Source organism: Somniosus microcephalus, chromosome 17 (assembly GCF_052327205.1).
Source record: "Somniosus microcephalus isolate GS21.2 chromosome 17, FLI_Smic_1.0, whole genome shotgun sequence".
NCBI lineage: Eukaryota > Metazoa > Chordata > Chondrichthyes > Squaliformes > Somniosidae > Somniosus > Somniosus microcephalus.
The window spans coordinates 18,679,722-18,823,900 of record NC_141003.1 but is presented as its reverse complement, the minus strand read 5'-3'; the positions used below and the strand labels follow the sequence as shown (position 1 = coordinate 18,823,900).

At 46.5% G+C, this 144,179-nt stretch overlaps 1 protein-coding gene across 5 annotated transcripts; it reads left to right on the top strand.

The window, feature by feature from the left end:
- Nucleotides 1-50,368: 50,368 nt before the first annotated feature.
- LOC147105545 (N-acylneuraminate cytidylyltransferase-like) lies at nucleotides 50,369-115,120 on the top strand. Of its 5 annotated transcripts, XM_086010007.1 has the most exons (9): nucleotides 63,040-63,632; nucleotides 67,920-68,062; nucleotides 73,322-73,474; nucleotides 79,649-79,782; nucleotides 82,792-82,886; nucleotides 89,104-89,254; nucleotides 92,886-93,030; nucleotides 96,926-97,101; nucleotides 97,210-97,736. In XM_086010007.1, exons 1-9 carry the CDS (start codon nucleotides 63,322-63,324, stop codon nucleotides 97,219-97,221), a joined length of 1,320 nt encoding a protein of 439 aa, XP_085866133.1. In that variant the 5' UTR covers nucleotides 63,040-63,321; the 3' UTR covers nucleotides 97,222-97,736. The 5 variants fall into 5 exon arrangements, with proteins under 5 accessions (XP_085866136.1, XP_085866134.1, XP_085866135.1 ...); XM_086010010.1 differs by lacking the exon at nucleotides 63,040-63,632 and adding an exon at nucleotides 50,369-50,447 and having other exon boundaries at nucleotides 96,926-97,736; XM_086010008.1 differs by lacking the exons at nucleotides 92,886-93,030; nucleotides 96,926-97,101; nucleotides 97,210-97,736 and adding exons at nucleotides 113,413-113,557; nucleotides 114,640-115,120 and having other exon boundaries at nucleotides 62,992-63,632.
- The last annotated feature ends 29,059 nt before the right edge of the window (nucleotides 115,121-144,179 follow it).

Below are 144,179 nucleotides of genomic sequence, written 5' to 3'. Positions count from 1 at the left end.
GTTTGTATTTGCATTGACATGTGTCCATTAAACACAGCCGACTACATCTAAAATATATCTAGGGTGATAAAGTCAGGACACTGGTACAAGCAGTGCCCGATGTGATATAGGAGCTCCTGGCTTGATGGGGAATCCAAACAAATGGCTTTCATAGACAGTTGTGTAGGTTAGAAATATATTTTTACAGAATTTTATTAACAAAAATCAAAGCTGATGTGTTGTGACAGTCTAACCAAAGTAATGCTTGGCAATAATTCCTGTTCTTCTGCAGCAGTGCCCCGCCTCGGTAAAACACACAAATAATAATAATTATATATGTTTAATTGTATAACTAATTTTTACACAGAAAAAATACTTGCGTTGTGTTGCAGTGTATCCGTGGAATTTTTATAACACGGGAGGGGGGCCTCAGGAACAAAATGTTTGAGAACCGCTGATGTAGGATACAAGTAGCAGAGTTCTTGATGAGCTGAAGTTTACAGAGGGTTGGAGGATGGGAGGTGGCTGGGAGAGCATTGTAGCAATCAGGTCCAGAGGTGATGAAGGCATGTATGGGGGATTCGGGAGCAGATAGAGGAGGTTGGGGAAGGTGATGCCAGAGAGGTGGAACTTGGTACTCATTGTGATGGAGATTATATGGGGTCAGAAGTTCAGCTTGTGGTCAAATGGGACGGTGATGTCTGGTTAAGTCTGCGATAGTGGGTGGGGAGGGGGAATAGAGTCGGTGTCAAGGTCAAAAACTACTTCACCCATGGTAGTGTTGTGTATGTAACCGTTTACCTTTAAGGGAACTATAGAATGTAACCGTTCGCCTTTAAGAGCACTACTTAGGGTGGCACTATTTATTGGCTCATGTATACTGTAATACCGATAGTGACCACACCAGTATATAAGGGTTGGAATACGTTAACTAGGGCAGAATTCGCCCAGACCTCTGAATAGTAAAGACCTGTTTTGTTTGTACTTCTAAAGTCTCTGAAGTTATTTACTGCACAACCTACAGACTTTACAGTGGCGACGAGTCCGATCGTACCCTGCGGCAAGACTAACCAGTAGCAGAGAGCTTCAAAAAGAAAACACGAGGCTCCGTCTACTAAAAGTATAGTACTTACTGGAAGCTGGAAGATTAACAGCAAAGCTGCGGCAGCAACAGGCACAGATTACCCTGCTACCACATCTTGAGCGAGCCAATCAGCCTAAAACAAGGCGGCCGAAGAGACTGTGAGTAGTTAAAACAAAAACAAAAACGGGGTAGAAGTATTTGGAGGAGAAGGGCAAAGCATTCGGGTCCAACGGCGTCGGGTGACAGCCGGACCGCGGGCAATGTGAGAAGCCGTGCAGCAACTGCCACCACGAAGCGCTGAGCCTGCGAGTAGGCGCGGGAGTGTCAGAGCCGAGAGCCGCGCGAGCGGGGGAGCCAGAGCCGAGCGGGAGGCGTTGCAAGCCAGCGATCGCATCTCCAGATAAGGGCCGAGAGCCGCGAGAGCGATCGGATCTATAGATAAGGGCCGCACTCGGGCTGACAGACGGCGTCGGGGGACCGGGTGAAGACCGCCAAGCGCGGGAAAACCGCCATTGAAGTGGGCGGGGAGAGCGAGAAGCGCGGGAAAGCCGCCATTTTTCGGGAAAAACCACTGAAGAAGAAGGAAGAAGCGGGAAACCGCCATCTTGGAAATTATTAAGAATTTCAGAAAAGTAATAAGTAAAGAAATACTTGTGTTGTTCTCGAGAAGAGAAGATGCCTAAACGAGGTAATATCACCAAATGCTATCGTTGTGGGAAGTCAACACACGACCAAAAGCAATGCTGGGGTAAAAACCAGGAATGCTGGAAATGTGGCAAGATCGGGCACATAGCTAAAGTGTGCCGGTCAGGAACGACGTGCAACAATAATGAGTCCTCACAAAAATGGGACAGAAAGGTACATGACGCAAATAGGAAGAGTCTGAAGGAACAGAAGTCGGACACACGCCAAAGGCAGAGGACTGGACGGTCTAAGAATTCACAACGTGAGCAATGAAGCCGACCGTCAAACTATTTGGATAACGCTACCGATTGAAAAGGTCCCAGTAAAAATGGAAGTGGACACCGGATCGGCGTTGACGGTCATGAATAAGCATGACTATCAAAAGTTTTTCAAGCATATTCCACTACGGGATGCGGATCTGATACTGAAGACATACACGGGGCAAAAAGTATTCCCCATCGGGAAGATAGAGGTCAAGGTGAAATACAAAGATAAAGTTCACCACCGGTTGGAGCTGTATGTGTTGTCTGAGGGAGGCCCACCACTTCTGGGACGGGAGTGGATCCGGAAAATAAAGATGGATTGGCATGCACTAAACACCATGACGGTGGAGCCCGAAAAAGAGGACGTCAAACCTGAACGGTTGGCCAGAATATTAGACGAAGCTAAAGAGGTATTCCAGCAAGGACTGGGAAAGCTACGAGGTATTAAAGCAAAGGTCAAGATTGCAGAACATGCAAGCCCAAAGTTTTGTAAGGCCAGGTCGGTACCGTATGCAATACGACCAGCAGTGGAGGCAGAACTAGAAGAACTTGAACGATCAGGGGTTCTGTCAAAAGTAGACCACAGTGAGTGGGCCACGGCCATTGTACCCGTCATGAAATCCTCACCAAGTAGTAAGCCAGGGGGACCGGGGAAGGTCCGTATCTGCGGGGATTTCAAGATCACAGTGAACCCGGTGCTTCAGTCGGTACAATACCCGCTGCCAAGGATTGAAGATATTTTCGCTTCGTTGGCTGGAGGAAAACACTTCACGAAGATAGACCTAGCTCAGGCATATTTACAGATGGAGGTTGAGGAAGAGTCACGCCAATACCTAACTATCAATACCCACAGTACCGTTATAACAGACTGGTCTTTGGAGTGGCTTCGGCACCAGCAATTTGGCAGAGGGCCATGGAACAGGTGTTACAAGGAATTCCAAGCACGCAGTGCTATTTGGATGATATCCTAATCACGGGAATGGATGAAGAGGAACACCTCACGAATTTGAAACTGGTACTCACCAGGTTAAAGGAGTATGGCCTTAGGGTTAACTGCAATAAGTGTGAGTTTTTCCAAAAACGAATCTCATACTGCGGTCATATCATTGACCGCGAGGGACTACATAAATCACCGGAGAAGATAGAAGCAGTCGTGAAGGCTCCCGCTCCAGGGAACGTGTCACAGTTACGATCATTCTTGGGGTTAATCAATTACTACCACAAGTTCCTACCAAATTTGTCCACGGTGCTGCATCCACTGAATGAGCTGTTGCGAAAGGAGACACCATGGAAGTGGAGTGAGGAGTGCAAAAAGGCTTTTCGCAGAAGCAAGGAGTTGATTACCTCTGAAGAAGTGTTGGCTCATTTCAACCCAGCATTACCCCTTCGGCTGGCGTGTGATGCTTCACCGTACGGAATTGGAGCAGTACTTTCGCACAGGCTACCAAATGGCTCGGAAAGGCCAGTGGCTTTTGCGTCCCGATCTTTGACACCCGCGGAGCGAAATTACGCCCAGATAGACAGGGAGGCCCTCAGTCTTGTGTGGGGCGTGAAGAAATTCAACCATTACTTGCAATGTAAGAGGTTCACATTGCTGACAGACCACCAGCCGTTGGTGTCCATATTTAACCCGAACAAGGCCGTGTCCAACATGACAGCACAAAGGCTACAAAGATGGTCAGTCTTACTTGGGGCACACCAGTATGATATTGAATACAAACGGTCCAAGCAACATGGAAACGCTGATGGGCTATCACGCTTACCATTGCCAATGGTAGAAGAAGCGAGGACAGTAGACCCAGTAGAGTTGTTCCACTCATCAATAGTGGAGTGTTTGCCGATCACGAACTCAATGATCGAAAATGAGACAAGGAATGACCCGACTCTTTCACGAGTCTATGACTTAACGGTGGAGGGATGGCCAGCGCAGTGCGAACCAACACTGCAAGCATTCGCACAGAGGAAAGCACAACTGTCTGTGTGTCGAGGAACCCTGATGTGTGGGTCTAGAGTGGTGATTCCACCCAAACTCCAAAAGAAAATACTCAAGGAGCTGCACGAAGGACACCTGGGGGGCGTAAAGATGAAGAACCTAGCTAGGGCGTTTGTGTGGTGGCCAGGCATCGATGGGGACATAGAGGAGATAACGAAGAATTGCCTAGGATGTCAGAGGGTTCAGAACGCGCCACCACAGGCTCCTCTGCACCCATGGGAGTGGCCCTCATCTCCCTGGCAAAGAGTACACATCGACTTTGCGGGGCCTTTCATGGACTCGATGTTCTTAATAGCGGTAGATGCCCACTCCAAGTGGCCGGAAGTAATTAAGATGACCACCACCACGACGGAAAAAACCATTACGGTGCTAAGGACAATGTTTGCGCGGAATGGTCTGCCAGAACAGGTCTGTTCCGATAATGGGCCGCAATTTGTGTCTGAGGAATTTAAGAAATTTCTAAAAAGCAATGGGGTTAAACATTACACATCAGCCCCATACCATCCCGCCTCCAATGGACTGGCTGAAAGATTTGTCCAGACCTTCAAGAAGGCCATAAAGGCCATGAGTAATGAAGACATAAGTTTACAGCATAAGGTGGATAGCTTTTTGTTGGCCTATCGAAATGCAACACATGCGGTCACGAATCAAACTCCCGCAATGATGTTTTACAATAGACGCCTAAGATGCCGGCTGGATTTGCTCAAACCAAACGTAAGAAGGGACGTAGAGAACCGGCAATTCCAGGGCATGAATGAAAGGGCCACCAGATCTTTCCAGATGGGGCAACAAGTTTTGGCCCGGGACTACCGTACGGAGAAATGGCAGCCTGGAACTATTAAAAAAAGGCTAGGACCGTTGATGTACACGGTGGACATTGGGGACAAGGTAATAAGGCGCCACGTTGACCAGATCATAGGGTCCGCCACAAATGAACAGTCGACTTCACCACCTTACCCGAGTAATGTTGAAACTGAAGTACCCAGAACACCTACTTCTGATCTAGTAATACTAGAATCAGATAAACCTGACACTGTTGTTCCAGCTGAATCGACTGTACCAGAGACACCTACTGGACCGCTGGGAATGACGACACCACTGCGGCGTTATCCGGACAGAATCCGGAAACCTCCACAGAGACTGAACCTGTAAACTGTTTCCACTAAGAGTATGTTGCAACTGTTCCTACGGAGACTGAATCTGTGATCTGTTTTGACATGAAGTTATATATGTTATTATGTTATGTTAAACATGAAGTTATATGACGTTGACTCCATCGAGAGTATATCTGCAAACTGTCTATATAAGTTGAAGATTGTATGTTTAACGGGATTCTGTAAGTAATAAGCTAGAAAGGGAGGAGTGTTGTGTATGTAACCGTTTACCTTTAAGGGAACTATAGAATGTAACCGTTCGCCTTTAAGAGCACTACTTAGGGTGGCACTATTTATTGGCTCATGTATACTGTAATACCGATAGTGACCACACCAGTATATAAGGGTTGGAATACGTTAACTAGGGCAGAATTCGCCCAGACCTCTGAATAGTAAAGACCTGTTTTGTTTGTACTTCTAAAGTCTCTGAAGTTATTTACTGCACAACCTACAGACTTTACAGGTAGGGGGGTGGGTAATTTAAACTTTTGAGGGTAGCGCAAAACAGGTGATATCGGATCGTCTGCCCATTATACATCCTGCCTGATGGGAAAATCGGGTGCGTTGCATAATGGGCGGCTGACCCAATACCCCTAAAAGTTAAAAGTCCCCCCATTCCCAGAGGGTCGATTTTGACTTCTAGACGACTGACCGGGTGAGCACTCCAGCCGATTACCCGTACCCGCGGTGACGAGGCGACCACGATTTTGAGACGCGGCCTCGTTAACATCGGGCTGGCGAACCACATGGCGCCAAACAGGCCAAAATATATCAGGCCGCTCTGGCCACCAGCAAGAGAAGTGCAGGCATTGTGGGGGAGGGGGTCTCCATCGCGGATGGTGGGGTTCGCTGGGTGGCAGCAGCCCAGATCATCTTTACAAAAACAATTCCAAACTTACCTTTGGTTGGGCCTCTTTGGCTCTATCGCCCATGGACCTACTCGGAATGTGCCTGCCACAGACTCCGACCTAAAATAGCAATCGGGAGCCTAGTACCTCGATTTTCAGGTTAAACGGGCCCACCGCCTGAAACAGGCAGTCACTTTGGGCACCCAGCAGTAGGCCCCTTTCAAAATGTTGCTGGCCTCGTGGATGGTGTTAATGGGATGGCAAGGCCACCAACACCATTTTGAGGCCGTTACACACGCCCCTTCCCCCGTCGTTAATGGCAGTTGATGGAGGTAAAAATTGACACCCTGGGTAGAGAAAGAAGGGTATAAACCACTGCTGCAAGTTGTATACGTCAGGCAGGAGCGGGTGAAATAAAAAGAGGCAGGTTTTTTTTGAGAGAGAAGTTAGGATTTCTTCACTAAAGTTTCATTTTTAAAAATCCCTTTTCATTTACAACAAGGGTTTTGAAAAGGGGCCGTTGACCCTTGAGGGGGAGGGGGTGGGGTGGAGGGCTTCCAAGGGAACCTCCAAGGTCATCAGATTTCGGTCTGCCCGTCAACATATTTCTCTGTTGTTCTGCACTTGTTGTGGCCACGTTATTTCTGTCCCTGTGAATATATATCTGGAGCGACTTCATAAAAATGGTACATATCTGTCACACAACACTTCCTCTGTCACATTTCTCTGCTGCGCTCAATTATAGGCAAGTACTGTCTCAGTAATCATTTAATAAAGTCAGCCATCTGGAATGTAAACAGACCCCTCCAACAGCCTCACCCACAAATAGCTCAGGAGTGTGACGTCTGAAGCCTAAGCTCAAAAAAAAGAGAGAGAGAGAGAAAGATATTTCATTCTGGGTTCTGAAGAACAATAGAATTGAATCCCCACCCTGCACAGTTCCCTCGACAAAAATTTCAACCCTGATTTGACCAAAAGTCCCTGCTTGTTTAACAATAATTACAGTGCAGTACTGAGGGAGGATTGAAAGATTATGGCCAGAGTCTCCATTACTTCGACCCTTATTCCTCTTAGTAACATGCATCCCATCCGGACTGGGTGACTTTTCTACCTTGAGCACTGCCAACCATTATAGTACCTCCTCTATCTATTTTTTATCCTATCCAATTTCTCTCCCCACTCCTGCTTTACTGTAACATTGGCAGCATCCTCTTCTCCAATGAAGACAGATGCAAAGTGCTCATTTAGTAATTCAGCCCATGCCCACTGCCTCCATAAGAAGATTTCATTTATGGTCCTTTTATATCTTTATAAAGGACTTTTGAGTTTCCTTTTATGATACCTGCTAAATTATCATATTGCTGTTTGCGGGAGCTTGCTGTGCACAAATTGGGTGCCACATTTCCTTTTTTTTTTAGGATGTAGGTGTCACTGGTCGTCATCATATATGCCTTCACACTGTTCCCTTTGGGGAACTGTATGAAGTGGTGGAAGGATTTCTGGCCGCGATTCCGTGACCGTAACCATCTTCGTACCAGCCATTAGGGTGGTTACTCCTATGGCGGGAGGGTTTTACGGGCTCCCACAACCCATACCGGGGGGGGGGGCCACCCACACCCACGGACGCAAGTATCCCGCTGGATGTCAACCCAGAATTTAGAGCCGGAGCTCTGACTCCACTTGCCGGGACTGTCTGGAGCGGGGTTCGAAACCCTACGCCTTCTGGCCCAGCGGCGGGGATGCTACCGCTATGCCAAAGGCCCACTCCCGGTGTCACTGGTAATGCCAGCATTCATTACCCATCCCTAATAGCCCTTGAGAAGCCACCTTCTTGAATACAACTGTGTGGTTTGCCAGGCCATTTAAGAGGACAGTTAGTTGAGAGTCAGCCACATTGCTGTGGGTCAGAAGTCACATATAGGCCAGACTGGATAAGGACAGCAGATTTCCTTCCCTAAAGGACATTAGTGAACCAGATGGGTTTTTACAATAATCCAGTAGTTTCATGGTCACCATTACTGATACTAGCTTTTTATTTCAGATTTATTTTAATTAACTGAATTTAAATTCCCCAGCTGCCATGGTGGGATTTGATCTCACGTCTCTGGATTATCCTTAGTTCAAACCTTTGGATTATTATTCCAGTAACATAACCACTATGCTACCATTTCCTACATTACAACAGAGACTGCACTTCAAAACTACTTCATTGGCTGTAAAGCGCTTTGGGACCTCCTGAGGTCGTGAATGCAAGTCTTTCTTTCTTTAATCTTTTCTCACATTCTCTTTGCCTCTCATAATTGCTTTTTCAGTTTTCTTCTGCATTCTCTGTAGTTAGCGTGATCCTCTACTGTATTGTGAACCTGACATTTATCATTAGCCTCCTTTTTCTGTTTAATTTTAACCTCCTCTTTAGTCATCCAGAGAACTCTAACTTTGGGTGCCTTTCCTTTCCCGCTCATAGGAATATGTCTATTTTTTACCTGAACTGTCTCCTCTTTGAAGGCCTCCCGTTGCTCATTTACTGTTTTACCTGACAATCTTTGTTTCCAATCCTCCTGGGCCAGATCCCTATTCAACTCCTTGAAATTAGCCCTCTTCCATTGAGCATTTTCAGCTTGGATTGTTCCTTGTCTTTTTCCATAATTACTCTAAACCTGATGATATTGGCCCTGAATTTGCGGTTGGCGGCGTAGCTAAGAAGTACACCGCCAACATCTGTAGGAAATCTGCACTTACCTCGTGTGAAACCCCTTCGAGAAGTTGCTTTCAAATGCTGCAGAGTTGTGCGTGGCATAGTGCCCCACGGAGCCCAGGAGCGCGCCGTTGTGCGTATGCGAACCTGGGATTGAAAGGATTGTTACTAGTCCTAGCCCCTGTAGGGCTACCCCGGATCAGGCGTATTCCCCAGACGTTCACCTTCAACTAAAGTCAGAGGTAGTCGAATCCTAAAGACACTTAATTGGGTCTAAAGGTTCAGACTATCTCTCCCTAAAAGAAAGGAACGACCTGAAGATGTTGCCGTCCTCCAGATAGCACTTTTAATAAGTTTAACTAGACTGTAACCTTCTGGATATTATGAGAGTCCAGAAAACTCCTCCAGAATTCTGCAACTCCTCACCAAAGAGTGTACAGAGCTTGAGTTCACGAGTTTGATACAGAAGTACTATGTGAGACAATTCCAATAAAATATAGATTTATTAAAGAACCGACATGTAACTTACAACTGGTGATTCAATCGCAACATTAACAGTTCCAAATACAAATAGCTTACAATTCTTATTATCAGAGATCCTTATGCTCAAATCTTAACTTCGTTACATTTTTACATTTCTTAGTCTTATTCAGGATATCCACCTAAATCAAATACCTTTGATACCCAAGACTCAAAGAGTTAAAAATTTACAGAGCCTGCCTCTGAAGCGTGAGAATCGCTTTGCCCCTTTCAGCGAAATCTATCTTCCCATTTGAAAGTTCTATATTTATACCCTTTCTGCATTGGTATATCCTTTGAAGTTTTCTGCTGATGTAAGCTAATTATCTCTAGTCATTTTTCTGTTGACTCCTTCCTATTCTTACAATCAGTTCAGCTGCAGCATTAAGAATTATGTCTCCTCCTTTAGGTGTTCAAAACTTATCATAAAAACAATGTGGAGCAGTGGTTCTATTTGATGTCATTTTTATCAAAGTCTCCTGTTTGTATCTTTTGCATTTAGAACACCTCAACTGGTTGTACCACAGACCTTGTGTCTCCTAGGTGTTCCAAGTTCAACACAAAAACAATGTGATGGCTAGTGCCTCCCGAGTTTTATTTGATGTTATTTTTACGAAGGCATTCTGTGCAATTCTTTTTACAACGTGTAAATTAAAAACACCTCAACTAGGGTGATCTATGCAATTCTTATTTGCCTCAGTTGGTTGTACCACAGACTCGTGTCTCCATGTTTCATTTGATGTCATTTTTATAGAGGCACATGTTTCTTTAATCTTTCTGTGTTTCTTTCTGAAGTGTTGGTTTATAACACTTAACTGGGTATAGCTATTGTGTTCTTTCCAAGCTGCAGACTTCCTGGAACCTCCAACCTGCTGCTTCAATAGGGCTATTGTTTCAGCATCAACAACCTATCTTATCTCAAAAGCCTGTATGCTGTTTACATCTTTTGATTGTTAAGGCTTCCAGACTTCCAGACCCAGTATGTCATGTTTTAATAAGTCAACATTCTGTTCATAGGATGGTGTATTTTTCTGAATATGGCTATTCCTTCACAGGATCATGTGGGGCGGTACTCCTTTTACTTCCTGACTCTTAGCCAATCAGGAAACAGAGGAGACATCCCGGTGCAGTACCAGTTTTTCAGTCGTCTTCCATTGTGTAAATGAAAGATTACACAAGTGGCACTGGGATCTAACAATGTTTGACTTTGGTAAACTACATTTTTTTCACAGATTTGCCCACAACTCATTTTAAAGGGCTATTAAAACATGCATGCCATTCAGTTACAGAAATGAATAGTTCATTGTACAAATAGAATAGAAATAAGTATTTACTCAGACTATTTCTGCCGTAAATGCCCAAAGAGCTTTTGCCGGGAGCAACTCGTTTCCCCAAGCGAGCACCTTTCAACCGCCGGTCGGGTAAGGCAGCCCAGTCCTATCCCATCGGACTTCCAAAAGGGGGGGAATTTTGACTCTCTCTCCCGGCCATAGCTCACCTCAAAAAACAATTGTCGGTTAGTAAAACGTAGCGGTGATATTAGTCCCATTCAATTTTCTCAAGCTATTTTCTACCCAATAATCAAGATAAGGGCCCAGAAATTCGGGTTGGGGGCTTTCCGCGGGTGCAAGCCCCCGACCTGCACTTACCTTGCGCACCGGCCGTTGAGCTGTGGGCCCCTGTGGAATTCCGATCCTGGGCCTGCTCCAGCTGCCGGCGCGCAGTGCTTGCATATCCCAGGGGCGCAGTTAGTTCGAAGCGTCCCCTGGGATCACGTGGGCCATGGGGAGCCAATCGGAGCAGGGAATGCTCCATTCTTAAGATTGACAGGAAGAGCTGTCAAAACTTATAAATACTACAGCCCCAAAACATCACTAAATCTTCAAATAAATTTTTTTTTAATCACATTTTTTAAATAAACTATAAATTACATGAAATAACTATTTTAAACAATAATTTAAATTTTTGAAAAAAATAATTTTATTTTCTAACGGGGCTAAAAATAAACGTACCTTTCTTGAAAGTATTTAAAAATAATAAACCTGTGGAAAAAATGTTTTAATTTTAATTAATTCACCAGTTACCTTGTAAAAAGCAGGCCTTATGCCTGCATTTTAAATGTGTAAATTCTGCAGACTTACCCTCCTGGGAAAACCTGTAAAAAAAAACTAAGTTCGATGCGCACGCGCAGCCTTTCCCGCACACGCGTTCGACCTCTGAACCCCTTCGTTCAGGGGAACGGAAGTGTCGGTTTCCCGCGCATGCGCAGTGCATGCAAGAAACCGGCACTTCCATCGGGCTTACGGGTGAGTACCCCGTGCGTACTCACCCGTGGAGACCCGAATTTCTGGGCCAAGATGTTACTGCTATTTCTAAAAGCAAAACTTAGCTGGGAGAATGGATTATAGAATCATAGAATGGTTATAGCACAGAAGAAGGCCATTCGGCCCGTCCAGCCCATGCTGGCTCTCTGCAAGAGCACTTCAGCTAGTCCCATTCCTCTGCCCTTTCCCTGTAGCCCTGCAAATTTCTTTCCTTCAGATACTTATCCAACTCCCTTTTGAAAGCCGTAATTGAATCTGCCTCCACCACCCTTTCAGACAGTGCATTCCAGATCTTAACCACTCACGGTGTAAAAACGTTTTTTCTTACATCGCCTTTGGTTCTTTTGCCAATCACCTTAAATCTGTGTCCTCTGGTTCATGACCCTTCTGCCAATGGGAGCAGTTTCTCTCTATCTACTCTGTCCAGACGCCTCATGATTTTGAACACCTCTATCAAATCTCCTCTCAATTTTCTCTGCTCCAAGGAGAACAACCCCAGTCTATCCACGTAACTGAAGTCCCTCATTCCTGGAATCATTCTCGTAAATCTTTTCTGCACCCTCTCTAAGGCCATCACATCCTTCCTAAAGTGTGGTACCCAGAATTGGTCACAGTTCTTCAGCTAGGGCCAAACCAGTGTTTTATACAGGTTCATCATAATTTCCACACTTTTGTATTCTATACCTCTATTTATGAAGCCCAAGATCCCATAAGCCTTTTTAACTGCTTTCTCAACCTGCCCTGCCGTCTTCAACGATTTGTATACCCATACCCCCAGGTCTCTCTGTTTGCGCACCCTCTTCAGGATTGTACCATTTAGTTTACATGTCCTCTCCTCATTCTTTCTACCACAATGTATCACTTCTCACTTTTCTGCATTAAATTTTATCTGCTACGTGTCCGCCCAGTTCACCAGCCTGTCTATGTCTTCCTGAAGTCTATCACTCTCCTCCTCACTGTTCACTATGCTTCCAAGTTTTGTGTCATCTGCAAATTTTGAAATTGTGCCCTGTACTCCCATGTCTAAGTCAATATATATCAAGAAAAGCAGTGGACCAAGAACCAACCCCTGGGGAACACCACTGTATACTTTCCTCCAGTCCGAAAAACAAACGTTCACTACTACTCTCTGTTTCCTATCACTTAGCCAATTCTGTATCCATGCTGCCACTGTCCCTTTTATTCCATGGACTTCAACTTTGCTGGCAAGCCTATTATGTGGCACTTTGTCGAACGCCTTTTAGAAATCCATATACACTACATCAACTGCATTACCCTCATCAACTCTCTCTGTTACCTCATCAAAGAACTCAATCAAGTTAGTTAAACACAATTTGCCTTTAACAAATCCATGCTGGCTTTCCTTAATTAATCCACACTTGTCCAAGTGACTGTTAATTTTGTCCCTGATTACTGTTTCTAAAAGCTTCCCCGCTACCAAGGTCAAACTGACTGGCCTGTAGTTGCTGGGTTTATCTTTACACCCCTTTTTGAACAACTGTGTAACATTTGCAATTCTCCAGTCCTCTGGCACCACCCCTGCATCTAAGGAGAATTGGAATATTATGGCCAATATCTCAGTGATTTCCTCCCTCAATTTCCTCAGCATCCTAGGATGTATCTGATCCGTTCCTGGTGATTTATCTACTTTAAGTACAGCCAGCCTTTCTAATACCTCCTCTTTATCAATTTTTATCCTATCAGGTATCTCCACTACCTCCTCCTTTACTATGGCCCAGAAATTCCGTTCGCAACCCTCCCACAGGCGGAGGGCTGCGATTTTGAAAAATCTCCGCCTGGACCAGAGGGCTCCCAGGAGGCGCAGAATTCCGTTGCTGTGCCTCCCCAAACTGCCGGTGTGCAGGGCCCGCGTATCCCAGGGGCGCAGGTAGTTCGCAGCGTCCCTGGGATCACGTGGGCCATGGGGAGCCAATCAGAGCAGAGAATCTCCATTCATAGATTTGACAGGAAGACCTGTCAAATCTATGAATAGAGATCAGCCCCAAAACATAAGTAAAACTTCAAATAATTTTTTTTTTAAATCACATTTTAAAAATGACTATAAATTACATAAATTAACTATTTTAAACAAAAATTTAAATAAAAAAAATAATTTAAGTTTTTAACAGAGCTAAAAATAAACTTACCTTTCTTTAAAGTATTTTAAAATGATAAATCAGTGGAAACATTTTTTTTTTACTTACTTCAACTATTAGCCTGGTAAAAGCAAGCCTTGCGCCTGCTGTTCTAGGTGCAGCAGCTTTCGACTTACCTGGACTGCAGCATATTATGAAAAAAACAGAAGTTCCAGCCGGCGCAGGCGTTTGACCTGTGAAGCCCTTTCTTCAGAGAACGGAAGTTCCGGTTTCCAGCGCATGTGCAGTGCATGCCTAAAACCGGCACTTCCGTTGGCCCTACAGGTGAGTGCACAGCACGTACACACCCATAGGGAACGGAATTTATGGGCCTATGTCTATGGCAGCATCCTCTTCCTTGGTGAAGACAGATGCAAAGTACTCGTTTAGTACCTCAGCCATACCCTCTGCCTCCATGCATTGGTCTCCTTTTTATACATAGATACATAGAAGATAGGAGCAGGAGTAGGCCATTCGGCCCTTCGTGCCTGCTCCGCCATTTAATGAGATCATGGCTGATCCTTTAATTCAGTATCCCGTCCCCGCCTTCTCTCCGTAACCCTTAACCCCTTTTGCCCGTAGAAATATATCTAATTCCCTCTTAAATATATTTAATGAGTTGGCGTACACTGCCCTCTGTGGCAATGAGTTCCACAGGTTCACCACTCTCTGAGTGAAGAAATTCCCCCTCATCTCTGTCCTAAATGGTTTAGCCCTTATCCTTAAATTATGTCCTCTAGTTCTGTTCTCACCCGCCAAGGGAAACATTCCTTCTGCATCCAGTCTGTCTAGACCTGTCAGAATTTTATACACTTCTATGAGGTCCCCTCTCAATCTTCTAAACTCCAGTGTGTACATCCCTAAACTACATAGTCTCTCCTCATAGGTCATTCCCGCCATTCCTGGTATCAGCCTGGTGAATCGCCGCTGCACCCCCTCCATGGCAAGAACATCCTTCCTCAGATGAGGCGACCAAAACTGTACACAGTACTCGAGGTGTGGTCTCACCAGTGCCCTGTACAGCTGCAGCAAGGTATCCCTGTTCCTGTATTCTAACCCTTTTGCTATGAAGGCCAGCATACCGTTTGCCTTCTTGACCGCCTGTTGCACCTGCATGCTCGCCTTCAGTGACTGGTGTACAAGAACACCCAGGTCTCTCTGTACTTCCCCCTCTCCCAATCTATTGCCATTTAAATAATAATTTGCCCTCCCGTTCCTGCACCCAAGGTGGATAACTTCGCACTTGTCCACATTATAGTGCATCTGCCATTTATCCGCCCAATCGCCCAGTCTGTCCAAATCGCTCTGGAGCTTCCTGGTCTCTTCCTCTGAGCCCACCCCACCTCCTAGTTTAGTGTCGTCTGCAAATTTGGAAATGCTGCATCCGACTCCCTGATCCAGGTCATTAATGTAAATTGTGAACAGCTGGGGGCCCAGGACAGATCCCTGTGGTACCCCACTTGTTACTGCCTGCCATTCAGAAAATGAGCCGTTTATTCCAACTCTCTGTTTTCTATCTGACAGCCAGTTCCCTATCCACGCCAAAACTTTCCCCTTTATCCCATGAGCCTCAATTTTCCATGCTAATCTTTTATGTGGGACCTTATCGAAGGCCTTTTGGAAGTCCAGGTACACCACATCTACTGGCTCTCCCCCATCTATTCTACCAGTTACTCCCTCAAAAAATTCCAATAGATTAGTCAAGCACGATTTACCCTTTGTAAATCCATGTTGACTCTGTCCTATCCTGTCCCCATTTGCTAAGTGCTCCGCTATTTCATCCTTAATGATGGACTCCAGCATTTTGCCCACAACTGATGTAAGGCTTACAGGTCTGTAATTACCTGCTTTTTCCCTACCCCCCTTTTTGAATAGTGGGGTAACGTTAGCTACCCTCCAATCCATCGGCACTGTTCCCGAGTCTAATGAATTCTGAAAAATCATCCTTAGTGCATCCGCTATCTCTAGGGCCACCTCCTTCAGTACCCTAGGATGCATGTTATCAGGCCCTGGGGATTTGTCCACCTTCAATCCCTTTAGCTTCCTTAACACCATATCCTTAGAGATATTGATTTGCGTCAGTTCCTCCTTTGCCAATGTCCCTATTTTTCCCGATATCCCAGGGAGGTTTTTTGTGTCTTCCTTCGTAAAGACTGACCCAAAGTATGCATTTAGTTGATCTGCCATTTCCTTATTTCCCATTATATATTCCCCCGTATCTGACTGCAATGGACCAACTTTGGTTTTCACCAGTCTTTTCCTTTTGATATATTTATAAAAGCTTTTGGAGTTAGTTTTTATATTTTCCGCCAGCTTATTTTCGTAAGCTATTTTGCCCCTCTTGATCATGCCCTTTGCCCTCCTTTGCTCTATCTTAAACTGTTCCCAATCTTCCGCTCTGGCGCTTTTTTTGGCTATTTTATACGCCCTATCTTTGGATTTTATGCTGTCTCTAATTTCCCCTGTTATCCACGGTTGAGTCACCTTTTTAGATTTCCTTTTATGCCAGATTGGTATAAACAATTTTTGCAATTTTGTCATTCTATCTTTAAATGTTTGCCATTGTTTATCTACCTCCAGTCCTCTCAGGAACGTTGTCCAATCAGACCTACTCAGTTCCCGTCTCATGGCATCATAATTCCCCTTGTTTAAATTCAGGACCTTAGTCTCTGAGTCAATTTCTTCGCTCTCCATTTCGAGTGAGAAATCGATCATGTTATGATCGCTCTGACCCAAGGGTCCCCGTACAACAAGATTACTGATTAGTCCCTTCTCATTGCACAGTACCCAGTCCAATATAGCCTGTTCCCGAGTTGGTTCCTCGACATATTGATCCAGATAACCATCCCTTAAACACTCAAGGAATTCCTCCTCCTCATTATTTTTACTGATTAGGCTAGTCCAATCTATATGTAAGTTAAAGTCACCTATGATGACAGCTGTGCTCTTATTGCACGCTTCTCTAATTTCCCTCGTGATGCCCTCCCTAATCGGCCCCACCCCTCCTCTTACTACCCTTTTACTATTTATATGTCTATAGAAGACTTTTGGATTACCTTTCTTTCAGTATGACTAACCTAATTTGCTGTAAACAAATTTGCTATGTGTTTATCAATACAAATCATCTAATGGATAGAAAGAGTTCCCTTGATATATCGTATATGGAAGAGAATGGGAGATTAAATACAAATCGTCTTTTTGTGTCACAGCTGCAATTTTTGGAACAGGTTTGTAATACAATTTTCTCATCCCCCCACACCCCCTCCTCACCTTCTGCTTTGCAACAGGCTTCCTGCGCCTGTTTGCATCAGATGTAAATATTTTCAGGGTAATTAATTTGCAGTAGGTGAGCAATTAGCCCAACATTTCGCCAGCACGTTCATTTGTATGAGGAGGTGAAACATGCAGCGAAGCCTATGTGCATTCGGAACTTGACAGATCGCAAGTTCAGAATTTAGCACGAATCCCGAACCTGCGGTCAATTTCAAAGGTGGTATGACGGCGTACTCTCAGAGTACGCCGTCATATCGACAGCAAATTCAGGGCCATTGTGATCACTTTTTCCCAAATTCTCTTCTACTGCAAAATGCTCCACTTGCCCCACTTCATTCCCCAGAACTAGATCCAGCACTGCTTCCTTCCTCATTGTCTGGAAACACACTGATTAAGAAAGTTCCTGTACACATTTCAGGAATTCCTCCCTCCCCTCCCCAGCCCTTACACTGTTTCGGCTAAAAATTGAGTAGCGACCCCTTTGGGGTGCTAACTTCACCGGGGCGCTACTTTTGGCACCCCGGAGAAATTAGCATCCCCCGCGATGGAAATTGAGTGGTAGCACCCCAAGAGGGAAGCAGGGTGTGACTGGAAGCGCCCCGTCTCGCTCTTGGGGCGCTACGACGGATTATCGTGGTATTGCAGGCCGCCCTCCCCTTCTTAAAGGGGAGGGGCCATGCGCAGCGCAACTCAGGGCCCAGCTGGGACACCGGGGATCGGTAGTGCTGGCAAGAGAAGTGCCGGGCTCTTGGAGTGCAGCCGGCACTCCGCGAGGGGGCGGGTAAGGAGGCCAGGGACGGTAGTGGAGGCAGGTGCTGGCAGGCGGCCAGCAACAAAAATGGCTGCCCTGCACCTCGCCTTTAGAAACATAGAAAAATAGGAGCAGGAGTCGGTCATTTGGCCCTTCGAGCCTGCTCCGCCATTCAATATGATCCCGCACTCTCCCCATACCCCTTGATGCCTTTTGTGTCTAGAAATCTATGTACCTCCTTCTTAAATATATTCAGTGACTTGGCCTCCACAGCCTTCTGTGGTAGAGAATTCCACAGGTTCACTACCCTCTGAGTGAAGAAATTTCTCCACATCTCAGTCCTAAATGTCCTACCCCATACCCTGAGACTGTGACCCCTTGTTCTAGACCCCCCAGCCAGGGGAAACATCCTCCCTGCATCCAGTCTCTCTAGCCCTGTCAGAATTTTATACGTTTCAATGAGATCCCCTCTCATTCTTCTAAACTCTAGTGAATACAGGCCTAGTTGACCCAATCTTCCTCATATGACAGTCCTGCCATCCCAGGAATCAGTCTGGTGAACCTTCGCTGCACTCTCTCTATGGCAAGTATATTCTTTCTTAGGTAAGGAGACCAAAACTGCACACAGTACTCCAGGTGTGGTCTCACCAAGGCCCTGTACAACTGTAGTAAGACATCCTGGCTCCTGTACTCAAATCCTCTTGCAATGAAGGCCAACATACCATTTGCCTTCCTAACTGCTTGCTGCACCTGCATGTTTGCTTTCAGTGACTGGTGTACAAGGACACCCAGGTCCCTTTGTACATCAGCATTTCCCAATCTATCACCATTTAAATAATACTCTACCTTTCTGTTTTTCCTACTGAAGTGGATAACTTCACATTTATCCACGTTATACTGCATCTGCCATGTATTTGTCCACTCACTCAACTTGTTTAAATCGCCTTGAAGCCTCTTTGCATCCTCCTCACAACTCACAATCCCACCTAGTTTTGTGTTATCAGCAAAATTGGAAATATTACATTTGGTTCCCTCATCCAAATCATTGATATATATTGTGAATAGCTGGGGCCCAAGCACTGATCCCTGCGGTACCCCACTAGTCACTACCTGCCACCCCGAAAAAGACCCATTTATTCCTACTGTCTGTTTCCTGTCTGTCAACCAATTTTCAATCCATGCCAGTATATTACCCCCAATCCCATGTGCTTTAATTTTGCACACTAACCTCTTATGTGGAACTTTATCAAAGGCCTTCTGAAAATCCAAATACACCACATCCACTGGTTTGCTCTTATCTATTGTACCAGTTACATCCTCAAATAACTCCAGTCGGTTTGTCAAACACGATTTCCCTTTCATAAATCCATGTTGACTTTGTCTAATCTCGTTGATATTTTCTAAGTGTCCTGTTATCACATCCTTTATAATCAACTCTAGCATTTTCCCTACTACTGATGTTAGGCTAACCGGTCTGTAGTTTCCTGTTTTCTCTCTCCCTCCTTTTTTACATAGTGGGGTTACATTTGCCACCCTCCAATCTGCAGGAACTGTTCCATAATCTATAGAATTTTGGAAGATGTCAACCAATGCATCCAATATTTCCATGGCTACCTCTTTTAGTACTCTGGGATGCAGATTATCAGGCCCTGGGGATTTATCAGCTTTCAGTCCCATTAATTTCTCCAGCACTACTTTTTACTAATACTAATTGCCTTTAATTCCTCCTTCTCACGAGATCCTTGGTTCCCTAGCATTTCTGTTAAGTTATTTGTGTCCTCTTCCGTGAAGACAGAACAAAAGTATTTGTTTAATTGCTTTTCCTTTTCCTTGTTCCCCATTATAAATTCTCCCATTTCTGACTGTAAGGGACCTACATTTGTTTTCACTAAGCTTTTTCTTTTTACGTACTTGTCGAAGCTTTTGTCCTAGGGGGAGTGTTTGCTAGTGCTGTGGGGGAGGGTTTAAACTAACATGGCAGGGGGTTGGGAACCTGATCAGGGAGACAGAGGAAAGGGAAACAAGGATAAAAGCAAAAGATAGGAAGGAGAAAAACAAAAGTGGCAGTCAGAGAAATCAACGGTTTAAATCAAACGTGGCCACCGTAAATAATAATTCTAATAGGTCTAAGACCATTAAAAAAAACAAGCCTGAAGGCTTTGTGTCTTAATGCGAGGAGCGTTTGTAATAAGGTGGATGAATTGGCTGTGCAAATAGAGGTAAACGAATATGATTTGGTTGGGATTACAGAAATGTGGCTCAAGGATGGCCAAGACTGCGAACTCAACATCCAGGGGTATTCAATATTCAGGTAAGATAGGCAAAAAGGAAAGGGAGGTGGGGTAGCATTACTGGTTAAAGAAGGGATTAACACAATTGTAATGAAGGATATTAGCTCTGATGATGTGGAATCTGTATGGGTAGAATTGAGAAATACTAAGGGGAAAAAAAACGTTAGTGGGGGTGGTATATAGACCTCCAAACAGTAAGGCGGAGGTTGGGGATGGCATTAAAAGGGAAATTAAAGAAGCGTGCAATAAGGGCACAGCAGTCATCATGGGTGACTTTAATCTACATATAGATTGGGCCAACCAAATTAGTAATACTGTGGAGGAGGAATTCCTGGAGTGTTTACGGGATGGTTTCCTGGACCAATATGTTGAGGAACCAACCAGAGATCAGATCATCTTAGACTGGGTATTATGTAACGAGAAAGGATTAATTAGCAATCTTGTTGTACGAGGCCCCTTGGGTCGGAGCGATCATAATATGATCGAATTTTTCATTAAGATGGAGAATGAAGTAGTTGACTCAGAGACTAGGGTCCTAAATTTAAATAAAGGAAACTACGATGGTCTGAGGAGCGAGTTGGGTAGGATTGATTGGGGAATGCCACTCAAAGGGTTGATGGTGGATAGGCAATGGCAAACATTCAAAGACCGAATGGATGAACTACAGAATTTGTTCATCCCAGTTTGGCATAAAAATAAAACAAAAAAGGTGACTCAACCGTGGCTAACAAGGGAAATTAGGGATAGCATAAGATCTAAGGAGAGGACATATAAATTGGCCAGAAAAATCAATAATCCTGAGGATTGGGAGCAGTTTAGGATTCAACAAAGGAGGACAAAGGGATTAATTAAGAAAGGGAAAATAGAATATGAGAGTAAGCTTGCTGGGAACATAAAAACTGACTGTAAAAGCTTTTATAGATATGTGAAGAGAAAAAGATTGGTGAAGTCAAGTGTAGGTCGCTTGCAGTCAGAATCAGGGGAATTTATAATGGGGAACAAAGAAATGGCTGACCAACTAAATACATATTTTGGTTCTGTCTTCACAAAGGAGGACACAAATAACCTCCCAGAGATGCCGGGGAACATAGGGTCTGATGAAAGGGTGGAACTGAAAGAAATCAGTATTTGTAGGGAAATGGTGTTAGGAAAATTGATGGGACTGAAGGCCGATAAATCCCCAGGGCCTGATAATCTACATCCCAGGGTACTTAAGGAAGTGGCCCTAGAAATAGTAGATGCATTGCTGGTCATCTTCCAGAACTCGATAGACTCTGGAACAGTACCCATGGATTGGAGGGTAGCTAATGTTACCCCACTATTCAAAAAGGGTGGTAGAGAAAAAGCGGGTAATTAAGCCAGACATCGGTCGTGGGGAAAATGCTAGAGTCCATTATAAAAGATGTAATAGCAGAGCACTTGGAAAGCAGTGACAGGATCGGACAAAGTCAACATGGATTTACAAAAGGTAAATCATGCTTGACTAATCTACTGGAATTTTTTGAGGATGTAACTGGTAAAATAGATAAGGGAGAACCAGTGGATGTGGTGTATTTGGACTTTCAGAAGGCTTTCGATAAGGTCCCGCATAAGTGATTAGCGTGCAAAATTAAGGCACATGGGATTGGGGGCAAGGTATTGACTTGGATAGAGAACTGGTTGGCGGACAGAAAGCAAAGAGTTGGAATAAACGGGTCGTTTTCTGAGTGGCAGGCAGTGACTAGTGGGGTACCGCAAGGATCGGTCCTAGGACCCCAGCTGTTCACAATATATATTAATGATCTGGACGAGGGAATTGGATGTAATATCTCCAAATTTGCAGACGACGCAAAGCTGGGTGGGAGGGTATGCTGTGAGGAGGATGTCGTGAAACTCCAGTACGATTTGGACAGGTTGGGTGATTGGGCAGAAACATGGCAAATGCACTATAATGTGGATAAATGTGAGGTTATCCACTTTGGTGGCAAAAACAGGAAGGCAGATTATTATTTGAATGGCAATAGGCTGGGAGAAGGGGAAGTGTTCTTGTGCACCAGTCGCTGAAGGTAAGCATGCAGGTGCAGCTGGCGGTTAAGAAGGCAAATGGTATGTTGGCCTTCGTAGCAAGAGGGTTCAAGTACAGGAACAAGGATGTCTTGCTACAGTTGTACAGGGCCTTGGTGAGACCGCACCTTGAGTATTGTGTGCAGTTTTGGTCGCCTTACCTAAGGAAGGACATTCTTGCCATGGAAGGAGTGCAGCGAAGATTCACCAGACTGATACCTGGGATAGCAGGAATGACATATGAGGAGAGATTGTGTCGATTGGGCTTATACTCACTGGAGTTTAGAAGATTGAGAGGGGATCTCATCGAAACCTATAAAATTCTGTCAGGCCTGGACAGACTAGATGCAGGAAGGATGTTTCTGATGGCCGGGAAGTCCAGAACCAGGGGTCATAGTCTAAAGATAAGGGGTAAGCCATTTAGGACTGAAATGAGGAGGAATTTCTTCACCCAGAGAGTGGTGAACCTGTGGAATTCTCTGCCACAGAGGGCGGTGGAGGCCAGTTCATTAAATATATTCAAGAAAGTGTTGGATATATTTCTTAAGGCTAAAGGGATCAAGGGATATGGGGAGAAGGCAGGGACAGGGTACTGAATTTGGATGATCAGCCATGATCTCATTGAATGGCAGAGCAGGCTCGAAGGGCCGAATGGCCTACTCCTGCTCCTATCTTCTATGTTAATCCACTTTTATGTTCCTTGCAAGTTTACTCTCATACTCTATTTTTCCCCTCTTACTCAATCTCTTGGTCCTTTTTTGCTGAATTCTAAACTGCTCCCAATCCTCAGGCTTGCTACTTTTACTGGCAACTTTATATGACTCCTCTTTGGATCTAATACTATCCTTAATTTCTTTTTGTTAGCCATGGATGGGCCGCTTTTCCTTTTGTGTTTTTGCGCCAGAAAGGAATGTAAAGCTGTTGCAATTCATGCATTCATTCCTTAAATGTTAGCCATTGCCTATCCACCATCATGCCTTTTAATGAAGCTCCCCAATCTATCATAGCCAACTCACTCCTCATACCATCGTAATTTCCTTTGTTTAGATTTAGGACCATAGTTTCGGATTGGACTTCTTCACTTTCCATTTTAATGAAGAATTCTATCATGTTATGGTCACTCTTCCCTGAAGGACCCCATACAACAAGATTATTAATTAACGCCTTCTCATTGCACAATAGCCAATCTAGGATAGCCTGTTCCCTGGTTTGCTCCTCAATGTACTGGTCTAAAAAAAAATTGCGTACACCCTCCAGGAATTCATCTTCCACAGTATTATTGCTACTTTGATTTGGCCAGTCTATATGTAGATTAAAGTCACCCATGATTACTGTAGTACCCTTTTTACATGCATCTCTAATTTCCTGTTTAATGCCATCCCCTGCATTGGAGGCCTATAGACAACACCCACCAATGTATTCTGCCCCTTGGTGCTTCTTAGCTTCACCCAGACTGATTCTACATCTTGATTTTCTGAGCCAATATCCTTTCTCACTATTGCTCTGATTTCATCCTTTACTCACCGGTGGCAGAGGTAGCGAGAGTGGCCCTGGGTGGAGATTCAGCGCAGAGAACGGGAAAGAGAGAAAAACCACAAGGACGTCACTGGCAGCAGCAGCAGCCCTGGGTGGAGCCTGAGCGAGGACACCGAGGATTTAAGCAGCGGGAGAGCGAGCGAGGCCCAGACTCACCGGCAGCAGCAGTGGCCCTGGGTGGAGCCCTGAGTGTGGTTTAAACAGAGTGCTGCGAGTTGGGAATTGGTTCTTACTTTACACCAAGGAAAGAGTCCGAGAGCGGGAGCAGTCAAACAACCACAACTGCGAAACCACTAAAGTGAAGTCACAACCAGGGAAGGAACTGATTGGTAAGTAGGACCTGATGAATATTTCTACAGTCCAGTCGTTGAAGTAAAAGTAAGGTCTCTAGTTTAGAGTAAGTAGTGTTTAAAGGGAAGTAAGGTCCCTAGTGTATTTAATATTCTTTAATTTAAAGGAAGTAAAGGGAGTAAATAATTCAACTTTTATTGTCATTGCACAAGTACATGAACAACGAAATGTGATCTTGCAAGGTCCCATGAGTCCAGTACAAATAACATTAACAGTAAATAGCACCGTCCTGGGAGAAGCAAAGCCACTGCGTCTGTGCACACCGCCATTCCATTTCCACCATTCCTCCTGTCCGACAATCTTCAGCCCAACGCCCGGGCCTGCTCACCAGCCGCCCCTCCCGGGGCTCCTTCCGTGACCTTCTCACCAACCGCCCCTCCTCGGGGCTCCTTCCGTGACCTTCTGCACCTGGTCTTCCCTGATGGTCACCCCTCCAGGTACTAACCAGGCCTGGCTCTGCTTAGCTTCCAAGCCTTGCCAGTGACCCTGTCCCTAGGGTAGGACATGGCAGGGCATCTCGGCAGCTTGGAGTGCTCCTACTGTGTTATGTGGGAAGTCAGGGACACTTTTGGTGTCCAGGGCAAACACATGTGCAGGTAGTGTCTCCAGCTGCAGCTACTTGAAATCCGTGTTTCGGAGCTGGAGCTGCGGCTGGTCACTGTGGAGCATCCGCGAAGCTGAGAACTTCGTGGATAGCACGTTTAACAAGGTGGTCACACCGCAGATAAAGAGTGCACAGGCAGACAGGGAATGGGTGACCACCAGACAGAGTAAAAGAACTAGGAAGATAGTGCAGGAGTTCCCTGGGTCCATCTCCCTCTCCAACAGATTTTCCATTTTGGATACTGCTGGGGAGATGGTTTCTATGGGGAATGCAGCAAGAGCCCAGTCCGTGGCACTGCGAGTGGCTCAGCTGCACAGGAGGGGAGGAAAAAGAGTGGGAGAGCAATAGTGATAGGGGATTCTATTGTAAGGGGAACAGATAGACGTTTCTGTGGCCGCAGACTTGACTCCAGGATGGTATGTTGCCTCCCAGGTGCCAGGGTCAAGGATGTCACTGAACGGCTGCAGGGAATTCTGAAGGGGGAGGGCGACCAGTCAGAGGTCGTGGTTCACACTGGTACCAATGACATGGGTAGAAAGAGGGATGAGGTCCTGCAAAAAGAGTTTAGGGAGCTAGGTAGCAGATTAAAAAGCAGGACCTCAAAGATTGTAATCTCTGGATTACTCCCGCTGCCATGTGCTAGTGAGTATAGGAATAGAAGGATAGAGCAGATGAATGCGTGGCTAAAGAGTTGGTGCAGGAGGAGGGGCTTTAGTTTCCTGGATCAATGGGTCTGCTTCTAGGGAAGGTGGGACCTGTACAAGTCCGGGTTGCACCTGAACCGGAACGGGACCAACATCCTTGTGGGAAAGTTTGCTAGTGCTGTTGGGCGGGGGGGGTTAAACTAACTTGGCAGGGGGATGGGATACGGAGTGGAGCTATAGTAGGGGGTGATGCACAGCCAAATATAGAGGAAAAAACAAGTCAGCTTGGAAGGCAGAGCAAATATGTAATGGCACAAGGGAGTATGGTAAGGCTGGATGGCATTTATTTTAATGCAAGGAGTCTTGCGAGTAAGGCAGATGAATTGAAGGTGTTGATGAACACATGGGAGTATGATATTGTTGCTATCACAGAGACATGGTTGAGGGAGGGGCAGGACTGGCAGCTCAATATTCCGGGGTATAGAATCTTCAGGCGAGACAGAGGGGGGTGTAAAAGAGGAGGGGGTGTCGCAATATTAATCAAGGAGTCAATTACTGCTGTAAGGAGGGATGATATCTTAGCAGGTTCCTGTAATGAGGCCATATGGGAAGAACTTAAAAACAAAAAGGGGGCAAGCACTTTGCTGGGAGTGTACTATAGGCCCCCAAACAGTCAGGGGGAGATAGAGGAACAGATATGTAGGTAAATCTCAGAGAAGTGTAGAAAAAATAGGGTCAGCATGTAGAAAGTCCTACAAGAGAGGGGGCGGTACTGGACTTAATTCTAGGGAATGTAGCCGGGCAAGTGGTCGAAGTGTCAGTAGGAAAATCCACATCAGAGCAACCGGAGTCTTTCACAAAGGAAATAGAGAGAGTACAACGCCAACATGTTCCCGTAAAGGTCAAGGGTGGGACCAACAAGCCCAGGGAACTCTGGATGTCAAGGGATATACAAGCATGGATTAGGAAAAAAAGGGAGGCTTTGGCAGACACAAAGGACTAAAAACAGTGGAAGCCCTAGAGGAGTATAGAAAGTGCAGGGGGGTGCTTAAAAAAGAAATTAGGAGAGCGAAGAGGGGGCATGAAAAAACACTGGCGGGCAAAATAAAGGAAAATCCCAAGGTGTTTTATAAGTATTTTAAGGGCAAGAGGATAACCAGGGAAAGAGTAGGGCCCATTAGGGACCAAAGTGGCAATCTGTGTGTAGAGCCGGAAGATGTGGGTGAGGTTTTTAATGAATATTTTGCATCTGTGTTCACTATGGAGAAGGATGATGTAGGCATAGAAATCAGGCAGGGGGATTGTGATATATTTGAACAAATTATTATTGAGATAGAGGAGGTACTAGTGGTTTTAGCAGGCTTAAAAGTGGATAAATCCCCAGGCCCAGGTGAGATGTATCCCAGGCTGCTGTATGAGGCAAGGGAGGAGATTGCAGGGGCACTGACACAAATTTTCAGATCCTCTCTGGCCACAAGGGAGGTGCCAGAGGACTGGAGGACAGCAAACGTAGTACCATTATTCAAGAAGGGTAGTAGGGATAAACCAGGGAATTACAGGCCAGTGAGCCTAACATCAGTGGTAGGGAAATTAATGGAAAAAATTCTGAAGGACAGAATTAGTCTCCACTTGGAGAGGCAGGGATTAATCAAGAATAGTCAGCATGGCTTTGTCAGGGGGAGATCATGTCTAAACAATTTGATTGAATTTTTTGAGGGGGTGACTAGGTGTGTGGATGAGGGTAGTGCAGTTGATCTAGTCTACATGGACTTCAGTAAGGCTTTTGACAAAGTCTCACGTGGGAGACTGGTCAAGAAGGTAAGAGCCCATGGGATCGAGGGCAATTTGGCACATTGGATCCAAAATTGGCTTAGTGGCAGGAGGCAGAGGGTGATGGGCGAAGGTTGTTTTTGTGACTGGAAGCCTGTGGCCAGTGGGGTACCACAGGGATTGGTGCTGGGTCCTTTGCTGTTTGTAGTGTACATTAATGATTTAGATATGAATGTAGGAGGTATGATCAGTAAGTTCGCAGATGACACGAAAATTGGTGGAGTGGTAAATAGCGAGGAGGGAAGCCTCAGGCTACAGGATGATATAGATGGGTTGGTCAGATGGGCAGAACAGTGGCAAGTGGAATTTAACCCTGAAAAGTGTGAGGTGATGCATTTTGGGAAGACTAACAAGGCAAGGAAATACACAATGAATGGTAGGACCCTAGGAAGGACAGAGGATCAGAGGGACCTTGGTGTGCATGTATATAGATCCCTGAAGGTAGCATTGTAGTGTATGTACCTTGCAGAAGGAACTATATTCTGCAGCCACTGTATACTGCAGTACCAGTAGTGACCACCCCTGTATATAAGCCTGTGTAGTAACTTTGCATAGTAGTACCAGTTTTGTCTCCACTCAGTAAACACCTGTTGTAACCAGCTCCTGCAGTCCGTGTCTCAATTACACATGGACATAATACTGGCAACGAGCAGATCCGAACTTGCCTACAGTCTGCACCACCTCATGGGGATCCATCCCTGAAGCGAAGTTGTCAGAGGTCGAGGCCAGAAGGAAGAAGGAAAAAAAAACAAACAGAAGAAATGAGCGTCGACCGTGGGCAACCGCCTCTGATTCATCGGATTTGAAGATTGCAGGAGAGGCTGTCGAGAGCGGGGCTTGGTTATCCTGTCTATGGTATTCCAGCTAATCGGACTGGTGGCAGGTAGTACACTGATCCTTCCTGGGCTGCGTCGGGCTAGAGCTTGATCGGGTAGCTTTTCAACGGGGCCGAGCAGCATTGTCGGGAAGAGGAGAGAGAGAGAGAGGGTGGAGCTCACAGGGCGCGGCCGGTGCTACGAAGCCGGGCAGCGTGCAGACCCGAGAAGAGGGAGGAAAGTGTCCCGTAGGGTTTGCTCTGACGACGGGAAAATAAAAGAAATTAGAAGCACAGAAAGCCGCGAGGAGCTGTAGTTTGCCACGGGGATCGCGGAGAGCAGCGTTAGCAGCAGCGTGGGGGGAAAGTGCGCGAAGACCATAGGGCGTCGCCATCAAGGCATAAAAACGCCAGCAACAGCGCTAGCAGCAGCGGAGAAGGCAGGAAGCGCGGGAGGCGCCATCTTAATCCAGCGGGGAAGAAGGCAAAGCGCGGGAGGCACCATTTTGTTAAATCGGGGAAGAAGGCAAAGCGCGGGAGGCGCCATCTTAGATTTCCAAGATGCCGAAGACTGGCAACATCACTGCCTTCGATAATGCAATAGAAGACTGGACCACGTATGTGGAAAGAGTCGAAGTATATTGCAAGGCAAATGAAGTAACCGATGAGAAAAAGGCATCGGTACTACTAAACTTAATGGGCGCAAGAACGTACGGCCTATTGCGGAACCTGATCACTCCAGCCAAACCGATGGCGAAGAGTTTTAATGAAATTGTTGATATCCTACAGGAACACCTAAATCCTACACCGCTGCTGATAGCAGAAAGATTTAAATTCCACAGGAAAAATCAGCATAAAGATGAGAGCAATGCTGATTACCTCATGGAACTACGCAAGCTAGCAAAGCACTGCCAGTTCGGAGCAGGACTGACAGACACTCTACGGGACAAATTTGTCTGTGGACTCCTGAGTGAAGGAACCCAGAAGAGGTTACTCTCAGAGAAAGAGCTGACGCTGGATAAGGCTTTCAGCTTGGCAGTATCGTACGAAGCAGCAGCAAGGGGAGCTGCGGAAATACAGCAAAAGCCACAGGAATACGGCACCCATGAAATGACACGGGGTTTTAAAAATGTTATCGCTGCGGCAGAACAACCCATGACCAGAAGGACTGCTGGTCCAAGGACAAAATATGCAGGCAATGCGGAAAGATGGGACACATTGAACGAGTTTGCAGGTCTGGAAAGAAGACTAACGACAACAAAAAGGCTACTAAGGAACAGTACAGGAAAGTACAAAAGATGACGGACAGTAGTTCCGAAGACCAGAAGAGCGATAGTGAATCCGGGAACAAGAGGCTAAGCTGTCTCAAACTTCACAACGTAATCGCGAAAGAGGATCACCGAACCATTTGGGTCACCCTCATGATAACAGGGTCCCAAGTCAAAATGGAATTGGATACAGGATCAGCCCTGACCGTCATGAATCGACGAGACTATGAGCGGCTATTCTCACACATACCCTTGAAAGAGACATCCATTGTCTTGAAGACGTATACGGGGCAGAAAGTATACCCCAGAGGGAAAATAAGGGTGCCTGTCGAATACAACGGCAAAGAAATACAGAAATTGTATCTGTACATACTGCAAGATGGTGGACCACCGTTATTGGGACGTGAATGGATCAGAAAGATAAGTTTAGACTGGCACTCCATTCAGGCACTGACTGTGGCTGGTAAAAAGGATGACGACGTCACACCTGGACAATTGTCAAAAATCTTAGCTAACGCTAAAGTGGTATTTCATCAAGAACTGGGAACCCTTAAAGGCGTAACCACCTCGATAAAAATAGAAGAGAATGCAATCCCCAAGTTTTTCAAGGCAAGACCGGTACCGTATGCAATTCGCCCAGCTGTCGAGGGAGAGCTGGAGAATCTGGAGAATGCAGGTGTGTTATCTAAGGTAGACTGGAGCGAGTGGGTGACACCCATCGTTCCTGTCATGAAAAAAACGTTAAACAATAAGTCTGAGGAGCCAAGGAAGGTTCGCATCTGTGGGGACTTCAAGGTGACAGTGAACCCAATCCTTCACACAGTACAGTATCCTCTTCCGAGGATAGAAGATATTTTCGCCTCACTATCTGGAGGGAAGCGTTTTACAAAAATTGACCTAGCACAAGCATATTTGCAGATGGAGGTTGAAGAATCCTCCAGGAAGTATCTCACGATAAACACTCACAAAGGTCTTTACCAGTATAATCGACTGGTACTCGGAGTAGCATCAGCTCCGGCGATATGGCAAACAGCGATGGAACAAGTCCTGCAAGGGATTCCGGGGACCCAGTGTTACTTGGACGACATCCTAGTGACAGGTGAAAATGACAGTGAACACCTTGCCAACCTAGAGCAGGTGCTCACTAGACTAAGAGAACACGGGCTACGAGCCAATTGCCCCAAGTGCGAGTTTTTTAAGAAACAGATATCGTATTGTGGCCGCGTGATTGACGAAGAGGGGTGTAGTGATCAATAACATGTCATTCTGTGGTAGACACTAGGTGGAGCAGTAGAGCTGTATATAGCTGTATGTATAAGACTACACTACCCAGCTATACATTATATTAAGACTACATTACCCATGAGGCTAGGCTACCCAGAAGTCAGCAGTCAAGATGGAAGCCTCTACAAGATGCTGTACAAGTCCACATGTGCTCAATAAAAGTGGCTAGCAAAAGCTAGCTGTGTTCATAATAAGAATGTCTATTTATTAATGAACATAACATGGTACCAGGGTGGTGAAGATCTGCTGAAAATTGTGAAAAGCGACATGGAGAATTTGAAGCCACCAGAGCGTTTGAATCTCACAGAAAAAATCGACTACAATTGGCAGGCTTTTAAACAACAATTCGAACTCTACATTGCAGCCATCGGATTCGGTACGAAGCCAGATGCAAGGAAGATAGCATTGCTGCTTACGGTTGCAGGCCCACAGGTGATAGAGGTATTTAATACATTTGTATTTAATCCAGAGGAGAACAGAGGAAAATTAGAAGATGTGTTAAAAAAATTTGATGCACATTGCTCTCCCAAAAAGAATGAGACGTATGAAAGATACATCTTCCGTTCTCGGACACAGCAACAAAATGAGACTTTTGATAGCTTTATAACTGATCTGAAACTGAAAGCACAGACATGTAATTTCTCTGAGCTCAAAGCATCCATGGTTCGTGATCGGATTGTGTTTGGTATTCATGATAAAAAAGTCAGGGAACGTCTGTTGAGAGAAACTGAACTAAATTTGAAAAATGCGGTGAAAATATGCCAAGCCAGCGAGCTAGCTCGAAATCACGCAAAGACTTTCAGTGAAATCAATAATGATGCGAATGTAATGAGTGATAATGCTGCTGTCGGTGCTGTGTCCTACAAGGGGAAGAAACGTGGGCAGAACAGAAATGAAAAGCAATCGGAGGATGAAATTTTTAATTGTAAACGCTGTGGTTACAAACACCAGTTAAGACAATGCCCAGCGTTTGGAAGAATCTGCACAAAGTGTAATGGAAAGAATCACTTTGCCAAACAATGCTTTTCAAAAGTAAAAATGACGAAAGGGCAACGAGTTAATGTGATTGAGGACACTGATTTAAGTGAGACATTTTTTGTAGGAATGGTGTCATGTGACGATATCAAAAAAGATACAGAAAATGTGCAACCCTCAGAAATAGACAATGCTGAACATAAAGTTAATGCAGTAAAAGAGGACAAATGGATGATCCCACTGCAGATAAATGGAGCATTAGTTACATTGAAACTGGACACTGGGGCAAAAGCAAACTTAATCAGTATGAGTGACATTAACAATATGAAAGAAAAGCCCAAAATACAGAAAAAGTCAGTACTACTGAAGGACTATAATGGACAGAAAATAGATAGCTTAGGTGTATGCAGACTTAAAGTGACAGTCAAAGACAAAGTGCATCATCTCATGTTTTCTGTTGTGGCTGAAAGACTTGATTCGATACTAGGTGACAAAGCTTGTGAAGACTTAGAACTGGTCAAGAGAGTCTACCGTATAAACTGTGCCATAGCAGACCAGATGACTCAGGTGATGAAGCAGAGAGCCCATCAAGGATGAAAAGGCCAAAGGGTATCCATGTCTTCAAAAAGCCTAGTTTCTCCAAGAAGAAAGAAAAAGACTTTAAGGTCAAAGAGAAGCCAAAGGAAGAAAAGCACAAAGAGGAAAAACACAAGGAGAAAAAGTCCAAAGATATAACCGCAGCAGATGTTGTTAAGCAGTGGAAAGAGAAAAAGAAAAAGAAGAAGCCTGCACCAGAGCAGGAAGCAGTTCTGGTGGATACTCCTTCTTCCCTCAGGCCAATCTTTGGTGTTCCATTAGCCGAGGCTGCTGAGAGGACTATGCTGTATGATGGGATCCAGCTGCCAGCAGTTTTTCGAGAGTGCATTGACTACGTTGAGAGTTGTGGCATGAAGAGTGAAGGAAACACTAAAAACCCTCTCCAAGCAAAGATCGCAAGGAGACCTCGATCTATACAAGAGCAGATTGATGACAATGCCGCAACTGCATCTTGTCATTCGCCGCCAGAACAATCTCATGAAGACGCATCAGACTTACCCGTGTTGAGAAGATCCACACGTGAAGTAAAAGAGCCTGATAGACTTAATCTTTGAGTACAATGTAAAGCTTTGAAAATGTGTTGACTGTTTTGAAAATGTTTATGTTTATAGAGCACTAACAAAAGTGTTACTGATATTATCTTTATTGTTTTCTTGAAAGTTGATTGATATTGATTTTGTTAAACCTCAAAGAAAGGAGGATGTAGTGATCAATAACGTGTCATTCTGTGGTGGACACTAGGTGGAGCAGTATAGCTGTATATAGCTGTATGTATAAGACTACACTACCCAGCTATACATTATATTAAGACTACATTACCCATGAGGCTAGGCTACCCAGAAGTCAGCAGTCAAGATGGAAGCCTCTACAAGATGCTGTACAAGTCCACATGTGCTCAATAAAAGTAGCTAGCAAAAGCTAGCTGTGTTCATAATAAGAATGTCTATTTATTAATGAACATAACAAGGGGTTACATAAGTCCCCTGACAAAATCGAAGCGGTAGTTAAGGCTCCAGCACCTGAAAATGTGTCGCAACTGAGGTCATTCCTAGGATTGGTGAATTACTACCATAGGTTTTTGCCGAATTTGTCCACAATTCTGCACCCACTGAACGCCCTACTACAAACTGGAGTAGCTTGGAAATGGAGCGAGGAATGTAAGCGGGCCTTTCAGAAGAGTAAAGACCTAATCACTTCAAGACAAGTATTGGCTCACTACAACCCATCACTACCGATAAGACTGGCGCGTGATGCGTCTCCCTACGGCATTGGAGCGGTACTGTCACATAAACTCCTTGATGGTTCAGAGAGGCCGATAGCTTTTGCGTCACGCTCGTTAACTTCAGCCGAGCGTAACTACGCCCAGATTGACAGAGAGGCCCTCAGCCTGGTGTGGGGGGTGAAGAAGTTCAATCACTACCTGCACGGTCAGAAATTTACTCTACTAACTGATCATCAACCTCTTGTCTCCATTTTCAACCCTCAGAAGGGCGTCCCGATAATGACAGCACAACGGCTACAGAGGTGGTCCCTTTTCCTAGGGGCACACCAATATGACATTGAGTACAAAGGAACTAAACAGCATGGGAATGCTGATGGATTGTCACGCCTACCGTTGCCGACGGTGGAAGAAGCACCTGCAGTGGATCCTGTGGAGATATTCCACTCGACTATAGTCGAATGTCTACCTGTGACGAATGCAAACATAGAAAAGGAAACACGAAATGACCCGACACTCTCCAGGGTCTATGATTTAACGGTGAAGGGATGGCCAGCACATGGCGAACCACTGTTGCCAGCATTCCGGCCGAGACAAGAACAGCTGTCAGTGTGCAGAGGAACCTTGATGTGTGGATCCAGAGTAGTAATTCCAACCAAATTGAAGGATAGAGTGCTCAATGAGCTTCATGAGGGTCATCTGGGAGGAGTAAAAATGAAGAACTTAGCCAGAGCGTTTGTGTGGTGACCGGGAATCGATAGAGAAATCGAAGAGATGACCAAGAGCTGTACAGGATGCCAGAAGGTCCAAAACGCCCCACCACAAGCCCCTCTACATCCATGGGAGTGACCCTCATCTCCATGGCAAAGGGTGCACATTGATTTTGCTGGTCCATTTATGGACTCGATGTTTTTAATTGTGGTGGATGCACATTCAAAGTGGCCAGAGGTACAGGTAGACTATCCTTTATCCGAAAACCTCGGGACCAGCCGAGTTTGGGATAAAGGAGAATTTCGGATTTCGGAAGGTGGGTCGGCGGGGGTCCGCAGGGGGGTCGGCGGGGGGTCGTGCGCACGACTTACGCTGACGCTCAGCGTAAGTCAGTCGGGACCGGCGGGGGTCGGGACCGGCGGGGTCCGCGGGGGGGTTGGCGGTTGTCGGGGCTGGCGGGGTCAGCGGTTGCCGGGGCCGGCGGGGTCCGCGGGGGGTTCGGCGGTTGTCGGGGCTGGCGGGGTCAGCGGTTGTCGGGGCCGGCGGGGTCCGCGGGGGGGTCGGCGGTTGTTGGGGCTGGCGGGGTCGGCGGTTGTCGGGGTCCGCGGGGGGGGTTGGCGGTTGTCGGGGCTGGCGGGGTCGGCGGTTGTCGGGGCCGGCGGAGTCGGCGGCGGGTCGTGCGCACGACTTACCCTTTATCCGAACTTCCGAAACTGGAACCCTCTAAAAACCGAAGGTTTTTTCGTTCAGCGTAAGTCGTACGCACGACTTACGCTGAACGGAAAAAACTTCGGTTTTTAGAGGGTTTCGGTTTTCGGAAGTCCGGATAAAGGGTAGTTTACCTGTAATAAAAATGTCCTCAACCACCACAGAAAAAACTATCACAGTCTTACGAACCATATTCGCCAGAAATGGGCTGCCTGAACAGATTTGCTCTGACAATGGACCACAGTTTGTGTCTGAAGAGTTCCGGAGGTTCTTAAAGAACAATGGTGTTAAGCATTACACATCCGCCCCATATCATCCAGCCACCAATGGATTGGCTGAGAGGTTCGTTCAAACATTCAAGAAGGCTATCAAGGCAATGTGTAATGAAGACATACCCCTAAAACACAAGGTGGATAACTTCTTGTTTGCCTACCGGAATGCGACACACGCGGTTACCAACCAAACTCCAGCCATGATGTTCTTCAATCGAAGGCTATGATGCCGCTTGGATTTGGTTAAGCCAAACATCAGAAGAGATGTGGAGAACAGGCAGTTTCAGAATATGAATGAAAGGCCGACCAGGAGTTTTAAGATAGGTCAACCAGTTCTGGCCCGGGACTACCGCACAGAGAAATGGCAGCCAGGAACGATCTGCACACGGCAAGGACCCCTAATGTATACCGTGGATGTTGGAGAGAGCATTGTAAGACGCCATGCTGACCAGATTCTAGAGTCACTGGAAAACGTCAATTCCACACCACGATCCAATACACCTGGTGATGAAACCGAAGTACCAATTGCATCTACCTCAGAATCGGTGATATTGGAAGCAGACGAACCAAACAACGACGTTGATCCCGAATCAACTTTGCCAGAAGAACCTGATACCCCAAAGAGGCGTTATCCAGACAGAATCAGGAAGCCTCTGTAGTGATCAATAACATGTCAATCTTTGGTGTTCCATTAGCCGAGGCTGCTGAGAGGACTATGCTGTATGATGGGATCCAGCTGCCAGCAGTTTTTCGAGAGTGCATTGACTACATTGAGAGTTATGGCATGAAGAGTGAAGGAAACACTGAAACCCTCTCCAAGCAAAGATCACAAGGAGACCGCGATCTATACAAGAGCAGATTGATGACAATGCCGCAACTGCATCTTGTCATTCACCGCCAGAACAATCTCATGAAGACACATCAGACTTACCCGTGTTGAGAAGATCCACACGTGAAGTAAAAAAGCCTGATAGACTTCATCTTTGAGTACAATGTAAAGCTTTGAAAATGTGTTGACTGTTTTGAAAATGTTTATGTTTATAGAGCACTAACAAAAGTGTTACTGATATTATCTTTATTGTTTTCTTGAAAGTTGATTGATATTGATTTTGTTAAACCTCAAAGAAAGGAGGATGTAGTGATCAATAACATGTCATTCTGTGGTGGACACTAGGTGGAGCAGTATAGCTGTATATAGCTGTATGTATAAGACTACACTACCCAGCTATATATTATATTAAGACTACATTACCCATGAGGCTAGGCTACCCACAAGGCAGCAGTCAAGATGGCAGCCTGCACACAGGAGCACACATGGAAGCCTCTACAGATACTGTACCTAGAGAACGTGTACTGAATAAATAACTAGCTAGAAGCTAGCTGTGTTCATAAGAATGTCTAGTTATTAATGAGCATAACAGCCTCCTCAAAGACTGAACTTATAATTGCTTAACTTCAGCTAATGTATCTAGCAACTGTAATTGTAAATATGTTATTTCATTATTAATCGAATGTTATGTACTGTTTAGCTAAAAGGGGAGGAATTGTAGTGTATGTACCTTGCAGAAGGAACTATATTCTGCAGCCCCTGTATACTGCAGTACCAGTAGTGACCACCCCTGTATATAAGCCTGTGTAGTAACTTTGCATAGTAGCTCCAGTTTTGTCTCCACTCAGTAAACACCTGTTGTAACCAGCTCCTGCAGTCCGTGTCTCAATTACACACGGACATAATAAGCATGACAGGTAGATTAGGTGGTTAAGAAGGCATATGGGATACTTGCCTTCATTAGCCGAGGCATAGAATAGAAGAGCAGGGAGGTTATGATGGAGCTGTACAAAATGCTAGTTAGGCCACAGCTGGAATACTGTGTGCAGTTCTGGTCGCCACACTATAGGAAGGATGTGATTGTATTGGAGAGGGTACAGAGGAGATTCACCAGGATGTTACCTGGGCTGGAGTGCTTCAGCTATGTAGAGAGGCTGGACAGGTTGGGGTGGTTTTCCTTAGAGCTGAGAAGGCTGAAGGGGGACCTGATTGAGGTGTACAAAATTATGAGGGGCATAGATAGGGTAGATAGAAAGGAACTTTTCCCCTTAGTAGAGGGGTCAATAACCAGGGGGCATAGTTTCAAGGTAAGGGGCAAGAGGTTTAGAGGGGATTTGAGGAAAAACTTTTTCACCCAGAGGGTGGTTGGAATCTGGAACTCACTGCCTGAAAGGGTGGTAGAGGCAGGAACCCTCACAACATTAAAGAAGCATTTAGATGAGCACTTGAAATGCCATAGCATACAAGGCTACGGACCAAGTGCTGGAAAATGGGATTAGAATAGATAGGGCTTGATGGCCGGCGCGGACACGATGGGCCAAAGGGCCTCTTTCTGTGCTGTATAACTCTTTGGGGAAAAAAATTCGGTATCGCCCCGTTTGGGACGGCATTATCGGCCGTGCGCAAAGTTTAGCGCCTGGCGCTAATTATTGCCTCCGACAGCAAACTTGGCTTTTATTGCCCCTGGAGGTGATTGGAGCGCTAAATCAGGCGCTTCACATCTGTCTTAAGGCGCAAAGGCCAAGGAGCGAGGTGCTACCTCACAGCGCTGGCGAAGCTCATGTGATGTCAGTCAGCAAAGGGACACAGACACAGTGGCACTGGCCAATTCTTAAAGGGGAGTTCTGACGAATGGTCATCGACATGAAACGTTGGGCCAGAAATTAGGTTCGGGGGCTTGCTGCGCGTGCAAGCCCCCGATGTGCACTTACCCGGCGCGCTGACATTTCAATCCTGGCCCGCATTGCATTTCCTGTCACTGGCCCGCATCAGGTCCTGCCGCGCTGTGCGTGCATGACCCAGCGGCGTACTTAGTGCGATGAGCCAGCTGGGATCACGTGAGCACTGGGCAACCAATGGGAGGTTGCAAAAGTTCATTCATGAGTTTGATCGTAAGAACTGTCAAACTCATGAAAACTCCTGGCCCCAAAACACTACTTAAACTTGAAAGAAAATTTTAAAAAACATCGCACTACTTAAATGAACTATAAATAACTGTAAAAAACTATTTTAAACAATAATTTTAAATTTTGAAAAAAATTATTATATAAAAAATCGGGGCTAAAAATACACTTACCTTGCTGTAAAGTCTTCAAAAATAATGAACCTGTGGAAAATTTTTCTAATTTTACTTAATAGACCGCTTACCTGTTAAAAGTAAGTACTTACGGCTGCTTTTTTCACACGTAAAAACCGGAGCATTTTCCCACGGGCAACTCTTCAAAAAAAAAGGGAAGTTCAGCGCGCACACGCTACCTGAAACCTCGCACGCGTTCCGCCTCTTAACCCCTTGGGTCAGAGGAGAGGAAATGCCGGTTTTCCCCACATGCGCTGTGCATGCTGAAAACCGGCAATTCCTCCGGGCCCACGCTTGAATACCCCATCCATACTCACGCGTTGGGACAGGAATTACTGGCCCGTTAACTCTGTTTCTCACTTCACAGATGCTGCTTGACCTGCTGAGTTTCACCAGAATTTTCTGTTTTTATCTTATAGGGGAGGGTCGATCTTGCTCTCCATCCACATCCTGCTCATTGCAGCCTTGAATCTCGGCCTGGAGAGACCTGTACATCAAATCTGCTGGAAAGAACAATGGAGAGGCCCAGGGAAAGAGCTCAGTGTGCAGCCCCCACAGTCTCTTCTAAATAGATACATGGAAGGGCAAATCAAAATGAACCTGCAAAGTGCTGCTCAGTACCCAAAACTCATTCACACAGCGTTGGATCTCTCCAGAAGTCTCTCTCTCTCAGAATGCGTGGTGCAAAAATGTCACCAACAAAAAAAGGCAGGAAGCGGTCACCTTTAAATAGCGCTCCCCCAGTCCCTTCCTGACTGCAAAACGCTCCCCTCAACCTGTCGTTGCTAGCAGCTGGCGGTAAGGCAGGGGGCACCACTCAATATCCAGTCCGGGGCGCTACCGGGGCATTGCGCACTCGACTGACGTCACGATCTGCCGGTGCAGGAGATCGTGGCGGTAGTGTTTAGCGCTGCCGCAAAATGTCTAGTTAATTTCACGAGCGGCGCAAACATTGCTGCGCCCGGGCGCTAGTTGCTTTGCACCCTATTAGCGCCCTCTTAAGGCGCTAACGGGAAGCGCAAACAACTGAATTTTTCCCCCTTTGACTCTATGGGGTCAATTTTCCCGAAGCTGTCGGGAAGAAGGCGGGACTACAACTTTCGGGTTTTAGACCCGCCTACATTGACGTCCGGCCAATCCGTGTGATTTTCCCCTGTTTGACCTTGTTGAGCGGGCTCAGCAGGCCAATTAAGGGCCACCTGGCAACAGGTGACGTCACAGACTGCAATTTCATCTGTCAAGAGTTCTTGACAGATGAAATATCAGTGTTTCACAGCTGTTTGAAGCTGCCAAACACTGACAGTCTGAGTTCTAACATGAGTCCTTCTGCACAGACTCAGTTAGAACTCTCAGCAGCACTCAAAGCGGAAGGCTGTCACTTTTCACAGATCGCAGCCATTCAGCTCTAAGTGCCGGCTGAGTGATGCGCTCCCGACGCCTACAGGAAGAATGGCTGTTAAGGTAAGTACAGGTAAGAAAAAGTTCTTTACACACTTTAGACACACCAAACACACTTACCTTTGCACTCATGCACCCATCACTCACCTGAACACCAACATCGCGACCCCTCCAACTCCTTCAACCCGACGGCCCGACTCCTCTAACCTGGCGTGGTTTGGAGCCATCGGGAATCCCACATGACACCCCTCAAAATAGGGATTAGGCTAAAAACTGCCTGTTAACTACCTGTTAACGGGCAGTTAATTGGCACTAATCTCTTCCTGCCTGGGGTCGGTGGGTCCCAGTGTGGGGCGGGTACCCGCCGCCTCTGAAACTTGCGTGGAGTGGGTTTTGGGCGGGATGGTGTCGGGACCCCCGAATTCGGGATTTCCACCCCCCCCCACCACACGCCTGAAACCCCGCCTGATGGCTCCAGGAAAATCGACCCCTATGACTCTACTAACAAGACCACCCCACCTCCTTTTCCTTTTTGCCTGTCCTTCCTAAATATCGAATATCCATGGATACTCAGCCATGTCTCCGTAATCGCAATTATATCGGGCCAGAAATTCCAGGCCAGAAGCGTGAGTACGGTCGGGTTACTCACGCATCTGGCCGTTGGAAATGCCGGCGTTCAGCAGGAACAGCGCATGCGGGGAACGCCAGCATTTCCAGACCCGAGGTCTATTCACAGCGCGTGCGACTGCACAGGCAGCGCTTGCGCAGTGAACTTTGTAGATTTCACTGATGGATTCAGTGAGGGTAAGCCCCTAGAACTTACACTTGAAAAAAGCAAGTGTAAAGTTGTTCATTGGCTGGGGAAGGAGATATATTTTATGGAGGAGCTTATGAAATGCAATATTTAGGTTTGGGAAAGGGAGGGAAGTTATTTTAAGAAATTTTAAGAAAGTTTTAAACTTTAATTTTTTTTTTTTAAACGGGTTTTCAGAACGGTAGGTAGAAGGAGCAATTGTGGCTGTGTGAATGGAATGTGAGAATGAGTTATGTATGTATGTCCACATATATTCCTTTACGTATATGTATGTATGTATGTTTTATATTCCTTTACTAATGTGTATGAATGTATATTTTTAATTATGATTTTCCAATAAGTTACTTTCTCTGAAAGTCATAATTAAATAATACATTCATACACATAAGTAAAGGAATATATACATAACACGCAAAGGAATATATACAGACATACATACTTTCAGAAGCTCCACGATAAGAAATATCTTCCTCCGCAGCCTCTGGAGCAACTGTACCCATGCTTTTTTCATGTGTAAGTTGTAATGACTGGACCTCACTGAAAGCATTAATGAAAGCGGCGAATTATACTGCGCACGCGCTGCCTGTGCAGTCGCACGCGTTCTGCCTCTGAACCCCTTCGTTCAGAGGACAGGAAATGCCGGTTTTCCCCACATGCACTGTGCATGCTGAAAACCGGCATTTCATCCGGCCAGATGCGTAAGTACCCCGACCGTACTAGCGCATTTGGAAGGGAATTACTGGGCCAACATTTTACATGTCAATAAAATAAAAAATTTAACAATTGCACGACTTGCCCCCTCGCATCTGCGACTGAGGGTCCAAGGAGGTGCATTGCGCAAGAGGTCATCATCGTACGTATCCTCACACTGTTCCCTTTGGGGAACTGTATGAAGTGGTGGAAGGATTTATGGCCGTGATTAACGCTCATTCCGTGACCGTAACCATCTTTGAACCAGCCATTAGGGTGGTTAGTCCTATGGCGGGAGGGTTTTACGGGCTCCTGACTATACTGTCACCTTCTACAACCACCTTCCTTTTTACTCCCCCCAGTTGAACAGCTTCCTGTACCACGGTGCCATGGTCAGTTTGTTCGTCCTCCATGCAGTCCCCGCACTGGTCCACAAGGGTTGCAAGAACCTCGAATCTATTGGACAAGTGCAGGGACTGAGGCTCCTGCAATACTACCTCCTGGATCCCCGTACCTGCCTCATTCGCAGTCACACCCTCCTGTCCCTGACCATGTGTCAATTCTAAAGTATTTAATCTAAGGGGTGTGGCTGCCTCCTGGAGCAAAAGGTCCAGGTAACTTTCTCCCTCCCTGATGTCTCGCAATGTCTGCAGCTCGGACTCCAGCTCCTCAACTTGGAGCCGAAGTTCCTCGAGCCGCCGACACTTACCGCAGATGTAGTCGCCCTGGACAAAAATGTCCATAAGCTCCCACATATTGCAGCAGCCACACATCTCCTGTTCTCCCATTATTTTATTTGTTTAATTAATTAGTTTAGTATTAATCAAATTATTAACCTTGTTTAGTTTATTAAATTAATTAAATTAAGTTCAGTTTTTAAAATGTACTTATATGTTATATGTTAACTTAAAACTTAGCCCACAGACACTATCTTAACACTTAGCCCACAGTCACTACCAATCACTTACCTGCCTTACCTGTGACGTCACACTGTCGTTTTCTCTTGTTGATGCAGGTCTGTTGTTGCTTTTATCCCCGCTCTCGGGCCTCGGTCTGCTCCCGCTCAGGTCCGCCGCCGCTCAGCGGGAGAAGTTAAGAAAAGCAAGCACCTCCTTCCCCCACTTCACCGAACTCCCACACTTACCAAACTCGCCATTGTTCACTCTGTGCCTCCCCGGCCGCAGGTAGGCCCCCCTGACCCCATCGGACATAACGTCCGGTGGTAAGTCATGGGGCGCTCCCGAAGATCGTGGCCGGGGCGTGAGCGGGGCGCTGCCCACGGCAATGACGTCATCACTGATGGTGCAGCACCGCTACTGGTTACCGCCGCCACTAACCTCCCGCTGAATTTTGTGGGAAGCATTGGCGGCGCTGCGCCCGGGCGCTAGTTGCTTTGCACCCCGTTAGCGCCCTCTTAAGGAGCTAATGGGAGGCGCAAAGCAACCAATTTTTCCCCCTTTGTTTCCCAGTCTATATTAGGGTAACTGAAGTCCCCCATTATCACTACTCTATCATTTTTACATCTTTCTGAAATGTAAATTTCTGTAACTTTGCTCCTCTATCTCCTTCCCACTATTTGGTGACCTATAGTATATACCCAGCTGTCTAACAGCTCCACTTCTGCTCCTTAACTCTAACCAAATAGATTCTGTCTTTGAATCCACAAGCACATCATCCCTTTCCAGGACTGTAACAGTGGGCCCGATTTTGTGGATTGTGTGGGAAATGGTCGGATTCCCCGAATGTGGGGTTTCTGACCCACAAAAAAATGGGTCAGCCAGCTGCACGCAATTTTCCCTCAAGTGGCCAATTAATTTCCAGCGTGTGGGCAGCCTTGCTAATTGTCCATTTCCAGTCAGGAAGCCCCACAGTATGATGTCATCATTCGTGGTGCTTTCAAGGTCCACAGCAAGCATTGCTTCCTCTGTTGGCTTCCAAATGAATCATACAGGATGGCAGAGGAGCCTACAGCAGCTGTGGCCAGTGCCAGACCCCGAGCTGCCTCCAAATTCGATGAAGCTTCACTGCAGGCATTATTGGATGGGGTTAGGGCCCACAGGGAGGTCCTCTTCCCTAGGTCAGGCAGGAAGAGGCCTCCCACTGAGACCAAGACTGCATGGATGCAGGTGTCAGCAGATGTCAACTCGAATGTGCATGTAACCTTGGCATCACATCTGTAACTCCTTCCTCTACTCCCCCACAGGACCATCCAGAGCCCCCGTCCCCACTGTGGAGGAGGAAGAGGCTGTGCAGCCAGACTCCTCAGAGTCAGCAGAAGTAAGCGCACCCAGCACCAGCGCAGACACTCACACTTCAAGGGGACCTTCGGGACATAGAGTAGTGTTGTCACCTGGTGTTTCTCAGCTCACAAGTGAGCCTCAGCAGATTCTGGAGACAGGGACAGCAGTGGAGAGTCCTCGTCGGAGGGTGCAGGACTCTGCCAGCTCAGCTCAGCTGCGCTGCATGTCGACCCTCTGCCCCTGGGTCCATCCGCAAGAGAAGAGGTGGTGGATCTCCATGCACAGATGCAGGAGTCTCTGGCAGGTTTTGTCTCCAGGGTCGCTGCAAGTGTGGAGCGAATGGAGGAGTCCATAGCGACCATGAGCAGAGCCTTTGTGGAGTTATTGGTGCAGGAACGCATCACCATGGAAAGGTTGGCAACCTGCATGGAGGAGATAACTCGCCAGGGTACGGAAAACATGGTGAGTGCTCATAAGAGAATTACATCTCTTGAGGAGCGTTGGCCATCTATTGAACAGAGAAACCAGACCTTCATGGAAGACCTTCTGAGTAGGACTGCCAGTGCAGATACGGGTCTCCATGGCCCCCTAAAGCACAGCAAGATGCTCTCAAGCCACTTCCAAGCACTGGCCCCTTCTGGCCTGTGCAGCTTCAGGTGAGTGAGCAGCAGCCTGGTGCTCTTGGTGCTCATCCTGCTGTTCCTGGTTCTGCTGCTGCCGCCTCTGCTGCTGGAGATCCTCTAATGGCAAGAAGGGAAGGAAAAAAAGGCGTCCCATGCTTCTTGTAGATGCCTCCGCTGAGGAAGTGCTGAGTGAGGGTGGCGAGAGGGGCTTCCCAGGAGATCACATTGGAGAAGTGTGTGAGGCTCCAACCTTCCACAGCTGTGCCTAAGCCTTGAAGAAGTAGCCCCAAGCCTGCAACAACAAGGTCCTTCAACATACAGGAAACTCTTTTTTATCCGGCACCGACGGGACCGGCGTGGTGCCAGTTTATCAAAAAGTCCAGATTACCGAGAGCTATAGTTAAAAGGTACGAGAGCTGAGAGCTCCATATACAGCAACAAACCCAGGCTTCCCTGTTGCTTAGCAACAGGTGCAGGAACAATGGCCACAAGATCCAAGCATCCCTGTTGCTTAGCAACAGCTGCAGCCACACCCGATTGCACAGCCACAGATCGAGGAACGGCCAGTAATATGAAATAAAACTTACCTGAACGTACTCCTGAATTTTGCCGGTTAACCGAGGTTTCCTGTACAAATGCTCTCCGTTTAAATCGCAGCTTTCTCGAATGACCTGCAGCTGAGAGCAAGCAAGCCGGACAAGCTTCACGCCAGGTTTCATCAGCGGGGTTCCCCGCAGGCGTGTTTAGCGTGGGGAACCCCTGAAAATCGCAAGGGCCCCCTAAAATGGCATTAAACATGCCAATAATTGGTGATTAGGGTCCCGACGGCCAGTCCTGTCAGTGGCGGGCGGGACTGATTCGGGTCGCGGAGAAATGGCGGTCCGAAAGTCGGACGGGGCGGGGAATCAGGCGGGGGGGGGTCGCAACCCACCATTTTGGCGATTTTCGGCCCCCGGCCGCCTGAAAACCCGCCCGACGGCTGGCAGAAAATCGGGGCCAGTATCTTTGATTAATACTGCCTGACATTTATCAGTCAATCATGAAAGAAAGACTTATGAAATAATACTGAGCGGCCTGCGGGTGGCGCTGTCCAGGGAGAGTATAAATACTCAGGCACGGGCCCAGCTTGCGCAGGGCATTCTTAACAGGAACTAGTGAAGGACACAACTAGGCCTCCATGTTGTAAAACAGTTGATTAAAGCTTTGTTTAGCACTTAGACCAAGTGCCTAGTAGTTTTCTTACGTCACTGCCACATCCTTTTTTTCTTTCTCTATTTCTCCTGAATACATTGGCTGAGATTTTGCTCACCTCAGTGGGTCCGGTGCGGCCGGTGTCGGTGGCGGGTTGTAGCCCTGCTGCTGGCTCCATCCCGCTGCCTAAAATGATCTCACCTCAATGGGGCATGTTAAGCCCGCCCAGCGTGTTTCCGGGCCCAATTAGATGGAGCAGGTCTGGTGACGTCATTCATGACGCGTCTTGAGCCGGTTTCCTTAAAGGGACTATGGCCACATTACTTTTGACATTTGCTGTCAGTGTTCTATAGCATTGAAGTGCTGCAAACACTGGCAAGCACTGCACAGAGGTGCAGGGCTGCACCCAGGCTTTCCCATGACTCCCTCCATATGCTTACAGCATGCAGGGAGGTCTTCTTCCCTTCTGATGGGCAGAAGAGACCTCCCCAGGAGACCAACACAGCTTGGTTGCACATTGCAGAGGAGGTCAGAAGAGATGTTGTCAGGAGGTCCAGGGTGCAGTGGCACAAACCTTTTAATGATCTCAGTGGATCAGGATACATGAGTACAAAGCCACACTCACTTTCATCCTGCTGTGCCTCTTATCACATCCCCATCACTCTGCCTTCCCTACCTTACTCCTGCTCCTCCTTATGCACACCAACATACCTTGCACTTCCACCCATCCCTCACTATCTGTATTTTCACATCCCCATCTCACGAGCCACCCCTCACACTCACCCTCATCCTAGTGCAATCATACCAACTAACAACACACAAGGGTAGCAACATATGTGTTTTATTCAATGTTCATGTAAAGTTTCTGTTAATGTGCTGTCAAACATTGCACCCTTTATTTTCAACTCTTTGTGTTCTTGGTCAGATTTGGGTGTACCTTTGGAAGTGGCTTAGTGAGTTGCAGTGAATGGTGAGACATAACGGTACCCCCTGCAATGATGGTGAGCGTGAAAGGAATGGCTTGGGCATTGTAGGGATGCTTTATGGTGCTGGTGTGGGGTGGTGGCAACCTGGCGCATCATTTGGCAGCCAGGGTGCACAACGGCAAGTGAAGTAAATCTGGCCATGGTGAGGCCATCCCTGGCGTCCCGGGCAGCGATGTGGTCGGGTGCTGATGCCCTCTGCAGCATCAGGTGATTGTGGAGAAGGTTGATGTTAATGTTGGTGCTGCTGTTGTTGGGGCTCATCGTGGTCAGATTCTGAGGACCAAGGTGAGACAGTATAAACGGTACCCATGCTGATGGAATAGATGGCAGGTGAAATTGAGATGACAGGAGCAATCTGTCAATGGTGAGAGAGGTTGTTCCAATGAGGTGACACTGGATGGAGAGTTTGCTCCAAACACTTGCAGCCTGCATAAAGCTCAACCTGTCTTCCAAATGGAGTAAGCAACGGCTTCTGCACCTGGAAAGTGAACAGCTGTGAGGTGGGAGCTTTTATAGCACATTTCAAGCTGTCAACTAATCAGCTGATTCAATGGCCATTCAACTCCCACCTCAGATTAACAGATGTGGTCCACGAGCAGCGTGGACCCCATGGGCAAGCAGTTAAAGTTAAAAGGTAAGCTTAAAATCATTATTAAGGGTCTGTCAATAATTCAATAATTGCTTTAATTGGGTCGCCCGCCTCTGCGGGTCGGGTCCGATCCGAGATCACAGACGTGCCATTGGGAAAGGCATGTTGTGCAGGATGACAGCGGGTTACCGACCCACTGTCAAAAAAAATCAGATTTCTCACCAGACCCGCCACCGATCCCACCGACTGACCCCCAGGAAAATTCCGGCCATTGTATTAAGGGCCCATTCTTGATTGAGCCAGATCTCCATTAGTGCCACTATATCATAATCCCATGTGGTAACTTGTGCCTGCAGCTCGCCAAACATAGTTGCCAAATGCCATGTATTTACACACATGCACTACAAACGCGCCTTAGTCTGCCTTGCATTGCTCCCCTGTTTGATCCCTGCAATTTCTGAATGACTCTTTATTCTAATGCTGTTTGTCTCTCAGTCCTCTGTGCACCTTGTTTCTGCTCTCTGATGCTTCATTCTGATTCTCTCTCTGCCAAATTAGTTTAAACCCTCCCCCACAGCACTAGTTAATCTCCCTGCAAGGACACTAGTCCCAGCCCTGTTCAGGTGAAACCTTGTACAGTCCTTCCTGCCTCAGAACTGGTACCAATGCCCCAGAAACCTGAAGCCCCCCCTCCTGCACCACTTCTCCAGCGACGCATTAACCTGCTTTATCTTGCTATTCCCAAAGTCTCTAGCACGTGGCTCTCTCGACCCCCCCACTGTCTCTAAATTGTCTCAGTTTGACCGACATCCAGTACTGGATGAGCAGGAATTTACTCGCAACTTTATATTGAGAAGACCGAAGTCATTGTCTTCGGTCCCCGCCACAATTTCTGTTCCCTAGCCACCGGCTCCATCCCTCTCCCTGGCAATTGTCTGAGGCTGAACCAGACTGTTCGCAACCTTGGTGTCCTGTTTGAACCTGAGGTGAGTTTCCGACCACATATCCACGCCATCACTAAGACCGCCCATTTCCACCCCCGTAACAGTGATCGTCTCCGCCCCTGCCTCAGCTCATCTGATGCTGAAACCCTCATCCATGCCTTTGTTACCTCTGGACTTGACTATTCCAACATACCCCTAGCCAGCCGCCCAATCTTCCATTCTCCATAAACTTGAGCTCATCCAAAACTCTGCTCCCCGTGTCCTAACTCGCACCAAGTCCCGTTCACCCATCACCCCTGTGCTCGCTGACCTGCATTGGCTCCTGGTTGAGCAATGCCTCGATTTTAAAATTCTCACCTTTGTTTTCAAATCCCGCTGTGGCCTCACCCCTCCCTATCTCCCTCCTGCAACCCTACAACCCTCCGAGATATCTGCACTCCTCCAATTCTGGCCTCTTGAGCATCCCCGATTATAATCGCTCCACCATTGGCGGCCACGCCTTCAGCTGCCAAGGCCCTAAGCTCTGGAATTCCCTCCCTAAACCACTCCACCTCTCTCCTCCTTTAAGATGCTTGTTAAAACCTACCTCTTTGACCAAGCCATTGGTTATCTGCCCTAATATCTCCTTATGTGGCTCGGTGTCAAATTATGTTTGATAATGCTCCTGTGAAATGCCTTGGGATGTATTACTATGTTAAAGGCGCTATATAAATACAAGTTGTTGTTGTTGAGAGTAATCCAGAGATTAGCACCTTTGAGTTCCTGCTCGTGAAACTCTGTCTGTAGGACCTCAACTCTTTTCGGTACTACAATGTCTAGCTGTTCTCCTACCCCCGCAGAATGTTCTGCACCTGTTCCCTGATGTCCTTTACCCTGGCACCAGGGAGGCAACGCACAATGCGAGACTCATGTTGACGGTTGCAGAAACGCCTGTCTATCCCTCTGACTATCGAATCCCCTAAGACAACTGCATTTCAACACGTCGCTGTACCTACGTTCTTTCTTCCAGTGGTGTTTTTTGCGTTCCCTACACTGAAAAGTTTTATAACTATTGCTGAAATTGGTAGGAAAATAAGCAAAAGACACACCCACTATTTTTTGTGTCAGGCAAAATATTCCTCAAAGCTCACCTCCACCTAGGCCCGATAATGTGAAACCGTGACGAGGCTGTTATAGGTTCACTTATACATCCGATCTAAAGTGGACACCTGTCAATGTGAATGTGGGAGTTAACATAATGGCCCGTATTTTCTGATGCCTACGGGTGTGTACGTGCTGTGTACACAACCGTAGGGACATCAGAAATGCCGGTTTCAGGCATGCCAAGCGCATGCATTTGACCGAGTCTGGCATCAAGGAGCCCTAGTAAAACTGAAGTCAATGGGAATCAAGGGGAAAACGCTCCACTGGCTGGAGTCATACCTAGCACAAAGGAAGATGGTTGTGGTGGTTGAAGGTCAATCATCACAGCCCCAGGACGTCGCTGCAGGAGTTCCTCAGGGCAGTGTCCTAGGCCCAACCATCTTCAGCTGCTTCATCAATGACCTTCCCTCCAACATAAGGTCAGAAATGGGGATGTTCACTGATGACTGCACAGTGTTCAGTGCCATTCCCAACTCCACAGATAATGAAGCAGTCCATGCCCGCATGCAACAAGACCTGGACGACATTCAGGCTTGGGCTGATAAGTGGCAGGTAACATTCACGCCACAGAAGTGCCAGGCAATGACTATCTCCAACAAGCGAGAGTCTAACCACCTCCCCTTGACATTCAATGGCATTACCATCGCCGAATCCCCCACTATCAACATCCTGGGGGTTGCCATTGACCAGAAACTTAACTGGACCAGCCACATAAATACTGTGGCAACAAGAGCAGGTCAGAGGCTAGGTATTCTGCGGCGAGTGTCTCACCTCCTGACTCCCCAAAGCCTTTCCACCATCTACAAGGCACAAGTAAGGAGTGTGATGGAATACTCTCCACTTGCCTGGATGAGTGCAGCTCCAACAACAGTCAAGAAGCTCGACACCATCCAGGACAAAGCAGCCCGCTTGATTGGCACCCCATCCACCACCTTAAACATTAACTCCCTCCACCACCAGCGTACCGTGGCTGCAGTGTGTACCATCTACAAGATGCACTGCAGCAACTCACCAAGGCTTCTTCGGCAGCACCTCCCAAACCCGCGACCTCTTCCACCTAGAAGGACAAGGGGAGCAGGCACATGGGAACACCACCACCTCCAAGTTCCACTCCAAGTCACACACCATCCTGACTTAGAAGTATATCGCCGATCCTTCGTCGTCGCTGGGTCAAAATCCTGAAGCTCCCTACCTAACAGCACTGTGGGAGTACCTTCACCACACGGACTGCAGCGGTTAAAAGAAAGCGGCTCACCACCACTTCTCAGGGGCAACTAGGGATGGGCAATAAATGCTGGCATTGCCAGCGATGCCCACATCCCATAAACGAATAAAAAAAAAATCGAACGCCTGCCCTAGAGAAGGGTCTCTGCGGGCGGAGAGTTCCGCTTTCTGCAGAACCTCTGCCCGCAGAAACCCCGTAGAAATCTTATGCCTGGTAAAAGCAGGCGTAAGGCCTGCGTATACCGGCATAAGAGGTGAAAAAAAAATTAAACTTTTTTTTTAAATTTCACTCATTTATCATTTAAAAATACTTTTAAAAAAGGTAAGTTTATTTTTAGCCCCGTAAAAAACTTTAATTTATTGTAATTTTAACTCATTTTAAAAACGTGATGGTTTTTTAAAAATGTATTTAATGTTTCACCATGTTTTTGGGGTGGTCTCCATTCATATATTTGACAGGTCTATCTGTCAAAAGTATGAAGGGAGATTCCCTTCTCCTATGGGCTGGCCTGGACCACGTGATCCCTGGGACGCTTGCAAACTGCCTGCGCCTCTGGGATATGTGGGCCCTGCGCATTTCAAGTTTGGAGAGGCTCAGGAGTGGAAGTGTCTGGACCGAGGGAGCCCTCAGGTAAGTTTGTAGGTTTTTTCCGATAGGAGACATCCGCACGCAGGAAGCCTCCTATCGGAAATTACGGGCCGAGGATTCAGCTTGGCAGTCCGATTCCTCAAGCACACTGAAATATGCAGGTGCAAGAAGGTTTGCCAACTCTGGTTGGATGTATTCCTGGAGGGTTCATCACATGACCTCCCGCCTCCAACTGCCTGTAAGAATATAGATATGTTTATCCACGATTCTAATATAGAACAAAGGCAGAACAGCTAATGTAGACAGAATTGACTTAAGCTGTGTGCTCGCAAATTCTAATTTTTGATCACAATGACACTCCTATGAAATGTATTAATTTCAGGGCCAAAGATATTTTACTTAAGGGTAGGCAAATATAGATTATGAAATAAATAAGCTAGTTGGCATTAATGATATAAAAGGTTGTTAGGCTGAAACACAGGCTTTTGATCACAGCAGCGGGGTGTATAAGAAAAGGAAACTATTATTTAAGAAAGGTGAGAGAGAGAAACCAGGAAATTACAGACCTATTAGCCTAACATGTGTTGCAGAGAAGTTACTGGCATCTATAGTTAAGGACAGAGTGACTGAGCACTTAGAGAAGTTTGAGCTGATTAGAGAGAGCCAACATGGATTTGTAAAGGGTATGTCATGTCTAACGAAACAAATTGAATTTTCTGAGGAAGTAACTAAAATAGTAGACAAGGGAATATCTATGGATGTAGTTTATATGGAATTCTGAAGGCATTTGATAAGGTTCCTCGTAAGAGACTATTAGCTGAAATTAAAGCTCATGGAATTGAAGGCAAATTATTGACCTGGTTAGGAGATTGGTTCGATTTACTTCATTTGGTGCTGTCCACCCTGGCTACCACATGATGCACCAGGTTGGCACCACCCCACACCAACACTATAAAGCATCCCTGCAATGCCCAAGCCATTCCTTTCACACTCACCACCTTTGCGGTGTCTCACCATTCACTGCAACTTACTAAGCCACTTCCAAAGGTGCACGCAATCTATCCAAGAATGCAAAGTGTTGAAAATAAAGGCTTCAATGTTTGACACCACATTAACAGAAACTTTACATGAACATTGCATAAAACACCCAAGTGCCTACCCTTGTGTGTTGTTAGTTGGTATGATTGCACTAGGATGAGGGTGAGTGTGAGGGGTAGCTCGTGAGATGGGGATGTGATAATATATGTGATAGAGAGGGATGGGTGGAAGTGCAAGGTAAGTTGGTGTGAGAAAGATGTGTAGGAGTAGGGTAGGGAAGGCAGAGTGATGGGGATGTAATGAGAGGCACAGCAGGATGAGGTTGAGTGTAGCTTTGCACTAACGTTTCATGATCTACTGAGATCATTGAAACGTTTGTGGCAATGCACCCAGGCCCTCCTGACCACATCCTTGCTTGTGCCCTCCTGTGCAATGTACAACCAGGCTGTTTTGATCTACTGTGGAGGTCTCTTCCATCCATGGGAAGCGCAGAGGACCTCCCTGCATGCTGTGACTCCCTCCATAAGCGTATGGAGGGAGTCATGGGAGAGCCTGGGTGCAGCCATGTGCCTTTGTGCAGTCATTGTCAGTGTTTGCAGCACCTCAATGCTGTAGAACACTGACAGCACAAATGTCAAATTTAAGTTGGCCATGATCCCTTTAAGGAAACCGGCTGATGATGCATCATCAAATGACATCACCAGACCTGCTTCCTCTAATTGGCCATGCACGCAACACAGGGTGTACAGGCAGAGGATAAACTTCCTAGACATGTTGGAGCACCAGTGTCTCAGGAGGCTCAGAGTCTCGCGTCAGGCAGTGGCAGACATTTGGGGCTCAATTTTGCCAGGCCTGAGGAGGCGGGATTGGAGGCGTGTGAGGTGTTAAAATTGCAAAAAATGGCAGGCGGCTCCGATCCCGTTTCCATCCCGCCTCCAAGAAGCGGGATAGGCCCTTAACAACCAGTTAATTGCCTCTATAATCCCATTTTGAGAGGCTTTTCTGATTTTAACACATTTCCCCCGTCCTGCACGTCTCTTCTGGAACACGCCAGTTAATCCTGGCGGCCTCACAAGTGGATTGCTTACTAACAGCTGCAGCTCCACCATTAAAAAGGAGTTTTCACCAATGATCATTTGCAGGTGGCAGAACTTTGTTGTCACAGGTCTGGGGGAACTTTTAGCAGGCATACTCATTGTTGTGGAAGTTTAGAGCCTGACACCCATCTCCAGTGTGACCTCCTGGGAAACGCCTCTCCCCACCTTGACTGAGCGCTTCCTCAACTGAGGCATATACCAGAAGCATAGGAACCATTTATTTCCTTTTCTCCTGGACATCAGATTCGGATGAAGACCAGCCGCGGCAGCAGCAGAACCATGAACAACAGCAGCACCAACAGCAGCAGCAACAACAGGAGCGCCAAGCTGCTGTTCACCCACCTGAAGATGCACAGGGCAGAAGGCACCAGCGCGCGACCACATTGCTGCCCGGGATGCAAGGGTTCCAGTGCAGAAATGGGTCCTCATGGCCTCCCCTGAAGTGCAGCAAGATGCTGTCAAGCCACTTGCTAGCTCTGAAGTGGGGCTGACCCATGACAGGGATGTTGGTGGCAGACAACAAGGAAGTGGGGCCTGCTCTCCAAGTGCTCACATGACCATGCCACTGCATGTTGGCCAGATTTGCTTAGCCTGCACAATCAAACACTTTTGCCTCACACCTTCTTACCAGAGCATTGACAATGGACAAGAACCTGCGGATTCCTATCACTCTGACCACCATACTGACAATTGCAATTCACTCTAAGCCCTCAATATGGAAGTCCCATTTGCGAAATGACACACGCCACAACTTCAAGTTTGCCATCAGAATTTTTTCATCACAACAAGCAACTGATGGCATTTCAAAAATAAATACAACATAACACCCAAGTGACGACCCTTATGACTACTTATGCATTATCTTCCTCTTACGCATGCTCCTATGTGGTGCTTCCCCTGTGGCTTCAGCAGATGTGGAGGCCCCTTGCTCATTTTTGTGCTGCTCCTGTCTCGACACCTTTGGCGGCCGTCCTCTGGGGTTGCGAACCTGTGCGGGCTCGGCAACAGTCTGCTGCTCCTGCGGCTGTGCAAGGGATGAAACGCCCATCTCAGTTGGGTGAGGACTCTGGTGGGGCTCTGACCGAGGGCTCTGCGGTGGCATGGTCGTGTGAGCGCTTGGAGAGGAGCCCCCACTTCCATGCTGTCTGCCACCAACACCCCTCTTATGGGTCAGCCCCACTTCAGAGCTAGCAAGTGACTTGACAGCACCTTGCTGCACTTCAGGGGGGCCATGAGGACCCGTTTCTGCACTGGAATCCTACTCCAGAGGACTTCCATGAAGGTCTGGCTTCTATGCTCAATAGCTGACCATCGCTCCTCAAGAGATGTCAGTCTATTCTGAACAATGACCATGTTTTCAACACTCTGGCAACTTAGCTCCTCCATGGCCGTAGCCATCCTCTCCTCTACCATAGCCATCCCTACCATGGAGGTTGTCTACCTTTCCGTTATGCATTCATGCGCCAATGCCTCCACAAAGGCTCTGCTCATGTTTGCGATGGACTCCTCCATTTGCACCACACTCGCAGTGACCCTGGAGACAAAACCTGCCAGAGACTCCTGCACCTGTTCCTGGAGTTCCAGCACCGCTCTCGTTCTGGATGGACCCGGAGGCACAGGGTCGACATGCAGCTGAGCCGAGCTGGCAGAGTCCTGCGCCCTCCGACGAGGACTCTCCATTGCTGTCCCTGTCTCCACCATCTGCTGATGCTCACTTGTGAGCTGTGATACACCAGGTGACAATACTACTCTATCTCGCGAAGGTCCCACTGAGGTGTGAGTGTCTGCGCTAGTGCTGGGTGCACTGAATTCTGCTGACGCTGTGCCCTCAGAGGTTGCAGCTTCTGAGGAGTCTTGAGGCTCAGGCTGTTCCTCCTGGACAGTGGGGACGGGGGCTGTCGATGGTCCTGTGGGGGAGTAAAGGAAAGAGTTAGAGATGTGAGGTAAAGGTTGCATGCACATTGAATTGTGCAGATGATCATAAGTCAATCTGTTCGAGCATCAGAATCATTATCAGTCACTCATGCAATGTCAATGACGTGCCAAACTATTCTGTCACCAGCTTGCTGTGATGCGCCCATTGTCCGTCCCCCACTTGCAAATCGTCCTTGACACCAGCAATTTCCAGGGCTGCCTCCTCCGAGGTGGTGAGCTGGGCTACTGAGGGTGGCCCTCCTCCTGTCCTCGCTCTTTCCCTCTTATTGTGGGCTCTCTTTTCCTGCAATGAGGGACACAAGTGGAGTTTGAGTGAGAATGAAGGAGTGAGTGTGGAGAATACATAGCATAGATGCTTAAAAGGAGACAAAGGGCCCTCCCTGTGTGTTGTAAGTTGTTGTCACTGCATCACAGTGATAGGGAGTGTGAGGGCTGCATAGTCGAATAGTTAAGTGAATGTGACCTTAGAGAGAGAGGGAATGGGTAATGGTGCAGGGATGTAAATGTCAAGTGAGATGTGGAGGAAGAGGTTGGAAAAGCAGAGTGCTGGTGAGGAGAGGCGATGTGGATCAGATTGAGGGTGATGGGAAAGTCATACTCACTTTTCCTGTGTGGAGAAGGTCAGGAAACCTGCACTGCAGCCAGGTTCTGCGACACATAGAGATTGAATTGGCCTCCTGGGCCACTTGCAGCCACACAGCTTTAGTCTGCTGGGGAGGCTTTTTCCTCCCTGAGGAAGGGAAGAGCACCTCCTTATTTGATCTTGCTCCCTCCACCAGAGCTTAGAGGGAGACCTCATCGAACCTTGGAGCACACTTTGGCCTACTGCTGGACATAGTTGCTGAATGAAGCGATCACAACAATGGGCATAAAGTTTAAAGTCTCCAGAAGAAGCAAGGCTGCTTGCAGGCCTTAAATCCAGCAGCATTGATGATGTCATCGGAGGCGACTTTCTGTATGAAAAGACTCATTGGGCCAGGGGTTTCCACACGCTGGAAATCAAGAGCCCAATTAGGGGAAAATTGCACTTTTTTCCCACTTCACATCGGAGTCGGGATCCTGACACGAAAACCGCCTGACACACCCCAGCCCGCCCCCCCCATGGCAAAATCGAGTCCATGGAGTCTGCTTAAAGAAGACCTGTTGCCAAACAGACCTGGTGGCTATGCTTTACCAATGGTTGTCAAAGTCACCACCGGCCTCAACTTCTTTTCCTCTGGCTCCTTCCAGGGCTCTGCCGGAGACATTTACAAGATCTCGCTGACGTCGGCCCACAAATGCATAGGACAGGTGACTGATGGCTTGTTTGCCAGTGCGGGCAACTATGTCAACTTTGCCATCGATGATGCCAGTCAGGGTAAGTGGGCGCTCCGGTTTGCGGATCTAGCTGGCACGTGCCAATTAAGGCACCCCCAGATCACCCAGGAATATTCATCAACCGCAAGGGCTTCCACACCATCAATGTGCAGCTGGTGTACAACCACAAAAGATGTTTATGCATGGATTGAGCTCCTCTGAGGAGTCGCCGTCATCCTCCTGCGGGATGCTTGAAGGTCCTGTGGGAGATTAAAGACATGAATTAGAACTGTCAAGGTAAGAATGTTTTAAGTGATCATATGCACAGGATCATATTTTACTCGTTGCTGATATCAGTCAACATGAGTGCGTATTGCATGCCATGTGGCTCTCTGATATTTAATTCTGTCACCAGATACCTGGGAGGCCCGCACCTCTCCGTCTCCAACATCTAAGCACACCGAGACTCCAATTATGTGCAGCGCCACCTCCTCTGCACCTGTCAGTTGCGAAATGGCTGGAGGGCCACCTCCAGTTCTCTGCCTCTCCCTTCTCCACCTCCAGTTCTCTGCCTCTCCCTTCTCCACCTCCAGTTCTCTGCCTCTCCCTTCTCCATCTCCAGTTCTCTGCCTCTCCCTTCTCCACCTCCAGTTCTCTGCCTCTCCCTTCTCCACCTCCAGTTCTCTGCCTCTCCCTTCTGTTCTGCGCTCTCTTCTCCTGGAAGGAGGGAAAGAAGAGACCTATGAGTGAGAGTAATGACATGTGCTGAACGGATGGATAGAGAGCATTTGTTGAGGGTGACTATAAGGGAGAGGCATGACATTGCAAAAAGATGAGGGTGAGTATCAGTGGTGGATGGACAGATAAGGATGTGAGGAAGTGCATAGACAAGGAGGGATGGGTGCACCTGCAAGATAGGTTGGTGTGAGGAGTGATGTGCTGAAGTAGGCGTGAGATAGTAAAAGTGAGGTGCTCCAACAGATTGGTAGGAATGCTGAGGTGCCGGCCTGGGGGAGTGGCAGTGGGTCAGGACCCTCCTGTCCTCTCTCAGGATGACAACATTCCTGTTCCCATCACTGCCACTACACCATTGCCCTTGCCGCTGCACGTCAGCCAGTCAGCCAAGACTGTTGCCGCCCATGCCGAGGTGGTGCAACCTACAGCCGGGCCTTCTAGGGCCACAGTTGTTCGAGGTCGTCCTGCAAGTCCATCTGAAGTCTCCCCCACGGAAACTCAGCAGCCTTCCACCTGCTATGCTTTAGCCACAGTGGGAGCACTTGATTTGGAAAGGGCACACGAATGACAGGCACTAAGGGATTGCACAAGAGTGATTAGTTCATGTCCTAAGTGTAATTATGAGTCAATTGATCAATTTATTATTTATGTTTGGAATCTTTAGTGGTGGTGGCTCTCAATTTAAGATTTGTGCCCAGGAGGAGGCTGCGATATTCCGTGACAGAGGGATGGTATGATGGGGGTATGTTGAGCAACGGGGGTCTGGGGTTTCATTCAGTAGAATCAAGAGTCTGATGAGGTGCTCACTGACAGCTCGTCCGGAGGGGGGATTGGCTGGCTGCCTGCCTTGTCCCTCCCACCTCCTCATGCTCATGCGTGCTCATGCGGCTTCTCTCTGCTAAGAGAGAAGACAACGCAATCCCTTTGCTTCCTGTACAGGGTCTCTGTGACCTCCCGGATGCAGCGATGGACGGTGAACTGCGAGATGTTAGCTATGGAAAGCACCCCCAAGACTTCCCTTCTTCCTCTTTACACCTAAGGCAAGAAGTGACTTGAGGCTTTGTGACAAAGCCAGAGTACTTCTCCTTAGAGCAGAGAAGGCTAAAGAGGAGATTTGACTGAGGTGTTTAAAATCATGAAGGGTTTAGATCGAGTAATTAAAGAGAAACTGTTTCCAATGAATAGAAACATAGAAGATAGGAGCAGGAGTAGGCCATTCGGCCCCTCGAGCCTGCTCCGCCATTCAACGAGATCATGGCTGATCATCCAATTTCAGTACCCTGCACCTGCCTTCTCCCCATATCCCTTTAGCCCTAAGAAATATATCTAACTCCTTCTTGAATATATTTAATCAATTGGCCTCTACTGCCTTCTGTGGTAGAGAATTCCACAGGTTCACCACTCTCTGGGTGAAGAAATCCCTCCTCATCTCAGTCCTAAATGGCTTACCCCTTATCCTTAGACTGTGACCCCTGGTTCTGGACTCCCCGGCCATCGGGAACATCCTTCCTGCATCTAGTCTGTCTGGTCCTGTTAGTTGAAGAGTTGATAACCAGAGGACACAGATTTAAGGGGATTGGCAAAAGAACCAGAGGCGACATGAGGAAAAACTTTGTTACGCAACGAGTGGCTAGGATTTGGAATGCATTGCCTGATAGAGCGGTGGAAACCAATTCAATCGTGGCTTTCAAAGGGAATTGGATAAATACTTGGAGAAAAAATTGCAGGGATATGGGGAAAGAGCAGGGGGAGTGGGACTAACTGGATAGCTCTTCGAAAAAGTTGGCGCAGAAACAATGGGCCGAATGGCCTCCTTCTGTGCTGTACTATTCTATGATTCTATGTCTCCTGCTGCAGACTGGAAGGATTCGCACACCATCCATAGCACTTTGGGGTAGAGAATTCCAAAGATTTGCAAGCCTCGGAGTCAAGAAATTCTTCATCGTCCATGACCATGTCTCATAGAACATAAGAATTAGGAGCAGGATATTCATGGCTAATCTTCTAGCTCAACTCCACCCTTCCGATAGCCATATTTTTTTCTTTATTCATTGGATGTGGGCATCACATTGCTGTGGGTCTGGAGTCACATATAGGCCAGACCGGGTAAAGACGACAGATTTCTTGCCCTTAAGGACATCGGTGAACCAGATGGTGGTAATTTGAACGGTGAACTACAAACTCCCAGTTCGTGCATCTACTGAGCACTGCACACTCACCGACATCACAATCTGCATCATAATCCATAATTTTAGCAAGTGCTGATATCGGCAGCACTGGGATACCGTCCCACACTGAGATACTGTCACACACAGTGAACCAGATGGGTTTATTGTAACAATCCAGTTGTTACATGGTCACCGTATACTAACTTTTTATTTTCTGATTTACTAACTGAAATTAAATTCCTCAGCTGGGCGTGGTGGGATTTGAACTGGTGTCACTCTGTCCCCAGGCTCAGTAGGCCCGGCCTACTGTAACATAACCACTCGACTGCCCCACCCCCATCGCTGAATCCGCTTCATATCCGAAACCGGCTGATGCCACGTCTTCAAATGACGTCACCGGGCCCGCTTCTAATTGGCCAGGAAACGCCCTGGGCGGGGCTGAAGAAGGCCAATCGGTGTACTCTTTTTGGTGCACACAAAAACAAATAAATTGTAACATAACTTACAATTTTAAATAAAACTTAATAAATTAAATTAAAATTTGGTTCCTGGGGGTGATGATGCACTCCAGTCCCCGTGGCGCCCACCAGTCGCGGAAGGCCTCGAGCGTGCCGGTGGACATTGCGTGCTCCATCTCCAGGGCCACCCGGGCGTGAACGTGGCCGCAGAAGAGAGGTAGGCAGTCGGGCCGAACGACCCCACTCACGCGCCTGGACCAGTTAATGGCTATTTTGGCCAGGCCCAGGTGCAGTCCAACGATCTGCCCGCTCCCCTCCGCACTGGGTGACCAAAGATCAGGAGCGTGGGACTGAAGCGCAGCCAAAAAAATCGAGGAGCAGCCCCTTCAAATATTGAAAGAGGGGCTGCAACCTCTCACACTCCGTGTAAACATGAAACACGGACTCCTCCAGGCCGCAGAAAAGGCAGGCGGTCTGGGAGTCCGTGAACCGACATAAAACCATATTGCATGGGACTGCATGGTGGCATAGTGGTTAGCACTGTTGCCTCCCAGCGCCAGGGACCCGGGTTCAAATCCAGCCTCGGGTGACTGCCTGTGTGGAGTTTGCACATTCTCCCCGTGTTTGCGTGGGTTTTCTCCGGGTGCTCCGGTTTCCTCCCACAGTCCAAAGATGTGCGGGTTAGGTTGATTGGCCATGACAAAAAAAAAAAAATTGGCCCTTAGTGTTAGGGGGGGATTAAATACGTGGGGTTACGGGGATAGGGCTTGGGTGGGATGGCTGTCGGTGTAGGGACCGGGTGCTAGGGTTTGGATGATCAGCCATGATCTCGTTGAATGGCGGAGCAGGCTCGAAGGGCCGAATGGCCTACTCCTGCTCCTATCTTCTATGCTCCGTGCGTGCAACACCCTTCAGGCCAAGTTCCCCAATAGAAAAAGGGAGCACTCCCGCGTAGAGAGCCATAATTTTAGCGATGGCTGATAGCGACGGCAGCACTGTGATACTGTCCAACACTGTGAACCAGATGAGTTTATTACAACAATCCAGTAGTTACATGGTCACCTGATACTAACTTTTTATTTTCAGATTTATTAACTGAAATTCCCCAGCTGGGCGTGGTGATGATTTGAACTAGTGTCACTCTGTCCTCAGGCTCAGTAGGCCCGGCCCACTGCAACAGAACCACCCGGCCGCCCTGCCCTGCCCTGCCCCCATCGCTGAATCCGCATAAGAGATTACCGTGTAAAGTTAAGGCACATGGGATTGGGGGTAAGGTACTGACTTGGATAGAGAACTGGTTGGCAGACAGGAAGCAAAGAGTTGGAATAAACGGGTCTTTTTCCGAGTGGCAGGCAGTGACTAGTGGGGTACTGCAGGAATCGGTGCTAGGACCCCAGCTATTCACAATATATATTAATGATGATCTAGACGAGAGAACTAGATGTAATATCTCCAAGTTTGCAGATGACACAAAGCTGGGTGGGTGTGTGTGCTGTGAGGAGGATGCCGAGAAACTCCAGGATGATTTGGACAGGTTGGGTCATTGGGCAGATGCAGTATAATGTGGATAAATGCGAGGTTATCCACTTTGGTGGCAAAAACAGGAAGGCAGATTATTATCTGAACGGCAATAGATTGGGAGAAGGGGAAGTGCAACGAGACCTGGGTGTCCTTGTGCACCCAGTTGCTGAAGGTAAGCATGCAGGTACAGCAGGCGGTTAAGAAAGCAAATGGTATGTTGGCCTTCGTAGCGAGAGGATTTGAGTACAGGAGCAAGGATGTGTTGCTGCAGTTGTACAGGGCCTTGGTGAGACCACACCTTGAGTATTGTGTGCAGTTTTGGTCGCCTTATCTGAGTAAGGATGTTCTTGCCATGGAGGGAGTGCAGCGAAGGTTCACCAGACTGATACCTGGGATGGCATGAGGAGAGATTGGGTCGATTAGGCTTATACTCACTGGAGTTTAGAAGAATGAGAGGGGATCTCATTGAAACTTATAAAATTCTAACAGGACTAGACAGACCAGATGCAGGAAGGATGTTCCCGATGGCGGGGGAGTCCAGAACCTGGGGTCACAGTCTAAAGATTAGGGGTAAGCCATTTAGGACAGAGATGAGAAGGAATTTCTTCACCCAGAGAGTGGTGAACTTGTGGAATTCTCTGCCACAGAAGGCAGTAGAGGCCAATTCATCTATATATATAAAACGGTATGTCTCTCTGTCTGTCTTTCTGTCCGGCTATACAATCAAAAGTTATAGAGCATACTTACACGTGTGTTACATCAAAAGAAAGCTTACGATTCCAGAACGGTCGTAAGCGTATTTACGTTTCAGTGAGACAAAAATTGTGCCCGCGGTATCCAAAAAACTTTTAAAATTCCGCTCATTATCTGCTCATTAGCATTGAGTGACGTCGAGGTCGACCAATCGTATGGGCGGACCTTATCGTTCTGAACCGAGGTGAGTCGCCGCCATCTTGATTCCAAACTTTTCATTTTTTTCCTGCTTTCTGCGTCTTTAAAAAAAAGTTGCTTTTAAAACACATATTGTTTTTTAAAAAAGTTAATTACTTTCTAAATCTTTTATCTAATTTCATTAATTTTCCTACCTTTCCCCGTTTTTGCAGGTAGGCCTCGAAGCCTGGGTGTCTGTTGCCAACCATGCAGGACCCTAGGCAATTGTTTTGTGGCAAACTCCTCCCACCCCGCACTGGGCCCGGTTCCGAACCAGCGGCCAGCCATCTTGGTAAAGGCTGGCTGGGCTCACTGCAAGCTCCTCGCGCTTGCGCTGCACGGCGCACCTCCACACAGAGCGCGGCCAGAGGGAAGCGAGCAAGTTAGCGGGAGGACGGGGCGAAGGAGGGGAGGGGGAGCGGAGAGGGTTACCCCGGCAACCGGGCTCGCCAGCCGCAATCGGCCGTCTCAAGCCGCTCAGGCCCAGAGATCGGGAGGCGGAGAGGGGAGGAGGGTTACCAAGGCAACCGGGCCCGGCCAGCCGCAATCGGCCGTCTCAAGCCGCCTCAGGCCCGGCCTCGGGAGGGCGGGGCTCGGGCTGACCGGGCGCTGCGCTCAGCATGTCAGTGCGTGGGGCGGCACGGAGCTCAGCGGAGCCATCGCCGGCAGAGGGGAGAGGGTCTGCTGGCTCCCCTCTCCTTCCTCCTCCCCTCTCCTTCCTCCTCCCCCCCACTCCCTCCCCTTCCTCACCCCCCTCTCCTTCCTCCCCCCCTCTTCCCCTTCCTCCCCCCCTTTCCCCCCTCCCTTCCCCCCAGTCGCGCTCTCTCTCTTCCAACAACAACATGCCCTCAAAAATCCCTCGGCACCGCCGGGCACTTCAGCTAGTTAAATATATTCAAGAAGGAGTTGGATATATTTCTTAAGGCTAAAGGGATCAAGGGGTATGGGGAGAAAGCAGGGACAGAGTACTGAATTTGGATGATCAGCCATGATCTCATTGAATGGCGGAGCAGGCTCGAGGGGCCGAATGGCCTACTCCTGCTCCTATTTTCTATGTTTCTATTACTGCTCCATGCATGCAACACCCTCCATGCCAAGCTCCCCAATAGAAAAAGGGAGCACTCCCACGTAGAAAGCCATCATTTTAGCGATTGCTGATAGCGACGGCAGCACTGCGATAGTGTCAAACACAGTGAACCAGATAGGTTTGATTACAACAATCCAGTGGTTACACGGTCACCTGATACTAACTTTTTATTTTCAGCTTTATTAACTGAAATTAATTCCCCAGCTGGCGTGGTCCTCTTTTATAGAAAAGCAAACACCTGTAAATCAACTAGAACTTAAAATAAAACTTAACAAATCAAATTAAATTGACATTGCCCAGGGGTGATGATGCACTCCAGTCCCCGCGGGTGGCGGAAGGCCTCGAGTGTGCCGGCGGACACCGCGTGCTCCGTCTCCAGGGCAACGCGGGCGTGAACGTGGCCGCGGAAGAGAGGCCAGCAGTCGGGCCGGACCGCCCCCTCGCAGCTGGGCGTGGTGATGATTTGAACTGGTGTCACTCTGTCCCCAGGCTCAGTCGGCCCGGCCCACTGCAGCATAAGCACTCGGCCGCCCCGATCGCTGAATCCGCTTCCAATCCGAAACCGGCTGATCACACGTCGCCCAATCAAGTCAGCGGGCCCGCTTCTTCCAATTGGCGGTGGGCGGAGCTGAAGGCTGCGGCGAGAGCGGCATGGAGACGACGGGGAGGCAGCGGCTGAGAGCCGAGCACCGTGTCCCGGCCAGCGGCCCTGCAGGGGAAAGCAAACCTGGCAAGAGGAAGAGAGCCCGAGGGCAGGCCCGGCCCGACCCCCAGCCCGACCCCGACTCTCTCAGCCCGCCAGCGGTCAGAAGGCGCCGAGGCACCAAGCAGCACTTTGCAGCCCTGGTGCTGGCCCGGGGTGGCAGCAAGGGCATCCGGCTGAAGAACATCAAGCCGCTGGCCGGGGTGCCGCTGATCGGCTGGGTGCTGCGCTCCGCCGTCGACTGCGGACAGTTTGACAGGTGAAGCCTTGCGGGGCGGAGGGAGTGTGTGTGTGTGGTGGTGGTGGGGGGAGGAGTTAGGGGAGTGGGGGGGAGGAGTTAGGGGAGTGGGGGGGAGGAGTTAGGGGAGTGGGGGGGAGGAGTTAGGGGAGTGGGGGGAGGAGTTAGGGGAGTGGGGGGGGAGGAGTTAGGGGAGTGGGGGGGGGAGGAGTTAGGGGAGTGGGGGGGGAGGAGTTAGGGGAGTGGGGGGGGGAGGAGTTAGGGGAGTGGGGGGGGAGGAGTTAGGGGAGTGGGGGGGGAGGAGTTAGGGGAGTGGGGGGGGAGGAGTTAGGGGAGTGGGGGGGGAGGAGTTAGGGGAGTGGGGGGGAGGAGTTAGGGGAGTGGAGGGGGGAGGAGTTAGGGGAGTGGAGGGGGGAGGAGTTAGGGGAGGGGGGGGGAGGAGTTAGGGGAGTGGGGGGGAGGAGTTAGGGGAGTGGGGGGGAGGAGTTAGGGGAGTGGGGGGGAGGAGTTAGGGGAGTGGGGGGGGGAGGAGTTAGGGGAGTGGGGGGGGAGGAGGAGTTAGGGGAGTGGGGGGGGAGGAGTTAGGGGAGTGGGGGGGGGAGGAGTTAGGGGAGTGGGGGGGGAGGAGTTAGGGGAGTGGGGGGGGAGGAGTTAGGGGAGTGGGGGGGGAGGAGTTAGGGGAGTGGGGGGGGAGGAGTTAGGGGAGTGGGGGGGAGGAGTTAGGGGAGTGGAGGGGGGGAGGAGTTAGGGGAGTGGGGGGGGGAGGAGTTAGGGGAGTGGGGGGGAGGAGTTAGGGGAGTGGGGGGGAGGAGTTAGGGGAGTGGGGGGGAGGAGTTAGGGGAGTGGGGGGGGAGGAGTTAGGGGAGTGGGGGGGGAGGAGTTAGGGGAGTGGGGGGGGAGGAGTTAGGGGAGTGGGGGGGGAGGAGTTAGGGGAGTGGGGGGGGAGGAGTTAGGGGAGTGGGGGGGAGGAGTTAGGGGAGTGGAGGGGGGGAGGAGTTAGGGGAGTGGGGGGGGGAGTTAGGGGAGTGGGGGGGAGGAGTTAGGGGAGTGGGGGGGAGGAGTTAGGGGAGTGGGGGGGAGGAGTTAGGGGAGTGGGGGGGAGGAGTTAGGGGAGTGGAGGGGGGGAGGAGTTAGGGGAGTGGAGGGGGGAGGAGTTAGGGGAGTGGGGGGGGGAGGAGTTAGGGGAGTGGGGGGGGAGGAGTTAGGGGAGTGGGGGGGGAGGAGTTAGGGGAGTGGGGGGGGAGGAGTTAGGGGAGTGGGGGGGGAGGAGTTAGGGGAGTGGGGGGGAGGAGTTAGGGGAGTGGGGGGGAGGAGTTAGGGGAGTGGAGGGGGGGAGGAGTTAGGGGAGTGGGGGGGGGAGGAGTTAGGGGAGTGGGGGGGAGGAGTTAGGGGAGTGGGGGGGAGGAGTTAGGGGAGTGGGGGGGAGGAGTTAGGGGAGTGGGGGGGAGGAGTTAGGGGAGTGGGGGGGGAGGAGTTAGGGGAGTGGAGGGGGGGAGGAGTTAGGGGAGTGGAGGGGAGGAGTTAGGGGAGTGGGGGGGGAGGAGTTAGGGGAGTGGGTTAGGGGAGTGGGGGGGGGGGTTAGGGGAGTGGGGGGGGAGGAGTTAGGGGAGTGGGGGGGAGGAGTTAGGGGAGTGGGGGGGGGAGTAGGGAGTAGGGAGTGGGGGGAGGAGTTAGGGGAGTGGGGGGGGAGGAGTTAGGGGAGTGGGGGGGGAGGAGTTAGGGGAGTGGGGGGGAGGAGTTAGGGGAGTGGAGGGGGGGAGGAGTTAGGGGAGTGGGGGGGGGAGTTAGGGGAGTGGGGGGGAGGAGTTAGGGGAGTGGGGGGAGGAGTTAGGGGAGTGGGGGGGAGGAGTTAGGGGAGTGGGGGGGAGGAGTTAGGGGAGTGGAGGGGGGGAGGAGTTAGGGGAGTGGAGGGGGGAGGAGTTAGGGGAGTGGAGGGGGGGGAGGAGTTAGGGGAGTGGAGGGGGGGAGGAGTTAGGGGAGTGGAGGGGGGAGGAGTTAGGGGAGTGGAGGGGGGGAGGAGTTAGGGGAGTGGAGGGGGGGGAGGAGTTAGGGGAGTGGAGGGGGGAGGAGTTAGGGGAGTGGAGGGGGAGGAGTTAGGGGAGTGGAGGGGAGGAGTTAGGGGAGTGGAGGGGGGGAGGAGTTAGGGGGGGGGAGGAGTTAGGGGAGTGGAGGGGGGGAGGAGTTAGTGGAGTGGAGGGGGGGGAGGAGTTAGGGGAGTGGAGGGGGGGGGAGGAGTTAGGGGAGTGGAGGGGGGGGAGGAGTTAGGGGAGTGGAGGGGGGGGAGGAGTTAGGGGAGTGGAGGGGGGGGAGGAGTTAGGGGAGTGGAGGGGGGGGAGGAGTTAGGGGAGTGGAGGGGGGGAGGAGTTAGGGGAGTGGGGGGGAGGAGTTAGGGGAGTGGGGGGGGAGGAGTTAGGGGAGTGGGGGGGGGAGGAGTTAGGGGAGTGGGGGGGGAGGAGTTAGGGGAGTGGGGGGGGAGGAGTTAGGGGAGTGGGGGGGGAGGAGTTAGGGGAGTGGGGGGGGAGGAGTTAGGGGAGTGGGGGGGGAGGAGTTAGGGGAGTGGGGGGGGAGGAGTTAGGGGAGTGGGGGGGCGAGGAGTTAGGGGAGTGGGGGGGGAGGAGTTAGGGGAGTGGGGGGGGAGGAGTTAGGGGAGTGGGGGGGGGAGGAGTTAGGGGAGTGGGGGGGGGAGGAGTTAGGGGAGTGGGGGGGGAGGAGTTAGGGGATTGGGGGGGGGAGGAGTTGGGGGAGGGGGTGCGGGAGGAGTTGGGGGAGGGGGTGCGGGAGGAGTTGGGGGAGGGGGTGCGGGAGGAGTTGGGGGAGGGGGTGCGGGAGGAGTTGGGGGAGGGGGTGCGGGAGGAGTTGGGGGAGGGGGTGCGGGAGGAGTTGGGGGAGGGGGAGCGGAGGGGGTGCGGGAGGAGTGGGAGGGGAGGGGGGTTTGGGTTGGAGGGGTGGATCAATTATACAACAACAACATATTGAATTTATACAGCACCTTTAACGTAGTAAAACGCCCCAAGGTGCTGCACAGGAGTTTTTCAAGACAAAAAATTTGACACCGATCCACATAAAGATAAATTAGGGCAGGTGACCAAAAGCTTGGTCAAAGAGGCAGGTTTTAAGGAGCGCCTTAAAGGAGGAAAGAGGGGTGGAGAGGCGGAGAGGTTTTGGGAGGGAATTCCAGAGCTTTGGGCCTAGGCAACAGAGTAGAACCTAGTCGGCACCTCCTTGAATACAATCTTCATATTTGCATAACGAACATTTACCACCTTTCACTAACCAAGGAAGTAAATGGAGCTCACCTACAGTATTAATCAGCAGCCAAGAGAGATGGCAAGCTAGGGATGGGTTTCTTGATTTGTTAATATCATAGAAAATTATCTTGTGATGATAATTGCACTTTTGGCTGCCTCAATGTTCAGTGCTGATACTACAGTACTTTACAGCAGTACTGCCCGGTGGAAAATGCTGGCCAGCCTCTTGTGGCTACAGCAAAACCAGTTCAGCCACATTCATCAATTAAAGTAGAAAACGCCTTGAATACACTCACTTCATATTTGCTGAACAAGCATTTACCACCATTCATTAACCAAGGAAGTAAAGCACTCAACGATCAGAAAAAAGCTCTTGCACTCTGCTGCTTGTCTTACCATTTTACCAACAAAGACATTTATTATTTACTAATCAGAAATGCAGTTAGCCGCATCTGTGTTTCTAATTGGTCACATGTATTGCCTAACGTATGGGACCACACTGCTTTCCAGGCACTTCAATATTGCTATAAGATTGCAGAATTAAAGTTGGTGATTTAAGATGAAAGATGTGGTACAGGTAGACTATCCTTTATCCGAAAACCTCGGGACCAGCCGTGTTTCGGTTTTCGGAAAATTTCGGATTTCAGAAGGTATTTTATAAGACTGGGAAATTTGTCGGCGGGGGTCCATCGGGGGTGGGGGTCGGCGGGGGTGGGGGTCGTGCGCACGACTTACGCTGAACGAAAATAGAGGGTTTCGGTTTTCGGAAGTTGGGATAAAAGGTAGTCTACCTGTATAACCTTTCAGTCAAACTTGTCTCAGTGGATTTCAGTCTTTCGGACTCCCACTTCCATAAGTTATTAATCGGTTTCAATGCATCACTTTTTATAGTAGAATGAGAAAATAACATTTAAAGTTCTGTATTGTGTGAAAATGTGTACTTCAAGAAGTTTTGTATGAATACCAGAACACCGTTTTAAATATAACTGACATTGTAGCATCTTGGTGCGTAAGGAGACTTTGCTTAGAAACCTCTGTCTTGTTTTTATTTATCAAATAGTATATGGGTGTCAACCGACAATGATGAGATTGAACTGATGGCAAAAAAGTTTGGAGCGCAGGTGCACCGTAGGAGCAAGGAAGTGTCTCAAGACTCGTCGAGTTCCCTGGACACCATTTTGGAATTCCTAAAATGCCACAAAGGTACAGTAGGTCAAAATAGCACCAGCTTACTCTAAAATAAAAGGGGGTGATGCTGCAAATGCACAGCCAGCCATACAACACGTGGAAAGCTAAGGCAGTTCGTAATGTCTTGGCTGCCTACCCTTTGTCGGAACGGAAGCCTGAGGGATGAGTAACATAGAATGTAAAGCACAGAAATGGTCTTTGCCGGCGTTTATGCTGCACACGAGCCTCCCAGCACTGTTCTCTCTAAGGTGTGCGCACACTGATCCCCGAGCTCGCGCACAGCTAATTTGAAATGCCGCCGCGCAGAGAACTGAACAGTTGTTGGGGAGTGGCCCAATACACAATGGCCCCGGGAACCCAGACAGGCTCCTTTTGTGTGTCTTGCGACCTCCAAGCCGATCGGCATTGCAGCTCGTGAAGTGTGTGTTCCGATGGTTGATGGGTTGCTGTGTAACGCCAAGAGGGGTTTGGTTTTCTCCCTTGACCATTGACCTTTCAGCGGGCTCCCCCCCTGGTGCTCTGATGCTTCGCCTTTTTCAGCTTTCAGCGCCGGCTCGTGGGATACCAGTGTGGCACATGCGCAGCACCCAGTTGGGCCACGCTTTTGGCAGCTCCGTGCAGAAGTCAGGGGATCCGTTGTTGTAGGTGGGGGCGGGGGGGGGGGCAAAGATCAAGAGGGAATTGGAGAGAGGTTGGGGCGCACGGGGTGTGGGAGAGAGACTGGGGGAGATGGAGGACTCGGTCCAGACGCGTGTAGTCCGTTCCCGGGGACTGAGCGGCGGCGGCCGCACTTTGGAACAACACAGGTGGAGTCGCAGAACATGTACAATGGCCGCTGGAAGGAGGCTAAAGCAAACAAGTTGTAGGCTCCTAGTGAAACAAAAATGATAATTAGAAAAAAAAAATTCTAAATTGTTTAAAGCCGGAAAAAAATACGGGAAAGAGATGTTGAATGTCCTGCGGTCAGTTCCAGTTAAATTTTGCCAGGTGTTGTCCCCTTTTTGAAAGAGCCGAATAGGGTTGTTTAAATCATGTTATGAGAGGGGGGAAAGGTTTGTTCCTCTGTTTGTACCTCAGAGTCTGAGAGACACAGGGAGCGGGCAGCAGAAAAAGAGGAACAACTTCTCCAGAACTGATCCCAACTCATTGCCAAGGCTGGGGATCGATAACCTCACCGCCTTCTTAGGAAGTTTAACCACTTTATTCACTTCTTATTTGAGCTGCGTTTAGAATTTTTTATTTGTTGTATGTTTAAACATAGAAATATAGAAGATAGGAGCAGGAGAAGGCCATTCGGCCCCTCGAGCCTGCTCCGCCATTTAATGAGATCATGGCTGATCATCCAAATTCAGTACCCGGTCCCTGCCTTCTCCCCATATCCCTTGATCCCCTTAGCCTTCAGAAATATATCTAACTCCTTCTTGAATATATTTAATGAATTGGCCTCAACTGCTTTCTGTGGTAGAGAATTCCACAGGTTCACCACTCTCTCTGGGTGAAGAAGTTCCTCCTCATCTCAGTCCTAAATGGCTTACCCCTTATCCTTAGACTGTGACCCCTGGCTCTGGACTCCCCGCCATCCGGAACATCCTTCCTGCATCTAGTCTGTCTAATCCTTTTTAGAATTTTATAAGTTTCAATGAGATCCCCTCTCATTCTTCTAAACTCTAGCGAATACAAGCCCAATCGACCCAATCTCTCTTCCTATGTCATTCCTGCCATCCCAGGTATCAGTCTGGTGAATCTTCGCTGCACTCCCTCCATGGCAAGAACATCCTTCCTCAGATAAGGCGACCAAAACTGCACACAATAGTCAAGGTGTGGTCTCGCCAAGGCCCTGTACAACTGCAGCAAGACATCCTTGCTCCTGTACTCGAATCCTCTCGCTATGAAGGCCAACATACCATTTGCCTTCTTAACCGCCTGCTGCACCTGCATGTTTACCTTCAGCGACTGGTGCACAAGGACACCCAGGTCTCGTTGCACTTCCCCTTTTCCTAATCTATTGCCGTTCTGATAATTTGCCGCCTTGTTTTTGCCACCAAAGTGGATAACCTCGCACTTATCCACATTATACTGCATCTGCCCAATCACCCAACCTGTCCAAATCATACTGGAGTTTCTCTGCATCCTCCTCACAGCACACACGCTCACCCAGCTTAGACCCGTTTATTCCAACTCTTTGCTTCCTGTCTGCCAACTAGTTCTCTATCCAAGTCGGTACCTTACCCCCAATCCCATGTGCTTTAACTTTGCACGCTAATCTCTTATGCGGGATCTTATCGAAAGCCTTCTGAAAGTCCAAATACACCACATCCACTGGTTCTCCCTGATCTATTCTACCAGTTGCATCCTCAAAAAATTCTAATAGATTAGTCGAGCATAATTTGCCTTTTGTAAATCCATGTTGACTTTGTCCGATCCTGTCACTGTTTTCCAAGTGCTCTGCTATTACATCTTTTATAATGGACTCTAGCATTTTCCCCACTACCGATGTCAGGCTTACCGGTCTATAATTCCCCGTTTTCTCTCTACCACCTTTTTTGAATAGTGGGGTTACATTAGCTACCCTCCAATCCATGGGAACTGTTCCAGAGTCTATAGAATTTTGGAAGATGACCAGCAATGCATCTATTTCTAGGGCCACTTCCTTAAGTACCCTAGGTACTTAACGACTGCATTGAAGAGGGTAAGAAACTTGGAGCAACTTCTTAAAATAATTTAAAGATTTTTAATGAACTTTTCACAAAAAAATGAGTGTTTAAAAACACTTTTTTCCCTCCTAAGTTTCGAATATGATTTTGGAAGAAAGAGAAACAAAAATCAATTTTCCCCTCATCTAAACAAGTTTCAACCAGGTCTTTTAAAGAGGGTCTGAAATGCTTAAAACATTTTAAAATTGAAATTTCTCTATTTTATTTTGAATGATCGACTGAAGTGAGTAGCTTTACACAAACATGCAACCATGCTGTTGGGGCGGGGGGGGGGGGAGGATTTGTAAAAGTTACATATTTAAAAAAAAAAAATATCATTAAGACGTTTAGGAAGAGAACCAAAAAAGGCAAAAAACACAAACCATTTTATTTTGTCTGTCGTTTTATTGTCCTAACAAGTCCCAGGAATAATGTAAATATAGATTTCCTCTTAAACGTTTAGTGGAGTTTTAATAGAAATGTGAGTTATATAATGATGTATAAAATTTGCAGGAAACTACTTTTTAGAAGAAACTACTATTTATTGAGAAAGACACAGAAAATACATAGATTAAACTGATGGTGTACAATTTTGATTTGGTATAAATGTTTGAAATAGGAGATTAAAAATTGAGTGCAATTAAGTTTGTTTCCCACTATTTAATTGGGAAGTACCTAAAATAATTCAGCACTTTTCATGATAAGAGCAGGGATTAATATTGTGGTGAATGTTTGAGAAAAACATTAGAAGTGAAATATGTAAATTAACATCTCTCCATCAATATATTTGTAAACATTTCCAAGTCAGTCTGATTGGTTCTCCTGTCCAGGAAGATAGTTGAATATTTATTTCTGTTAAATCATAGCTTTTTCTGCTTTTTTGTATTTAATTAATTGACGCAAATTGTGTATGTATTTTTCTGCACTTGTGAATGAGTGCTGCATTTCTGACATGTCACATGGGGGAGTGCTGGTTGCAGAAGATAACATTTATTAACGGAAGTAATTGAAGTTGGGAATGCAGATACCCGTTTTTGTTCAATTCTTTTTAATACTGTGAACTAAAGAACTGCAGCACTTTTCTTTGTTGCATTGTGATTACTTATGTGGACGCCCAGCACGTCAGTGCCATAGGAAAGCCGCTGCTCCTGCTGCTTGTGCAGCCATTGCTATCGTGACCTGAGGGATGAGCTAAGATGTTGAAAACTTTAAAATTAATACATACCGCACAGATAGATATGCCTTTTTCAGCTCACCTTGGGCTTTTGGATTGTTTGTCGATGCACAACCGTATAACTGAGTGATGTTTCTGAAGTGTTAATGCAATATTATGCAGTTCTTTGATATCCCAGTCATTTCTGACAAGTGACAATTTTTTATTAAATAGAGTTTGTACATGATGAACTAAAAGCTTTAAATTAATTCTACTGTAAACAAACTTGCAGAATGGGCATGTAAATAACAAATGAATTTCCATATTGATAAATGTGAGCTGGTGCATTTTGGTAGGAATAAGGAGGCTGCCTACTCCTTGGAAAATAAGAGACTAAATGGAGTAGAGGTGCAAATGGACCTAGGGGTATAGATTCACAAATCATTAAAAGTAGCAATGCAGGTTTAAAAAAACCATAAGTGCAAATAAAGCACTGGGGCTCATTTCTAGAGGAGTAGAATTCAAAAGCAGAAGTTATGTTAATTAAACTTTTATAAGACCTTGTCTGATTGTCTCATGATTTGAGACGGTGGGGTGGCAATATGGCATTACTGTATATATGCTTTTAAGTGGTTGCTGTTGTTAAAGTTTGTTGTTTTTTAAAATTTGTTCACTGACAAAAAGGTCACACTCAAAGGAGTTTGTGGCCCGCTCAGTACGAAAAAAATGAGGGAACATTTCCACCCCGCCCCCCCTTCATCTAGTCCTATCAGTATAACCTATTCCTTTCTCCCTCCTGTTTATCTCGCTCCCACTTAAATGCAACAATGCTATTTGCCTCGACTACTCCTTGTGGCAGCATGTTCCACATTTTAACCACTCTCTGGGTAAAGATGTTTCTCCTGAATTCCCTGTTTGATTTATGGCCCCTAGTTCGGGTCTCCCCCACAAGTGGAAACATCTTCTCTACGTCTACCCTATCGAACCCCTTCATAATCTTGAAGACCTTTATCGGGTGACCCCTCAGTCTTCTCTTTTCTAGAGAAAAGAGCCCCAGCCTGTTCAATCTTTCCTGATAGGTATAACCTCTCAGTTTTGATATCATTCTAGTAAATCATTTTTGCACCTTCTCCAGTGTTTCTATATCCTTTTTATAATACGTCTACATCTTGGTACGATTGAGGATAAAATAGAGGGGAAGGGAGAACAGATCCACCAGTGCCAGAAAAGATGTGTTAAATGACCTAGAAATGGCTTAATAGAAAATAGTTAAGTCTTCTCTATTTATTTAAGCAATTTGCAGGTTATTTAACACATGAGCTACCTCTGATTGGTATATCTTGGTTCTCTCCACTTCCCTGCTTGCAATCCTCATTCCTTCACGCGCTTTATAAACCATAACCGTTCTTGTATTCCTTTCCATGACAGAAATTGATGTGGTGGGTCATATACAGTGCACTTCTCCCTGTCTCCATCCACACCATCTTGGGGATGCGGTGAAGATGATCAAGGAAGAGAAGTATGACTCTGTCTTTTCTGTTGTAAGACGCCATCATTTTCGCTGGAAGGAGGTGAACAAAGGTAGACCATGTGTACAATTTAATATTAGTTTTTGAATAAAATATGGACGTTGTAGCCTAGTTTTTCTAATCCATGTTATTTTAGTGCTGGTCTTAACCCTCTTAAAATAAATTGGATTAAATAAGGGAGATTGGAGAATCTAGGCTTGTTAGTTAAAATTGGAGATGAAAGATTTCTGATAACTGTGTGATCGCTGAAGTATGATTCTAAATGGCCATTCATCTATATTCTAATGAAAGTGTACATTTTATGAAGCCATTGTATATGTTGATTGCATGGTGCTGTGGGAGTCGTGCACCAGTGCCTCCCAGGTATCTCCGCTTGACTGCACTTACACTGGGAACCATTGTGGGTCAGGGGATTGAGGCAACTTGTTTGGTTGGCTTGAACTTCAGTGCTTTTGAAGTAAATTAATAAAAGTGCTGAAACTGCACTTGAGGAACTTTTAAAGGGGCTACATATGGAGGCCTCCGCGGCTTGGGTCTGGTTGTGGGGGGTTCAGCGGAGGATTTGTTGAAGTTTCCTCTGCTGTAGTTTGGGGAAAGCTGTATTATTTAAAATAAATACTCAGCCTCCCACTGTTGCTTCCTCTGCTGTGACCTTACATCGACCCCACCCGCTATTGCTATTATCGCTGGCATCCCACAACCCTTTTTCCCCCCTCCCACAAAAACCACACCCACACCTTGTCATCGCTATCCTAGTGCTACTGCACCCAAGCTCCAACATCCCAACAGTCCCATCACCCCCACCACAGTGCTCCCATATTCCTGGGACCTTCCTCCTATTTCCTCTATGCCCCAGGGCTATTTCTCCCCCAATTCCCTCCCCCCTCAGTGCTGCCATACCCCAGCAGCCCTCTGGGTCCTATCAGAGCCGCGGATCCCGAAAGCTGCCCCTCCAAGTGCTCTGTACCCTCCCACAAACCTACCCCTTGGTTTTCCCAGGCCTGGCGACCCAACCTTCAGTTCCCGACCACCATCCCCCTGTTGCCAACCATTCTCCTCACTCCTGCAACATGCATTCTAAACGTGGCCATCTTCCCCGTACTGAGGTTTTAATACAAATAAAACGAGCATAGTGAAATGAACTATTAATAGTAATCAATTGTAGTTTTTGTGCAAAAATGTATATAATCATGGAATTGATTAGTAATTGTGCGCTCACATTCTAACAGTACGCTAACTAAAGGCAGCTTGTTGGTACCATCAATGAGCAGTCCTGACGTGTATGTTTTTCCATGATCCTTCGACCATTTTTCCACGGAGCTTTTAGGAAAAAGTTAAATCAAGCGTAGGTCCCTTGCAGTCAGAATCAGGGGAATTTATAATATGGAACAAAGAAATGGCAGACAAATTAAATACATACCTTGGTTCTGTCTTCACAAAGGAGGACACAAATAACCTTCCAGAGATGGCGGGGAACATAAGGTCTAATGAGAGGGAGGAATTGAATGAAATCAGTATTTGTAGGGAAATGGTGTTAGGGAAATTGATGGCATTGAAGGCCGATTAAATCCCCAGGGCCTGATAATCTACATCCTAGGGTACTTAAGGAAGTGGCCCTAGAAATAGTAGATGCATTGCTGGTCATCTTCCAAATTTCTATAGACTCTGGAATAGTTCCCATGGATTGGAGGGTAGCTAATGTAACCCCACTATTTAAAAAAGGTGGTAGAGAGAAAACGGGGAATTATAGACCGGTAAGCCTGACATCGGCATTGGGGAAAAATGCTAGAGTCCATTATAAAAGATGTAATAATAGAGCACTTGGAAAACAGTGACAGGATCGGACAAAGTTAACATGGATTTACAAAAGGTAAATCATGCTTGACTAATCTGGAATTTTTTGAGGATGTAACTGGTAGAATAGATAAGGGAGAACCAATGGATGTGGTGTATTTGGACTTTCAGAAGGCTTTCGATAAGGTCCCGCATAAGAGATTGGCGTGCAAAGTTAAAGCACATGGGATTGGGGGTAAGGTACTGACTTGGATAGAGAACTGATTGGCAGACAGGAAGCAAAGAGTTGGAATAAACGGGTCTTTTTCCGAGTGGCAGGCAGTGACTAGTGGGGTACTGCAGGGATCGGTGCTAGGACCCCAGCTATTCACGATATATATTAATGATCTAGACGAGAGAACTAGATGTAATATCTCCAAGTTTGCAGATGACACAAAGCTGGGTGGGCGTGTGTGCTGTGAGGAGGATGCAGAGAAACTCCAGTATGATTTGGACAGGTTGGGTGATTGGGCAGATACATGGCAGATGCAGTATAATGTGGATAAATGCAAGGTTATCCACTTTGGTGGCAAAAACAGGAAGACAGATTATTATCTGAACGGCAATAGATTGGGAAAAGGGGAAGTGCAACGAGACCTGGGTGTCCTTGTGCACCAGTCGCTGAAGGTAAGCATGCAGGTGCAGCAGGCGGTTAAGAAGGCAAATGGTATTTTGGCCTTCATAGCGAGAGGATTCGAGTACAGGAGCAAGGATGTCTTGCTGCAGTTGTACAGGGCCTTGGTGAGACCACACCTTGAGTACTGTGTGCAGTTTTGGTCGCCTTATCTGAGGAAGGACGTTCTTGCCATGGAGAGAGTGCAGCGAAGATTTACCAGACTGATACCTGGGATGGCAGGAATGACGTATGAAGAGAGATTGGGTCGATTGGGCTTGTATTCGCTAGAATTTAGAAGAATGAGAGGGGATCTCATTGAAACTTATAAAATTCTAACAGGACTAGACAGACTAGATGCAGGAAGGATGTTCCCGATGGCAGGGGAGTCCAGAACCAGGGGTCACAGTCTAAAGATAAGGGGTAAACCATTTAGGACAGAGATGAGGAGGAATTTCTTCACCCAGAGAGTGGTGAACCTGTGGAATTCTCTACCACAGAAGGCATTTGAGGCCAACTTATTAAATATATTCAAGAAGGAGTTAGATATATTTCTTAAGGCTAAAGGGATCAAGGGATATGGGGAGAAAGCAGGGACAGGGTACTGAATTTGGATAATCAGCCATGATCTCATTAAATGGCGGAACAGGCTCGAGGGGCCGAATGGCCTACTCCAGCTCGTATCTTCTATTTTTCTAAGTTTAAAACATAGTGGCCTAGAAATTGGGTATAGCCCCGCCAGCACGTTTGCGCCGAAAATTTTGCGCCCGCCGCGGAGCCAGTTGTGCCCGCCCCATATTCACTTTCAGCGCCCCAAAGCGGAACCGGGCGCTGGTACAGGGTGTGTCCGCCCCGCTTGGGGCGCTGAAAGTGAATTTCAGCGCTCCCGGTCCCGCTGCGCCACCCGATGCGGTGCGGCAGGCTGCTGTACTGCAGGCCTCCCCCTTCTCTTAAGGGGGAGGTGCCTGCAACGGCCGGAGCCCCGATTGCAAGTGCCGGCAAAAGAGCCCGGCACAACGGAGAAGTGCCGGGCTCCACGGAAACCAGCCGGCAATGCCGCGGTGGAGGAGGCCGGGGAAGGAGGTGCGGGCAGGCGGCCGCCCCGCACCTCCACCTTAACTTGCGCCGCTAAGGCTGCAGTAAGGACCCGGTCTCCCGATGTTGTTAGCGCCCGCCACGGAAGAGGCGGCCGCTACTGAAGATGGGGATCGGCGTGGTTTCGGGCGGTACCGGGGCACTGCGCACACCGATGACGTCATCGGTGCCGGCGCAGCGCTACCGGCTAACGCCGATGTTAGGGCCCACCTAATTTCAGGCGCGACGCAACTTCCGGCGCAACCCACTCTTTCGCCCCTAATTGGGCGCAAACGCAACTGAATTTCTAGGCCAGTATCTTCACACAAAAGCTCCTCTGAGGTAATTAAGATGTTAATGAGCAAATATTGATGTTTCCCTCCGTGGACTCTAAATAATAAGCAATTCGTTACCTATTCGCATAAGCTTGCAGAATGGGCGTGTAACTGGCAAGTTAACTGCAATATAGCTAAGTGCAATGTAATACATTTTGGTAGGAAAAATAAGGAGGCCCCATACTCTTTAGAAAATAAATGTCTAAATGGTTCATTTCTAGAGGGATAGAATTGAAAAGCAGAGAAGTTATGTTTAACTTGTATCGAACCTGGGTTAATCCACACTCAGAGTACTGTGAACAGTTCTTGTCTCCATATTCTAAAAAGGATATATTGACATTGGAGTGAAGGTGCAAAAGAGATTTACTGGAGTGATACCAGAACTGAGGTTATACCCATCAGGAAACATTGAACAGGCTGGGGCTCTTTTCTCTAGAAAGGAGAAGACTGAGGGGCGACCTGATAGAGGACTTTAAGATTATGAAAGGGTTTGATAGGGTAGACGGCGAGAAGATGTTTCCACTTGTGGGCGAAACCAGAACTAGGGGCCATGAACAACGTTCCCGCTAAGCTGTGCGGCCTGGCGGTCCCGTGCAGGCCACACACCAGTTTTTCAATGGAAGTAACCATGCATGTACAAAACATTGGGCCGTGCAGCCAGTTAAAAGGCCCATACCAAAAAAAAAATTATAGGGAACAATGGCCATAACTGTAAGATAGTGACCAATAAATCCAATATGGAATTCAGGAGAAACTTCTTTACCCAGAGGGATGAGAATGTGGAACTCGCTCCCACAGGGCATAAGCTGAGACAAATAACAGATACGTTTAAGTGGAAGCTAGATAAGTACACGAGGGAGAAAGGAATAGAAGGATATGTTGATGGGGTTAGCTAAAGAGGAGTGGGAGGAAGCTCGTATGGAGCATAAATACTGGCATGGACCTGTTGGGCCAAATGGTCTGTTTCTGTGCTGTTAATACTTTTTAATAAACACCATGTGTTGGCAAGTCTCTGGTGCTGAAACTTGGCAGGTGGTATCTGACAATGACATATTTTCATTTTTTAAGCTGTGAAGGTGACCTGGCAGAGAGACATGCAGTCAGTCAGGTTTTTAAATCCATGCAGTGAGGCAGCTGGGCCCAGAAAAAGTCAAGACTAAGAGGTTAGAAATGCTGGAGGACAGTTAGGAATCACCTTGTTTAATTATTGTATGGCGACCCACTGATGTGGGGCAGAGTAACTTCTTCTTTGTTTGGTATTATTATGCAAAGATAAATTACACTGCTTCATTTAAATGAGTCCAGTCATAACTGCTGTTCTGTTTGTTCACCTTTCTGTCAAATAAATAAAGTAACTTAGCGATTCATATCTGGCCTCATCTCACCAAGTGACCATACCGCTGTCCACCTTTGGAGAGATTAAGGAAATGCATGCGCAAGACACTAATATCTGGCTCGGGTCACAAGGGGCTTGGGTCACACTATCAAAAGGCTAGATAATTTATAGCCATGTACAGAGCACCAACAACAACAAAATATGAGTAAAACGCCATCAGGGCGTAGGGACAATTACCCAACTAAGAGTTCTGTACAGAAATGCAGGTTGCATAAGATGAGTTGGAAGCACAAATTCAACTTAAAGGGTATGATGATGTAACCATTACAGAGGCCTGGCTACAAGCTGGGCATGACTAGGAGCTAAGTATCCCAGGCTATAGGATCTTTAGAAAGGGCAGGGAAATTGGGAAGAAGGAGTAGCCATATTGATAAAAGACCCTATTACAGTAGTAGAAAGAAAGGCTTTCGGAAAAGGTAATCACCTAAGTGAGGTGCGAGCTGGTAAGTCAACACAACTGGTTCAGCACAAAATAAACTGAGTACTTAAGATGCTATAATCAGCAACTTTGAAATTGACGTTAATTCAAGTGGTTAATGGTTTTTGATTTTTGACTGATCTAAGTGATTGCCTGTTTTAAGCGGTGGGTACTGTACAAGGACAGACCTTTGCCAGTCTTCTTTAAACCGATGGCAAGATTCAGTAATCTGCTGTGAGAATGGGCTTCAAATAGGACAATTTTATCTTAATGCACCCGTTGGCAAACTGACTGGATCGGGTGCAACGCTGGTTTCGCGTTGTGTCCGACATAACTCTCCATTGAAGTCAATGGAGCGTAATATTGGGGCGGGGTGTAAAACCGGTGTTCCACCCGATCCCACAGTTTTCCTGCCCAGCGAGTTAGGGTAAAATTACCCTCAGTGGTTCAACTCAAAGCAATGAGAACTTGGGTTATCCTCCCCCCACCCCCCAAATGTGTAAATCCCAAATTTATTGAATTCTATTGTCTCTCTTTTTGTTTTTATTTCGCAATAGGTGAAGTAACAGAGCCTTTAAATCTGGATCCACTTAAAAGACCCCGAAGGCAAGACTGGAAAGGAGAACTCTGTGAGAATGGGTCATTCTATTTTGCCACCACAGAGTCAATTCAGACCTACAGATGCCACCAGGTAACTGGCTGACATGAATTTGATCCAGCTACCGTATAAAATGAAACATAACCGGCTGTGGGAGATTTTCCTCTACCCCAGTCCGTGGGAATTGGCATTCTCCAGGCACAGGTCAGAGGATAATGAGACGGAGACCTGTTAAGTCAAGTCTTCACCCCTGTCGCATTGCCCCAATTTCCTGTTGCTCCCTATTTGACACAGCTGGACCTACACCTGTAGTAGGCACAGGCCCTGGGTCGTCGTCAGGAGGTGGGAAGGGGTGTTCCCAGAGTCTTGCCTCATTGTTCTTGATTGCTCGAAACAGGCGTGTCCATGAAAACCTGGTGCTATGGCCTATGATTGAGCCCTGGGCACTGAGGTCCAATCACAGGTTAAAAATTATCCAGGCAGGTACACGATTTTACCAAAAGAACCCCCCCCGCCCCCCAAGCAGGATTTGAGGCACCTGTGGGGGTGGGGGCTCTTGGCTGCTAGTCTCCAGTGTAACTCGGGCGTGATTATCCAAGTCAAGGCCTAGATGCTTTCTGAGCAGATCGTCCATTCTAGTGACGGAGGAGTTTGAGGTTGTACTTGTCCTCCAGGGTGATTTTGGAGTATTGGGCACTGAAGCTGAATGCATTAATGAAAAGCTCCTTTTCCATAAAAAGACACTTTGGGAAGCTTTTCTAAAGATGCTATATAAAGGCAGGTTGTTGTGAATTGTTGGTAAAGACAGAAGGGGCTGAGATCCTCAACATTGTGGACGAGAAGCTGAAAGCTTTTGGTCTTGCATGATAGAGCTGCATCAAACTGACGGAACACCATGTCACGGATGCTGGGATAAGTAAATATGCATTGTCTGGAATGTCACCTGTTTCAACACCTCAGTGACTACAGCCACAGGATTACAACACCCGCTGCCAAAACCCCCATCCATCCCTTCAATTAAAATTCACCATCCAGTTAACATTTAGGTCAGAGTGGTATGACAAAGTCTAAACAGCTTTTAAGAAGTAAAAACACCGGGTGTGTATTTTTGAGCACAGCATCTCTCTGTTGACCCTAATTAAACAAAACTGCAAAACCTTGAAACAGACTCCCCTTTAGCTCTCACTGGGACAAAACATGATTCCAAAACCAATCAATAGCCGTTAACTTATACCTGATGTGAATATACACCGACAGATCATTTGCAATTCTCTGATCTTTGTAAAATTGGTGAATAACAATTGTTGCTGAAAGCAGATTGAAAAAGAAAGAACTTGCATTTATATAGCGCCTTTCATGACCTCAGGATGCCTCAAAGTGCTTTACAGCCAATTAAGTACTTTTTGAAGTGTAGCCACTGTTGTAATGTAGGAAACGCGGCAGCCAATTTTCCCACAGCAAGCTCCCACAAACAGCAGTGAGATTATGATCAGTTAATCTGTTTGTGATTTTGGTTGAGGGATAAATATTGGCCAGGACACCGGAGAGAACTCCCCTGCTTTTCTGCAAAATAGTGCCATGGGATCTTTTATGTCTCACCCGAAAGATTAACTGGTCATTCATCTCATTGTGGGACCTTGATGTTCACACATTGGCTGCTGTGTTTGTGTAGATTACAGTTGCTGCACTTCACATGTAAATCATTGGCAGTAAAGCGCTTTGGGATCCCCTCAATACACAGACTGCTATATAAATGAAAGTTTGTTCTTTCCTCTTTTCTATAGAAACAACTTCCAATTATGTAATACCTGAAGGGTTTTTTTTTTACCATAAAATAAAGACTTGAGGCACTTCACAAATGGAAATAAATGGGGAAATATACATTGGGCCATGGAGGGAGAGGTTAAGCAGAGCGACCCAAAGTCTGGTTGAAAAGATGAGTATTGAGAAGGTTGTTAAAGGCAGGAGAAGTGGAGAGATAAATGGGTTTAGGGAGGGAGTTGTGGAGAGTGGGGCCAAGGCAGCTGGAGGCTTTGCCCTCCCCCAATCGTGGGACTTTAGGAGGTAGGGGAACATACGAACATAAGAAATAGGAGCTGGAGTAAGCCATTTGGCCCCTCGAGCCTGCTCTGCCATTTAATGAGATCATGGCTGATCTTCTACCTCAACTCCATCTTCCCACACTATCCCCATACCCCTTGGCTCCCAAAAATTTATCGACCTCTGTCTTGAATATACTCAATGACTGAGCATCCACAGCTCTCTGGGGTAGAAAATTCCAAAGATTCACAACCCTCTGAGTGAAGAAATTTCTCATCTCAGTCCTAAATGGTCGACCCCTTATTCTGAGACTGTGACCCCGTGTTCTAGACTCCCCAGCCAGGGGAAACATTTTCTCAGCATTAACCCTGTCAAGCCCCTTAAGAATTTTAAAGGTTTCAATTAGACCACCTCATTCTTCTAAACTCTAGGGAATATAGGCTCAGTCTACTCAACTCTCCTGTTGGCAATCTCCTCATCCCAGGAACCAGTCTAGTGAACCTTTGTTGCACTCCCTCTAAGGCAAGTATGTCTTTCCTTGGGTAAGGAAATCAGAACTACACAGTACTCCAGGTGTGGCCTGTGTAACTGTAGGAAGACTTCTTTACTCTTGTACTCTAATCCCTTTGTAACAAAAGCTCACATACCATTTGTTTTCTTAATTGCTTGCTGTACCTGCATGTTACCTTTGTGATTCATGTACAAGGGAATGCATGGAGGACCGAGGGATGTAGCTAGGGATGGATATAAGACTGGAGAAAGTTGCAGAAATAGGATGTGGTGATAAAAGCCTTTCTTCTTTCCACTAACCATGAGTAGCATTACTTCTCTAGGTAGATTATTGATGGTCTTTTGTCATTTAAGGTAATGTGTTCCTTATTGTTTGCTGTGAGGAAGTCGGGAGTTCTGTGGGTTTGTTTGGGGCAGAGCGACTGTTAAAACCATGTCTTATGAAAGTTAATTATTTTAGAAAGAGGCTTTGGCAATAGATAATTTTATAATTGAGTTTTTATGCGCCCATCATTGTGAACATTTATCCTCTTGAACTGTTTTCTTACCTAGGGTGGTAAAACAGCCTACTATGAGATGGAACCAGAATACAGTGTGGACATCGATGTAGATATCGACTGGCCCATTGCAGAACAGAGAATAATCAAGTAAAATGTTCATTCAGTGAAAAAGCAGCTGAAATTTAACGCATTCAACTAACTGCAATATGCAAGTATTTTTGACTGACTGTAACTTCATTGTCATGTGATGATCTGGTACCAGATTTCTGTAATAAAAACAGAAAATGCTGGAAATACTCAGCAGGTCAGCCAGCATCTGTGGAGAGAGAACCAGAGTCCTACATTTGTGATGTGTTGATATATGGGCATTCATTTTCCAACAAGAATTCGTTCTTTCATTCAGCTTCCACATATCAATCAGAATTCTTCCATCCTGTGGGGGTTGGGGGGAGGATATCACCTAGTAAGAATTTTGCCCCAAGAAAATCTCACAAATGGTCCAAAATGTCTCCTGCAGCATTGCCATTTAAAGGCCTCATTTTGAGGTATACCTTCATTTTCCTGCCCAGTACGTAACCCGCAACCAACATTACTAAATCTGATTTCAGTTTGTGGGACCTTGCTGTGTGCAAATTGGTTGTCGCATTTCCTTGTATTACAACAGTGACTACACTTCAAAAATACTTCATTGGCTGTAAATGGCATGTCTTGAGGTTGTGAAAGATGCTATATAACTCAAGTTCTTTTCCTTTTCCACCATTCATCAAGCTTGTTCCTGCTCTCGCACAAGAGATTGGCACCCCATCCACCACCTTAAACATTCATTCCCTCCACCACCGGCGCTCTGTGGCTGCAGTGCACACCATCTGCAAGATGCACTGCAGCAACTCGCCTAGGCTTCCCACAGTGCAACAGTGACTCCACTTCAAATAGTACTTCATTGGCTGTAAAGCACTTTGAGACGTCCAGCGGTCATGAAAGGCACTATATAAATGCAAGTCTTTTTTTTTTAAGTCTTTCAAGGCTTCTTTGGCAGCACCTCCCAAACCCGCGACCTCTACCACTTAGAAGGACAAAGGGCAGCAGGCGCATGGGAACATCATCACCTGCAAGTTCCCTTCCAAGTTACACACCATCCTGACTTCGAAATATATCGTCGCTGGGTCAAAATCCTGGAACTCCCTCCTTAACAGCACTGTGGGAGTACTTTCACCACAAGGACTGCAGTGGTTCAAGAAGGCGGCTCACTACCTCCTTCTTGAGGGCATTTGGGGATGGGCAATAAATGCTGGCCTTGCCAGCGACTCACACAACCCAGGAACGAATTAAAAAAAAAAAAAAAAAAAAAAAATTGGTTATTTTGCTACATCTGTTTCAGAATCTTATGCTCAATTTCTAAATTGCTGTGCACGTTACTTAATAGAAACAGAAAAATAGGAGCAGGAGTAGTCCATTCGACCCTTCGAGCCTGCTCCACCATTCAACACGATCATGGCTGATCATCTACCTCAATACCATATTCCTGCTCTCTCCCCATACCCCTTGATGCCTTTTGTGTCTAGAAATCTATTTATCATCTCCTTAAGTATATTCAGTGACTTGGCCTCCACAGCCTTCTGTGGTAGAGAATTCCACAGGTTCACCATCCTCTGAGTGAAGAAATTTCTCCTCATCTCAGTCCTAAATGTCCTACCCCGTATCCTGAGACTGTGACCCCCTCGTTCTAGACCCCCCAGCCAGAGGAAACATCCTCCCTGCATTCAGTCTGTCTAGTCCTGTCAGAATTTTATATGTTTCAATGAGATCCCCGCATTCTTCTAAACTCTAGTGAATACAGGCCCAGTCAACCCAATCTCTCCTCATACGACGGGCAGCAAGGTGGCATAGTGGTTAGCACTGTTGCCTCACAGCGCCAGGGACCCGGGTTCGAATCCGGCCTCGGGTGACTGTCTGTGTGGAGTTTGCACATTCTCCCCGTGTTTGCGTGGGTTTCCTCCGGGTGCTCCGGTTTCCTCCCACAGTCCAAAGATGTGCGGGTTAGGTTGATTGGCTATGATAAGTTGACCCTTAGTGTTAGGGGGATTAAATACGTGGGGTTACGGGGATAGGGTGGGATATGTGTTGGTGCAGGCTTGATGGGCCGAAATGGCCTCTATCTGCACTGTGGGGTTTCTGTGAATTTCTGTGATTTCTGTGACAGTCCTGCCATCCCAGGAATCAGTCTGGTGAACCTTCGCTGCACTCCCTCTATGGCAAGTTTATCCTTTCTTGGGTAAGGAGACCAAAACTGCACACAGTACTCCAGGTGTGGTCTCACCAAGGCCCTGAATAACTGTAGTAAGACATCCTTGCTCCTGCACTCAAATCCTCTTGCAATGAAGGCCAACATACCATTTGCCTTCCTAACTGCTTGCTGCACCTGCATGTTTGCTTTCAGTGACTGGTGTACAAGGACACCCAGGTCCCTTTCTACATCAACATTTCCTAATCTATCACCATTTAAATAATACTCCGTCTTTCTGTTTTTCCGACCAAAGTGAATAACTTCATATTTATCCACGTTATACTGCATCTGCCATGTATTTGCCCACTCACTCAACTTGTCTAAATCGCCTTGAAGTCTCTTTGCATCCTCCTCACAACTCACAATCCCACCTAGTTTTGTGTTATCAGCAAACTTGGAAATATTACATTTGGTTCCCTCATCCAAATCATTCTTGATATATATTGTGACTAACTGGGGCCCAAGCACTGATCCCTGCGGCACCCCACTAGTCACCGCCTGCCACCCCGAAAAAGACCCATTTATTCCTACTCTCTGTTTCTTGTCTGTTAACCAATTTTCAATCTATGCCAGTATATTACCCCCAATCCCATGTGTTTTAATTTTGCACACTAACCTCTTTTATGTGGGACTTTATCAAAGGCCTTCTGAAAATCCAAATACACCACATCCACTGGTTCTCCCTTATCTATTCTACCAGTTACATCCTCAAATAACTCTAGTAGGTTTGTCAAACACGATTTCCCTTTCATAAATCCATGTTGACTTTGTCTAATCCCATTGATATTTTCTAAGTGTCCTGTTATCACATCCTTTATAATAGCCATGGTGTGGAGATGCCAGTGTTGGACTGGGGTGGACAAATGTAAGAAGTCACACAACACCAGGTTATAGTCCAACAGTTTTATTTGAAATCACAAGCTTTCGGAGCTTCACCTGACGAAGGAGCAGCGCTCCGAAAGCTTGTGATTTCAAATAAAACTGTTGGACTATAACCTGGTGTTGTGTGACTTCTTACATTTGTCCTTTATAATAGACGCTAGCATTTTCTCTACTACTGATGTTAGGCTAACCAGTTTGTAGTTCCCTGTTTTCTCTCTCCCTCCTTTTTTAAATAGTGGGGTTACATTTGCTACCCTCCAATCTGCAGGAACGGTTCCATAATCTATAGAATTTTGGAAGATGACAACCAATGCATCCACTATTTCCATGACAGCCTCTTTTAGTACTCTGGGATGCAGATTATCAGGCCCTGGGGATTTATTGGCTTTCAGTCCCATTCATTTCTCCAGCACTTTTTTTACTAATACTAATTTCCTTTAATTCCTCCTTCTTACGAGACCCTTGGCTCCCTAGCATTTCTGGGAAGTTATTTGTGTCCTCTTCTGTGAAGACAGAACCAAAGTATTTGTTTAATTGCTCTGCCATTTCCTCGTTCCCCATTATAAGTTCTCCCGTTTCTGACTGCAAGGGACCTACATTTGTTTTCACTAATCTTTTTCTTTTTACATACTTGTAGAAGCTTTTACAGTCCGCTTTTATATTCCTTGCAAGTTTACTCTCATACTCTATTTTTCCCCTCTTAATCAATCTCTTGGGCCTTTTTTACTGAACTCTAAACTGCTCCCAATCCTCAGGCTTGCTACTTTTTCTGGCAACTTTATATGACTCCTCTTTGGATCTAATACTATCCTTAATTTTGTTAGCCATGGTTGGGCTGCTTTTCCTTTTGTGTTTTTGTGCCAGAAAGGAATTTCCAGTATGTTTGAGTATTGGGCATTACGTGATGATGTAACTAGCAGGGTAGAGAAAGGGAGAACCAGTGGATGTAGTATATTTGGATTTCCAAAAGGCATTCGATAAGGTGCCACATAAAGGTTGTTACACAAAATAAGGGCTCATGGGACTGGAGGTAATATATTCGCATGGATAGAGGATTGGTTAACGGACAGAAAACAGAGGGGAAAAAAGGGTCATTTTCAGGTTGGCAGGCTGTAACTAGTGGGGTGCCGCAACGATCAATCTTGGGCCTCAGCTATTTACAATCCTATATTAATGACTTGGATGAAGGGACAGAGTGTAAAGTTTGCTGACGATACAAAGCTACATGGGGAAAGTAAGCTTTGAGGCGGACACAAAGCCTGCAAAGGGATATAGGTTAAATGTAGGGAAATGTGAGAGTTATTCACTATGTTAGGAAGAATAGAAAAACCGAATATTTTTTAAATGGTGAGAAACTTAAATGTTGGTGTGCAGAGCTTTAGGTGTCCTCCTACAGGCAACAGTTAGCATGTAGATGCAGCAAGCAATTAGGAAGGTAAATTGCATGTTGGCCTTTATTGCAAGGGGGTTGGAGTATAAGAGTAAGGAAGTCTTGCTACAATTGTACAGGGCCTTGGTGAGACCACACCTGGAGTACTGTGCACAGTTTTGGTCTCCTTATCTGAGGAAGGATATACTTGCCTTAGAGGCGGTGCAACGGAGGTTCACTAGATTGATTCCTGAGATGAGAGGGTTGGCCTATGAGGAGATATTGAGTAGAATGGGTCTATACTCTCGAGTTTAGAAGAATGAGAGGTGATCTCATTGAAACATGCAAGATTCTGAGGGGGATTGACGGGGTAGATGCTGAGAAATTGTTTCCCTTGGCTGTGCAGCGGGGACCGGCTTTTCCCATGTTAAGTTTCGCGAAATTGTGAATGGACCGTGCAACCCCTTAAAGGGGCCACGCAACCAAAGAAAAATTAGGGGAACATTGACTACAACTCTTCCAATAAAGGCTAACCTACCATTTGCCTTCCGAATTGCTTGCTGTACCTGTATGTTAACTTTCTGTGATTTGCGTACAAGGGCACTTAAACCTCTCTGCCTACCAACATTTACTAGTCTCTCACTTTTTAAAAAAAAAATCTTTGTTTTTCCTACCAAAGTGGATAATTTCACCTTGCCCACTCACTTAACCTGTCAATCTCCCTTTGCAGCCTCTTTGCATCCTCCTTGCATCTTACTTTCCCACCTAGCTTCGTTAGAAAACTTGGATACATTACACTCTGTTCCCTCATCTAAGTCATGATCTAGTTTGTAAATAGCTGAGGCCCACTGATCCTTGTGGCACCCCAATACTTAAAACCTGCCAATCTGAAAATGACCCGTTTATTCCTACCCTGTTTTCTGTCTGTTAACCAATCCTTAATCTAAGCTAATATGTTATCCACAATTCCATGATCCCTAATGTTGTGTAACAACCTCTTGCGTGACACCTTATCAAATGCCTTTTGAAAATTCAAATGTACTACATCCACTGGTTTCCCCCTTATCTACCCTGCTCTCTCGGGTGGACGTAAAAGATCCCATGGCACTATTTCGAAGAAGAGCAGGGGCAATCTCCACGGTGTCCTGACCAATATTTATCCCTCAATCAACATAACAAAAACAGATTATCTGGTCCTTATCACATTGTTGTTTGTGGGAGCTTGCTGTGTGTAAATTGGCTGCTGCGTTTCCTACATTACAACAGTGACTGCATTTTTTTTTTTTTTTTTTTTTTTTTTTTTTTTTTTAAAAGTACTTCATTGGCTGTAAAGCGCATTTCAGGCGTCCGGTGGTCGTGAAAGGCCCTATATAAATGCAAGTCTTTCTTTCTCATTGCCATTACAACAGCGTGCATTAATATAGCACCTTTAATGTAATAAAACACCTCAAAGCGCTTCACAGGAACTTAATCCGAGAAAGATTGACACAGCTAAAAGGAGAAATTGGAACAGGTGTCCAAGCACTTGGTTTTAAGCTGAGTCTTAAAGGAGGAGAGAGAGGCTGGCCTTTTACCTCCTCATTGTTGACTTTTTTTTGAGTAAGGAACTGAATTGTTTCCTGAGTGAGGTTATGAACCAGCAGCGCTGAGGTGAGATCATCTTGACTTTCTGCTGTTAGGGAAGGAACAAATTTCTATTTGTGGGCAGAGGTTAAATATCAAAGAATGACAGACTCTCCCGACAGCAAGTACCTTTTCTGTTTCTCCTTACTGTCTATACAGATCGTCCTTATGCAGCTGATGGTTATTATTTTTTCTTTCCTGGATAGTTACGGGTACTTTGGCAAGATCGAAGAAGTAAGGCTGCTGGTTTGCAACCTGGGTGGACAGCTCAAGGACGGTAACACTAAGATGAGCTTTAACTTGCTTGATATCCAGGATGCTGCTGTAATCCAAACACTGAAGGAGAAAGAAGTTCAGGTGCGAATACTGTTGAAATTTTTTATTTTGTTAACTCCCCTTTTTTTTTTCTAAATTATTTTGTGGTTGTACTGCCGACAGTTCTCGCCACAATTACTGTGCAGGTATAACTTCCATTAGAATCTTCAGAGGACCGCAAGACCTTTAACAGCTCCTAATGTGCAACAACAACTTGCACTCATGTAGCACCTTTAACATAGCACAACGCTTCACAGGAGCGTTTTCAGACAAAAATTTTACACCGAGCCACATATTCGGGCAGGAGGCCAAAAGCTTGGTCAAAGAGGTAGGTTTTAAGGAGCGTCTTAAAGAAGGAGAGAGGGTCAGCATTTTGTCCTGTAACCCTGTGGAAGCTTGTGATTCTGCTGTAACATAGTAATTATCATAGAATCTTACAGTGCAAGTTGTGCCTGTGCTGTCTCTTTGAAAGCACGATCCAATTTGCCCCACTCGCTCCCCATTATTAGGTCATAACACATTATCATTCACGCCACACAAGTGCTAGGCAATGACTATCTCCAACAAACGTGCGTCAAACCACCGCCCCTTGACATTCAACGGCATTACCATCACCGAATCCCCCACCATCAATATCATGGGGGTCACCATTGGCCAGAAACTTAACTGGACCATCCACATAATTACTGTGGCTACAAGAGCAGGTCAGAGGCTAGGTATTCTGCAGCGAGTGTCTCACCTCCAGACTTCCCAAAGCCTTTCCACCATCTACAAGGCACAAGTCAGGAGTGTGATGGAATTCTCTCCACTTGCCTGGATGAGTGCAGCTCCAACAACACTCAAGAAGCTAGACACCATCCAAGCCAAAGCAACCTGCTTGATTGGCACCCCAACCACCACCTTAAACATTCACTTCCTCCACCACCGGTGCACCGTGGCTGCAGTGTGTACCATCTACAAGATGCACAGCAGCAACTTGTCAAGGCTTCTTTGGCAGCACCTCACAAAACCGTGACCTCTTCCACCTAGAAGGACAAGAGCAGCAGGCGCATGGGAACCCCACCACCTCCAAGCTCCCCTCCAAGTCACACAGCAGCCTGACTTGGAAGTGTATCGCCGATCCTTCATCGTCGCTGTGTCAAATTCCTGGGACTCCCTAACAGCACTGTGGGAGTATCATCACCACACGGACTGCAGCGGTTCAAGAAGGTGGCTCACCGCCACCTTCTCGAGGGCAATTAGGGATGGGCAATAAATGCCGGCCTTGCCAGCGACGCCCACATCCCATGAACGAATATGAAAAAAAATCAATTCATGGGGCCCGAGATTCTGGGATTATGCTCCCGCCCGCAGAGGTTCAGCAGAGTGGACGCCCATGGGCTGGAATATGAAGACCCGATCCCAAATTGCATTGTTGGGGTGACCTACTGGCCCCTACAAGGGCACTTTAGCAGCACTCTCCCCTATGTGCCCTGGTAAGGTGGAGTGGTACACAATCAATCTACCTCCGGTCTCCCTCCCGCACCACCAATCAACCAAGGCCCTTTCTAGATAGTCAGCCTTGTTAAATGAGTACTTTCACAGTGGTACCAGCGAACCTAAAAATAAGTCACGGGGAGGAACTTGGTGGATTTAATATCAGTTTAAAAAAAAAAGTAATGGACAAATAATGACTGTGAATGCTGGGTCAGTTGAAATTTTCAAGATTTGAGATAGATGGAGTTTTGTTAGGTAAGGGTATCCAGGGATATGGATCAAAGGCGGGTAAATGAAGTTCAGGTATCGATCAGCTATGATCTGATTGAATGGCGGAACAGGCTCGAGGGGGTGAAAGGCCTCCCCCTGTTCCTTTTTGTTCTATGAGCCATTAGTCTGTAGGACAAGAGTAATCAAATTGTGGGATTGAGGTTATTTGCATGGGCATCCCACATAGAATCATCGAATAGTACAGCACAGAAGGAGGCCATTCAGCCCATCGATTCTGTGCCGGCTCTTTCGAAGAGTAATCCAGTTAGTCCCACTCCCCCGCTCTTTCCCCATATCCCTGCAATTTTTTCTCCTTCAAGTATTTATCCTATTTCCTTTTGAAGGCTATTACTGAATCTATATCCACCACCCTATCAGGCCGTGCATTCCAAATCCTAACCACTCGTTGCATTAAAAAAAAAAGTTTTTCCTCATGTCGCCTCTGGTTCTTTTTCCAATCACCTTAAATCATATTTATCTATGATGTGGAGATGCCGGTGTTGGACTGGGGTGGACAAATGTAAGAAATCACACAACACCAGGTTATAGTCCAACAGCTTTATTTGAAATCACAAGCTTTCGGAGCGCTGCACTTCACCTGATGAAGGAGCAGCGCTCCGAAAGCTTGTGATTTCAAATAAAGCTGTTGGACTATAACCTGGTGTTGTGTGATTTCTTACATATTTATCTAGTAGGCGTTTATTGCGACTAGGAGTTGATTGTTAATCCCGGAGGTGAATAGAGATGCAGGTTTCGGTTTGTTTGGGGCTCGGTCTGCTAATGGAACCTCTAGTGTACATGCAAACGCCACAGTAAATATTGCGGGGGAGGGGGAACCCAAAACATATCGCTGTTGTCTTGAGTGACCCTTTTAGAGTAATAGTAAACATTTAGTTTTGGTAAAATTCTGCTATGTAGTGAATCCCAACCAAACTGGATAAATTGCCAACAGTAAACCTGTGATGCCTGTATCAGTGCTGTGCACAAAGCCTCAACTGAAACTTGCAGTCTAAAGTAGGTGGAGCAACAAGATTTAGCCACTTTGCGGGCTTGTAGTAAAGGCATGCAACTGGATAAATAACAGTCCGTATTATAGATATCTAAATGGTGCATTGATTAGCGTGAATTTGCTTGTTTATGAAATCTAACGTTTAATCATTCTATTTGCAATACTTGGTACATTTGGTTTATTGATGAGAAAATGTTTAAGTTTTGTTAACCAGCAATGGTGTTTTCTTATTGATTTGGGATTCTTATCTACAAGAATCTCTGTCACATTCAGCAACAGAATGAAAGCAGTTAAACCTGTCATTTATTCATAGTCAGATATAATTTTTTCCTATTTGTAGGATGAAAGCTCTTTAAGCAAGAAAGAGTTGCATTTATATAGCGGCTTACACAACCTCAGGACGTCCCAATGTGTTTTACAGCTAATTAAATACTTTTGAAGTGTAGTCACTGTTGTAATGTAGGAAATGGACAGCCAATATACGCACAGCAAGGTCCCACAAACATCAATGGGATACCCTCCAGGCGAGCAAATAGTTCTAAATGCCGACATGGACTGGTTGGGCCAAATGGCCTGATTCCCATGTTGTAACTTGTGCATGTGTACAACCTAAGGGCCATTACAGCCTACTTTCCCCTCGCTTGAAGCCCATCGCAGATCTGTGACTCCGGGCCTCAATTCAAGGTCCATCACCTTTTATGTTGTGCCTGGAATTAGGAAACGGGGTGAGAAAAAGCAAGAAAGTTGAGCAAGTGTTTAAAATGTAATGTAATAGTAAAAATAACCAAACAAAGTCTGTGAGAGTGACCCTTTAGCAAGTCACTGCTCAGAATTGCAGCCCTCGCCAAACTGTTGGCGATACCTAGTTTAATATAGAAAAAAGAAAATGGAGGTAATTGTTTGCTCTGTGCCCTCCAGGTGAAATTCATCTCAGCAAGTGACTTGTCTGCACAGTCGATTTCATCAAATAATGAAGTGAAGGGAAATGTACAAAACAAACTGAATACTGTAGAAGAGTGGAGGAAGAAGATGGGCATTGCTTGGAAAAATGTGGCTTATTTGGGTGAGTGTTTCTATTGTAAGAATTGTACAAGCAGTGGAAATGGATTCTGTTAATCAGTCTCGATTCATTGTATTAAAGTCCTCGGAGATTAATTCTTGCCCTCTTATGCTGCTTTTAACTGGTATCCCGAGTGTCCCAGGATTCTTTCTATGCACTGTGTGGTATATAAATGCAAGCTATGGTTATGCTTTAATCAGAATTGCCATGCAATATTACAAGTGTCATTAAGATGCTTAATGAAGGAAATATCACCTTCAGCTTTAAAAAGATGGTTTAACCATTCCAAGCTCTCTCTCTCTCAATTAAAGTTCTGGGTTCAAGTCCAACTCCAAAAACATGAGCACAAAATCTAGGCTAACACTCCAATGCGGTACTGAGGGAGCGCTGCCTTTTGGCTGAGACGTTAAACCGAGGCCCCGTCTGCTCGCGGGTGGATGTAAAATCCCATGACACCATTCAAAGAAGAGCAGGGGAGTTCTCTCCGGTGTCCTCGCCAATATTTATCCCTCCACCAACATCACTAAAAAAAAAAAAAAAAAGTTATCGTCACATTGCTATTTGTGGGATCTTGCTATGTGCTGCTGTCGCATTTGCAACATTACAACAGTGACTACACTTCCAAAAGTACTTCATTGCAGGTTCATTTGCTTTCCCATAAGACAAGGTGCCCCATAATAGACTAATGAATAAGGTCAGAGAATGCGGAGTCAGGGGACAAGTAGCAGAATGGATTGCTGGCTGGCTTCAAGACAGAAAGCAGAGAGTGGGAGTAAAGGGTAGCTATTCACAGTGGCAGAAGGTGGGTAGTGGTGTTCCACAAGGATCAGTGCTGGGACCATTGCTGTTCACAATTGACACTAACGATTTAGACTTTGGAATCAAAAACACAATTTCTAAATTTGCGGATGACACCAAATTGGGGGGGATAGTCAATACTGAGGAGGACTGCAACAAATTACAGCAGGACATTAAAGAATGGGCAAATAATTGGCAAATGAAGTTCAACACAGACAAATGTGAGGTATTACATTTTGGTAGGAAGAATGGTGAGGTCACATTACAGGAAACTTTGTGCTATCTGGAGGTGAGCTATCCGGCAATCTGGAGCCACCGGCAAAAATCAGCAGCCGTTTTTTATTCTTTTTGGGGTTTTTTTTTGCTTTGTTTGAACAGTCAAGCTGTGCAAGGTCTGTAGCTATAGCAACAGCTTCAGCTACAGAGCTTGCAGGCCACACCCGAGTGTTTAGAAGCTGTTGCTAAGCAACAGTGTTTGTTGTCAAATACGGAGATAAGAATCTCCGTATCTCTCAACATTAACTCTGGAGAGTACGGCAGTTTTGAGGCAACGGCAGCAGCTCGGTCCCGTGGGTGCCGGATAGCACAAAGTTTCCTGTACTTGGAGGGTGCGAGTCTCGGTGGGGTAGAGGAACAAAGGGATCGCAAGAGTACAAATACACAAATCACTAAAAGTTGCAACACAGGTTAGCAAGGCCATTAAAAAATGCAAATCAAGCCCTGGGGTTTATTTCTAGAGGGATAGAATTGAAAAGTAGGGAAGTTATGCTAAACCTGTATTGAACCTTGGTTAGACCACACTTAAGAGTACTGCATACAGTTCTGGTCACCATATTATAAAAAGGATATAGAGGCACTGGAGAGGGTGCAGTGAAGATTTACAAGGACGATACCAGAAATGCAAGGGTATACATATCAGGAAAGGATGAACAGGCTGGGTCTCTTTTCTCTTGAAAAAAGAAGGCTGAGGGGTGAGCTAATAGAGGTCTTTAAAATTATGACTGGTTTTAATAGAGTGGATACAGAGAGAATGTTTCCACTTGTGGGGAAGAGCATAACTAGAGGCCATCAATATAAGATAGTCACCAAGAAATCCAATAGGGAATTCAGAATAAACTTCTTTACCCAAAGGGTGGTGAGAATGTGGAACTCGCTACCACAGGGAGTGGTTGAAGCTAATAGTGTAGATACATTTAAGGGGAGGCGAGATAAGCACATGAGGGAGAAGGGAATAGACGGTTATGCTGATAGATTTAGATAAGGAAGGATGGGAGGAGGCTCGAGTGGAGCATAAACACCGGCATGGACTGGTTGGGCCGCATGGCCTGTTTCTGTGCCGTATATCCTATGTAATGTAAAAGGTAGGCTGCCAGGGCAGATCAGTGGCAGTTCCCCAGCAATGGCCACCCTGGCAACAGCTGACCCGGCAACGCCCGACCCCGTCCTTCGAAGGCAGAGCGGAGCCTTCTGGAATCCCAGTGGACTGAAGATAAGTATTTTTTTTAACTCTTCGGCTGCCATTGGAACCACCCCAACCAGAGAAGGCAATTGATCCTCTCCTGGGTTGATTACCGTACTCTAGTAAAGAAATGGGCCCTTCTAAAGGGACTTAGGCCACGTCTTCACTGGCATGAGTTCCATCGAGGCACTTCAAGGGTGTCAAGGCAGGAATAACTGGGGAAGCGTAGGAACTCTTTTCAAGTTTACCTTTCGAGTTTTAAAGGAAATACAAGTTTAAAATGTCTGTATGAACTTATTGCAAGTATATCATGACTCAAAGAATTGTTGCACTTTATTGCTTTATGACTCATGTTAGTTCATTTGATATGTTTCTTGGTGGGGAGTTTGATGTGTTATCAGCCATTTATCTGTGAGCAATAGCTTCCTGGTTCAGCAAATTGCCTCCTTTTTATAAAGCAACTGATTAGAGATTATGTACTTAAACCGAGATTTTAACTGAACTTCAGAAGTATAAAGTTAATTCATGCAGGTTATCATCACATTGCAGTTTGTGGGAGCTTGCTGTGTGCTGCTGCCACGTTTCCAACATTACATCAGTGACTACATTTCCAAAGTATTTAATTGCTGTATTGCGTCACTGGCAAGGCCACCATTTATTGCCCATCCCTAATTGCCTTGAATTCAATCAACTGTTGAACTTTATGGCTGCAAAACCTTCCGCAAAAGTGCCGGCATGCAAGTTATTATCCTGGCGCTCACTGGGCTATTGGTTATTCCTTAGACCCAGAGAATACAGGGAAATCATGTGTACTGGAGGGAACCCACCCAATCCATTAACTTAAATGGACAACAACAACTTGCATTTAAATAGCACCTGTAACGGAGTAAAACATCCCGAGGCGCTTCACAGGAGCATTATCAGACATAATTTGACCCCCAGCCACAAAGAGATATTAAGACACCTTGGTCAAAGAGGTAGGCTTTAAGGAGTGTCATAAAGGAGGAGAGCGAGGCGGAGATGTTTAGTAAAGGAATTCCAGAGCTTGGGGCCTAGACAGCTGAAGGCACGGCCGCCAATGGTGGGGCAGTGGAAATCAGGGATGCACAAGAGGCCAGAATTGGAGGAGCGCAGAGATCTCGGAGGGTTGTAGGGCTGGAGGGCTGGAGGAAGTTACAGAGGTAGGGAGGAGCCGAGGCCATGGAGCGATTTGAACACGAGAGAATTTTAAATTTGAGGCGTTGCCGGACTGAAATTCAACTGGGGAAGAGCACATGCCTGTAAGGGGCCTTGCCCGATTCTCTGTCCATTTAAATGAATGGATCAGGTGGGCTCCCTCTTATCGGTTGGCCCAATAGCCCCAGGCGCAGGACCGAGATGTTTTACTTGCCCCCCCCCCCCGGATACCTGATTAAAGTGTAGATGCAGTTGTTTTGAATAATTTTGATAGAAAACATGAATCATTCTTTCCATTTAGGATTATTATCTTAATTTAAAACCACACTTTATTTAAAAAACACCTTTACAATTTATGCAGCAAAGCTCACATTGTACAATTAAATGCAAAATAGATAACCGTTCAAAGATTGAGAGACTTTGGTGTTCACAAGTTTTTAATTAATTTCTTTTCTCCCAAAAAAGGAAATGATGAGTCTGATCTCCAGTGTCTGAAGAAAGCTGGAGTTGGAGGTGCTGTTCAGGATGCAGCTTCCCATGTTGCGGATGTGGCAACCTACCTCTGTAAGCACAATGCTGGAAATAGAGCTGTAGAAGAATTTGCCGAGCATGTGCTGTTGCTGATTAAAAAATATAGATCTGTGAGTGACCAGAAAAAGGGTGAACTATCTACAACATAATGGGATTAGAGAATCTTCAGAATGATGTAGGGTTTTAAGTTTACATTCTTCATTTTCTTAAAATAATAGGAGCCGGGGTAGGCCATTCGGCCCCTCGAGCCTGCTCATGACTTTTTAAACACTACATTGTAGGAACGGAGGTTCCTATCTGAATAAAGGTATTCGACTCGATGAATCAAATCAACAGGTTTTAATGAACAACGAAGTTAACAGGGAAACTACAGGAGAAACAGTACACAGGTCTAATCAGCTTGCTGGGCACTCGACGACTGCTGGAAGATTCTGGAAGCTGACGTCATCGCGTTCTTTGCGCCACTGGCGGTCACGTCATCGGCGTCATGACATCATCACGTGGAGTGCAGGAAAACACAATACAGTACAGTTAACAGGCAGTTTAAAGGTGCAGAACGCAGCTGCACTACACTAGTTAAAAGGATTATTACTAATTGTTCTGAGACCCTCCGCCACAACATGTTCATTTTTCTGTGTTTAAGTAATCAGAGATCTGCATCTTGCATGTCATGGGTATGGCTAATGTTTTTAATTTATGTAAATATTACATTAAAATAAGATTTGTTCAATTCACTGCAAGAAAATGTCGAAAACAACATGGGTGTAGCACTTTATTGCATCTCAAAAATCATCTTTTCTCAAACTGTAGGTATTGCTGTGATGTCGGTAACCATAACCACCATTTTGCACAAATCAACATCGCACAAACTGTACTGAAAGGAATTCGTATTTCTTCTGCTTTTTGTGGTTGAGAGTTTGGGCCAAAACAGCAGGAAAACTCCCTCCTACTCTTAGAATAATGCTATGGGGCTTACACATCCACCGAAACCAGTTTAACATCGCATTCAAAGGACAGTGCAGAACTAGGGTATCCGCCTAGATTAAGTGCTCAAGTCCTGGAGTGTGGTTTGAACCCACGACATTCTGATCCATGGTGAGACTGCTACCACTGAGCCAAGCTGACACTATTGCTGAAATGCTTTTACCACTGATATCAACTTCTGTGCATATATTCCTCAATCCCACTTTATTGGGGAAAATGCTAGAGTCCATTATAAAAGATGTAATAACAGAGCACTTGGAAAACAGTGACAGGATCGGACAAAGTCAACATGGATTCACAAAAGGTAAATCGTGCTTGACTAATCTACTGGAAGTTTTTGAGGATGTAACTGGTAAAATAAATAAGAGAACCAGTGGGTGTGGTGTATCTGGACTTTCAGCAGGCCTTCGATAAGGTCCCGCATAAGAGATTAGCGTGTAAAGTTAAGGCACATGGGATTGGGGGCAAGGTAGTGACTTGGATAGAGAACTGGTTGGCAGACAGAAAGCAAAGAGTTGGAATAAACGGGTCTATTTCCGAATGGCTGGCAGTGACTAGTGGGGTACCGCAGGGATCGGTCCTTGGACCCCAGCTATTCACAATATATATAAATGATCTGGACAAGGGAACTAGATGTAATATCTCCAAATTTGCAGATGACACAAAGCTGGGTGGATGTCAAGAAACTCCAGGATGATTTGGACATGTTGGGTGATATGGCAGATGCAATATAACGTGGATAAATGTGAGGTTATCCACTTTGGTGGCAAAAACAGGAAGGCAGATTATTATCTAAATGGCAATAGATTGGGAGAAGGGGAAGTGCAACGAGACCTGGGTGTCCTTGTGCACCAGTCGCTGAAGGTAAGCATGCAGGTGCAGCAGGCGGTTAAGAAGGCAAATGGTATGTTGGCCTTCATAGCGAGAGGGTTTGAGTACAGGAACAAGGATGTCTTGCTGCAGTTGTACAGGGCCTTGGTGAGACCACATCTTGAGTATTGTGTGCAGTTTTGGTCGCCTTATCTGAGGAAGGATGTTCTTGCCATGGAAGGAGTTCAGCGAAGATTCACCAGGCTAATACCTGGGATGGCAGGAATGACGTAAGGAGATATTGGGTCGATTGGACTTGTACTCGCTGGAGTTTAGAAGAATGAGAGGTGATCACATTGAAACTTAAAAAATTCTGACAGGAGTGGACAGACTAGATGCAGGAAGGATTTTCCTGATGGTCGGGGAGTCCAGAACCAGGGGACATAGTCTAAGGATAAAGGGTAGGACATTTAGGACAGAAATGAGGAATTTCTTCACCCAGAGAGTGGTGAACTTGTGGAACTCTCTCTACCACAGAAGGTGGTGGAGGCCAGTTCATTAAATATATTCAAGAAGGAGTTGGATATATTTCTTAAGGCTAAAGGGATCAAGGGGTATGGGGAGAAAGCAGGGACCGGGTACTGAATTTGGATGATCAGCCATGATCGCATTGAATGGCGGAGCAGGCTCGAGGGGCCCAATGGCCTACTCCTGCTCCTATCTTCTATGTTTCTATTGCTGTGCTAGCATTCAAATGACCTCCTATTCAAAAAAAAAACACCCAGTGTTGCTACATTTAGAGCGTTCTCCCAATTTGCTTTATTTATACTCACAGCGAATTGTAGTTTCTGTAAGCAGACCCATTCAACCCTCCACTCACCCCCACCACCCCCAATCATCTGAAACTTGGGCATGCCGTGAGCAACAGTAGCCTATCTTGGGCTACGTGCCGCTGCATGGGTTGACCACGTGCAATCTTGTTTTCTCCAATAGCCAGAAAAGCACCAAGTTGCCAGACTATTGTTCAGACAAAAACTTAAGTTGGATGTATGACCAAAAAATGCATTACACAGAAGTAACAGAAAACAGTTTCAAAAGTAATGCTATTAACACTCATTAAAATAACAGAAATTTAAATCAGTCCACAAAAATCTTACGCCCCGATTTTAACTCATGGGGAGCCACATGCAAATTTGGCTAGGGTAACTAAAATTAGAGTTAAATGCGTGGCTCAAAGACTGGTGTGGGAGAAATGGGTTTTGCTTCTTGGGACACTGGCACCAGTACTGGGACTGGAGAGAGCTGTTCCGTTGGGACGGACTTCACTTGGCCAGTGCTGGGACTAGAATCCTGGCGAATCGAATAACTAGGGCTGTAGAGAGGGCTTTAAACTAATTAGTGGGGGCGAGGTTTCAAGAGAGCAAAAAATAAAAATGATAGCGGAGAAGGCAATAGAGCAAGGTAGCAGTGGGGGAATTAAAAACCAGAGCATGTCAGGAAGGGACAGAATGTATGATGATAAAGGTAAAGTAGTAAAAGGGTTAAAAGCAGGAATAAATTGTCAGAAAACATATTTGAAAGGTCTTTATCTGAATGCACGCAGCATTCATAACAAAATAGACGAGTTGACGGTACAAATAACTACACATGGTTATGATCTGGTGGCCATTACGGAAACATGGCTGTAAGATGATCATGACTGGGAACTAAACATACAAGGGTATTTGACAATTAGGAAGGACAGACAGGAAGGAAAGGGAGGTGGGGTTGCTATGTTAGTCAAGGATGGAATCACTGCAATGGAAATGATATTGGGTCAAAGGATCAGGATAGTGAAACAGTTTGGGTGGAGATAAGGAATAAGAAGGGGAAAAGTCACTAGCGGGCGTAGTCTACAGGCCTCCTAGCAGTTGCAACTCTGTTGGTCAGAGTATAAATCAGGAAATAGTTGGGGCTTGTAATAAGGGAACAGCTATAATCATGGGGGATTTTAACTTTCATATTGACTGGACTAATCAAATTGGGCATGGCAGCCTTGAAGAAGAGTTCAGAGTGTATTAGGGACGGGTTCCTTGAGCAGTATGTAACTGAACCAGGCAGGCAATCTTAGATCTGGTCCTGTGTAATGAGACAGGATTAATAAAAAATGTCCTAGTAAAGGATCCCCTTGGAAAGAGTGACCATAATATGGTTGAATTCCAAATTCAGTTTGAGGGTGAGAGAGTTGGCTCTGAAACCAGCGTACTGAGCTTAAATAAAGGAGACTATGAAGGTATGAGATAGAATTGACTAAAGTGGACTGGGAAAACAGATTAAAGTGTAAGACGGTACAAGAGCAGTGGTTACATTCAAGGAGATATTTCACATCTTTCAAGATAAATATATTCCATTGAAGAAAAAGGGGAGTAAAAGAAAAGACAGCCATCCGTGGCTTAGTAAAGTAATAAAGGATAGTATCCGATTGAAAACGGGCATATAAAGTAGCCAAATCTAGTGGGAGGATAGAAGATTGGGAAGCATTTAAAAGCCAGCAAAGAATAACTAAAAGATTAATTAAGAAAGGGAAGATAGATTATGAAAGTAAACTAGCAAAAAATATAAAAACAGATAGCAAGAGTTTCTACAGCTATATAAAAAGAAAAAGGATGGCTAAAGTGAACGTTGGTCCCTTTAGAGGATGAGACTGGGAAACTAGTGGTGGGGAACATGGGGATGGCAAAGATGCTGAACAAATATTTTGTATCAGTCTTTACAGTAGAGGACACTAAAAAGATCCCAACACTGGACAAACAGGGGGCAATGGGGGGGGGGGGGGGAGCTGAACACGATTAAAATCACTAAGGAGGTGGTACTCGGTAAAATAATGGGACTTGAGGCGGATAAATCCCCCGGACCTGATGGCCTACATCCTAGGGTCTTGAGAGAAGTAGCGGTAGGGATTGTGGATGCATTGGTGATTATTTCCCAAAACTCCCTGGACTCAGGAAAGGTCCCGGCAGATTGGAAAACTGCTAATGTAACACCCTTATTTAAGAAGGGAGGTAAACAAAAAGCTGGAAACTATAGACCAGTTAGCCTAACATCTGTGGTTGGTAAAATGTTGGAGTCCATTATTAAGGAAACAGTAACAGAGCATTTGGATAAACATAATTTAATAGGACAGAGTCAGCATGGTTTTATGAAGGGGAAGTCATGTTTAACAAATTTGCTCGAATTCTTTGAGGATGTAACATAGAGGGTGGATAAAGGGGAACCAGTGGATGTAGTGTATTTGGACTTCCAAAAGGCATCTGACAAGGTGCCACACAAGATTACTGATCAAGATAAAAAATCACAGGATTGGGGGTAATATACTGGCATAGGCGGAGATTGGCTATCTAACAGAAAACAAATAGTTGTGATAAATGGTTAGTTCTCGGGCTGGCAATCAGTAACTAGTGGTGTTCCGCAGGGGTCAGTGCTGGGACCCCAACTCTTTACAATCTATATTAATGATTTGGAGGAAGGGACCGAGTGCAACATATCCAAGTTTGCCGATGATACAAAGATGGGAGGGAAAGCAGTGAGTGAGGAGGACATAAAAAACCTGCAAAAGGACATAGACAGGCTAAGTGAGTGGGCAGAGATTTGGCAGATGGAATATAATATTGGAAAGTATGAGGTTATGCACTTTGGCAGAAAAAATCAAAGAGCAAGTTATTATCTAAATGGAGAGAAACTGCAAAGTGCTACAGTACAAAGGGATCTGGGTGTCCTGGTGCATGAAACACAAAAAGTTAGTATGCAGATGCAGCAGGTGATCAGGAAGGCCAATGGAATCTTGGCTTTTATTGCAAGGGGGATGGAGTATAAAAACAGGGAAATCTTGCTGCAGTTATACAGGGTATTGGTGAGGCCACACCTGGAATACTGCGTGCAGTTTTGGTTTCCATATTTAAGAAAAGATATACTTGCTCTCAAGGCGGTTCAGAGAAGGTTCACTCGGTTGATTCCGGAAATGAGGGGGTTGACGTATGAGGAAAGGTTGAGTAGGTTGGGCCTCTACTCATTGGAGTTCAGAAGAATGAGAGGCGATCTTATCGAAACATATAAGATTGTGAGGGGGATTGATCGGGTGGATGCGGTGAGGATGTTTCCACTGATGGGTGAGACTAGAACTAGGGGGCATAATCTTAGAATAAGGGGCTGCCCTTTCAAAACTAAGATGAGGAGAAACTTCTTCACTCAGAGGGCAGTAAATCTATGGAATTTGCTACCCAGAGAGCTGTGGAAGCTGCAACATTAAATGGATTTAAAACGGAGATAGACAGTTTCCTAGCAGATGAGGGAATTAGGGGTTACGGGGAGAGGGCAGGGAAGTGGACGTGAGTCTAGATTCGGATCAGCCATGATCCTATTGAATGGCGGAGCAGGTCCGAGGGGCCGTATGGCCTACTCCTGCTCCTACTTCTTATGTTCTTATGAATTGGGCAGGCAAGGACCGAGGCGGGCAGCGACCGTCCTGATTTTGGCTATGTGAGGCCGAGGAGATATTAGCTCTTGGCTGCCATGATTGATTTTCCGCTCGATACCAGCAGCTGGCCTGCGACTGGGTGCGTAATGTTGCTCGGCAAGTGGTCGCCGCCAGGGACCCGAAAGAAAGGTCCCGGCACTTGGGTAAGTCGCAGGTTTCCAGAGAGCCTCGTGATCGTGGGGGGAGCCCGGGGGGCAGGGGAGGCCTCAAATGTCCTTGTAGGGCCTGAAGGAGACTCCTGCTCCTCCTGACGCCACGAGGAAAATTTTATTTTAAAAAAACCTCCTCTCCTGGGCCTCGACTGGCCCCGGCTCCTCTTCGCACCAGGTTGATCTGTCGGGAAATCCACACTTTCCTGCTGGAGTCCATGGCTGAAATAGCAGTCGAACCCTGATTACATGATCGGAGCCCGATCGGCATATTTAAAGGAGCATCCTGCCAGTTCCTAGTGGCTGCCCTCCTCGCCTGCTCATTAGAACAGGTCACGTTTGTACCAAGCGGGAAGAGAGACGACTTTTCTGCATGAGTCCCACAGGCGATTTGAACTGCCCGCCCTTCCAGGTTTCTACTGGACAGGCACGGCTAAATGCGCCCCTTTACTGTTTAATAAAAGGAATAACTAGTTCATCTGTTTTAGCTGGTGGTTGACAACTTTGGACTGGACAGTGCTGAAGTGTTTCTTGCACAGTCCAGTGAACTGCCAGGCTAACTGATGTGTGTGAATGTGGGAACAGGGATGTTCTCAAAGAGTGGTGAGCCTGTGGAATTTCCTGCCACAGAGGGCTGTGAAGGCTAATTCAATAAATATTTTCAAGAGAGAATTGGATATATTTCTGAAGGCTAAGGGGATTAAGGGTTACGGAGAAAAGGCGGGGACGGGGTACTGAACTGGTAAGATCAGCTATGATCTCAGACGAAGATCAGCCATGATCTCATTGAATGGCGGAGCAGGCTCGAAGGGCCGAATGGCCTACTCCTGTTCCTATCTCTATGTTTCTATGTTTCCTGCCTTTCCCCACAGAGCCCAGTGGTGCCTTGGGTAGAAGCAGAAATTGAGCTAATGAAATGGGCTCTCGGGCTGGCCCTCTGAGCTCAGAGCTGTTAATCAAGCCAGCTCAAAGGAGATCTGTCGCACTCTGCCTGTTCCTTTGAAGTAGCACCCAGTTCTTTCTCAATCGGGTAATAATTATAAGGCTACACGTAGTGACACCGCAAGTCCCGCCTGAACGGAGATGATTGGGTAATTGCCCCGTCAATCATGCCTGGATCATAGCTGTAACTGGGATTGATTTTATGCACATCATTTGTAGTAAGTAACTATCCTCCACTCACTGCATTTTGCTAGAGAAATAATCCTGCTGCGTTTCGGTCATGATTTCGGAGACTCTGCTGTAGTTTGAGTAATTGAAAACCACAAGTCACTCCCCACCTCCAACTCATTAGCTGACACAGTGGTGTCAATATTCACTCCATAATTATAATTTAACTGGTTGTCAATTGAATGGTTGTGGATAACAACGCCACTGCTGTCTGGAGAGATGTTTTACTAGGTGTACTGGAGTAATGCCTTTTGGAACTTCCATCTGTTATAATTCCCCTATAATGATGGTGGCAACAAGCCAGTGAGGTTTCCCTTCCCAGTAGTAACATGCAGACATCACCCATCCCAAACCTGAGGTACTAACTAGATTAGGTTTACTTTTACAAGCTGGGACATAAACAGCGGTGGGTCACCTCCTCTTAAAACTAATTGCTAACTCCAGTCAGCACTGTGTATTGCTTAAGCCTAAGACTTCCATTCGAAATGTAGCGACATTCCTGTGTTAATTGCTGCCGAGCGGGCACTCCAGTGGGCACCAGTACGATTTGGACAAGTTAATGCTAGAGTCCATTATAAAAGATGTAATAGCAGAGCACTTGGAAAACAGTGACAGGATCGGACAAAGTCATCATGGATTTACAAAAGGTAAATCATGCTTGACTAATCTACTGGAATTTTTTGAGGATGTAACTGGTAGAATAGATAAGGGAGAACCAGTGGATGTGGTGTATTTGGACTTTCAGAAGGCTTTCAATAAGGTCCCGCATAAGAGATTAGTGTGTAAAGTTAAAGCACATGGGATTGGGGGTAAGGTACTGTCTTGGATAGAGAACTGGTTGACAGACAGGAAGCAAAGAGTTGGAATAAGCTGGTCTTTTTCCGAGTGGCAGGCAGTAACTAGTGGGGTACCGCAGGATCAGTGCTAGGACCCCAGCTATTCACAATATATATTAATGATCTAGATGAGGGAACTAGATGTAATATCTCCAAGTTTGCAGATGACACAAAGCTGGGTGGGCATGTGTGCTGTGAAGAGGATGCAGAGAAACTCCAGTACGAATTGCACAGGTTGGGTGATTGGGCAGATGCATGGCAAATGCAGTATAATATGGATAAATGCGAGGTTAACCACTTCGGTGGCAAAAACAGGAAGACAGATTATTATCTGAACGGCAATAGATTGGGAAAAGGGGAAGTGCAACGAGACCTGGGTGTCCTTGTGCACCAGTTGCTGAAGGTAAGCATGCAGGTGCAGCAGGTGGTTAAGAAGGCAAATGGTATGTTGGCCTTCATAGCGAGAGGATTTGAGTACAGGAGCAAGGATGTCGTGCTGCAGTTGTACAGGGCCTTGGTGAGACCACACCTTGAGTATTGTGTGCAGTTTTGGTTGCCTTAGCTGAGGAGGAATGTTCTTGCCATGGAGAGAATGCAACGAAGATTCACCAGACTGATACCTGGGATGGCAGGAATGACGTATGAGGAGAGATTGTGTCAATTAGGCTTATATTTGCTAGAGTTTAGAAGAATGAGAGAGGATCTCATTGAAACTTATAAAATTCTAACAGGACTAGACAGACTAGATGCAGGAAGGATGTTCCCGATGGCGGAGAGTCCAAAACCAGGGGTCACAGTCTAAGGATAAGGGGTAAGCCATTTAGGACTGAGATGAAGAGGAATTTCTTCACCCAGAGAGTGGTGAACCTGTGGAATTCTCTGCCACACAGGGCGGTTGAGGCCAATTCATTAAATATATTGAAGAAGGGAGTTGGATATATTTCTTAAGGCTAAGGGGATCAAGGGATATGGGGAGAAAGCAGGGACAGGGTACTGAATTTGGATGATCAGCCATGATCTCATTAAATGGCGAAGCGGGCTCGAGGGGCCAAATGGCCTGCTCCTATCTTCTATGTTTCTTCACTGTGGTTATATGGATGGGAGATCTGGGCGTGGGAGGGGCGAGTGTTTATCGTCTCAACAGTGGGCCTGAGCAAGAAGGGTCTTTACATTAAGAATATTTGAAGTTTGATACAGGGAATTAAACTATGATTCAAAGTTTATAGCCCTAATCATCATAGCTCACTAGCAAACTACACCATATTGCCAGTCTTTGCAGCTCTGAAAAAAATGAGAGCAAAGTAAATGTGCTGCAGCAAAAATCCAAAGCCCGAGGGCAGAGATGGAGCGGGAGAATTGTTCATTAATGCCTTGGTGCTGGGCAAGTGGAATAACTTCACAAACTGAGGAACGGACAGAGCCCGATCGTAGCAACATAAGAAAAAGAACAGGAAAAGCTCAGCTGGTCCATCGAGCCTGTACTCTGCCAGCATGAGGTAATCTCCACACACCATCACCCCACCTCCTCATGCACTCACACAATCTCCTGGAAGAGGCAAAACAAGTTAGGCCAATTTAGGGGAAAAAAATGAAATTCCTCTCCAATGGCCAAAGGCGAACAAGCAAGCTCCAGGAGATTGCAGCGACTGGGTGGCACAAACCCCAATGGCCCACCTACCTTTCAGATGTTTGCCGCTATCAGGAACCCACCCCCCAAACAATAAAGAATAAGGAGCTCTACGAAGCCTGCAGAAAAAAGGTGGGGAGGGGGAAAAGGGACTGGGGAGAAAACAGGAATCCCCCCAGAAACAAGTAAGTGGAATGAAAGAGGAACCTGCGGTCAGTAAGAGCAGCAAAGATGGGTCCTCCAAGATTGTTTTTTGGGGGTGAAACTGAGGATAGACACCACGCATCGATGGGATGGGATGCAAGGGTATCTCTCCCAGGGTACTAAGTGCAACTAGAAATTAAATTTGTGATGTACTGATAATCATCATGAGGGAGGTATTGTTAGATTGGGAACTAGCTAATGTAGTACTGATTTTCAAGAAGAGAACTATCTAGACAACTGCACATCCATCATTCCAACGTTTCTGGTAAAATAATGGAATTGATTTTCTGCAGCAAACTTGAGCTGTGTGAGATTAATCCAGTAAATAACAGCCAACAATGGCTTTAGAGGGGGAAGATCCTGCCTGAGTAATTTCCTTAACTTTTTTGAGGAAATGATATCCCGAGTGGACAGTGGAGCATCATCTGACCTAGGTGTGCTTAGATTTCCAGAAAGCCTTTGATAAAAGTTCCACGTAAGAGGCTGCTTCTGAAACTGAAATGGGTGGGAATCCAAGGTCAAATCTGGGTGTGGATAAGGAATTAGCTGGAGGAAAGAAGCAGCAGGTACTTTTGAGGGAGTGCTGGCAGGGTGGGGATATTTTAAGTGGGGTGCCCTAGGGACCGGCCTTGAACTCCCTACTGCTCTTAATGGTTCAGAAACCCAACACCAACTGGCCAGAGTGGCAGTCGAGTCAGAGGGAGCAGCCAGAGATCTACAAAAAGGAGTTGACAAAATCTGCAAATGGGCACATCAGTGGCAGATGAAATTTATTACAGACAAGTGAAAGGTGCAACACATTGAAAGGAAAAATAGATTCCAGGAGGGTACTGTGGAGGGTATAGAGATAGTTAAGTGTAAAGTAGAAAGGGATCTGATGGTGATAGATTCAGCACTTAACGTATCATGTCATTATGGAGCATCGATAAACAAAGTGAACAAAGGCTGCATTATATTACTAGATCGGTTGTATAAGTCAGAAGATGCCATATTAAAACTACAATACCCTGTTCAGACTGCAACTTGAGCACTGTTCAACTTTGGTCACCAAAACACAGTGAAGCATTCAAACCATGGAGCTGGTGCAAAGAGCCAAATGGATGATCCATGGCACCAAAGGATTGGGTTACAGCAAAAGACGGGAGAAACTGAGGCACTATAGCTTCGATGAGAGGTGACTGAGAGGGGATCTTACAGAAACTTTCACCATATTGAACAGCATGAATCATGCAATGATCCAGGGAGTCTGGGCTGTGGGAAGGTGGAGTTTTGGTTCCTCCCAGTCTGGGGGGAGTGGAGAGTTGGGTATAGAAGTCAAGAACCAGAGGGTTGTGGGGGAGTGAGGGTAGAGAATAAAGAGGGAAAAGGCAAAATACGGTTTATTATTAACAACACTCTGTTCCACATACAATTATGTAGAGTCACTTTGAACAAAGTTGATAAGCTTTTTACCCAGTGCTGTACGTGGGCCTTCAAGTCAACAAGCAGACGGACAGCCCAGCATTTCTTACCCACAAATTGGGTCCCACCAGGTGACCATTTGACTCACAAAGAGGAAGCGGGTAGGAAATCAACTTCTCATCAACATTAAGGAGTCAAGAATCACATGGGAAACCCAGAAGCACATTAAGCACGTCCATCAGTGGCTTTTTAATGCAGCCACCTCATTATCATTTTACTTCCGGGTTTCCCGTCCATCAGCGGCAATTTGGAGGTTTCAGAGTTCAGGAGAAGAAAGGAGGAATGTGATGAATGGAAGTGAGACTGGCAAAGGCAGTGCCCCATTTCACTGATGCCTCCCTCAATGTGCTGCTGGGAGCTGTGAGGAGCCGGATGGAGATACTATTCCCCAGCATCAGGAGGAAGAAACCTGCGGTAGAAACAAAAAAGGTGTGGTTGGGGGATGCCAAGGAGGTCAGTAGCAGGAGCGTAGTGCCACGTTCCTGGATTAAGTACGGAAAGCACTTTAATGACCTTACCAGGTCAGGAAAGGTGGATATAATGGTGCATTCCCCTACATCCTGCTGTGCTCATCACACCACCCAACCTCCGCTCTGCATTCACAAGCTACTTTATCACATCAGTCCTCATACCCACTTAGCTTGCAGATGCACCCATCCCTCCCTGTCAGTGCACCTCCTCACATCCCCATCTATCCATCCACCACTGCCACTCACCCTCATCCTTGTGCAGTGTCATGCCGCTCCCTGATACTCTCCCTCACCAAATGCTGTCCATCCATTGGATGAACACCTGCCATTACACTCGCTCATAGGTCTGTTCTTTCCCAGGAGCAGAAAGGACAGAACACCAGGGAGAGGCAGATAACTGGAGAGGCCCTTCAGCCATCCATGCAACTCACAAATGCAGAGGAGGAGGCTCTGGAGATCAGCAGAGTCTCAGCATGCCTGGCTGTGGGAGACGGGGACCTCCCAGCTACCTGGTGACCAATGTTCCCTCTAATTTTGTTTGGCGCTGCGTGGCCCCTTTAAGAGGCTGCGCAGGCCATTCAACATACTGCCCATGCGCGTTTTTGTACTGAAAAGCCAGCAAGCCAGCTGCACGAGTTACCTGGAGTGCTGCTTGCAGGGAACATTGCTGGTGACACAATTAAATATCAGACAGACGAATATCCCACAGCGCTGAGTCATGTTGACTTGATGTCAACAGTGAGTGAAATAGGATCATGTTTATAATGATATAAATTGCAACATTCTTACCTTGCCAGTACTCATGTTACCTCCCACAGGGTCATCACACGTGCGGCAAGAGTTGGTGGAGGTCGCGGGCAACAATTCCTCAGAGGAGCTGAATCCCGAGGGTGCACTGTCACAGGACTCATGCGTTCCATGCATCAGCTCAGATACACAAACATCAGTGGGACCAGTAAGAGAGATAGTTGGCTTTTCACCTGGTGACTCACACTTCACAAGTGAGCAAGAGCAGTGGGTGGTGGCGGGGACAGCAGTGGAGAGTTCGCATCGGAGGGTGCAGGGCTGTCCAAGTTATGTTCAGCTGGACACAGTTGCTGTATCCCGGGGGCCATCAATGAAGAGGCGAATCATTGAGCAGTAGCAGAGAATGTGTGATGTACTGACAGGCCTTCCAAGCACAGTCAATGATTGCAGAGAGATTGGAGGAATCCGCCTCAAGCATGAGTGGGTTGATATCGCACGGCACTACGATGATGTCTTCTTGCATGGATAGACTGGCCAAATGCATAGAACATCAAATGCAGCAATCACAGGAGTCCATGGAGGCCTTGAGCAAGTTTCTGCAGACTCTGGATGCCATCTTAAATAGGAATGACAGATACCTTAGCATGGCCCTGCAGCACCCCACAGATCTGCAGCAAAGTGCTCTCCAGCACAGTGGTAGCAGTGAAGTGCGGCTGGGGCACGAGAGCGATCACTGCGAAAGGAGACATGAAAGTGGGGACTCCGCTCCGCTTCTCACCTGTTGCCCCTCTCCTAGTCAGTACCTGACATGCTGCCTCGTTTCCCGATGGCCGAGTCTGCCCCTGCACAGGGGCAGGTGGATCAGTATTTGGTGGGGCCCTCACAAGCTCCAAAACCCAGAGGACATCAGCCAAGAGCATCGCAACAGTCAGAGCAGGGATCTGAGAAGCCTGCCTCTACCTCTGCTGAAGCCAAGGGGTTTGCACCACATAGCTCCCCTCTATGCTGTCCCCCTCTCTCCTCTGCAGATAGAGATCTGCGACCAGCAGACTTTGGCTGGTGCTGTTGCTGGTCATCTTAGTCTGCATCTGAGGTCCAGTCTAAGGCAGCATTTGCGGCACCCAACCTGATCTGATAGATCAAACCTCTAAAGTGTTGAAAGTAACCTCCAAAGTGTCGATAATCAACTCTCAGTAAGAGTACTGTGAACACCCTTTCCCACTAGCAGGTAAGAAAGCAGCTGTGAGTACTGAGTATACGGTGCCACATTTTCCAGAGATTGATTGACCTCCTCAATTGCTTTCACTGCAAGTTTCAGGAAGCCCAAGAAACCCATGGAACACACGGTTAACTCAAAAATCTCTGTCCGTATCGTTCTAATTGAGCGATTAACATATGTTAATAGCAATCTGCCTCTCCCGAGGGGGTTGCACGCATGCATCCTATCACGCTACAGGTAAACCGGGAAGTTGGAGGGTTGGAGCCGATTACCCGACGCTCTGTCAATTTCACGAGTTTTAACCCCCCGCACCGCCCCTCGTGCACATCCAAATGCATGTGCTCCTCCATATCAAAATTCCCCCCACTGTTCTCGAAGCTATTTAAAACCAGTGAAACTATCAACAGGAAACAGCATTGACGAACATTAATAGAAGCAAGAACTTACTTTGATTTCGCACCTTTCGAATCCTCAGGATGTTCCAAAGTGCTTCATAGCTAATGGCCCTGAAATTAGGATCGGGGGCTTGCCGCGCGTGCAAGCCCCCGATCTGCACTCACCCTGCGCGCTGACATCTGAAGCCCGGGCCTGTTTGCATTTCCTGTCCCTGGCCCGGTTCAGATGTCAGCGCGCAGTGCTTACCTGATCCAGCGGCGTAGTTAGTGCGATGTGCCGGCTGGGATCAGGTGAGCACTGTACAACCAATCAGGGGAGGGGAAGGTTCATTCATGAGTTTGAGAGTAATAGCTGTCAAACTCATGAAAACTACGGGGGCCCAAAACACTATTTAAACTTTAAATAAAATGTTAAAAAAATCCCAATCATTAAATTAAGTATAAATAAGTTAAAAAAAATAATTTAAACAATAATTTTTTTTTTTGAAAAAAATAAATTTGTAATAAAAAGGGTCTAAAACTAAACTTACCTTACTGTAGATTCTTTAAAATAATAAACCTGTGGGAAAAAAAATTCTAAATTGCACTAAAACACCACTTACCTGTAAAAATAAATACTTACGTGTGCTTTTTACAAGCGTAAAGATCGGAGGCCTTTACACATGCGCAAATCCCCCAAAACGGAGGAAATCCAAGACGCACGCGCTGCCACCTACAGCGCACGCGCTAGCCTCTTCACCTCTTGGGTTAGAGGAGAGGAAATGCCGGTTTTCAGCGCATGCGCTGTGCATGCTGAAAACCGGCATTTCCTCCGGCCAGACGCGTGAGTACCCCTTCCGTACTCACGCGTTTGGGGAGGAATTACTGCCCCAATAATGAGTTACTTTTGCGGTGCAGTCACTTATGTTATCAGGCAGTGAATTCCAGATCATTAGAATTCACTGCCTCAATAAAATTCTCCTCATCTCCCACTTGATTCTCCCACTTGAACTTGGGCTTTTCCACTGTAATAACGCTGTTAAATAAGATTAGGCCTGGTTGGATTAAGTGGAACTGGGGTTTTAACAGTGTATTGACTTTACGTTACGGCCCTGAAAAAACTAACTTTAATTTAGTGGAGTGTCAAATTTCTCCATTATGATAAATTTTACAATTTTTAAGAAACTTCTTGAAAATATTTTTTTTTTTTTTTTTGAAAGTTTGCTCATGGTATTTCAGGTTCCACCTTAGCCCCGTGTGAGAGCCCATTGTTTTGGTCTGTGTAAAAATTTAAAAAATTCAGGATTAAACCAGGTTCTCATTTCCTGCTTCCCTGCCTGTGAGAATTCTGCAATGTGATTGGCTGCTTAGACAGCTTGTTGACGTCACAGCAGATCGTGTTAGGGGGTCCCCACAGTACGGCACTGAAATCACTTACACATCAAAAAAGGCAAACTTCTCACCACAGAGATTCTGTGGGCAGCTTCTTCGAGGCCAGCGGTGAACGCCTTTGCTTCGCCACTGACCACAAATTCTGGGCCATAACTGATTCTACTCGGACCAGCACTGTCCTGTGGCAGTGGTGATCACAATATTTGAGCACATTCCAGCTCGCCATTGATTTTAATGGAGGTGAGGGGGGGCGGAGCTATGATAATTCGCTGCTCAACTTTTCCGTCGAGGGTCTCTGTGGAGGAACACAAAAATCCCAGGAAATTATGGCCTGGCGGACGTAATGGCATAAGTCACACACGCTAAAATTTCCTGGAATTTCTACACTGTAATAAAGGCGCCGCAGTAGATGTGCCATTACTACAGCACAAGTTTTGAGAAAATTCAAGTGACAAAGAAGTTCAGGTGAAATTCATCTCAGCAAGTGACTTGTCTGCACACTCGAACTCATCAAATAATGAAGTGAAGGGAAATGTTCGAAACAAACTGGAATGTGTGGAAGACTGGAGGAAGAAGATGGGCATTTGTTGGAAAAATGTGGCTTATTTGGGTGAGTGTTTCTATCATAAGAGTTGTACAACCAGTAGAAATGGATACTGTTAATCAGTCTCGATTCGTTGTATTAAAGTCCTCGGAGGCTAATTCTTGCCCTCTTATGCTGCTTTTAACTGGTATTCCGAGTGTCCCAGGATTCTTTCTAAGCACTGTGTCATATATAAATGCAAGCTATGGTTATTGATTTAATCATAATTGCCATGCAATATTACAAGACTGGACTATAGTCCAGGCGTCATTAAGATGCTTAATGAAGGTAATATCACTTTCAGCTTTAAAAAGATGGTAAACCATTCCAAGCTCTCCATTCAGATGATTAATCATTGACTCAGATTATTAATCAACGTAATTAATGTTCTGTGTTCAAGTCCAACTCCAAAGACTTTAGTACAAAATCTAGGCTAACACTTCCATCTGGTTCTATTATTAATCAATTGAAACTGGAGTGGGGATTGAACCCACGACCTTCTGACTCATGGTGAGACTGCTACCACTGAGCAAAGCTGACACCATTGCTGAAATCCTTTTACCACTGATACTGGCTTCTGTGCATATATTCCTCAATCCCACTTAATTGCTGTGCTAGCATTCAAATGACCTCCTATTCAAGAAAAATCCTGTGTTGCTACATTTAGAGTGTTCTCCCAATTTGTTTTATTTATGCTCACAGCAAATTGTAGTTTCTGTAAGCAGACCACGCCCCCCCCGCCCATTCCCCCAACCATCTGAAATTTGGGCTCACCGGCTCTAAAACACAGAGGACTGCAGCCAAGAGCATGTCAACAATCAGAGCAGGGATCTGAGCAGCCTGCCTCTAGCTCTGCTCAAGCCACAGGGGTTGCACCTCCTCCTCGTCTTCCACCTCGGAATCCTCCTGCAGGTCCACACCACGACCATTCTGGAGACCCTGTCTGGTGTATACTGTCGAGGCACCTGAAGTGCATTTTCAACAAGCTTGCTCGATGACACATCTGTTGGTGATACAGCATTAATTGTATCGCTCTAGGGCATCGTTCCTCATGTCTCTGAGTGGGTATCCCTTGTCTCCAAGCTGCCATCTGTTAACTTTGCTTCTAGGTGCGAAGACGTCGGGGAGGTTGGACTGTCGCAGGACGAAAGCATCATGGCAGCTGCCTGGGAATCTTGCGCACACCTGCACAAACATCTTTTTGTGGTTGCACACCAGCTGCACATTGATGGAATGGAAGCCCTTGCGGTTGGTGAATACTCCTGTTTGATCTGTGGGTGCCCTGATTGCCACGTGTGTGCAGTCGATGACTCCTTGCACCTGTGGGAAGCCAGCCCGAGACACAAACCCGAGCACTGACCCGACAATGACAAGCATCATCACAGGCAAAGTTGACATAATTGGCGGACCTGGAGAACAAACCATCAGTCACCTGTCTTATGTATTTTTGGGTCACCGACTGGGAGATCCTAGATGTGTCTCCAGCAGAGCCCTGGAAGGAGCCAGAGGCAAGAAAATTGCGGTATGATGGTGACTTTGACAGCTACTGGTAAAGCATGGCCACCAGGTCCAGCTGGAAGCAGGTCTTCCTCCAGCAGGCTGCAAGTGTCTGCCACCACCTGACGTGACAACCTGAGCCTCCTGAGACACGGCTGTTCCCACATGTCGAGGAAGCTGATCCTCTGCCTGTAGGCCAATGAGTTACTTTTGCGGTGTAATCACTTATAGAATCAGGCAGTGCATTCCAGATCATTAGAATTCCCTGCCTCAATCAACAAATTCTCCTCATCTCCCACTTGATTCTCCCACTTGAACTTGGGCTTTTCCACAGTAATATCACTGTTAAATACCCCAGTAAATGTTAGGCTTTGTTGGATTAGGTGTAACTGGGAAAAAATTCTGAGGGACAGAATTAGTCTCCACTTGGAGAGGCAATGATTAATCAAGGATAGTCAGCATGGCTTTGTCAGGGGGAGATCATGTCTGACCAATTCGATTGAATTTTTGGAGCGGGTGACTAGGTGTGTGGATGAGGGTATTGCAGTTGATGTAGTCTACATATACTTCAGTAAGGCTTTTGACAAATCCCGCATGGGAGACTGGTCAAGAAGGTAAGAGCCCATGGGATCCAGGACAATTTGGCACATTGGATCCAAAATTGGCTTAGTGACAGGAAGCAGAGGGTGATGGTTGAAAGTTGTATTTGTGACTGGAAGCCTGGGTCCAATGGTGTACTGCAGGGATTGGTGCTGGGTCCTTTCCTGTTTGTAGTGTACATTAATGATTTAGATATGAATGTAGGAGGTATGATCAGTATGTTTTCAGATGACACGAAAATTGGTGGAGTGGTAAATAGCGAGGAGGGAAGCCTCAGGCGACAGGACGATATAGACGGGATGGTTAGGTTGGCAGAACAGTGGCAAATGGAATTTAACCCTGAAAAGTGTGAGGTGATGCATTTTGGGAGGACTAACAAGGCAAGGGAATACACAATGAATGGTAGGACCCTAGGAAGTACAGAGGGTCAGAGGGACCTTGGTGTACATGTACATAGATCCCTGAAGGCAGCAGGACAGATAGATAAGGTGGTTAAAAAGGCATATGGGATACTTGCCTTCATTAGCTGAGGCATAGAATATAAGAGCAGGGAGGTTATGATGGAGCTGTACAAAACGCAAGTTAGGCCACAGCTGGAATACCGTGTGCAGTTCTGGTCGCCTCACTATAGGAAGGATGTGATTGCACTGGAGAGGGTACAGAGGAGATTCACCAGGATGTTTCCTGGGCTGGAGTGCTTCAGCTACGAAGAGAAACTGGACAGGCTGGGGTTGTTTTCCTTAGAGCAGAGAAGGCTGAGGGGGGACCTGATTGAGGTGTACAAAATTGTGAGGGGCATAGATAGGGTAGATAGAAAGGAACTTTTCCCCTTAGTAGAGGGGTCAATAACCAGGGAGCATAGTTTTGAGATAAGAGGCAGGAGGTTTAGAGGGGATTTGAGGAAAAACTTTTTCACCCAGAGGGTGGTTGGAATCTGGAACTCACTGCCTGAAAGGGTGGTAGAGGCAGGAACCCTCACAACATTCAAGAAGCATTTGAAACGCCATAGCATACAAGGCTATGGACCAAGTGCTGGAAAATGGGATTAGAATAGACAGGGCTTGATGGCCGGCAAGGACACGATGGGCCGAAGGGCCTCTTTCTGTGACTCTATGATAACTGGGGTTTTAACAGCGTATTGACTGCTAAACAAACGTTACGGCCCTGAAAAAACTAATTTTAATTTTGTGGAGAGTCAAATTTCTCCATTAAGATTAAAATTACAATTTTTAAGAAACTTGTTGAAAATAATTTTTTTTTAAGTTTGCTCATGATATTTTAGGTTCCATCTTATCCCCATGTGAGATCCCCAATCTTTCTTTTGGTCTCTGTAAAAATTTAAAAAATTCAGGACAAAAGCAGGTTCTCAATTCCTGCTTCCTTGTCTGTGAGCATTCTGCAACGTGATTGGCTGTTTAGACAGCTTGTTGACGTCACAGCAGATCGTGTTAGGGGGTCCCCGCAGTACGGCACTGAAATCACTTACACGTCGAAAAAGGCAAACCTCTCGCCACAGAGATCCTGTGGGCAGCTTTCTTCGGGGCCAGCGGTGAACGCTTTTGCTTCGCCACTGACCACAAATTCCGGGCCATAACTGATTCTACTCGGACGAGCACTGTCCTGTAATGGTCAACGTGGCAGTGGTGATCACAATATTTGAACACATTCCAGCTCGCCATTGATTTTAACGGAGTTGAGGGGGGGCGGTGGAGCTATGATAATTCGCTGCTCAACTTTTCTGTCGAGGGTCTCTGTGGAGGAGCACAAAAATCCCAGGAAATTCTGGCCTGGCGGACGTAATGGCATAAGTCACTCACGCTAACATTTCCTGGAATTTCTACACTAATAAAGGCGCCGCAGTAGATGTGCCATTACTACAGCACAAGTTTTGAGCAAAATCAGGTGACAAAGAAGTTCAGGTGAAATCCATCTCAGCAATGACTTGTCTGCACACTCAAATTCATCAAATAATGAAGTGATGGGAAATGTTCAAAACAAACTGGATAGTGTGGAAGGCTGGAGGAAGAAGATGGGCATTACAGTACTTGGAAAAATGTGGCTAATTTGGGTGAGTGTTTCTATCATAAGAGTTGTACAACCAGTAGAAATGGATACTGTTAATCAGTTTCAATTTATTGTATTAAAGTACTCGAAGGCTAATTCTTGCCCTCTTATGCTGCTTTTAACTGGTATCCCGATTGTCCCAGGATTCTTTCTAAGCACTGTGTCGTATATAAATGCAAGCTATGGTTATGATTTAATCATAATTGCCATGCAATATTACAAGACTGGACTATAGTCCAGGCGTCATTAAGATGCTTAATGAAGGTAATATCACCTCCATCTTTAAAAAGATGGTAAACCATTCCAAGCTCTCTATTCAGATGATTAATCATTGACTCAGATTATTAATAATCGTAATTAATGTTCTGGGTTCAAGTCCAACTCCAAAGACTTGAGCACAAAATCTAGGCTAACACTTCCGTCTGGTACTATTATTAATGAATTGAAATTGGAGTGGGGATTGAACCCACGACCTTCTGACTCAGGGTGAGACTGCTACCACTAAGCCAAGCTGACACTATTGCTGAAATGCATTTACCACTAATATTGGCTTCTGTGCATATATTCCTCAATCCCACTGTGTTGGCATTCAAATGACCTCCTATTCAAAAAAAACCCAGTGTTGCTACATTTAGAGCACTCACCTAATTTGTTTTATTTATGCTCACAGCGAATTGTAGTTTCTGTAAGCAGACCCCCTCAATCCTCCACTCACCCCGCCGCCTCCCCCCCGCCACCCATTCCCCCAACCATCTGAAACCTGGGCATGCCGTGAGCAACAGTAGCCTATCTTGGGCTACGTGCCGCTGCATGTGTTGACCAGGTGCAATCTTGTTCTCTCCAGTAGCCAGAAAAGCACCAAGTTGCCAGGCCATATTGTTCAGGCAAAAACTTAAGTTGGACGTATGTCTCATTTAAATAACAGATCCACAAACCTGAGGTACTCATTAGATAGGTTTAGTTTACAAGCTGGGACATAAACAGAGGTGGGTCGCCTCCTCTTCAAACTAATTGCTAACTCCAGTCAGCACTGTGTATTGCTTAAGCCTAAGACTTCCTTTCAAAATGTAGCAACGTTCCTGTGTTAATCACTGCCGAGCGGGCATTCCAGCAAGCACCTGACTTCTCTTCACCGTGCTCCTGGAAGCAGGTTATATGGATGGGAGATCTAGGCATGGGAGGGGCGAGTGTTTATCGTCTCAACAGTGGGTCTGTGCAAGAAGGGTCTTTATATTAAGAATATTTGAAGTTTCACACATGGAATGAAACTATGATTCAAAGGTTATAGTCCTAATCATCAAAGCTCACTAGCAAACTACGCCATATTGCCAGGGTTTGCAGCTCTGAAAAAATGAGAGCAAAGTGAATGTGCTGCTGCAAATATCCAAAGCCCGAGGGCAGAGCTGGAGAGACGGAGCGGGGGCATTGTTCGTTAATGCCTTGGTGCTGGACAAGTGGAATAACTTAACAAGCTGAGGAACAGGCAGAGCCCAATCGTAGGAACATAAGAAACATAGAAACATAGAAGATAGGAGCAGGAGTAGGCCATTCAGCCCCTCGAGCCTGCTCCGCCATTTAATGAGATCATGGCTGATCATCCAAATTCAGTACCCTGTCCCTGCTTTCTCCCCATATCCCTTGAACCCTTTAGTCTTAAGAAATATATCTAACTCCTTCTTGAATACAGTTAATGAATTGGCCTCAATTGCCTTTTGTGGTAGAGAATTCCACAGGTTCACCACTCTCTGGGTGAAGGAATTAATCCTCATCTCTGTCCTAAATTGCTTACCCCTTATCTTTAGACTGTGACCCCTGGTTCTGGACTCCCCTGCCATCGGGAACATCCTTCCTGCATCTAGTCTGTTTAGTCCTGTTAGAATTTTATAAGTTTCAATGAGATTCCCTCTCATTCTTCTAAACTCCAGCGAGTATAAGCCCAATCGATCCAATCTCTCCTCATACGTCATTCCTGCCATCCCAGGTATCAGCCTGGTGAATCTTCGCTGCACTCCCTCCATGGCAAGAACATCCTTCCTCAGATAAGGCGACCAAAACTGCACACAATACTCAAGGTGTGGTCTCACCAAGGCCCTGTACAACTGCAGCAAGACATCCTTGCTCCTGTACTCAAATCCTCTCGTTATGAAGGCCAACATACCATTTGCCTTCTTAACCGCCTGCTGCACCTGCATGCTTACCTTCAGTGACTGGTGCACAAGGACACCCAGGTCTCGTTGCACTTCCCCTTCGCCCAATCTATTGCCGTTCAGATAATAATCTGCCTTCCTGTTTTTGCCAAAGTGGATAACCTCGCATCTGCCCAATCACCCAACCTGTCCAAATCATACTGGAGTTTCTTGGCATCCTCCTCACAGCACACACGCCCACCCAGCTTTGTGTCATCTGCAAACTTGGAGATATTACATCTAGTTCCCTCATCTAGATCATTAATATATATTGTGAATAGCTGGGGTCCTAGCACCGATCCCTGCAGTACCCCACTAGTCACTGCCTGCCACTCGGAAAAAGACCCGTTTATTCCAACTCTGCTTCCTGTCTGCCGACCAGTTCTCTATCCAAGTCAGTACCTTACCCCCAATCCCATGTGCTTTAACTTTACACACTAATCTCTTATGCGGGACCTTATCGAAAGCAATAGAAAGAAAAAGAACAGGAAAAGCTCAGCTGGTCCATCGAGCCTGTACTGTGCCAGCATGATGTCATCTCCACACACCATCACCCCACTCTCCTCCCCACGCAGTCACACAATCTCCTGGAAGAGGTAAAACAAGTTAGGCCAATTTCAGAAAAAAAACTGAAATTCCTCTCCAATGGCCAAAGGCGAACAAGCAAGCTCCAGGAGATTGCAGTGACTGGTTGGCAAAAACCCCAATGGCCCACCTACCTTTCAGATGGTTGCCACTATCAGGAACCCGCCCCGCAGCTCCTCTCTATGAATGCTTGCGGCGAATCCACATAAGCCGTCAACTTATTCCAGAGGTTGAAGGCTCCCTTGAGATGAGCGAGTGTAGACTCAAAAACATAACCCCAAATGGATCAACAAGACAATACTGAAGTCAAACAATAAAGAATAATGAGCTCTGCGAAGCCTGCAGAAAGAAGGTGGGGTGGGGGAAGAGGGACTGGGGAGAAAACAGGAATCCCCCAGAAACTCATCAGTGGAATGAAAGAGGAACCAGAAGTGAGTATACCTGCGGTCAGTAAGAGCAGTAAAGAGGTGAGATCCTCAAAGATTGTTTTTTGGGGGGGTGAAACTGAGGATGAGTTGAGAATAATTGATACACATGTTGAAAAGGGAAGATTACAGTTGCATACCCTGCATTAACAGAAATAATCCATGCAGTTCGACACCACGCGTCGGCGGGACAGGATGTAATGGTATCTATCCCAGGACACTAAGTAAAACTAGAAATTAAATTTGTGAAGTACTGATAATCATTGACATGAATCAACTGAGCGGCCTGCGGGTGGCACTGTCCAGGGAGAGTATAAATACTCGGGCACGGGCCCAGCTTGCGCATATCACCGGGAACATTTGATAGATAGCCTGAAGGAGGTGAAGCATAAAGTGCAGGAGAGAGGGGGAGATAGAGAAGGAAAAATATCTAAATTTTAGGCTAACCAATCTGAAAACTCAGTAAAGAAACGAAAAAAAAACAGAGATATTGGAAGTTGTAAGAATGTGTGAATAAGATTGTACACCCAGAATTGGAAAAAAAAACTTTGAACTACAATTTAAGTTAAGCTGGTGTGGAAAAGCTGAGAAGAACAGCAAAAAGTTTGTTTAACAAAAGATTAAGTTTCAGTCTAAAATTTAACCTTTGAGTTGTGGTTGTTATGGTGAAATTTTCCAAAGCAGTTTGATTTGATTTGTTTAAATGCGAAAAACTAATGTTTCTCCAGTTGTATTCAATGTTTTAACAGTCATTTAGAATGGCATCTGAAGAAAGCACAATAAGAAATATGATGTCATTTACTGTTTTCTGTAAGCATGTGCTATTTTGTTTTGTTTTATCTGTTATGTTCGTGTTTAATTAATAAAATATTGATCTGAATTAGATTGGAATTAAAGATAACAAACCTATTAAATTGTGAAAACACAACTGTCTTTTTCAATTGGGAAAGTTTTTAAAAATTTACCTGAAGTGATGCAATTGTGTGCACCTGACAATGTTTCGCTCCACCTTCTTAAAAACCTGCAAAGGAGTTAGAACATAAGAACATAAGAACATAAGAAATAGGAGCAGGAGTAGGCCAATCGGCCCCTCGAGCCTGCTCCACCATTCAATAAGATCATGGCTGATCTGATCCTAACCGCCAATCTACTATCACAGAACCATCTCCTGAATCTAACAGAATTAGACACACGAAATAGGAGCAGGATCAGGCTACACGGCCCCTGGGCCCGCTCCGCTACCCACAGGGCCAAGTCCGATCCGAACCTAGACTCATGTCCAAATTCCTGCCCGCTCCCCGTAACCTTTAATTCCCTTTACTTCTAGGAAACTGTCTATTTCTGTTTGAAATTTATGTAATGATGTAGCTTCTACAGCTTTTTGGGGCAGCATATTCCATGGACCTACCACCCTCTGAGTGAAGTAGTTCCTCCTCATCTCAGTTTTGAAAGAGCAGCCCCTTATTCTAAGACTATGCCCCCTAGTTCTAGTTTCACCCATCATCGGGAACATCCTCCCCGCATCCACCCGATCCAACCCCTTCACAATCTTATATGTTTCAATAAGATCGCCTCTCATTCTTCTGAACTCCAATGAGTAGAGTCCCAATCTACTCAACCTCTTCTCATATGTCCATCCCCTCAACCCCGGGATTAACCGCGTGAACCTTCTTTGTACTGACTCGAGAGGAAGTATGTCTTTTCTTAAGTATGGACACCAAAACTGTATGCAGTATTCCAGGTGCGGTCTCACCAATACCTTGTACAACTGAAGCAATACCTCGCTATTTTTATATTCTATCCCCCTAGCAATGAAAGCCAACATTCCATTGGCCTTCTTAATCATTTGCTGCACCTGCATACTAACCTTTTGAGTTTCGTGCACCAGGACCCCCAGATCCCTTTGTACTTCAGTACTTTCCAGTTTCTTGCCATTAAGATAATAACTTGCTGATGGGCCTTCAATAACCACAAAACTAGAAGTCATAGACTTAAACAAGTTGGCTTTTAATCACTAAGATCAGAGCTAACATCTCAACACGCCGACTGGTTCACAGGAATGAGCCATACAGATCCTGGGATCTTTATGTAAGAGAAGTCAGGGGCGGAGCCAAGAGCCAAGACCTGGAACCTCCCAGGTTAGTCGGGAAAGATAAAGTGAAACTATACACAGTGGGGGAGGGTAATATACATGAGTGCAAAACGAATACAGGATCAAGACAAACAGATTTCATTACATTCACCCCTTCTATAGATTTAGTCCATCGGGGTGATGTTTCTTAAAAGTTGGTATAAGTGAGTCTGTCAGGAGGTTTTGCAGTTCTCAGTGATCGGCGCAAAGCCGGTTGGGGTGCCTCTAGGGGAGTGGATTCTTGTACCTCTGCTGTCCGGGCCTCCGCAGTGTCTTCCAGGTTATCTGCAGTGTCCTCCAGGTTAAAGGTGGGTATTGATACCTCTGGGCGTCCTGTCTCTTTGTAGTGTAGGTCTTCATCGGGTAGTCTCCCATCGTTCTCTCCGCTCCCCGAGGGAGCGAGGTCTTTTATGGAAACAGTGTCCTCTCGCCCGTCAGAGTATTCGATATAGGCATACTGAGGGTTTGCATGGAGGAGCTGTACCTTTTCCACAAGGGGGTCCGTTTTATGGCCTCTCACGTGCTTTCGCAATAGTACTGTCCCCGGAGACGTCAGCCATGCGGGTAGAGATATGCCCGAGGTGGATTTCTGGGGGAAAACGAACATCTTTTCATGAGGGGTAGCGTTAGTGGCAGTACATAACAGAGACCTTATGGAGTGGAGCACGTCTGGGAGGACTTCCTGCCAGCGGGAGGTCGGAAGGCCTTCTGACTTTAAGGCTAATGTGACAGCCTTCCAAACAGTAGCATTCTCCCTTTCCACTTGCCCATTACCCCGGGGGTTGTAGCTAGTGGTTCCGCTAGTGGCTATCCCCTTCGAGAGCAAGAACTGGCGCAGCTCGTCACTCATGAATGACGTCCCCCTATCGCTGTGTATGTAGTTCGGCATGCCAAACATGCAGAATAGATTACAGAGACACTTGATGACCGTGGCACTGGTCATGTCTGGGCAGGGAATGGCGAAGGGGAAGCGGGAATATTCATCAATGATATTGAGGAAGTATACGTTACGGTCGGCAGAGGGAAGGGGTCCCTTGAAGTCCAGACTTAGGCGCTCGAATGGCCGTGTGGCTTTGATAAGGTGTGCACGGTCAGGCCTGTAGAAATGAGGCTTGCATTCCGCACAGATGCGGCAGGCTCTGGCCATTGCCCTGACCTCCTCGATGGAGTGGGGCAGATTGCGGGACTTTATAAAATGGTATAGTCGGGTGACCCCTGGGTGACAGAGGTCGTTGTGGAGACCCTGTAATTTGTCCGTATGAATGCTGGCACACATTCCCCGCGATAGGGCGTCTGGGGGTTCATTAAGGGCTCCCAGCCTGTACATAATATCATAGTCGAACGTGGATAGTTCGATCCTCCACCTGAGTATTTTGTCATTCTTGATTTTCCCCCTTTGTTTGTTATTAAACATGAAAGCCACCGACCGCTGGTCGGTGAGCAGGGTGAAACGTTTGCCAGCTAGGTAGTGTCTCCAGTGCCGCACTGCCTCCACTATAGCCTGTGCCTCCTTCTCGACAGAAGAGTGCCTGATTTCAGGTCCCTGAAGGGTTCGGGAGAAGAAGGCCACAGGTCTCCCAGCCTGATTGAGGGTCGCAGCTAAGGCAAAGTCTGACGCATCGCTTTCGACTTGAAATGGAATGCATTTGTCCACTGCACACACTGCAGCCCTTTCAATGTCCTGTTTAATACTGGTGAAAGCCTCCCGAGCTTCAGCTGATAGTGGGAAGGACGTCGATTTAATGAGGGGTCGGGCCTTAGCAGAGTAATTGGGCACCCATTGGGCATAATACGAAAAAAATCCCAGGCACCTTTTTAAAGCTTTGGGATTGTGTGGCAGGGGCAGTTCCTTTAGGGGGCGTAGTCGGTCAGGGTCCGGTCCAATTACCCCATCTTCCACCACACAGCCGAGGATACAGAGACGGGTTGTGTTGAAGACACATTTGTCTTCGTTGTAGGTTAGATTCAGCTTTAGGGCAGTTTTTAAAAATCTCACAAGATTTAGATCGTGGTCTTGCTGGTTGTGCCCGCAGATAGTGACATTGTCCAGATAGGGGTAGGTAGCTTGTAGTTTATTCTCGTCAACCATGCGGTCCATCTCACGTTGGAAGACCGAGACCCCATTTGTTACTCCGAAGGGCACTCTGAGAAAATGGTAGAGGCGCCCGTTCGCCTCGAAGGCGGTGTATGGGCGGTCCTCCGTTCTAATGGGGAGCTGGTGATACGCGGATTTGCGGTCGATAGTCGAGAAGACTCGGTATTGCGCAATCTGGTTGACCATTTCTGATATGCGGGGTAAAGGGTAGGCGTCCAGCTGGGTATAAATATTAACAGTCTGGCTGTAGTCAATTACCATCCGTTTCTTTTCGCTATTTTTAACTATGACTACTTGGGCACGCCACGGGCTGGTACTGCATTCAATAATGCCTTCCCGCAGGAGTCTGTCCACTTCCGCCTTGATAAAGTGTCTGTCTTCCAGACTGTACTGTCTACTTTTGGTCGCTATGGGCCTACAGTTCGCAGTGAGATTAGCGAATAAAGAGGGCGGGCTGATTTTTAAGGTTGATAGGCCACAGACTGTGAGTGGCGGCTGGGACCCACCATATGCTAGCGTGACACTTTCGTGGTGGCACTGGAAGTCCAGGCCCAAGATTACATTAACACAGAGTTCTGGCATCACGAGGAGTTTAAAATCCTTGTAGTCCGTGCCTTTTACAGTCAGTGTTACCACACAGTAGCCCAAAATGTCCGAAGTGTGGGGCTTAGCAGCCATAGCAATTCTGCTCCGTGTAGGGGTTACCGTTAATGAGTGCCGCCGTACCAGGCTAGGGTGGATAAAACTCTCGGTACTCCCACAGCCAATTAAACATTTCGTTAAATTCCCGTTTACCTGTATGTCCATCATGGATTTTGTCAACGGGTGTGGCCTGGATTGATCCACCGTGATCGAAGCCACTGTTGGGCCCTGGGCGGCCGTTGAGTCGGGAAAAGATGGCGGATCCCAAGATGGCGGCCCGCACGGCACGCACAAGGCGGTGACGGAGTTGGAAATCGGATTCCCCCTGCAGACTTTGCTAAAATGCCCCTTTTTCTTACATTTGAAGCATGTAGCGTCCTTCGCTGGGCATCGTTGTCTGGGGTGCTTGGCCTGGCCGCAGAAGTAGCATTTCGGGCCTCGAGACATTGTCGCTGTAGTAGGACTCCTGGGTGAACTTCTGTGTGGGGACTCCGGCGGCGTAGAGCTGGTCTGAGACCTGGATGGGGAAGATGGCTGATTCCAAGATGGCGGCCCCCTCGGCGCGCACGAGGCGGTGAGGGCCGCATGGCCGGAAGAATAAGAGTCAGAGTTTTTCTGGGCCACGTCCAGCGATCGCGCAGTGGCCACTGCCTTTTTTAAGTCCAGGACCTCCTTCTCCAGCAGTCTCTGCCGGATATAATTCGATTTGAGGCCCGTGATGAAGGAATCGCGGACCAATTCATCAGAGTACGCGTTGGCCGTCACGGCCTTGCAGTTACAGTCCCGGACCAGGTCCTTTAGGCCCTGTAAGAAATCGTCCATTGATTCCTCTGGTCGCTGCCTGCGTGTAGCCAGCAGATGTCTGGCGTACACTTCGTTTACCGGCCCCTGGTATTGGGCCTTCAGGATAGTGATGGCCACCGTGTAAGAGGTGACGTCCTGGATGAACGAATAAATCCGATGACTTACGCGAGTAGTCAGTAGACTCAGTTTATCTACCTCGCTAGCGGATGAGGCCCCCGCGAAGAGTTCGAAGCATTTGAGCCAGTGTCCAAATTGATTTGATGCTTCAGCAGAATGTGGATCCAAGTCCAGATGCTCTGGTTTTAGGAGTCGATCCATCCTAGTATTCTTTAGTGATTAAAATTGATGGGCCTTCAATAACCACAAAACTAGAAGTCATAGACTTAAACAAGTTGGCTTTTAATCACTAAGATCAGAGCTAACATCTCAACACGCCGACTGGTTCACAGGAATGAGTCATACAGATCCTGGGATCTTTATGTTAGAGAAGTCAGGGGCGATGCCAAGAGCCAAGACCTGGAACCTCCCAGGTTAGTCGGGAAAGAGGAAGTGAAACTATACACAGTGGGGGAGGGTAATATACATGAGTGCAAAACGAATACAGGATCAAGACAAACAGATTTCATTACACTTGCTCTACGATTTTTCCTGCCAAAGTGCATAACCTCACACTTTCCAGTATTGTATTCCATCTGCCAAATCTCTGCCCACTTACTTAGCCTGTCTATGTCCCCTTGCAGGTTTTTTATGTCCTCCTCACTCACTACTTTCCCTCCCATCTTAGTATCATCTGCAAACTTTGATATGTTACACTCGGTCCCCTCCTCCAAATCGTTGATATAGATTGTAAAGAGTTGGGGACCCAGCACTGACCTCTGCGGAACACCACTAGTTACTGATTGCCAGTCTGAGAATGAACCATTTATCCCAACTCTCTGCCTTCTGTTAGATAGCCAATCCTCTATCCATGCCAGAATATTACCCCCAATCCTGTGATTTTTTATCTTAAGCAATAATCTTTTGTGTGGCACCTTGTCAAATGCCTTTTGGAAGTCTAAATACACTACGTCCACTGGTTCCCCTTTATCCACCCTATATGTTACTTCCTCAAAGAACTCCAGCAAATTTGTCAAACATGACTTCCCCTTCATAAAACCATGCTGACTTTGTCCTATTAAATTATGATTATCCAAATGTCCTGTTACTGTCTCCTTAATAATGGACTCCAATATTTTACCTACCACAGATGTTAGGCTAACCGGTCTATAGTTTCCAGCCTTCTGTCTACTGCCCTTTTTAAATAAGGGCGTTATATTAGCAGTTTTCCAGTCTGCCGGGACCTTTGCTGAGTCCAGGGAGTTTTGGAAAATTATTACCAATGCATCCACAATCCCTACCGCCACTTCCCTCAAGACCCTAGGATGTAAGCCATCAGGTCCAGGTGATTTATCCGCCTTGAGTCCCATTATTTTACCGAGTACCACTTCCTTAGTGATTTTGATCATGTTTAGCTCCTCCCCCCCATAGCCCCCTGTTTGTCCAGTGTTGGGATATTCTTAGTGTCTTCTACTGTAAAGACTGATACAAAATATTCATTCAGTGTTTTTGCCATCTCCATATTTCCCACCATTAATTTCCCGGTCTCATCCTCTAAGGGACCAACATTTACTTTAGCCACCCTTTTTCTTTTTATATAACTATAAAAACTCTTACTATCTGTTTTTATATTTTTTGCTAATTTACTTTCATAATCTATCTTCCCTTTCTTAATCAATCTTTTTGTTATTTTTTGCTGTCTTTTAAACTTTTCCCAATCCTCTATCCTCCCACTAGATTTGGCTACCTTATATGCCCTTGTTTTTAGTCGAATACTATCCTTAATTTCTTTACTTAGCCACGGATGGCTGTCTTTTCTTTTACACCCTTTTCTTCTCAGTGGAATATATTCTTTTTGGAAGTTGTAAAATAACTCCTTAAATGTACACCACTGATCATGTATCGTCTTACCCTTTAATCTATTTTCACAATCCACTCTACTCAATTCCGCTCTCATACCTTCATAGTCTCCTTTATTCAAGCTTAGCACGCTTGTTTGAGATCCAACCTTCTCACCCTCTAATTGAATATGGAATTCAACCATGTTATGGTCACTCATTCCAAGGGGATCCTTTACTAGGACATTTTTAATTAATCCTGTCTCGTTACACAGGACCAGATCTAAGGTTGCTTGCCCCCTGGTCGGTTCAATTACATACTACTCAAGAAACCCATCCCTAATACACTCAATGAACTCATCCTCAAGGCAGCCCTGCCCAATTTGATTTGTCCAATTAATATGATAGTTAAAATCCCCCATAATTATAGATGCTCCCTTATTACAAGCCTCAACTATTTCCTGATTGATACTCCGTCCAACAGAGTTGCAACTGTTCGGAGGCCTATAGACTACGCCCACTAGTGTTTTTTTCCCCTTATTATTCCTTACCTCCACCCAAACTGTTTCATTATCCTGATCTTTTGACCCAATATCATTTCTCTGTATTACAGTGATTCCTTCCTTTATTAACATAGCCACCCCACCTCCCCTTCCTTCCTGCCTGTCCTTCCTGATCGTTAAATAACCTGGTATGTTTAATTCCCAGGCATTGTCACCCTGCAGCCATATTTCTGTAATGGCCACAAGATCATACCCATATGTAGTTATTTGTGCCATTAACTCGTCTATTTTGTTACGAATGCTACGTGCATTCAGATAGAGAACTTTCAAAGATGTTTTGTGACACTTAGTTCCTGCTTTTGCCCTTTTTATTACTTTACCTTTTACTCCATACCTTCTGCCCCTTCCTGACATGCTCTGGTTTTTAATTTCCCCACTGCTACCTAAGTCTATGACCTTCTCTGTTGTCATTTTTATCATTTACTCTCTAGGAACCTCCCCCCCACTAGTTAGTTTAAAGCCCTCTCTACAGCCCTAGTTATATGATCCGCCAGGACTCTAGTCCCAGCACTGGCCAAGTGAAGCCCGTCCCAACGGAACAGCTCCCTCCTGCCCCAGTACTGGTGCCAGTGTCCCAGGAAGCAAAACCCACTTCTCCCACACCAGTCTTTGAGCCACGCATTTAACTCTAATTTTATTTGTCCTAGCCAAATTCGCTCGTGGCTCAGGTAATAATCCAGAGATTATTACCCTTGAGGTTCTGTTTTTTAATTTGGCCCCTTGCTGCTCATACTCCTTTAACAGAACCGGCTTCCTAGTCCTATCTACATCGTTTGTACCAACATGGACCACGACAACTGGATCCACCCCCTCCCACTGCAAGTTTCTTTCCAGCCCAGAGGAGATGTCCTTAACCCTGGCACCGGGTGGGCAACACAGCCTTCGGGACTCTCGCTCTCGGCTGCAGAGAACTCTATCTATCCCCCTAATAATACTATCCCCTACCACTACAACATTTCTATTTACTCCCCCCTCTTGAATGGCCCCCCGTTCCACGGTGCTGTGGCCAGGTTGCTCATCCTCCCTGCAGTCCCTGCTCCTGTCCCCACAGGGAGTAAGAACCTCGAACCTGTTGGTCAAGAGCAAGGGCTGCAGCTCCTCCAGCTCTACCTCTTAGATCCCCATACCTGCCTTACTCATAGTCACACCGTCCTGTCCCTGACCATGGGCTACATCTGAATTACTTAACTTCATAGGTGTGACCACCTCCTGATACACAGAGTCCAGGTACTTCTCCCCCTCCCTGATGTGTCGCAGTGTCTGAAGCTCAGACTCCAGCTCATCAACACGGAGCTGGAGTTCCTGTAGCAGCAGATACTTGTCACAGACATAATCACCGTGAGCCTCAATGGGGTTCACCGGCTCCCACATCTCGCAACAGTAACACATCACCTGCTCCATTCTATGTAATTAATTAAATTTTTTATTGTTAGTTATGGACACCCTCTGCCCGACTTTAGATGCTGGTATCCCCTTTAATTAATTGGATTTAAATTCAATCAATCCCTCTAGTTACACCAGTTAAATGGTTTACCAACAGTCACTCTGCACCAGAAAGGCCTTGGTACACCACAGCAACCTTAAAAACTATAAACCACAGACTTAAGGTTTTAAAACGAGAGAAATACGCCAACCAATCACCCACCTTTCCACTGACAGCTGTTTAAGTTCACCAAGCAACAACGTACTGAATGAAATTTAAATATATTGGACATTATTAAATTTATATTTATTAATTTTAAGTTAATATTTCCTCACAGTGATAGAAGGAAAATTATGATTTGATAAATTAACCCCTTGGGCTCTTCAGCAGAGCCACAATGGATTATCTTCTTTCTTTTGTTAGCTGGAAGTTACCTTGTAAACTAATTGCAGCACATCTGTCTCTAATGTTAAAATACTGTGTAAGCCACCTAGCCTGGAAATCACTTGTTTCTAAAATTGTAAATGGAAGATAAATTGATAGAAATTAAATTTAACATTGACAAAACCTGCCAGTTCAACAATACTGCTGTTTGGATTTTGGGATAATTTTGTAATAACAAAATGGACTTAGGCACTATGGCCTAGAAATTCAGTATAGCCACGTTCGGGGCGCTACAGTTGGGCAGCCGCTAAAGTTTGCACCCGGCGCAAGTTCGCGCCACCTCGCCGATATTCCGTCGCATCGCCCCAAGAGGTTGCTGCTGCGCTAAAACAGGTGATGCACGACTATCATTAGGCGCTAAGCCGACGGTCCGGGGCGATACCCCCGAGGGCGGGCGCAGCGCAGGTGTGGCGAGTTGCTGATTGACGGCAGACACTCTGGCGCCGGTCAGCTCTTAAAGGGGGAGGGTGGACGTGTCTGGCTGCCATGCCCTGCGCACTGCAGCCCTGAAGCAAGGCCTGACCAATGCTGGTTCATCAGTTCTACGCCCTGGACCATGGGGAAGCCCGCTATTCTTCCAAATCCCATTGTATGCTCTTGCTGCTTGTCCAGGGTCATGGGGAAGGAGATGTACTGACGTCTCCTTCTGAAAAGGGCATTGTTCACCTGTCGGATGCAGCAATGTACCGCGAACTGGGAGATGTTGGCAATGTCCCCAGTAGCGGATTGGAAGGAGCCGGTGGCATAGAAGTTGAGAGCCACCGTCACCTTCACTGCCACCGACAGAGACGTCCTGCTCCTCAGCTGTGGCTGCAGATCTCTGCGAAGCAGGTGGCAGATCTCAGTGACCACCTCCCTTCTGAATCGCAGCCTCCGAACACACTGCTCCTCAGACATGTTCAGATATGAGAACTGCTGGCGGTATACCCTGGGTGGGTAAGGACTCCTGTGCCGACACATGTTGGCCCTTCTCCATCTTGCCATGACTGGCACTCTCTCACGGCGTTTCTGATCCCTTTGAATGCAATGCAGAAAGCCAACGTTTCCACCCATTGTAGCCCCCATTACAGTATGTGTGGCGACTCAAGGCTATGGCACTGAAAGTGAAATCCAAGTGCAAAGCTCTGGCCTGAAGCCAGAAGTACCTGTGTGAGCGCTGAGTCAAAACAGAAAGCTCTCTGCCTTTGTCTCTCACACAGAAGGATTGGCACAAAATGGCTGTCACTTATAATGCAGGAGGAGTCCCCTTTAAATAGCGCCCCCCGCACCCCGCAGCGACTGGGAACCGTTCCCCTCTACCAGTCGCTGGGGGAGCCAGGCGCAAAGAAGGGCGGCGCCACTGAAGTTCCGGTTTGGGGCGCACAAAGGGCGTTGCATGATGAAATGACGTCAGGATCTGCGCGCGCAGCTGAGCGCGCGCAAAGACTTTGCGCCGACGCTAAATCTCTAGTGAAGTTGGGGAGAGGCGCAGATCGCACTGCGCCCGGCCGCTAGCCGCCTAGCGCCCAACATCTCCTCCTCCTAAGGCGCTACCGGCTGGCGCAAGCAACTGAATTTCTAGGCCTATATATTGGGTTACTTTTGAGAAAATAAAACATCCTCTAAAATAATGATAAATAAAAAGTGTTAATAACTTGGACCAAGTGAAAATGTTTGATCTATGTTTTCAATCTTAAATATTCCTCCAGGGCTCATGAATGAGATATGAATGGTAATTAATGGAATGTGTAAAATGGAGAGAAGAAGCTTTTTCTTTATTCGTTTATGGGATCTGGGCATCGCTGGCAAGGCCAGCATTTCTTGCCCATCCCTAGTTGCCCTTGAGTAGGTGGTGGTGAGCTGTGTTCTTGAGCCACTGCAGTCCGTGTGGTGAAGGTACTCCCACAGTGCTGTTAGGTAGGGAGTTCCAGTATTTTGACCCAGCGACGATGAAGGATCGGCGATATACTTCTAAGTCAGGATGGTGTGTGACTTGGAGGGGAACTTGAAGGTGGTGGTGTTCTCATGCGCCTGCTGCCCTTGTCCTTCTAGGTGGAAGAGGTCGTGGGTTTGGGAGGTGCTGCCAAAGAAGCCTTGGCGAGTTGCTGCACATGGAACATACTGCAGCCACAGTACGCCGATGATGGAGGGAATGAATGTTTAATGTGGTGTATGGGGTGCCAATCAAACAGGCTGCTTTGTCCTGGATGGTGTCGAGCTTCTTGAGTGTTGTTGCAGCTGCACTCATCCAGGCAAGTGGAGAGTATTCCATCACACTCTTTACTTGTGCCTTGTAGATGGTGGAAAGGCTTTGGGGAGTCAGGAGGTGAGACACTCGCCACAGAATACCTAGCCTCTGACCTGCTCTTTTTGCCACAGTATTTATGTGGCTGGTCCAGTTAAGTTTCTGGTCAATGGTGACCCCCCAGGATGTTGATGGTGGGGGATTCGGTGATGGTAATGCCATTGAATGTCAAGGGGAGGTGGTTAGACTCTCGCTTGATGGAGATAGTCATTGCCTGGCACTTCTGTGGCGCGAATGTTACCTGCCACTTATCAGCCCAAGCCTGAACGTCGTCCAGGTCTTGTTGCATGTGAGCATGGACTGCTTCATTATCTGAGGAGTTGTGAATGGCGCTGAACACTGTGCAGTCATCAGCGAACTTCTCCATTTCTGACCTTATGTTGGAGGGAAGCTCATTGATGAGGCAGCTGAAGATGGTTGGACCTAGGACAGTCTCCTGAGGAACTCCTGCAGCAATGTCCTGGGGCTGTGATGATTGACCTTCAATCACCACAACCACCTTTCTTTGTGCTAGGTATGACTCCAACCAGTGGAGTGTTTTCCCCCTGATTCACATTGACTTCAGTTTTACTAGGGCTCCTTGATGCCACACTCGGTCAAATGCTGCCTTGATGTCAAGGGCAGTCACTCTCACCTCACCTCTGGAATTCAACTCCTTTGATGGTGATTGAGGGTGTGAGATAGAAACAGAAGAATTACACCACCAATTGGGAATTTTCCAAACTTTCTAGTGAAAGTCAGGAAAGTGTAGTTAAGAATAGTAAATTGATAGCTTTCTCTCGGAGACACTTGTGTCCCTGCCTATAATGAACTTTTTAAGAAAACTGGAGATACCGATATGAGTGTGCAAATGTGATTTGTTACGTATGAAGCAATTACCATCCGGAAGTGCGTGGTTAATCTGCACTGAAGAACGGGTCTCAGACATGCTCAGTTACTTGATAACAGCAAGAGATGAAATGGTTAATGTGGCTCAGGAGAGCCAGACAACTTTTAAAGCATTGACACATACTCCATCGAGAAACTATCTAATTAATGAAACAATCAGAATAGAGTTAAACACACTGGTACCTGTTAGAGGGATTGAAATTGAAGTTGAAGTGGAGAGTTACATGGAATTTGAATTGGGACAATTGAGGGCCAAGGAAAAATCATGTTTAGTAAGAATTAGCCACAAGATGGATACAAGTAAAAGAGAGATCTGGAGAATCTTTTAAGTCAATGATTTGTTGATTAGATGTTAAACTGCTTGAAATGATTGTAAGACTGAACTTAACTCTGACTATAATAATTGTGTTTTGTAGGTAACAGAGCGTGGGAAAAACCAGTACCAATCCAGTATGAGGTGATTTTGGTGGTGCCTCCTGTGTCACTACTACCGCAACTACCATGCTTTACGGGTCTAACAGGACCTGTCCTATCAACCAACACATTTTACTCAATATCAAAACCTATGTTTAAGTGAAACTCCCTAAAGCACTTTTATGTTTTGGAGCAAGACAACTCGAGAATGGATATTGAAATTGACAGCATAGGGGACAACTCACACTGGTGGGATATTGGGCTTAACACATCAGCACACTCTTATGTTTGTATTATTTCACACACTCTGGTAGTTCTCCAACTTGTAATGATAGCGGGGTCGATTTTCCCGAACCTGTCGGGAAGAAGGCGGGACTTCAACTTTCGGGTTTTTGACCCGCCTACATCGACGTCCGGCCAATCCGCGCGATTTTCCCTTGATTGAACTTGTTAAACCCGCCCAGCGGGCTCAGCAGGCCAATTAAGGGCCACCCGGCAACAGGTGACATCACAGACTGCAATTTCATCTGTCTAGATTTCTTGACAGATGAAATATCAGTGTCTCACAGCTGTTTGAAGCTGTGAAACACTGACAGTTTGAGTTCTAACATGAGTCCTTCTGCACAGACTCAGATAGAACTCTCAGCAGCACTCAAAAGCTGAAGGCTGTCACTTTTCACAGATCGCAGCTGTTCAGCTTTAAGTTCCGGCTGAGTGATGCGCTCCCGACGGCTACAGGAAGAAAGGCTGTTAAGATAAGTACAGGTAAGTAAAAGTTCTTTACACACTTTAGACACACCAAACACACTTACCTTTGCATTCATGCACCCATCACTCACCTGAGCGCCGACATCGCGACCCCTCCAACTCCTTCAACCCGACGGCCCGCCTGCTCCAACCTGCCGTGGTTTGGAGCCGTCGGGAATCCCACACGAAACCCCTCAAAATAGGGATTAGGCTAAAAACTGCCTGATAACTACCTGTTAACAGGCAGTTAACAGGCAGTTAATTGGCACTAATCCCTTCCCGCCTGGTTTCGGCGGGTCCCAGTGCGGGGCAGGTACCCACCTCCTCTGAAAGTTGCGTGGGGCGGGGTTTTGGGCGGGATGGTGCCGGGACCCCCAAATTCGGGATTTCCCCCCCCGACATGCCTGAAACCCTGCCCAACGGCTCAGGGAAAATCGGGGCCAGCGTATTTGATATATGTAACCCATGTAGTAAGACTTGGATACATAAGCCAATTGGGTACTCGTGCCTAACCAGCACCAACAAATTAATTGAGCACACCGAAAGAGAAGATCCGAAGCAATGTAGAGGAGTCCCCAGGTGGGTTAACATCAGGAAAGATAGAAGAAACAGAGGATATCCCAGGCGGGGCAGAATTGGAACACCGGAACAGTGAATTGAATTTGAGTAAGGGGTCAGATGTTGCTCCTCCCCCTCAAAGGAATGGACTGTAAGGAAGGGGGAAATCTTCATTTTCGAGACTCCCTACTAACTAATGCCCAAGTTGAGAGAGCAATAAGAACTAGCTAGATTAGTCAAGAGTCGATTGTGAGAAGTCAATAATGATGTCTTCTTGCATGGATAGACTGGCCAAATGCATAGAACATCAAATGCAGCAATCACAGGAGTCCATGGAGGCCTTGAGCAAGTTTTTGCAGACACTGGATGCCAACTTAAATAGGAATGACAGATACCTTAGCATGGCCCTGCAGCACCCCACAGATCTGCATCAAAGTGCTCCCCAGCACAGTGGTAGCAGTGAAGTGCGGCTGGGGCATGAGAGTGATGATTGCGAAAGGGGACATGGAAGTGGAGACTCCACTCCATTTCTCACCCATTGCCCCCTTCCTAGGCAGTACCCGGCATGCTGCCTCGTTTCCTGATGGCCGAGGCTGCCCTTGCACAGGTGCAAGTGGAACAGTCTTTGGCGGGGCCCTGACAGGCTCCAAAATCCAGGGGACGTCGGTGAAGGGCATCTCAACAGTCAGAGCAGGGATCTGATCAGCCTGCCTCTAGCTCTGCTCAATCCATGGGGGTTGCACCACATAAGAGCACTAGGAAAAAGAAGAATATAGATTTGTATTAGCACAAGGGTATGTACACGGGTGTCTTAGACATTGTTATATTGTTAAGTTTCTGTTCTTTTCTTGAAGCATGTAAATATTATTCTTTTGCACCACTTTCCTGTCTTGCCCTTTCTTGGTTGCTGGTTGGCAAGTGGCCTTTTCAGTTGCTTGGTGATGAATGAGAAGTCCTGAATTGACAGCGACCAATGGGGGCATGTGAAAGGGGGGGTTGATTGTTTGCTGGACTGCTTTATGTTAGTGGCATTGTGGGAGACGGAAAAGTGGCTGTTGCATATCGTTGTTCGATGGGACCACTGGTGGAACCTAAGTGAACCTCACAATAAGCAGGGCATCGCTATCATCCCGGGCAGGAACGTATACAGCCGGTGGTGCATTCCCCTCATCACCATCCTCCTCCTCGTCTTCCTCCTCAGAATCCTCCTGCAGGCCCAAACCTCGCTGCTGTGCAATGTTGTGCAGAGTGCAAAACGCCATGACCATTCTGGAGACCCTGGCTGGTGTATACTGTCGAGGCACCTGAAGCGCATTTTCAACAGGCTTGCTCGATGGCACATCTGGTGGTGATGTGGCATTAATTGTAGCGCTCTAGAGCATCGTTCCTCATGTCTCTGAGTGGGTATCCCTTGTCTCCAAGCAGCCACCTGTTAACTTTGCTTCCAGGTGCGAAGACGTCGGGGAGGTTGGACTGTCGCAGGAGGAAAGCATCATGGCAGCTGCCTGGGAATCTTGCGCAAACCTGCACAAACATCTTTTTGTGGTTGCACACCAGCTGCACATTAATGGAGTGGAAGGCCTTGCGCTTGGTGAATACTTCTGTTTGATCTGTGGATGCCCTGATTTCCACGTGTGTGCAGTTGGTGACTCCTTGCACCTGTGGGAAGCCAGCCCGAGACACAAACCCAAGCACTGACCCGACAATGACAAGCATCATCACAGGCAAAGTTAACATAATTGGCGGACCTGGAGAACAAACCATCAGTCACCTGTCTTATGCATTTTTGAGTCACCAACTGGGAGATCCTAGATGTGTCTCCAGCAGAGCCCTGGAAGGAGCCAGAGGCAAAAAAACTGCGGTATGATGGTGACTTTGACAGCCACTGGTAAAGCATAACCACCAGGTCCAGCTGGAAGCAGGTCTTCCTCCAGCAGGCTGCAAGTGTCTGCCACCACCTGACGTGACAACCTGAGCCTCCTGAGACACTGCTGTTCCCACATGTCGAGGAAGCTGATCCTCTGCCTGTAGGCCAATGAGTTACTTTTGCGGTGTAATCACTTATAGAATCAGGCAGTGCATTCCAGGTCATTAGAATTCCCTGCCTCAATAAAATTCTCCTCTTCTCCCACTTGAACTTGGGCTTTTCCACAGTAATATCACTGTTAAATACCCCAGTAAATGTTAGGCTTTGTTGGATTAGGTGTAACTGGGCAAAAATTCTGAGGGACAGGATTAGTCTCCACTTGGAGAGGCAATGATTAATCAAGGATAGTCAGCATGGCTTTGTCAGGGGGAGATCATGTCTGACCAATTTGATTGAATTTTTGGAGCGGGTGACTAGGTGTGTGGATGAGGGTAGTGCAGTTGATGTAGTCTACATGGACTTCAGTAAGGCTTTTGACAAAGTCCCGCATGGGAGACTGGTCAAGAAGGTAAGAGCCCATGGGATCCAGGACAATTTGGCACATTGGATCCAAAATTGACTTAGTGGCAGGAAGTAGAGGGTGATGGTCGAAGGTTGTATTTGTGACTGGAAGCCTGTGTCCAGTGGTGTACCACAGGGATCGGTGCTGGGTCCTTTCCTGTTTGTAGTGTACATTAATGATTTAAATATGAATGTAGAAGGTACGATCAGTAAGTTTTCAGATGACACGAAATTTGGTGGAGTGCTAAATAGCGAGAAAGGAAGTCTCAGGCTACAGGGCGATATAGATGGGTTGGTCAGATGGGCAGAACAGTGGCAAATGGAATTTAACCCTGAAAAGTGTGAGGTGATGCATTTTGGGAGGACTAACAAGGCAAGGGAATACACAATGAATGGTAGGACCCTAGGAAGGACAGAGGATCAGAGGGACCTTGGTGTGCATGTACATAGATCCCTGAAGGCAGCAGGACAGGTAGATAAGGTGGTAAAAAGGCATATGGGATACTTGCCTTCATTAGCTGAGGCATAGAATATAAGAGCAGGGAGGTTATGATGAAGCTGTACAAAATGCTAGTTAGGCCACAGCTGGAATACTGTGTGCAGTTCTGGACGCCACACTATAGGAAGGATGTGATTGCATTGGAGAGGGTGCAGAGGAGACTCACCAGGATGTTACCTGGGCTGGAGCGCTTCAGCTATGAAGAGAGACTGGACAGGCTGGGGTTGTTTTCCTTAGAGCAGAGAAGGCTGAGGGGGGACCTGATTGAGGTGTACAAAATTATGAGGGGCATAGGTAGGGTAGATAGAAAGGAACTTTTCCCCTTAGTAGAGGGGTCAATAACCAGGAGGCATAGTTTCAAGGTAAGGGGCAAGAGGTTTAGAGGGGATTTGAGGAAAAACTTTTTCACCCAGAGGGTGGTTGGAATCTGGAACTCACTGCCTGAAAGGGTGGTAGAAGCAGGAACCCTCACAACATTCGAGAAGCATTTGAAATGCCATTGCATACAAGGCAACGGACCAAGTGCTGGAAAATCGAATTAGAATAGACAGGGCTTGATGGCCGGCGCGGACACGATGGCCCGAAGGGCTTCTTTCCGTGCTGTATGACTCTATGATAACTGGGGTTTTAACTGCTAAACAAACGTTACGGCCCTGAATAAACTAATTTTAATTTTGTGAAGAGTCAAATTTCTCCATTATGATTAAAAGTACAATTTTTAAGAAACTTCTTGAAAATAATTATTTTTAAGTTTCCTCATGATATTTCAGGTTCCATCTTATCCCCATGTGAGATCCCCAATCTTTCTTTTGGCCTCTGTAAAAATTTTAAAAATTCAGGATAAAAGCAGGTTCTCAATTCCTGCTTCCCTGTCTGTGAGCATTCTGCAACGTGATTGGCTGCTTAAACAGCTTGTTGACATCACAGTAGATTGTGTTAGGGGATCCCCATACTTACGCCTCGAAAAAGACAAACTTCTCGCCACAGAGATCCTGTGGACAGCTTTCTTCGGGGCCAGCGGTGAACGCCTTTGCTTCGCCACTGACCACAAATTCTGGGCCACAACTGATTCTACGCGGATCAGCACTGTCCTGTAATGATCTGTGTGGTAGTGGTGATCACATTATTTGACAGCATTCCAGCTCACCATTGATTATAACGGAGGTGAGGGGGGCGGAGCTATGATAATTAGTTGCTCAACTTTTCCGTTGAGGGCCTCTGTGGAGGAACACAAAAATCCCAGGAAATTCTGGCCAGGCGTACGTAATGGCATAAGTCACTCACGCTAAAATTTCCTGGAATTTCTACACTGTAATAAAGGTGTCGCAGTAGATGTGCCATTACTACAGCACAAGTTTTGAGCAAATTCCAGTGATAAAGAAGTTCAGGTGAAAGCCATCTCAACAAGTGACTTGTCTGCACACTCGAATTCATCAAATAATGAAGGGAAGGGAAGTGTACCAAACAAACTGGATAGTGTGGAAGACTGGAGGAAGAAGATGGGCATTACTTGGAAAAATGTGACTTATTTGGGTGAGTGTTCCTATTGTAAGAGTTGTACAACCGATGGAAATGGAAACAGTTAATCTGTCTCGATTAATTGTATTAAAGTCCTCGGAGGCTCATTCTTGCCTTCTTATGCTGCTTTTAACTGGTATCCTGAGTGTCCCAGGATTCTTTCTATGCACTGCGTGGTATATAAATGCAAGCTATGGTTATGATTTAATCATAATTGCCATGCAATATTACAAGGCTGGACTTTAGTCCAGGCGTCATTAAGATGCTTAATGAAGGTCATACCACCTTTAGCTTTAAAAAGATTGTAAACCATTCCAAGCTCTCTATTCAGATAATTAATCATTTACTCATTATTAGTAATCGTAATTAAAATTCTGGGTTCAAGTCCAACTCCAAAGGCTTGAGCACAAAATCTAGGCTAACACTTCCGTGTGGTACTGAGGGAGCGCTGCACTTTCGGAGGTGCTGTCTTTTGGATGAGACGTTAAACCGAGGCCCCATCTGCTCTCCGGTGGATGTAAAATATCCCATGACACCATTCAAAGAAGAGCAAGGGAGTTCTCTCCGGTGTCCTGGATAATATTTATCCCTCCATCAACATCAGTAAAAAAAAAATCAGGTTATCATCACCTTGCTATTTGTGGGACCTTGCTGTGTGCTGCTACTGCGTTTCGTACACTACAACAGTGACTACACTTCCAAAGTACTTCATTGCTGTTAAGCGTTTTGGGACGTCCTGAGGTTGTGGAAGGTGCTATATGAATGCAAGTTCTTATTTCTTTTCTATTACAGTAAGTTGATTTGAAATCCTTCTCGTTTGAAATGTGTGCAGTTTTGTTACAAAACGTGAGAAGTTAATGTATCTTCAGTTTCTAGGCTTCACACGGGAGCCTAGAAATTTGTGGGGGCACCGCTCCGTTAGTGTAAGTGCGGCAGAGCGGAATCCCGCCTGCCCTTGCCCAAGGCCGGAGCCCCTGCCCCAAAGTCCAGGCACAGGTTAATTTGCATTCCCATAGGGTGGGCTGCCCGGTATCTGCCAGGGCGGATCAGTGGCTGTTGCCCAGGAATGACCGTCCTGTCAACGGTCTACCCAGCAACGCCGACCCATCCTTCCAAGGTGGATCGGAGTTTTCTAGAATCCCAGTGGGCTGAAGATAAGTATTTATTTTAAATCTTCGTCTACCATTGGAATCACCCCAGCCAGAGAAGACAATTGACCCTCTCCTGGGTTGATTTCCATACTCTAGTTTCTTTGAATGGAGAAATCAGTGTGTAATATGTACCTTTACAAGTAGTTTCTTGTAAATTTTGAGATATATGTTGGCAGTGTGTTTTGTTAGTCTTCTGTTGATCCAAGTACTGTCCAAGAAGGTGAGATCCAAAATCTTAAAGGGGGCATTATTGAGATGGCGTTCAGGCCAGTTTGGACCCATGTTCTCATCCAGCCCCCTAACAGTCTCACTATATTGTAATCTCTAGACTCTGCCTGGCAGAGACAGCTTTTCAAGTTTAGCTTTTGAGTTTTAAAGGAAATACAAGTTTTAAATGTCTATATAAACTTACTGCAAGTATATCATGGCCTGAAGAATTGTTGCACTTTATTGCTTTATGACTCAAATATGTTTCTTGGAGAGGTGGGGAGTTTGATGTATTATCAGCCACTTATCTGTGAGCAATAGCTTCCTGGTTTAGCAAATTGCCCCCTTTTATAAAGCAACTGATTACAGATTATGCACTTAAACCGAGATTTTAACTGAACTTCAGAAGTACAGGTAGACTATCCCTTATCCGAAAACCTTGGGACCAGCCGTGTTTCGGATTTCGGAAATTTTCGGATTTCAGAAGGTATTCCCGTAAGCCACCACGTTAATATTTCTGCAGCGAACCTTATGAATATTCACACTGAGTGGGATAAATAAAGACTATAAATAGTATTACAGGGATAAATACTCTCGTACAGTTTATTTGTAAGGTAAACATTCAGTAAAACTTCAAACATATACAGGTACAAACTAAGCTAAATACCTGTACATATACATGCAGTAAAGGTACATTACATCTGGCTTGAGGATCTTGGAGAAGAGGGTACATCAGTGTTGTCATCGTCGTCATCAGGTTGGAGTCGGACACCTGAAGATGGGCCAGGAACAGGATTCTCAAGTGATGAAGCAGCACTACGACAGACGGCCTTTTTAAAGATTTCTTCCAGTGTCATCTGTCTCATTAACATTGGTTTCTGTCTAAGCAGTCTCTCTTTAATTGAGTAAACTTGCATAATCTCTTGCTCACTGATAAATGCACGTTGTTCAAGGCCAGCAATTAACTGATCACACATTGTCACCATATCATCTATGGGGATTTTTTCACCTGTGTTCACAATGTCATCATCATCATTGTCACTACTGTCCTCATGCTTGTCTTTATTTAACACCATTTCAGCAATTTCCCCATCACTCAATGAATGCACAACAGGTGCATTATTGTCAATGTTCAGCACTTCTTCGATGTCAGCTTCCTCTAACTTATTTACACTTTCGGATGATAAACCTTTGGCGTAAGTAAGGAGGTTTGATATCATCATCTTCTCCTGACTGACAGGAAATCCTTCAAAATCTTCATCTGCAGGTCCATCTTCATCAAACATCGTTGAAGGCCAAAGTCTGTGCCAAGCATTTATTAATGTTGGTTTATCAACATCGTTCCAAGCATTAGCAACTGCATAAATGGCATCCTGAACATTGAACTCTTTCAGGAAGCTTTGGATTCCTATGCCTCTGTTGATTGCATCAAGCATACAGTTCAAAAAAACGTCTTTATACTTGCTCTTCATGGAGCGTAAAATTCCTTGGTCACAAGGCTGTATTGAAGATGTCACATTAGGGGGAAAGTTAATGCCAAAAACATAACTTTTCACACGAAGTTCAGGAGGGGGATGTGTGGAGCAGTTGTCCAGGAACAATAAAATTTTGCAGTTTTCTTCCAGCCCAACTTGCCTGCAATGAGCTCGTGTCGCTGGTACGAAGTGGTTATTGAACCAGTGAGAAAATATTCCTCTGGTTACCCATGCTTTCTTGCTCGCATAATAATGCACAGGTAAATTGCATACACCTTTCAAACATCTCAGATGTTGGCTTTTTCCAATCACTACCAACTTTAACTTGTGTGTGCCTGCAGCATTGGCACACCCAAGAACAGCCAACCTGTCCTCAGCGTCCTTAAAACCTGCTGGTGCACTCTCATCAGCCGTTGTTAATGTTTTTCTAGGAACGTAGCGCCAGTACAGAGCTGTTTCATCAGCATTGTAAATTTGTTCAGGACCGAGGTTTTCATCAGATATTATTTTGGCAAATTCGTCTATGTAATTTTCAGCTGCTTCATGATCAGTAGAAGCTTTTTCACCACAGATTTTCAGATATTTTATACCATGACGCTTCTTAAATTTATGCAGCCAACCTTCTGAATATTCACACTCAACTTCAATGTTCAGTTCTTCATGGTATATTCTAGCTTGTTTCATGACCATCAAACCAGTCAATGGCACACGTTCACCTCTTCGTTGTCGAATCCACTCAATCAGCACACGGTCAGGATCTTCATTTTTTGCCCTATGCAATGTTTTCCTACTTTTCATTAGTTTATGGTCATCACTGTCAGTGTAAAATTTCAACAACTTGTCTTTCTGTTTCTTTAAGTCATATATGGTGGTAGTTCCCACACCATATTCTTCAGTAAGACGTCGCACAGACACACCACGATCAAGCTTCTGCAATAACTCCACTTTCTGCGATATCGATAATGAGAGATGCTTCCTTCTCTGCTTCTCACTGTTACCCATAGGGGTATCTGCAGCTCTTCTTAACATTTTCACAAATCGCAAAAAAACAACAAATATCAAAGAGAGCAGCAGGCGCACGTGTGAC

Coding starts and splice junctions, on each gene's coding strand:
- LOC147105545 (XM_086010006.1), top strand. CDS start 63,322: ATGGAGACGACGGGGAGGCAGCGGCTGAGAGCCGAGCACCGTGTCCCG. Junction 79,783..82,791: donor AGACCTACAGATGCCACCAG/GTAACTGGCTGA, acceptor TTTCTTACCTAG/GGTGGTAAAACAGCCTACTA. Junction 89,255..92,885: donor TGAAGGAGAAAGAAGTTCAG/GTGCGAATACTG, acceptor TGTGCCCTCCAG/GTGAAATTCATCTCAGCAAG.